This window comes from Sminthopsis crassicaudata, chromosome 4 (genome assembly GCF_048593235.1).
Source record: "Sminthopsis crassicaudata isolate SCR6 chromosome 4, ASM4859323v1, whole genome shotgun sequence".
Lineage (NCBI taxonomy): Eukaryota > Metazoa > Chordata > Mammalia > Dasyuromorphia > Dasyuridae > Sminthopsis > Sminthopsis crassicaudata.
In genome coordinates this window covers 438342480-438486658 of record NC_133620.1, presented here as the reverse complement: position 1 = coordinate 438486658, position 144179 = coordinate 438342480, and the positions used below count along the sequence as shown (strand labels likewise).

The following is a 144179-nucleotide window of genomic DNA, read 5'->3' as shown; positions in this document are numbered from 1 at the left end:
TACCATCCAAAATACCCCTTAAACTTTGAAAAGATATTGAGAGCAACTATCCATCTGTTGAATAAATCAGAACAGGAGTGGAGACCCAGGGAAACTACCCAACATTGTTTGAATATGGAAAACAGCCAGGAAAACACTAGAGTTTCAAGAAAGCTGATCCTCTTGAGTACAGACATAAATAAAACATGTCAAGATCTGAAAGAAGAGAATGAGAATAAAGGGAATAACAGAGGTGTTTTCTGCTTATTATTAACCTCTTTGTAAAGAAATCTAGTGGAAGAGTTTGGGGCTGGAAGTTAAGAAAACTGTGTTTTGATCCAGGCTCTGCCTCCTAATTCTATGTGATCTTAGGAAAATCATTTAAATTCTCTGGGGGGCATAGTTTCTTCATCTGTAAAATGGGAATAATATCTGCCGTTATGAAATTCCAGACAAAGATGTAGCTGGGGTTCACTGACTAGGCACCAAACTCTAGAATTCTAATGACATTTGCATTCCTCCAGAAAAAGGCAACTGAATTTGGCACTAAGTTAGCATTAACAATTATTGAATAGTAGAAGCTACCTTTCCACTTCTCTTCTGAACTCCCATGAAGTTCTGCTCTCTTCCCTGGTGAGAGAATGTCCACATTAATAGCCTCATGTTATGCTTCCAAATGGGACAATGTCCCAAAGTCCCTCCTCACCAACAATGCCTTATGTCATGAGGTGTGAGATATCCCCTCTCCTTCCAACTGCCTGCCTCAAGCACATTTCATGGTATTTGTCCTGAGCCACTACAATTTTCATGGCTCAGACTAGTGTGTATGTATGTATATGCATGTGTGTCTGGTGTGGGGAGGAAGGCAGTATCTAGAGCTGGGATTTCATTGATGTGGGAGAATTTCCTTATGGAGAAACTACCCTTCCTGATAAAGGTCAATCAGTCAATCAATATATATTTATTAAGCACCTATTATATGTCAGGCACTGTAGTAAGCTCAGCCAATACAAAGATGAAATATGATCGGTAACTCATCTTCAGAGTGTTGCCCTAGGGGATGAAAGTTTACTCCTTGGGTTAAGAAGACCAAAAGGATCATGTATGTGCTTTGAAAGGGTAAGTGCCATACAGATGTGAGTGATTCTCCAAAAGGATGCTGAAATCACCACGTTAGGGAGAATGCTAGTACTAAGCTTTTGTAGCTCCTGGAGCATAGAAGAGCAACCCAATGGAAGTTCCAGTGAGCTTGGCTTTAGTTCCCATGAAAATTTAAGGAAGGATCACCAAAGACATAACTGATGATGCAGAAAAAGAAGATGGTGTTGTCCAGTCTGTCTGATTCTTCATATCCCTATTTGGAATTCTATTGATAAAAATATTAGAATAGTTTGCCATTTCTTTTCCAGCTCATTTTACAAATGAGGAAATTGGGGCAAACAGAGTAAATCAACTTGTCCAGGATCACACAGCTACTAAGGATCAAATCTGAGGTTAGATTTGAATTCAGGTCTCCCTGACTCCAGATCCAGAGCTCTCCTTGTATCACTGCAAAAAGTCAATAATGCCAGACTAACCTCCTGTCCTTATTTGATTTAATAATTACTAAACTTATAGATGAAAGGAGAATATAAAAATAGTACAGATACAGTTTATTTGATTTTACAAAGCTTTTGACTATTACTGTTTCTATGGAGAAAATGGAGAGATGGATTAGACAAGAATACAATTTAGATGGATTCAAAACTGTTTAGGTGGCTGGACTCATAATATTTCAATGTCAACATGGCAGAAGGTCTCTAGTAGAGTGCCTCAGGGATCTGTGCTTGCTTTGGGTCATTTAATATTTTCAACATTGACTTGGATAAGGGCATCAACAATTTTGCAAATGACCCAAATCTGGGAAAGACAACTTACAAATTGGGTTGCAAAGTTAGGATTGGAAAGGATCTTCCGAGAATGTGAAACTAAATCAAAGATGAAATTCTATAGGGATAAATATAAAGTCTTGTACTTAAAAACAAGAAAAAAGTAAATCTCACAAATAAAATATTAATGAGGTACTGATATACTTCAATCAATCAAGAATATTCATATTCTTTGAAAAGAAATCTGAGGGTTTTAGTGGATCTGAAGCACCATATGAGTCAGGAATATGTTGAAGAAGCCAAAACATGAGATATTGGGTTGTGCTTTTAAGAGTGAAGAATTAAGAGTTCTACTATAATCTACCATTAATCAGACCTCTTCTAACATGTTCAGTTCTGGACATCATTGTCTAAATAAGAGATTTATGAAGAACTGGAAAGTGTCCAAAGAAGGGCACTTAGAATGATGAAAGGTCTTGGGACCAAAACTCAAGAAATTGGTTCAAGCCATGCAGGTAGGTGGTTCAGTGCATGGAGTACTAGCCTTGAAATCAGGAGGACCTGAGTTTGAAAACAACTTTAGGTACTATAGCTGTGTGACCCTGAACAAGTCATTTAAACCTGATTGTCTGAAAAAAAATAGTTGAGGGAACTGAGCATGTTTTGCTTAGAGAAAAAAGAACTCAGGGGAGATATAATAGCTACATTTAAATATCTTAAGGTTTGCCATGTGGAGTAACTATTAAATTTGTTATATTTGGCCCCAGAAAGTAGAACAAGGATAAATACATGGAAGTCAATAAGCATTTATTAAATACCAACTATGACTCAGGTACTGTGCTACACCATGAATGGCATTGTTATTCATAATAGCAATGAAGATTGAACAATGAACAAAGAAATATAAAAGACTGCCCCTGCTCTAAAGGAGTTTCCAATCTAATAGGAGAAACAACATGAAAATAAAATAGATACAATCTAAAATGGAAAGAGGGAAGATACAAGGATTATGGGAAATCCAGAAAGGCATCTTAAAGAAGGTGACATTTTAGCTAGAAAGCTGTAAACAAGCAAATTTATGCCAGATGTCTGAAGATACTTCCTAAAAATTTGAAATGTCCCAAAATAGAATTGGCTTCTTGAAAAGTGATGGTATCTTTTCCTTGGAGATTTTCAACCAGATTTTTGGACTGTTACTTATTGGATATGTTTTAAAGGGAATTTCTTTTATGTATGGGCTGGACTCAATAGCCACAGATCCCTTTCAAATGTGAAATCCCATGACTCTATGATTCTGTGATTTGAGGACAAAGAAGAGTGGTGTGAGAAGTGAAAAAGGGAAGGTGGAAAAGAAAGATTTTATTATTAGAAATGAAAATTTCAAAATTTAACGAGCTTTGTTAAAATGTGGAAAACAGGAGATGTACTTCAGGATTCAAAAGCAGCAAATGTTACCCAGATTTAAAAAAAAAAAGAAACATTACTTTAATTCCTGGGGAAATTGTAGATTAATTATTAAAGGAATAGTTAATGAACATCCGGAGGAGAATGGAGGAATCACACACAAAGAACCTGCACAATTGTTTTTTTTTTTTCCAATCAAAAATAGGTCATATCAGAAAAACAGCATGTGCTTTTCTAATTAAGTTATTACAATAGTAGATTAGGAGAATTCTGTGAATCTAATTTACCTAGTCTTGCAATTTTGATTGATAATGTATCTTATATTTCTTTTTATGGAAAATGTGGAGAGATGTGGGCTGCTAAATAATAATACAATTAGGACTCAGAAATAGCCCTGTGGCTATATTTGATAATTAATCATTACTGTTTTAGAGTATATTTCAAAGGAGAACACGAGTGGGTTGGCAGAGGAATCTGTGTGTAGTTCTCTATTGCCTAAAATTGTGGTCAATGACTTTGATAAAGGAATTGATGCCATCAAATTTGTACATAATCTAAAACTGGGAGGGATGATAAACACACCAGATGATTCATAACTATCTTGGAAGATTTAACAATTACACTGAATCTAATAAGATGATATTTAATAATAATGAATGTAAAGTCTAAAGTGGGTTCAAAAAATCAATCACACATGTCCCAGATGGAGGAGACATCATGTAGGAGACTACCTCCATATCCAAGTAGCAATAGACAGCCTGAAGATTTGAAGACTGCAAACTCAATATGAATCTGAATTGTGAAATGGCTGCCAAAAATGCTGGGATAACGTTGGGCTGTTTTGAGAGAAATGGATTTTCTTGAAACTCTATCCACAACAGGCCACATCTATATAGTGTGTCCAGTTCCAGGTGCCATGGTTTAAAAAGATCATTGATAAGCTGAGGAGAATACAGAACTGGGCAATTTGTATAATGGAGAGCATTGCATTCATGACAAATAAACATTAGTTGAAGGATGTGGGCAAGTTTCATCTCTAGAGAATACGAGGGCAGGGGTTGGGAGTTGGGAAGTGTAGTAGTAGTTTTGAAGTATTTGTAGAGCTATCATGTGAAAGAGAAATCAGAATTTTTTATTTGGCCCCAAAGGAGAGAAATATGAATGATGGGCTAGAAGTGAAAAAGAGGCAATGTTTCATCTTCATTTAAAGGGAAAAGTCTCCTAATAATGTTTTTGTTTTTGTGTAAATGCAGATTGTAATTTAATTTATATAATGAGTTCCCTCAACCAATGAAATGGAGTTATTGACAGCTGAGTTTATTAAGTTGCCTGTGGCATTAAGAAGTGACCTGGTCAACCAGCTAGTTTGTGTCAGAGGCAGAACAAAAATTCCCAGGTCATCCTGTCTGCAATGCCAGAATTCTGTCTTTTATCTTGTATTGCCTCTTTACAGTCAGGGTCATCCAAAAGTAGAACCAGCTGCTTCCAAAGATGGTTAGCTGTCCTTCACAGGCTCAGATACCTTCCAGCTCTATAATGTCTGGGTTAAGAAGTTCTACCTGGTATAGGTTTGCTACCAGGAATGTTTGTGAAATGTCTATTTTGTCGACATATTCTACATCCCCATGGGTAGTTAAGTGGTGCAGTGGTAAGAGTTCTGGGTTTGGAGTCAGAAAGACTCTACTTCTTGAATTCAAATTTGGCCTCAGATTCTTACTAGCTGTGTGATTCTGGGCAACCCCTTAACCTTGTTTGTCCCAATTTCCTCATCTGTAAAATGGGCTGGAGAAGGAAATGAAAAAAAACATTCCAGTATTTGCCAAGAAAATCCTAAATGGGATAATAAAGAGTTGGACATAACTGAAAAGGAAATGGCAAACCAAGATTTTCATCAATAAACCCCAAATGAGGTCACAGAGTTGGACACAACTAACAACAACAGCAACCAGCAGCAGCAGCAACAACAATATTTTCACTTAATTGATTCAGAATTAAGAAAAGCTCAGCAAATAAACTAAGCTGTCAATTTCATTGGTTGAGGGAATTTGCTATACACATGAAATTACAATTTGCATCAAAAAAAATAAAAGCAAAAAAATTATTAGGAGACTTTTCCCTTTAAATAAAGACTAAACATTACCTATTTGCTGCTTCTATCCCATCATTCATATTTCTCTCCTCTGGGACCAAATAGAAAAGCTAAGTGGATTACCTTCCCCTGGTATTGTCAGCATGAATTCTGGAAGCCAGTTCTCTTTTTAAAAGTGCTTGTCCAGGAGGGGACAAATGAGGTGTTAGAAGCAAGGCAGATGGCAAAATGACAATGAATAGTTGGCTGGATAGAAAGATGACTTCAATTTGCATTTTAAACTATTATAATCCTCTCCTTTCATCTAGCTCCAGCTCAGGGACAACTTCCTAAATGAAGTCTTCCTTCACCTCAGTTGATCAGTAGAAATTATGAAAGAAAAAAAATTATTAAGCATTCACTGTACACCAGGCACTGATCTATGCAAACATTTTAAGAAGAGAAGAACCTTAACCATAGAAAACTTTCATTTTAACAGGGGAAGGCAACACTTAACAGGGGAGAAAGTTTTGTTGGAAGGGGTAGAGAAAACAAATGAGAAGATAGAAAGGCTAGGTCAGCAGCTGCAGAAGTTGGTTGGATGGTTTGAGTGGTTGCCTGGGGATTTCTCCCTTCTCAGATCTCTCGTACCATTGATACATACCTGTGGCTCACCATATTTTATTGTAGTTATCCACGAGCATGTCTTATCTCCCTACTATTGGAGCTTTCTCTCTGTGACTACCTCCCATTTCCATGAAATATATCTATTCACCCAGATTATCTTGTATACATAGTTGTGAGCTTCTTGATACTAGACACTCTGTACACCCAGCACACAGCATAACAGGTGGCATATATTATGTACTTTAATAAATGTTTGTCAAATGACTGACTGATTCGACTAGATAATAAGCTCTATGAGGACAGGAACTTTGTCTTGTTTCATTGGGGTACCCCTAACACTTATTAGAGTGTAGTGTACATAATAGATATAAAATAAAAGGTGGTTGAATGAAAGCTAAGGAGGAAAGAGGTGTAGGAAGATGAGTAAGATAGTAAATTAGAATCATTTTAGATCTTTATGGGACTTTCTAGGTTATCCACACTTTTTCTCTTATTTTACAGATTCACTGAATTGGTGAATTTAAATGCCATTTTCTAACTCTAATTCCAATCCCCTTTTCACTTTATCTTTGGTCTCTGAGATTCACTTAATTTTATTCCCTAGAAGAAAGCTGATTCAGTTAAAGGACCTGGCAGAATTCCCTAAAGTTGTTACAGCTCATATCTCATCTTTGTCTGTGCCCTGGGCAGCAGATCTGAACACAGAGCTTATGTTAACTTCAAAGGGAACTGGCAGGATGGAACTGTGCCCAGTTTCTTTAATCAAGATGGATTCAAAACCTTTTCTTATCAAGCGGGAAAACAAAGCCAGCAATGGAGAACTAATTGACACTGACGGAAATAGAGCTAACAATTGAAAAGGCTCCTAGTACCTAATAACATTATTTTATAAGGTGACACTAACATCTGGTCAAGAAAAATGCAAATGCCAGAATCTCAGAATGGGAAGAGATCTCAGAGCCCATCTAGTTCAACTCATGTTCAACTGAACAACAATTCCCTCTCCACCATCCTTGGCAAGCCTCTAGCTGAAAATTTATAGGGATGGAAAATTCACTACTCATCAAGGCAGTCCATTCTCCTTTGGGACAGCTCTCATTGTTAATAGTATTATTTTTTTATGTCCTTCTATTAGATGACTAAAAAAAAAAAGCTACTTTAAATTTATCCTACTTACTGTTCACATACTTTGCAAATATGAAAATGCTATTTGCATAATTATAATCATTGTTTTTCAGTGTTGGTCAGTAGGAAATTTCAAAAAGCCAAGTCACCTTATTAAAAAATCTCTTTTGTACTCAGGCAATACACCTTGCTTGAAATTTAGGCATTAAAAATCTATTTATTGAATTCAGATCTGGTCTCAGACGTTTAACACCTCCTAGCTGTGTGATCCTGGGCAAGTCACTTAATCCCAATTGTCTCAGAGAAAAAATATCTATTTGCCTAAGTAATGAAATACTTCAAAGATTTTGATGTTCATGGAATATAAAATTTAAATAGTTCTTAGAAATCATCTAATTCAAACTTTACTGCCATTTCCAATCAGGAGTGAGCAACTTTTCATGGCCAATGAGGTTTTTTTTAAAATAAGGATTGCCATATAGCAAAGGATTCTTAACCTTTTTTATAACATGATTCCCTTAAAATCTCAAAAGACCTATAAGCTCTTCTCAGAATGACTTTTTTTTAAATCCGTAATTGAGGGCAGTTAGGTGGTACAATGGAGTCTAGATCTGGTCTTTAATACATAGTAACTGTGTGAACCTGGGTAAGTGATGTAACCCTGAAAAGAGTCATCCATAATGAAAGCAAATACTAAATTTCAGTTACAATTTAGTGGACATAACAATGTAATTATTTTCTCACCCAAGTTCACTGACCCCTTCAGATCTATCCACAGACTTTTTGGAGGCTCAAGTATCTCCCAAGTTAGGAACTCTCACCCTAGAGTGATGATGGAAATTTAAACCTTAATTTGTGTGATTTTTGTTAGAACTCATATGATCAGCTGAATCACAGCTTTCTTTTGAGGAAAAAAATTAAATGCAAGACCAAAGATGAAGTGAAGTGATATTGTCACAGAGGCCTTATATTAAGTGTACCATTTCTTAGTCCATAGATCTCCATCATTTCCACAAGGACAATGTAAGAAATCTTGTAAAATGTTTTGCTAAAATGTAAATAAATTCTATCTATAGAATTCTTCTAATCTACTAGTTTAGTAACTTTTGCAGAGAGAGAGAGAGAGAGAGAGAGAGAGAGAGAGAGAGAGAGAGAGAGAGAGAGAGAGAGAGAGAGAGAAAGAATTAACTTGGCATAAGCTGTGCTTGATGAATCCTGGAAGAAGATGGCCAAGGGGCCATCCTCTGAGAATTTGTACTTCATTTTTAAATGAGTGGGGCTGCAGTATGGTCTATTGAAAAATATTACTTTAAATTGAAAAGGAAGAAGGAAAGAGAAAAAAGTTTGTGAATATCACCAAGCTAAATGATGAGATGGTGATGATAATAATGATGGCTCATATGGTTTGCAGAACATTTCAGATATATTATCCCATTAGCTACTAAAAATAGTGACTGTAATGTAGAAAGAAGACTAATAGTAGACACACTAGGAAATTCACAAAAGATAAAATCTGAAAAAGGAGCCAGTAATAAAACCTATGGAATCAAATGCTAACATGCAAATGCAAGTGCCTCAGACACTTGTTATCTGACCCCGGGCAAGTCCCTTAACCCTGTTTGCCTCAGTTTCCTCATCTGTAAAATGAACTCGAGAAGGAAATGCCAAGGCACTCCAATGTCTTTGCCAAGAAAACTCCAAATAGGGTCACAGAGAACTGACATGACTGAAGAACAACAATTGCTTATTCTGTTCCAGGCACTATGTTTGGTTTTTAAAATCTTGCTCTCCTGCCCTCCCTCTCTCTCTTTTTGCTGAGGCATTTGGGGTTAAGTGACTTGCCCAGGGTCCCACAGTTAGGAAGTGTCTGAGACGAGATTTGAACTCAGGTCCTCCTGACTTCAGGGCTGGTGTTCTATCTACTGCACCACCTAGCTGCCCCCCAAAATATTGTCTCTTTTGATTCTCACAACAACCATAGAGCTGTTGATAGATAAAAGAAAGGAAAGGCAGAAAGAAAAATTATAGCATCTCAAAGTTGGAAGATGTTTCAGGGGCCATCTAGTCAAATGTATACCTGAAAATATACCTAATACTAAGTCATCCAGTCTTTGCTTGACCCATTGACAAGGAACCCTCTACCTCTTGAGGTAGTCCATTCCATTTTGAGATAGCTTTGTAATTTGCTTTATTTTGTTTTTAACTCTGGCATTAAAGCTAAATTTGTGGCTTTGAACCTCACAGAATCAGAGTCACATTATTCCATAACTGGAAGGAAACCTAGGTCATTTAGCCGAATAAGCATCAGAACACACTTCAAATGTGATTACACACCTCGTGCATGATGATCTCCAGTAATGAGAAGCCTAAACTTCTTCAGGAATCTCATCCCACTTTTAGACAGCTCTAATAATAGAAAGTTTTTCCTTGTTTGATCCTGTGAGTTGTGCCTGACTCTTTATGACCCTATTTGGGGGATTCTTGGCAAAGATATTAGAGTTACACTATTTCCTTCTCTGGCTCATTTTACAACTGAGGAACTAAAACAAAGAAGGTCCAAGGTCATATAACTAGTAAGTGTCTTAGGCTAGACTTGAACTCAGATAGTTAGGTCTTTCTAATTCCAAGCTCAGTGATCTGTCCACTGCACCAACCAGTTGCCTACTGCCTACTATTCTATTCTATAGGACCAAGTGAAAGAAATATAATCCTTCTTCCACATGCTGGCTAGAAGAGAATTCTAAGAAGGTACTCTTATGTGAAGAAATATAGAAAACAAAGAGGGCAAAGTATGGTGAGGAGCATTCAGATGAAATCATGGGTGATGAAAATAGAAGGGATATTGAAATCAGAGAGTATTTTACAGACTTCATGAATAGAAAATTGAAGTAGATCAAGAGTTTGGGAAATAGATCATAAACTGGGCATAGAAGTAGTGATGAGGGACTTCAATATTTGGACATCTGGGGAAATTCTGTTTTTGCCCAAAGCAGAGCAGCTAACAATTCCTTGACTTGTCTAAGAGATAATTTGATACCCTTCAAAAAGGAGAGGAGCCTCTAAGGGAAACTTTTTTGGCTATGATTCTTATTAGTAAGGAGGAATTGATTTCTAGGGTAAAAATTAGGGGAACTTGAAGGGTTGTATTCCACATGAGTACAAGCAGTGAGGGCTCCATCTTAGAATTTGTTATAGATGAATAGAAGAAAGCTTGAAATCATCTGGCATTCACTGCAGATTTTATGAGGGCACATGTCAAGGGAGTCAGAGAAAGAAGTATGATCCCATGGATTAAAGTTCTAAAGGACAAATTAGCTCAAAAGTGATGAAAGGATCTCAAAAATGAAATTTCTAAGATGCAAAGACAAATGTGGATACACAGGGAATACATCAACCAACTAAGATTTATTTTTTAAAAAGACAAAGAAAATTGGTACAAGGACAGGTAAGAGAAAATGAATACAAAAGTTTGGCATGGGCCTATAAGAATAGTGTCAAGAATGCTAAAGCTCAGATTTAAGTCAGTTTAATGAAGAAAGTTATGGAAAAAAAGGTGGCAGCAACTTGCATCGAAAAAAAAGAGGAGAATCCAAAAAAACTTCCAACAAAACCTGGTAGGGTTCAGGTTGAAAAGGATGGCAATAATTGACTACAGAAAAGAGAGCTGCTTATTTTACTGTTTTCTCTGCCAAAGAGAATTATTTTTGGACAAGAAAAGATAGAACAAAAATACTTAAAGGGAGTTGATATCCAAGATAAGCATGGAAATAGTAAGAGAGCCTGGCTGGCCTTGATGAATTCAAGTCATCAAGTCTATTTGAACTGTATTCTTAGGGTACTATAAGAACTGACAGGTGTAATTACAGAACCACTGCCAGTGATGCTTAAGGGGGAAGGAAAGAACATGGAAAATAAGATGAATGTGTAGTTCATAGGACACTGAGCCTGGAGTTAGGAAGACTCACCTTCCTGAGTTTAAAGCCAGTCTCAGACTTTCTAGCTGTGTGATCATGGGCAAGTCATTTAATCTTATTTGCCTCAGTTTACTCATCTGTAAAATGAGCTAGAGGATCATAAAGAGCCAGACATGACTGAAACAACTGAAGAACAACAACTGAAGGTTTTGAAAGAGTAAATATTTTCCTGACTTTAAAAAAAAGATAGCAATAATGAGTTTAGAAACTATAGGCCAGGGAACTTGATGTCAATTCCCAGATAAATTTAGAACATAGTATTTCTAAAAAAAATTAGTAAACATCTAGAAAAGGAAAGAGTGATTACAAAGAACATGCATGACTTCCACAAAAATAAATCATGCCATACTCATTCTTTTAAAAAGAAAATTATTAGAAGATGATATAGAGATAGTTTACCAAGTTCTGCAAAATATTTGACAAGGTTTCATAAGGACCAGAAAATTGTACCACTAGGTGGATTTAGATCAGATTCCAAAGGTAATTGTCAATAGTGCAATGTCAACTTAGAATGAAGTCTGTACTGAAATTCCAAGGGATTACTAATGCTTGATGCTAACATTTTTATCAGTGACTTGACAAAAGGCAGGGATACCACACATTAAATTTACAGATGGCACAAAGCTGGGATAGAGAGTTAGTTCTTTGTATAATATGTCCAGACTCCAGAAAAGATTTGGGGAAATTAAATTAAATTTGGGACAAATTTTGAAACTTAAAAGTATTAATTATGAAACTACTGGTCTTTAAGAAACTTTATAATCTAGTTTTAATTTATCTTTCCAGACTCCTCTTCAAATACACTACATTCTAGACAGTTTGGCCTATTTGCTGTCTCTTATACAAGGCACTTCATCTCTTCATTCCTCTAAAATGAAGCTGGCCCTTGACTATAGTTCTTTCACTGATCACCACCATCTCTTGGAACTCCAACTTCCTTTCAAACAAAGGTCAAGGGTATCTCCTTCATGAAGAATTTCCTATTTTTCCCAGCTGTTAGTATTTAACTAGAAAAAAAAATTTACATTGAGTATATCTATCTATATATGTGTGTATACATATATATTATTGTGTGTATATGTACACGTAGTATATATTATATATATACATATATATATACATATCATGCATTATATGAGTGTATGTGTGTATTTATGTATCCGGGAAAAGACTTCATGATACTTTTTTGACCATATTGTAGAGGGGATTCTTCTTCAGGAGTAGATTGAATTAGATTGCCTCTGAAATCTTCTCTAATTCAGAGATACTGATTTTGTTATGATATCATGGGATTTGGGTGTTAGACAAATTGGATTCAAATCCCAGCTCTGCTACTTCCTAACTTTGTAATCTTAGGGAAATTACTCCCCACTTCTAGTATTCAACACCATCACCTTTAAAGCAAAGGCATTGGGTTAGAGATTTCTAAGATCCTTTCTATTTCTAGATACTAGAGTTGAGTAGGTGATCTCTAACCTCCCATTTTAAAAGTCTGCTTTATCCTCTTAACCTTTCAGTGAGCTAAGGATTTATTTTCTCTCTCTGTCCCTGTCTCTCTGTCTCTCATTGTCTGTCTCTATCTCTTTCTTTTTTATTTATCTCTTTGTGTGGATTTGACTAGGATACTCTATCTTGCCCAGGTTGGAAGTGCAGCAGGAGTTGGATCCTATTCCAAAGCTGATGAAAGCAGTTCAGCCTTCCTTAAGCAGTCTGGTAGCTCTCTGCTCCAGGGCCTCACATACTGATACCCAACTTAGTTTGGATACCACAACTCAGAACTTCTAAACCCAGGTGATCTATCAACAGGGATTACACGTGTATTACCCACTTTGCCCCAGGAAGCTACCTCACATACTTTCAGTGGGCAATGAAGCTAGACAAGTGGCTAGAAGAAAAGTAAGCTAGAATGCATTTGGAAACTGCAGTATTTTCAGTGAACCCCATCTCCTGTCTGGAACAAAAACATCAGCATTCTTTTGTTATACTCTATGGCAGCAAATTCTAGAATGCATTTCTAAGGAGTCAAAGTTGTGGATGCTCCAAAGAACAACAGAAAGGTACACGGAGGGCTTGAAATTGGCAGTTACATATTGTCTGCAGTGATTTAAATGCAAGAAGAGTTGTCCCCAATTGCTCCAAATCCACCAATAATAATAGAAATGCAAATTTAGGCAACTCTTAATTCTCTACTTCACACAATAGCAAAGATGATTTTTTAAAGGCATTTTGAAAAGGGATATGGGAGGGATAAGCACCCAAATTTGCCATCGTTAGAGGTTTAAATTGGTCCAACCATGCTAGAAAATAATTTGGAGCCATCCTCCAACTAAATCACTAAATTGTGCATACCATCATTTCTGACCCAGAAATACTGCTAGTAATCATCAAAGAGGTGAAAGATAGAAGGAAAGAAGCCACATGTATATAAGTATTTGTATCATCACTCAAAGAAGTGAAAGACAGAAGGAAAGAAGCAACATGTGTATACGTATTTGTAGCAGAACACTTTGTTGTAGCAAAAAGAACTGGTAACAAAGTGGGTGCCCATCATTTGGGAAATGGTGGGACAATTCTGTGGTATATAAATATAATGCTATAAGAAATGACTGATACGAAGGAATTAGAGAAATTTGGGAAGCTCTAGATAAATTGATGCAGAATAAAATGGGGTAAATCAGGAGCACAATTAAATGATAACCATAATAAAGTAAAGGAAAATAATTTTAAAAGATTCTAACCAATATCAATTAGGAGTTCTTGGGATTCCTAGATTCTGAGTCTCTTCTAAACTTATAGTTGGAAATGCACAGAGCCTAGATAGTGGACCAAAAGTGCTCATTTATATATTTTATCATCCCATAGTATAGTTTTAATCTGGGAATCCTTGAACTCAAAATATGGATCCTTCACAAATGGTAGACCAGAAACTAGCAGGAAGGTTCCTTAAGCAAATATCAGAGAATTTCCTTTATGAAGGGTCACCCATATATACTATAATATAGTAAGAAAGTAATGGAGATGTATATGATTGATGTGAGCAGGCTATAAAATATGATAATAAGAAATTATGAAGAAGAATTGGGGTAAAGGAAATCACCAAAGTACTTCATTTGATTATTGTCTAGCTCCCCTATTATAACATAAGCTTCTTGAGGGAAAAGAGAGTTTGGTTTTTTTTAATCTCTATTTCCAGGGCCTATCAGGGTTATTTGGTTCTAGATCATGTTAATTGAATACATCCATTTGTCAACCTTGACTGTCCCAGACACTCATAGGTGTCTCTCTTTCCAAAGAATTAAAAAGGATCATTGGTGTTATCACTCACAAGACAATGGAGAGATATATCATAAGGGGGAATGGTCCCACAATGCTGAACAAATTAGGAATTGAAAAGAGGAACTGGAGTGAAGAACATCATAATGTCTCTCCTCAGAAAAGTAAGATGGGCTATGAGAGCAAGTGATGACTGATAGATAATCCACATGCTCAACTGCCTGCCTTGTGATGTGAGGGAAAAGTCAGGAAGGCTTCCAGCATGTTGGATGGGTTGAAGTGGAAGTGGAAGAGCATGAAGAAAAATAACAATGATAGGCAGGTATGGATGGGTTATAGTCTGCATCGTTGAAAGTAATATTTGCATCGATTATATATCAGAACCACTTAAATATGTGTGATATTAAAAAGTGTATTTCTTAGTGGACACATACACATGTTTCCTAGTGATCAAAGCTATCTTGTCTACTTGAGTTATTCCTATATGTCTACATATCCTTTCTATATTTCAACAAGTTATGTTTGAAGACATATCTTTTGGGACATTCTAAAATCTGAAATCCTTAATTATCAACCTCTACTTCCCTAAAGAACTTGGCAGGTATTATCTTGTATAGAGATCAGACAATCTTCCACTTTCAAGTAGACCAAGCATCGGATCTTTCTAACAATAAGAATCTGCCAAAAATGGACTGAACTTCTTTGTGTTATAGTATGTTCCTAGTTAATAGGGTATTTAATCAGAGGGGAGGCTTCAAAAAGTAGATGAGTATGTAAGGAAGTGGAAGCACCAAATCAAAGCTTCCTTTCTAAAAAGTTTGGCTTCTAACAGGGAATAAAAGATGAAATAGTAGTTGGAAGGGGCAAAGGGGGTAAAGGGATTTGTTTTAAAGGATAAGAGATTTTTTTAAACATACTTATAAGGAGAAAATTGAGAGTGGAGGGATCAGTCTTGACCTGGAAAGCCATCTCCTCCTCTGAGACAGAGAACTTTTACAATATGAGGGAGAGTAGTGCCAGATGGCCATCATCATCTTTGACAAGGAGGAAAAGTAAGAGAGGAAATATGTATATTGATGGTGGTGTTTTTAGAAGGGGAAATGAAACTAAGGAGAGAGAAGACTTGGAACACGTACCAAAACTAATTTGAGTAGAATGAAGTCAAAAAGAGTTGAGATGGAAGATTGCTGAGATGCATTAAGGATCCCATTAAAGATATACACCATAAAATTATATTCAGTACAGTTTTGTAACTTTCTCCAGCCATGTTTTCCAGCTAGGAAAAAAAGAAGAAAGGAAATGTCAGAGATCGTTACCATGAGTTGGTGAAAACTTGATTGACTGATACGGTACCAGCTTCTCTCTTCCCTTTTTCAGCCTTGTGCTAGTATGGTACCATTATGGTGAATTATCATATTTAACTGTTCCTGTTTCTCACTCTTTAACTTTAAAAAAATTCTACTTTTATGTCCTAGACACAAGAAGATAGTAGTCACTGACATTACATTGACTCTTGATCTCAGATTATTTAAGTTTGAGCCCTAAGGGATTTGGAGCCTTCAACTGGAAAGTAGACATGCCCCCCCCCCCCCCACCTCTGCCCATGTACTTTCCACTCTGTGCATGGAGGTCACACACTGAGACTACACCTGAGATCGCTGATCTCTTTCTCACCTTGTAAGTAGCATCAGCTTTTGTTAAAGTTATTTCTGTATGAATTGACATTTTTTCACTTAAACTCCCCTGTCCGATTAACAGTATAACTGTAAAACCAAAACAAAAATATTTGGAGATGCTCTTTAATATTCATAAGGCCAATTTTTAGGTTTCTTTGTTTTAAAAACAAACCCTTCTGGAAACCTGACTCCCTTACCCTTCCTGGAATCTGATATTCCTACAATCTTTCATGTACCATAATTGACAGAAGGGAGATATCTCCTAGTCACTCCCCAGTGACTTCTTTGCCATGACATAAAAGATGATAAATGGAATACCCAAGCAAGATTCCCTCTATAACCACAATCAATCCTCTCTTTAATGTCATCAGAGGAAAATCAGATCTTCATTCATTGAAGAATGTGGGAAGGACATTTAGGAATAGTTCAATGATATAGTGGAATCTCTTAAAATTAACTCATAATGAAATACCAGGATTTGGACAAAGAAAGACCCAGTAGAAAGGATAGAGTGTCCCACTAAAGGTGAGAGTTGAATTACAAAACAATCTAAGTATAAGGAGAAAGAAATTGGGGAGAAAGAGATAGATTTAGTTTGTATTTAGAACTGGAACACTGACAGATATAAATTAAGGTTAAAGGAACTGGGTATATTTAACTAGAGAAAAGAAGGCATAATGGAGAATATGATCACTATCTTCAAATATCTGGAAAAGAGTTAACCCTAGACTGGGTAGTCTCAGATCAGAGAACTCATACTTGTAGGTAAAATAGGTTATTGGGAAGATTTTGGTTTAATGTAAGGGAGAATTTCTTAATTAGATCTGCTTCAAATGGGAAGAAATATCTCAAGACATCATGAATCCCTTATCACAGGCAGCATTGAAGTAGGAGGTGAACAAGGACTTTCTAGCGATATTAAAAGGCATCATATTTTAATGGAAGCAATGTTTGAATCGGAGTCAGAAAACCAGCTCTGAAACTTATTAGCTGTGTGATCTCAGTCAGAGGATGGTAATTTATGGTCAGCTATCCTTTCCCACACTTCTCAAACCACAAAATAAATGCAAAGTATTTTAGGAAGGACACTAAAAACTGGAAGGATCAGGAAAGGCCTCTTGAAGGAGAGGTATTTGAATTGATCCTTGACAGGGTATGAGGTTCCAAGAGGTAGAAATGAGGAGGAGAAGCATTCAAGGTATGGGGGACAGATGTGCATGGATACAGAGACAAAATATACTGTCATTGACAGAACCACAAAGTAGGTCAGTTTGGCTGGAATGTGGAGCATATGTTGGGGAGGAATTTGTAATAAGCCTGGAAATATAAGCCAGGGGCCAGATTGTGAAGGGTTTTAAGGTGTTTAACATTTGCTTCAATGGCTTGCATTAAGGCATAAATGACAAGATTATCAAATTTGTGAATGATGCAGAGAAGCTAATGTACTGAATCATAGAGTTAGGATCCAAAAAAGATCTTGACAACCTAGAAAATGTCTGTTTTTTTTTAATTTAATGAGACTAAATTAAATAGTGATAAATGTAAAGTGTTATATTGGGGTCAAAAAATCAATGTTACAAGAACAAGATGAAGAGGTGTAGTTAGAAGATGGTTTGGATTGCATTATGAAGTGGTAGGAAAAAAAACGAACAAAGAAAATGGCTGATTTAATCCAGGGTTGCACTAAAATAGGCATACTTTTTAGGAAGAAGTCCTGCCATGCTCTGCTCTGGTTAGATCATAATTGTCATACTTCGTTCTAGGTAGCTAGGTGGTGTGCAGAGAACACTGAGGCTGGAGTAAGGAAGACTCATCTGGAATTCAAATCGGACTGCAAACACTTACTAGCTATGTGATCCTGGGCAATTCATTTAAGTTTTCCTCAGTTTCCTCATCTGTAAAAATGGGTTGTAGAAGAAAAGGCAAACCATTCCAGTATCTTTGCCAAGAAAACCTAGATGGGGTCACTAAGAGTGATAACTGAATGAAAATGACTGAACAACAACAATAATTTGACAGACTGCCCATATGAAAGAGGGATTAGACTTGTTATGTTTCATGATAGAAAGCAGAACCAGGATCCACACAGGATTATGAAGCAAACAAATTCAGACTTGATGTCAGGGGAAATCTTCCTAATAATTATAACTGTCCCAAAATAGAATGGGCTGTCTCACCAAGAAATGGCTTTCCCCTCATTGGATGTCTCAGGCAAAAAGTAGATAGATGATCCCTTGCCATATATGTTAAGGTTGGAGTCCTTTCCAATTATTGATGAAATTCCCTCTTTCCCCACAAACCAAAATTTGTGGTTCTGGAAAAAGCCAGAAGAGTTTCTATTATCTTACAGGCAATTAGGAACTTTGGAAAGTTCTTGAGCAGAATACAAATACTACAATACTTGGTGACACTAGGTAACAAGCTGGATTATGGATGAGGATACTGAAAAATGTGTTCGAGAATAGATATCATGAATAAGGGATAAAAGAGACCAAAGATGTAGCCTACACAGAAATCTCATGCCTATTCATTATGAATAGTTTCTTCAAGAAAAGAAATAGATGGTGCCTGAGGTGATGAGTACAAAATAACATCACCAAAAAAAGGTAAGTGATTATGTTTTAATAGACAGAAATCATGTTATTGATATGAAAATCATTTCTGAATTAGTTCTTTGTGTATAGTTGGAGCACTGTCTTAGAACAAAGATCAAAATTAAAATAAAGCTAGAACAAGAGGAGAAAAAGATATAGTATACATTTAATCAAATTATTCACAATGAGAATCATATAACTATACAAAATCATACAATTCTGATTAAACTAATTTCTTACAGAAAATCATCAATGTCAGTTAATTGCCACAATGAGGAGACTTAAAATTCCCCAACAAAATGCTTTAGAAGATGTTTGACTTGCCAAGTGCTGAAATTTGACAGACAAGGTAATTTTAGTTTATAATAAAACTGTTTTTGTAAAGTCACAAAGGAGGAAGACTATATGAGTTTCACATCTTAAAACAGAAGCAGTGAAGAGTAAAAGCTAGTTTAACAATTTAGTGACAAAAATTATTTTGCAAAGTAATCTTAAGGGCCTCGAAGAAAAAAGTTAAAAAGGAACTAAAATATGGAAAAATATGAAACTCTCTTAAAAACAAACTCTTCCCCTCATCAAGGAAAATGAAGTTATCATACTGGATACTAGTAGGTCAGATTTTAGAAGCCTACAATAGAGAAGGGATAGAAATCTCAGTAACACAAAGACAGAAAAAGCAACCAGATTTGACCAAATAAATAGATAGTTGGATAATTGATAAAAATGATTAAATAAATGAATTAATGAATAAATAAACAAACAAATGAATGAATGTACTGGAAGGAACACAATAGTAAAGTAATTGATGGATCAATGCACAAGTTATTTGAAGAAGGAAAAGATACCAAAGGTGTTTCTTTTTTAATCCTGAAAAAATCTAGAGAGTATTAATGACTATGGGTATATTAAAAGACTCCTAATTGATCTCCCTGCCTGGTTTCTTGTCATTTGAGTCTAAACAATTTCCAACTAGATTTTAATCTGGTTCAGACTCATTTAAGAGCATTGCCGTAGACCACAAGGTAAGTTTGATGCTTCTACTATATATTATTTCCAAATAGTTTTCTTTAACCAAGTGAGTACCATAATCAGCCAACTTCAGGGGCTTCCTTTGCCTCTAGGATAAAATGGAATTTTCTCTGTCTAGCTTGCAAAATGCTGGAGCCACAAATAGAAGAAGAGAGTCCTTGTTTTCAAGAAATTTACCTTCTAATGGGGGAAAACAAACAAAAGGAAACTGAAAGAGGTAGGGTAGGTGTTTAATAAATACTCCCACACCACTCAGCATCTGCTGTCCTGCTAGATTTCAACTCTAAGAAAAAGATGTCTTCCCTATCCCCTGGTTAAGTCTAAGCTCATCACCATGCTGCTAACTCAGCCTCCTCTCCCTCTCTGATTGGAGGGCTAGAGGATGAAGTATTTAACTTTCCAACGGGATGCCCCCAACTCTAGGCTTTCTCCTTTTTCTCCTTTTGTTGTTCATTTCTTCCAATAGATTTTAAGTTCCTTGAGAACAGGAACTATTTCTTTTTATTTATTTATTAAGTTATCGCCAATGCTTTTCCTGTTGTTCAGTCTTTCGGTTAAGTCCTACTCTATGTGATCCCATGCACTTGGTTTTCTTGCAAAGATGCTATCATGATTTGCCATTTTCTTCTCCAATGTGTCCCCATTTTACAGATGAGAAATTGAGGCAAATAGGTGTTAAATGACTCACCTGGGGTCACATAGTAAGTATCTGAGATTTGATCTGAACTCCAATCTCCCTTACTCCAGGCTAACGTCATTTCAGACTCTGTCCATTGAATCACCTAGCTGCTCTATCCTGGCATATAGTAGGAGCTTAGTAATTGTCTTTTGGATTGGATTGCTTGTTGATTGATACTCAAAATGGAAAATGCATACATATTATTGGCATTCCCTATTTTATTAGCTCTTTCTTCTTCATCTTGACTTTGCAAACATTTGTTTCTTTTCTGTTTAAACTAGCTACATGGATCACTATAATTATGTAAGTTTTTCAAAGACAAGCACTTCCTGGGAAAGTGTTCTCTGTAGGAACACTTTGAGGTCTGTGTACTGCCAGATTCTTATCTAGCAATCCTTTTACTGACCTTGCACAGCTTTGTTGAGCCTGGCTTCTTTGAATCCTTTTTGGAGTAATGGATACATAGTGTGCAGAATAAGAGAGATGACATTCTTATGTACCCTGGCTAGTCAGACCACAATTGGAATATTATGTTCTGGACAAGTTTTTAGGAAGGACATTGAAAAACTGTAGCATGTTCAGAGGGAGGGTGATAGAAGACAGTGAGAAGATTGGAAAGTGTCATACAAAGATGGGGTGAGGGAATTGTTTAGAGAAAAGATAACTAGAGCGGAGGAGAGAACCATATTTATTTTCCAAAATATTGAAGGCTTGTCATGTACATAAAGGAGTAGTGTCTACTTGTTTGGCTCCAAAAACAGAAATGATATTTGAATAGAACTTTCAAAGAGGTAGATTTTGGCTCAATAGAAGGAGAGACAATAAGAGTTGTCCAAAAGTAGAATAGGTGGTTGCCAGAACACCAGAGAAACTACCACAATACAATCCTCCAAATTACCATTAACATATAGCAAAAACTCTGTGACTACTTCCCTGTCCAGCTGTCCATTAAGGTCATGGAAATCAAATGGCTATGTGTTCATTTCAAAATTCCAGCTGTCCTTGCTCCCAGTTTCTCTGTTTTGGAGAGAGAACAAACCACAGATGCTGACATTTCTCCTTTTCTCCCTTCACCTTCCTTCATTACAAGATGCAGAAAGGTAAGAACCACTGGTCTGCTGGAGCTAGCCCATACCAACTGGGAGAGCCAATCGCTACATTGTCACTATGAACACATACATTTCAGAAATCAGCAAATAGTACAAATCATGGTTTAACTTATTATTTTGATTTCTAAATTTAAGAAACTAATGAAGAAAAATGTTGATAATATAGACTTAAATTAAAAGTGTGTTGGGTGTCCTTTTTTTAGTCAAGTGTTAAATATTTAGTAGCACACTCTTGCTGGGACTCCTGAAGAATCTATACTTGTCCTGTCCTATGACCAGCAATAATAAAATACTATTTACTGTTGAAATCTTTTTTTCATACTTTTAACATGCTAACCCTTTTCCTGATCCCACTCCCCAAACTTACAATTATCCAGCTTGGGCCTAATTACTTATTCCCTAACCTCCTTTTTCTTTTTTTGTCCCTGGAATAACTCCTTAAATATTACTATGTTCTAGAATTCTTCACACCTTCTTAATTTTCTGGCCTTTATGGAAACCTAAAATCTCTTAGGGAAACTTTCAAATTTTCTTTCTCCACTGTTTATCGACATTTCCAATTTAATCCAACCAACAAGCATTTATTCTCAGCCTCCAAAGAACTTGCATTCAGCTGGGAGGATGCAAAATGCATACAGACCATAGAAAAATAATCCATCAATCAATGATAATTTATTTACTGCCTACTATGTGCTATACATGTGCCAAGTACTAGAGACACAGAGGCAGAAAGGAAAGTCTCTGCCCCCAATAAGATCCTAATCTTTTGGGATAAGCAATAGATACAGATATAAATATATATAAAACATAGCTTAGTACAATGTGTAGCACATAGTAGGCACTTAATACATAATGATTGAAAATAAAAACAAGCTGATTTTTGGGTATAGTCACTAGGGATTTGCGGGGAATCAGAAAAGGTTACAATATAGAAAGCCCAAATGAACTTTGGGAAAAAAAATCAAGAGATTCCATGATTCCCAGTGAGGAGAGGTTGTGTCCAGAAATTGGAAGAGTTTGTACAAAAGTCCCAAAATGGGAGATGGCATCTCTAAAGGGCAGCAAGAAGGCCAAAATGGCTTCCCCATCACTGAATGTATGAAAGGGACTAAGAAATGGAAAGATTGGAAAGGTACTTGAAGCCAGGTTGTGAAGGGATTTAAATGATAGACACATTTATGTTTGTCCCTGAAAACAATAGGGAGTTATAGAAATTTACCGGTGGAAGTGCATGGTCTGGCTATGTTTTAGAAATGTCATATTAGTAGATAGATGGATGACAGATTAGAGGGACTTCCCCTAAGTCAAGGAGACCAATCATGAGGCTATTGCAATAGTACAGGTAAGAGGGACTGAGTGCCTGAAATAGGATGGAGAATCCCAGAGAATTTTACCTCTTCAAAACAGGAGAAATCAAAAAAAGGACCCAAATAGGAGGTGTCCTTTGAGTGAAATCTTGAAGTAGGTATTCAAAAAGGAAATAAGAAAAGAACATTTAAGGCATAGGGACAATCTGTTCAAAGAAGAGGGGAAAGGGAGCAAGCATTTATTAAATATCTACTATGTTCCAAACACTGGACTAGATGCTTTATATTATTTCTTTTGTTCCTTATGACCATTATGCAAAATAAATATTAATATTATTTTCATTTTACAGATGAAGAAATTGATTTGCACCAAGATCATACAGCTATTAAATGTCCCGAGACTGGTTTTGAATTTAGGCCTTCCTGATTCCAAGTTCTGTGCTCCATCCACTGCTACCTAACTGCAAGGGAATTTTGTGGAGGCTCTCAGTGTGTTTATCATCATTGAAATCTATCATCGTAGACAGGATGACCACTTGTCAGAGACAGAGTTGTTATAAAAAAAATTTACACTTGGAAGAGATAACTTCTATATTCAGATTTTAGGACATTATGCTTAAATGTCTCCTGTTTCAACACATCTTTCCCTGTTTTGGGTTGACTGTTCTGTTCAAGTAGTTATCTGGGAGTCACATTGCTACATGGGCTTGTTTTGACTTGATGAGCAGCACTGGAAAAGGTTCATAGATAACTCAATGTGCATCCCTCCCATGAAAACCAGAGGTATCCTGTAGATAGGTACCTATTCTGGCCCTGATGGGAAGGGGGATATAAGAAACAAAAGATGGAAAAGGGAAAGAAAAAAATGCAAAAGATATTAAGATGGGTAACATTTCTGCACTCTATGTATAGCAAACACTGGGTATTGCAGTAAACCAGTGTATCTCTTCTCAGTTCAAAGCCTCAGTTTCTCCCTATGTAAATTGTAGCTATGGATATTGCCAACTTTATTTCTTTAAAAATTGCGAAAGTAGAGTTGTTGGGAAATGGGGGGGTGCATTTAAATAATAGTTTTTGAGTATGAGTCTCTGTGTGTGTATATGTGTACATGTGTGTGTGTTGAAAGGGATAGGAAAAGAAGAGCAAATGAACACCAGAAGAATAGGGAATAATTCAGAGCTATAAACAAGCTACATTTCCCTCTGTGGACCATGTGGTTCCAGGTCTTCTGGTAGCAGGCAGCTCTCTCTGCAGCAGTGAGAGAAAAAACAGCTTCTCTCAAGAGCAGCTGAGACATCAATGTTGTGTAGAAAGGGTGTCAGGGATGTCAGAACCTTGGGGGCTCTCTGCTGAGTCACTGTAACAGGAATCTTTGTCTGACTGTCCATCTGTCTGTCAGCATGATATTTTGATTCAATAAATACCCATCAAGATGCACCATGTGGGCTGACCTATTCTTCCCCCCTCTCTCTGAGGAGAAAATAAACAGAATTTGGGGTATGGAGCAGCTCTATATCCTCTCTGGAGCTCCTGGTGGGTTGTGTGTTTGAGGCAAGAGCACGGGGGAATGCCTGGTGGGCCTCCTCAAAGCCAAGGAGACTTATAGCCTTCATAATGGTTCATTCACTCTCTTTTCTGGTGAACTAAACACTCTCACAGAGAATGCTTTCTCAGCCTGGCTGAAGAGAACTATTGGTCTCCTGATATCAGCTTTGAATGCTAGGAGAACATAAAGTCTGAAAACTGGTTAGCAAATAATCTGATTGTGTAGATATGTCAGGAGACAACCTAATCTTCAGAAGACCTTCCCTTTTCCTTCCCTTTCTCAGTGATTCTAGAATTATAAATAAAATTTCCTTAAACCTGGGGAATTATATAATGTAAGATATTATTAGGACCCTATAAGAGAACAGATTTCAGTTCCTTCTAAGGAAGATCTTGTAAATAACTAGGGCTCTCAAAAAATGGAATGCAATGTGTCGAGAAGTAGTGCATTCCCTGTCACACGAGATTCTGAAGAAGACCAGGCTTTGGAAATATTACAGAGAAGGGCTATGCTTCAGGTTAGGGACTGGACTTGATGACTTGTCATTTAATGCCTCCATCTCCCCAACTGTAAATTCATGTATTCAGATTGTCAAGTGACTTTTAAGGTCCTTTCTAGTTCCAAACTTTATATAGTGAAAGTTTAATACATGCTTTATTTATTATTGAAGTCTGTGATTCTGTGATAGATCTCTTCTCAATACCAAGATTCTATGATTCATTATCATATCTGGAAGGGACTTTAGGAATCATAGGTTCATAGATTTAGAGGTAGAAGGAAAATCAACAATCATAAAGTCAAACCATCTTATTTTTAATGAGCAAGAATTTGGGAACCTTGATCCTTCTGGGAAGGAAAGAAAAGGATCTTAGTACTTAAGTGAATGAGTTCCTGGGAAATTCTTTGCTGTCCTGGAAGACATTGAGAAACTCTTGTGAGAGATTGTATGAGCATAGATACAGCTGCTTGGGAGGAGAGAGATTTGGTGAGTGAGTTTGAACTAAATTTTATTTTCAGTTTTGCTTGCTGTTGAAAGAAAAGCATTTATTAAGCATCTACTATATTCTGGACACAGTGCTATCCACTTTACAAATTCTATTTCATCTAATTCTCACAGCAACTTTTTGAAGTATTTGCTATTAGAATCCTCATTTTACAATTAGGGAAACTGAGTCAAACAGGTTAAATGGACTTGCCCAGGATCACAGAGCTAAAAATTATCTGAAAACAACTTCAAAGTCAGATCTTCCTGATTCCAGACTTGGAAAAAATGAAGAGAAGAACATGGTCCTGTTCCTGAAAGAGGCAAAATTATTGAAAAATCTCTTCAAGTTTGGTTGCTGAGTAAATGATGCAAGAGAACTGAGTTTCACTTCTGGGGTTAGTGAAGAATTCTACAACAACCTAGTCATGTATCCTTGATTGGCGAGCCTTGTCAGTTAACCAGGAGCCAGTTGAGGCCATTGCTAAGGCTTTGTCTTCACTGAGACCTAAAGTCTGAAAATTGGTTCCATCAGTGATCACTAAACTCTGTATCATTTGGTTTGATGCTCCTGCCGACATCAATATACCCTTTAGCACTTTATCAGGGATTTTACATAGAAAGCCAATTTCCTTCCTCCTCAGAGAACCACAGGCCACGGTACCATCATAGTCAGGATTGTTCTGGTTTAAGCCCTATCTCCCATCCCCAGAAAATGTGGCTATTGACCCAAGGGATGTGGATCCTGCTGAGCATTTTATTTTTAAAAACTATGACAATTTACACTTTTCTATAAGGAATATTGACTTCCTTGGAATTGGAATCAGAAGGCCTTGGAATCCAGAAGAACAGGGAGGGACATTTGATCAATTGATGAACATAAAACAAAGACTAATTCATCGGGCTTTTGATCCCTCATTGGCTCCAACAACAGGGACTTTTGTTGTGCGTGGGCTGATTTATCAGAAGGCATGCACATTACAGAAAAGATTATATAATAATATATAATAATAAATAATAAGTTTGCATTCAGCCCTGGTTCTATACAAAGTCAATCCTCTTGTGGAACAGGAAGTGAAGGCTGCAGCTGGATTAGCTGTGGCTGTGATCATTTCAGGCTTCGACCTGAAGAGGGAAGGAGAGCACAGTGGCAATGACCAGCTTTTCCCAGATCATTGGATGAATCAGATAGGGAAGAATGTGTTTGAATTTAAGATGCCAGTATTTTTTCCACAAGACTTTTCCACAATGAGCATTCCAGAATTCCATAGAGGATTTTAAAGGAGTATTACAATTGGCGATGTCAATATTGTCTTGATGGGAGCATTGTTCTCATAATTTTTTTTAAAAAACCCTCCTCATTTTTGGTGACAAATGTTACTGTATTCTGTAATTTTTATTAAGCTCATAGTGAATTAATATATTAAAATGTCTTAAAGTACTAAGAAATGCAGCATTTATTGTAACGTGCTCTCTTGGCAGTTACTATTACTAGTCTGTCCTAGACCCACTAGAGTACCTTTGACCACTGTCCTTTGCAGTGTGAGCTCTACCCGGCTCGCCTCCTCTGAGGCCTTCTAAGGTCTCTGGCCACAATCTCTTGAATCTATAGCTTAATAACCAGTAGCGCACTCAAGAACAGCCACGTGTAATCTTAAAAGCCTTTATTATACCTACTCACATAATGCCTGACTGATGCCCTGACTTGTTGGTTCCCCGAGTGAACACCTGGTCAGAAGACTCAAGTGTTCACTACCAAAATCCTTACCTCTTTTGGCTATCCATCTTGGCTAGGCCACCCAGGCTAGGAAGCCAGGGTGAAGAACGCCAGATTAAAGAGAGCGCCTGCTGTCTGCAGTGGGCTTACATAGGGCCTGTGAGTTCACACACACAGCCAATCAGGGAGAGAGTCACCCATTACGAAGCTATCTCAATATGGCCAGGATCCCACCCAAGGGCAGTCCTAATATCCACAGAAATTACTTCCGGGCCACTCAATCTCCCGATTTGCTGTGGCACCCATTTAAAGGCCCCTTACAATTTATTACCTTGGCATAGTATTATAATAATTTTTAAAAATTACTTTGCTTATCTATAATTCAATTGAGAGAGAGGAGATGGAAGAAAGGCTGGATCAGAGACAGTGGATTGTTGAGACTGATTGCTGGATATTGAGCTTCCTGTGCTAACGCTTCTGATTGTCAAGGTCTTGAGGGGATGGATTTTGGCCACAGAGTAGCTTTGGATAATGTTGAGTATGATTAAACTATGGCTAGTGGAGTGACAGAGGCCAGAGTGTGTATAGATCACCTGACAAAGAATTCTTGCAGATAGTGAAGTGTTCTTTTGTCCTTCCTCTCTCCCTTTCAATTTTAGGGGACTGATGTCTCACCTAGAAGTTTTTTAAAGCTATTTACTTGCTTTTTAAATTAGTATCAAAGTTTGCAACATAAAGTAGCAATCCTAAACTATTCCAGGTTATGTGCTTCATTATTCATGAATGGAGACAGTAAATAATCAGTGTTACAAAGTGATAAAGGGAAAGAGGTTCAGTCCCTCTAAGTCATCAGAATTCTATCCAGGCTGAGGGATTGATCCAAATGAGATAAAATTTATTGATATTTATGATTGTTATTTTAATAACCTTTCCAGTGGGGTAATTCAGACCACTCAGCCTATTCAGTGCTTTAGCTGGGAGTAAGCAGATTTAAGTGGTAGAAGGAGACTGGATAAGTAAAGAACTGAAGATATTTTCCTCTGAGGCAGGTACCTCAGACTAGTTTACTTCTAATTATTCATTCTCTCAGTGTTTTCATTCTCAGTGTTGAGGGTCGATTCAGAGTAAAGACCTCTAAGTAGAGAAAGTTCTGCCCCTGGGGCTAGTTGTCAGCAAAAAGTGGGAAAGAGTGGCTCTGTCCACCCTGAGGGGAGGGATCAGCCAAAGTAGAAAAGCAAATTTTCTGCTAATCTAAATACCTTTGCAATATATTGTTAAAATAATTAGCTAGTTTAAATCTAGGAATTAGGTGAAGATTCCTAAAGTCCACTTGGTTTACTTCTGTTTAGCTCTAAAGAGTTTTAGTTGAAGAGTTCTAATTTCTGTCACTATCACTTTGAGACATCAGGAAAAAATCCTAATACTAAAGAAAAGATATGATTCTTTTTTAAACTTTATATTTATTTTTATCTCCAGTTAATTTCTGGTCTTTTTGTGGCTGAGGCAAAGTTCAGTTTACTAGAATCATTTGAGTAAAGAAAGTGCAAAAAATATAGAGAGATATAGCTACAGATGTGTGTATGTGTGGTACCCACACATATTTCAATGGATAACATATAGTGTCTTTGAAATATGTAACATAAACATATGTTTATACATGGGTAAAATACACACATGTACATGCATCTATGTATATATATATGTAGGTATATACATACACACATATTCATACACACACATATAGTCTGTGGAAAAATAGACATTAAAAGGGGAATTAAATAAAGGGTTGAACTTGTTTCAGGACTCCCCTTAGTCTGCATTCTCCTCTCCACAATACTCATTGAGCCAAGGATTCTACTCAGTATTTCCCTTCTCTACCACAGCTCATTCCTTTCTTTCCTCCAACATCCAGATACTTAGAAATTCTCCTCCTCCTCCTCCTCTTCCTTCTTCTTCCAGTTTTATCCTTTTGTACAAAGTATTTAGGGTCTGATACATTCTCTCACACAGTAGTTTTGGGTGATTCAAAAAGGTATATAGACCCTAATCAGATTCAATTATGATCTTTTTAAATGGGAAAAAAAGATGTTTGTATCTGCTCAGGGAACTAGAGTTAAATGCAGTGGTTTCATCCCCACGTTTATATCTTCCAACTTCATATCTGATCACATAATCTGATCATGGATTAGCAAACTAAAATTCACCATAAGTAAAATTCACCCATTCTAAGGGCAGAATTGAGACCTGCATCTCCCCGACTCTAAGTATAATACTTTTATTCAGATCAGATTGTATTATTTAATCCAGCCCTCAGATTTTACCCATAAGTGACTTTCTCATGGGCACACAGCTACTGTAGTTGCTATTATCATTGGCTTTGAAACTTCATCTTCTCAATTTGGAACTATGCTCAAAAAGTTATCAAACTGTGATACCCTTTGATCCAGCAGTGTTTATACTGGGCTTATATCCCCAAAAGATCTTAAAGGAGGGAAAGGGATCCACATGTGCAAAAATGTTTGTGGCAGCCCTCTTTGTGGTGGCAAGAGACTGGAAGCTGAATGGATGCCTATCAGTTATAGAATGGCTGAATAAGTTGTGATATATGAATGTTATGGAGTATTAGTATTCTGTAAGAAACAATTAGCAGGATGATTTCAGAGAGACCTAGGAGAGACTTACATGAATTGATGATGCTAAATGAAAAGAGCAGAACCAGGAGATCATCGTACATGGCAACAGCAAGATTATACGAAGATCACTTCTGATGAATGTGACTCTTTACAACAATGAGATGATTCAAACTAGTTCTAATTGTTCAATGATGGAGAGAGCCATCTACACTTAGAGAGAGAACAGTGGGAACTGAATATGGATCACAACATAGCATTCTCACTCTTTTTGTTATTTGCTTGCATTTTATTTTGCCTCATTTTTTATTGGTTTGATTTGATTTTTCTTGTGCAGCATGATAATTGTATAAATATGTATGGATATATTGGACTTATTGTATATTTCTACTATGTTTAATATATATTGACTACTTTCCATGTAGGGGAGGTTGTAGGAGAAAGGAGGGAAAATTGGAACACAAGGTTTTGCAGTGGCTAATGTTGAAGAATTGTCCACGCATATGTTTTGAAAAATAAAAAGCTTTAATAATAAAAAAAGAAACTTCATCTTCTTAGTCATCATCTACTTCTATTTTCTTCCGGACATCACCCACAGTTGTTATTCAGTTTTCTGACTCTTAGAGACCCCATATGGGATTTTCTTGGCCAAGATAGTGGAGTAGTTTGTCACTTCTTTCTCCAATTCATTTTACAGATGAGGAAACTAAGGCCCAAAGACAGCAGCAAAATAACTTGTACAGGTTATATCATTAATAAAAAGGGTTGGAATTCAAAACCAAGCCTCTGATCCTAAACCCATCATGGTTGGGGATGGGAAACAATCAAAATCCTGTCCAAAAATTGTATATATAGAGGTCTTTCCAAAGCAGAATACATCATAAATACCCGAGTTGGGATTTGGATGAGTGCCCATGCTTAAGATGGATATCCTTGAGGATAATGCCAAAGATTCCTCCGTGATAACTCTCAGATTTATCCTAAAACCATTTTTGGAAACTTACCCAAAGGAATTCAATCACCTTGTTCTACCCCCAGCTTCATGATCCACATAAAGCGTTGGGGGTTTTATGTGGAGACTTTCAGAGTTTTTATTCCATTTGAGTGCTGACCCAGTTTGACCCTGATTAACTTGGAAAACACCATCAGCTCATGGCCAAAAGTATAACTGCATAAATAGGGAAGGAGAGAACATCCTTGGCAACTCTCTTCAGCCCACTCCCATACACATTTCTTATTTCAAGAATACGCAAGTTTATACTTGTGGGTATCCCCTGCAATGTAGAATACAGCTTCTTGCACACTTTAGTAAATGGTCTTCATGAATTACTGTGAACTTTGCCTCCCTCCCCCACTCAAAATAAAAAGATCACTTGGTGGCCAAACTTCTAAGGGTAGATCTCTCTGAACTTAGCTAAGCTGGTCCTAAGATAATACATGCAGAGTCTTTCTCTTAGACTGTACTGGAAATCTTGTTGATTGGAGATGGTCTGCTGGAACTTGTGCTCTCTGGGAATATTTTCAAGAACCACATCCTCCTCTATAACTACAAACAGTAAAGTGGAATTTTAGTAGAGGATACAAATGTCTTAAAGGATTCTGGAAAAACATGGAATAAGATTTGTTCTCTTCGATGAGTCCAAATTATAGAGTAAAGAAACATTATATTTATTGGTTTTCTTGGTAGTTTTTATTTGCAAGTGTTAACTAATGTACATGTTTTAAAATAGTAAAATGAATTTTTAGTAAGGGATGCAACTGTGTTAAACTGGGGAAAATGAAGAAAGAGAGAGAGAGAGAGAGAGAGAGAGAGAGAGAGAGAGAGAGAGAGAGAGAGAGAGAGAGAAAGAGAGAGAGAGACACACACACAGAGACACACAAAGAGAGACAGACACACACACACAGATAGAGACAGAAGAGAGACAGAGACAGACAGACAGAGACAGAGACAAAGACAGAAAGACAGAAATTCAGAGAAAGAGGAGAGGAGGGGGAGAGACAAGAGACAGAGAGAAACAGAGAGACAGAGACAGACAGAGACAGCAGCAGAGAAACAGAGAGACAGAGACAGACAGACTGGTAAAAACTACTTCAGCAGACAGGCTAAACCAGGTTGAGTGGAACCAACAGGTCTCAAACCCGTCAGTGAGTTAAGGGGATGTCTATTTCCCCCAGAAGAATGGGCAGATGAGAACAATTTGTTCCAACAAACATGGCTGAAGCAGGCACTGAAGAGCACTTTGTCAGACATGGTAGACACCAAGGTTCATCCAGTGCATTTTGGACCATTGCTGGTCATCTTGACTTTTGTCTTGCCACTGAACTTTGCTGACTCTGGAAGAGAGAATGAGATTGATGACTTTATGTAACTTTGTCTCACTCAAATCCAATTCCCATGCAAATTTAATACATTCCTCTGGTCCTCTTTGAAAATGAAGAACAAACAATATTGTTTTCTCCAACAGAATGAAATGTCCTTGGAGGTAGGAACTGTTCATTGTAGCCTTTACATTTCTTACTAATAATTATAGACTTTAATTCAGATGGGTCCTGTCTCATATTTTATCTATTTCTAACTTTTCTTCAGAGCATAGCACAATGCCTGAAACATAACTAGTATTTAATATTGATTTAATTTAATAATGATTTATAGTGTGGAGAAGAGGTGATGATATATTGAAGTAAATAGAAACTGTGTGCTTGAAAAGCAAGTGAATACATGAGAGCGTATGTTGAGGTAGAATTAACAATGTTTGATGACTGTCAAAAAGTGAGATTGAAGAATGAAGAATGCCAGAGTTTGTGACCACAGAGATAGTGCTGACATCAACAGAAATAGAGAAATAGAGAATCTATCATTCTTACAACACCTGTCAGCAGCCTAATGGTTTTACAAATGCAATTATCATTTAATTCAGGGATTAGTAATGTTTTTAATGTCCTGTACCCCTTTGTCAGTCTGGTGGAGCCTATACACCCCTTTTCAGAATAATGCTATTTAAAGTTATGAAAAAAATATAAGATTACAAAGGAAACCAATTATATAGAAATACAGTTGTTAAAATATTGTTTGAAAGTTCACCCAGTGTGGGGATAAGAAGCCCAGATTTAGATGCCTTCAAGAGTTAAGATGTGAACCACTCAAGTGAAACCTAAAGTGACTTAATTGGCATAAAAGTTAATTATGAAGAAAGAGCCAAGGACTTAAGTAAAGAATATTACTACTTCTTAATTGAGGGCTGGAGTGAGAGCAGCAGTTAATTTAACCACAATTGGCTATAGAGATCCTTCCTGAAATATCTCATTAAACTGTGCTCTCTGCTGTCTAATGACAATATTGTGATTCCAGAATGCAATTGTCTTTGGAATTATGGATGCATCCTTGATTCTAGATGGAACTTCTGCAAACTTTGAAGATTCAGCATAAAATCCTGTTCCATGCACCCAACTCCTTACCACCAACTATTTAGAGTGTCAAAATATTTTGGAGATACCTTGTTTTCCAGAACTAAGGCCTAGTAAACAAGCTGTTTCCTAAGCTTGGCATAATGATTTTTTTATTGTTTGTCCCTTTTTCTTTTTTAAAAAAATAATTAATTAATTAATTTAATTAATTTTTACAAAAAATTTATGCATAGGTAATTTTCCAGTATTGACAATTGCAAAACCTTTTGTTTCAACTTTTCCCCTCCTTCCCCTCACCCCTTCCCCCAGATGGCAGGTTGAGTAATACATGTTAAATGTGTTAAAGTATAAGTTAAAAATAATATATGTATACATGTCCAAACAGTTATTTTGCTGTACAAAAAGAATAGGACTTTGAAAAAGTATACAATTAGCATGTGAAGGAAATAAAAAATGCAGGCAGACAAAAAGATAGGGATTGGGAATTCTATGTAGTGGTTCATAGTCAACTCCCAGAGTTCTTTCTCTGGGTGTAGCTGGTTCAGTTTATTACTGCTCTATTGGAACTGATTTGGTTCATCTCATTGTTGGAGAGGGCCACGCCCATCAGAATTGATCATCATATAGTTGTTGATGTATATAATGATCTCCTGGTCCTGCTCATTTCACTCAGCATCAGTTCATATAAGTCTCTCCAGGCCTTTCTGAAATCATCCTGTTGGTCATTTCTTACAGAACAATAATATTCCATAATATTCATATACTACAATTTATTTAGCCATTCTCCAATTGATGGGCATTCACGTAGTTTCCAGTTTCTGGCCACTAAAAAGAGGGCTGACACAAACATTCTTGCACATACAGGCCCCTTTCCCTTCTTTAAAATCTCTTTTGGATATAAGCCCAGTAGTAGCACTGCTGGATCAAAGGGTATGCACAGTTTGATAAGTCTTTGAGCATAGTTCCAAATTGCTCTCCAGAATGGCTGGATGTATTCACAATTCCACCAACAATGTATCAGTGTCCCAATTTTCCCACATCTTCTCCAACGTTCTGTATTATCTTTCCCTGTCATTCTAGCCAATCGGACAGGTGTGTAGTGGTATCTCAGAGTTGTCTTAATTTGCATTTCTCTGATTAATAATGACTTGGAGCATCTTTTCATATGGCTATAAATAATTTTAATTTCTTCATCTGAGAATTTTCTGTTCATATCCTTTGACCATTTATCAATTGGAAAATGGCTTGATTTCTTATAAATTAGAGTCAATTCTCTATATATTTTGGAAATGAGGTCTGTTTTCCCAGTTTATTACTTCCCTTCTAATCTTGTCTGCATTAGTTTTGTTTGTACAAAACCTTTTTAATTTGATATAATCAAATTTTTCTATTTTGTGATCAGTAATGACCTCTAGTTCTTCTTGATCATAAATTCCTTCCTTTTCCACAGGTCTGACATGTAAACTATCCTATTCTCTTCTAATTTATTTATAATCCCATTCTTTATGCCCAGATCATGAACCCATTTTGACCTGATCTTGGTGTATGGTGTTAAGTGTAAGATATAAATTCCTTAGAGGAAGGGACTGTTCTGGTTTTTGATGGTGGTGGTGGTTGATTTTTTGTCTTTTGCATTCCTTAATACCTGGCATAGTTTAAGTTAAAATATCATTAGTGGTTATTGAATTGAAGTAAGAGGTAATGTTTAATCTTAACCATTTTCTGCTTGATTATATTATTTATTTTCTTGTTTTCCAAAGGTCATTTGGAAACTTTTTTATAAAGAGGAAAAGAAACAAATTTAAGTACATGATGAACTACCCGATTTAAATTTTTACCAACAAATTTCATAGAAGCCCTGGATTATAAACTCTATCATCACCACATTAGGGTTGGTAATGAAGTATTAAAAATAGCTTTTACAAGAAACTCAGTACAAATGGCAGACTCACGGGAGCTGAGATCATATTTCCATTTGGCCTTGAAGTAGAGAACAGCATACATTGAGATTTTAGGTGAGAAATAATCTCTTCTGAAAAACTATGAGAAGATGATTGTTACTTATTAATTCATTGTTAAATCTTTAGTTGATGGTCTAAATATGTTTTTAAAATCAACATGTTTCATGAGGGACTTATTAATGTCTCCAAATGCTTTTCAAATATTTTGGACTCAATAAAATACAAAATGTGTTTTACCCTTAGGATTTTTTCCATTTATATTTTTTTTCAAAAATATGTGTCATGTAAGGAAAACTGACTCCATAAATTTCTGATTCATTTCCCCTTAAGTCATCCAAATATTGCTTTTTATGAGCTATGTAATATCCAAACAGTCTCTGGAGATATGGTAATATTTTTCAAAGAGTATTTTCAAGCTTCATTTCCTCTTAAAGAAACAAAACAAAACATGATATGACTGTTTAGGCTCATAATGAATCAAATTGTTTTGCAAAAATTCAGTGGCAAAGCAGAAAGAACATTGACCTGAGAGTTGAGACACCTGTATTCAAGTCCTAGCTCTGTCATTAATTAGCTTTATAATTTTATGCAGATCATATAACCTCACTGGACTTTAGTTTCATCATATGTAAAAATTAGACTTTAGACTAAAGGCCTCTAAGTGCCCTTTCAGTTCTATGACTCTTAAGCTTACAAAATCAGAAGTACAAGTAGGCTCTAAATTCTACTATACTTGTTTAAAAATTTACCTGATAATGAAAGTTATCTTGAACAGTTCAATCTACCCCCTCAGTTAATCATAGTGAAAGAATAACATTCCATGTATGGGACAAAAAACCCCATTACTTTTGGACACTTATTGGAAATAACTTTGACATGCTATGGTATTAAAGATGAAAAAGATATCCAACAAGAAGGGGATGTAGGGAAAATTGAGACATTAATACATTATTCATAGAGTTGTGAACTGAGCCAACCATTCTTCAGAGCAATTTGGAACTATGTCCAAAGGTCTATCAAACTGCATACTTTTTGATCCAGCAGTATCTCTACTGGGCCTGTATCCCAAAGAGATCATAAAAGAGGGAAAAGAACCCACATGTGCAAAAATGCTTGTAATAACCCTTTTTGAAGTGGCAAGGAACTAGAAACTGAGTGGATGACCATCAGTTGGAGAATAGCTGAATAAGTTATTTATCCATATAAATATTATGGAATATTATTGTTCCATAAGAAACAATCAGCAGATTGATTTCAGAAAGGCCTAAAGAGAGTTACATGAACTGATGCTAAATGAAGTGAGTAGAATCAGGAGAACACTGTACACAGAAACAAGGTTACAATCAACTTTGATGGACTGGGTTCTATTCAATAATGATGTGATTCAGGCAGTTCCATAGACTTGTGATGGAGAGAGCCATCTGTACCCAGAGAGAGGACTGTGGGGACTAAATTTTGAATCGCTACAGTAGTTTCACCTTTGTTGTTATCGTTGTTTGCTTGTTTTTTTTTTCTTATTTTACTTGATCTGATTTTTCTTGTGCAGCATGATGTGTGGAAATATTTATAGAAGAATTGCGCATATTTAATATATATTGGATTAGTTGCTATCTAGGGGAGGGTCTGGGAGGGAAAGGAGGAGAAAACTTTGGAACACAAGGTTTTGCAAGAGTGAATGTTGCATATATTTTGAAAATAAAAAGCTATTATTAAAAAAAGTTATCCAACTTGTAGTAAGTACCTACTATGTACCAAGTATTTTGCTAGGTTCTAGAGACACAAAGGCAAAATACAGATACATTTTGTCCTCAAGGAGCTTATATTCTCTTGGGGGATACATATTCACAAGTGAAGATGATAAATCAACCCTAAACCATCTGATGATCCTTATTTATTTAAGTACATATATCCTCTCAGTAAAAGGTAAAACCTTTGAAGACAAGAATTCCTGTAATCCTCAGTGCCTTCCAGTGCTTGGAACATAGTAGGTATTTAATAAATGTTAAATTATATCTCAGTAACAGAGGGGCTAGTGAACAAGCACAATGGATTCAGTAGATGCAATTACCATGTGGAAGAAGTTTCCAAAAAAGCATGATGATGTAATGAAAGAGCCTTGCTCCCCAATTTGGAGCATATTCTGATATTCTATAACTGGTTCTGCTTTGTTAACTAAAAAGATAAAGAAATTTTTTGATTTACTGTTGAGCCAGAACCAGGGTGCATTTAAAAATAACTAAACAACCAAGGTCAGTCTCTCATTCTGATTTTCCTCTATGGCAGTTTTTGATCAAAGAGGTGCACTAGAAGCCACAGGCCCTACCTATATTTTGGTCCATGGCCAAATATCTATCTTTGCCTTTTCTTGGTTGTCTATAAAGATGTGTTAGGAAGGGAATAACCATTTTTATCATGCCTACTATGTACCTTGCACTATGCCAAGTGTTTTTTACAAATATTATCTCATTTGATCCTCACAAAATAAATGGTATAATGATTCTTTTTTTTTCATCACTTAGGAAACTAAAGCAAACAGAAGTGGTAACTTGCTAAGGGTCACATAGCTAGGAAGAGTTGGAGGCCAGATTTGAACTCACATCTTCCTAATTCTAGATCCCAAATTCTATTCATTGCTCTCAAGGTTCCTGCCTTTTACCTTTAGAAAGATCAAGGTGTGAACTGAGATAAATGCTTTCAGAAACAGTCACTGTTTCAATTATTTTTTCCTAACTATATTTTGGCCCATGGCCATAGAAATCTGTCTTTGCCTTTTCTTGGTTGTATATAAAGAGGTGATGGGAAGGGAATAACCATTTTTATCATGCTTGCTATGTACCAGGCACTATATCAAGTGTTTACCAAGATGGCACTATCAGGAAGGTAAGGAAATAGTAGAATTTAAGTTTTACATTCTTTTTATTTTTAATTCATTTTTACATCATTCTGATTTCATATTTCCTTCAGCCAGAGAGCCATTCCTTATAACAAAGATTTTAAAAGAAAAAGGCAAAAAGGTAGGTCATCAAAATTAAGTGCATTTATAGTCTCCAACCCTGAAAGAAGGTAAAGTTGGGAAGAGCTTGGTCAGTAATATTTTAGAACATTCAATTTAGAATATTTATTATTACTAATTTTTTTTCATTTTCACTGTTCATTGTCTATATATTTTTCTGGCTCTGTTTACTTCTCATTGCTTTACTTCATACAAGTCTTCTCTTGTTTATATGTATTCATTATATTCATTGTTTCCTACAGTGCAGTGATATTCTGTTATACTCGTGTTACAACTTGTTTAGCTATTCCCCTTTCAACATCAATTTTCTAGGTTCACTATAAAACCTCTGATCTGCTTTGATTTCCATTTCCCTTATTATTGCTGATTTGAAGCAATCCTTCATATGGTTTTTAATAGTCAGAATTTTTATTCATATCCTTTAACCACTTAGCTATGGCTTTTAGACATAAGCTAAATCTAAATGACAGGAAGCTACTAGTTATATATGTGGTAGTCATTTTAGAATCAACTGTTTGCAGTCAAATCATTAGCTGGTTAGAGGGAAAGGTCAATGTAAATAGTAGTATTGCATTACAAAACAGCAAAAAGCATTTGAAGAGAACATGAGCCTGCAGAAACTTTGGCATAAATTTCAACTGCAATGAATAAATAACCTTAGAATCATATGTGGATCTGGCAGGAAACAATAAAATAGGGATATAGATATCTGTAGATATAAAATATAGTATCAATAAATAGATATATAGAGAGCAATATATGGAAATATAGATCAATCAATAGATATGAAATAGAAAAAATCTGCCAACATTTCTATAAGAATCTAATTTAAGCAACAATGATGATAAAAATCATGTGTGTACATATGTAATTTAACATTGGACCTTCTGGTGGTGGCAATCATTCAGTTATACACTACCCACAAAATCATTCTATTCTTGTTCTACTCATACAAGCTTTGTCTACCCCTCTTTCTTCTAAGACTAATTTAAGAGCAAGAATTAAGAGCAATGGGGCTTACTTCACAGGATGATATCTTTCCTTCCTGCAAAACAGAGTTCTCCATGGGTTGTCAAGAGCCTACTCTGGGCCTTTGAGAGTGGAGACTTGTGTTCATTATCAAATTGGGTGGAATTCCAAATAAAACTGCCAAAATGATTAAATAGACTGAAGAAATTGATTTATGTGGATAGGTGAAAAGTGTTCAACATGTGTAATTTGGCTAAATGACAGGCAAGCAAGACTGTGATTATTATGAGCAAGTATTTAAAAGGTTCGGACACCAGACATAGAGAGAAACTGTTGAGATAATTAGGAGGAAATAGAATAGAAAAACAAAATGAAGGGCACCCAAAGAAGCCTGTATATCTATCTATCAAACAGACTCTGGAGAAACATGGAGAGCTTTGTTCTTCAGATAAAACCATAGAAAATCCTAATTGAAAAATTAAATCATGAAGCTCCCAACCTAGAGAAGTCAAATATATTCCTTGAAGGTTTTTTTTCTCTTTCTGCTTTCTTTAGAATTGACAGTTTATTTCCTATATCACTTACAATTACCACAGATTCAGAGGTAGAAGAAATCCTAGAATTCATCTAGTTCAATCCTTCTCATTTTATAGATGTGTAAGACAAAGCCAGGAGAAGGATCAGACAGAAAATAAAGGGCAGAATCAGAATATGATCATAGGTCCTCTAGATGCCAAATATAGTGTTCTTTCCACTCCATTCAAGTGTGTGTTATATATACATGATGCCTTTCTCATATTGTCTCCCTTGGCCTGATCTGCAAATTAGAGCAATGACTACGCAAAGAATGAGACTCTGTTATTATGATTTCCAAGCCCCACTTTCAACATTCTATTTGCTATGACTTGCTGAAGAGAGATAAGGGGAAGAATGGCAAGAGAGACAAAGAAACAAAGACAGAGGGAGGAAAAACATGTCACTTTTTCAGTTCCATTAATGGTGCAACCTGTGGTTCCTTCTATCTCCTACGTTCTCTCCCTCATCCAATTACCTAGACTTTGTCACCCTACTATCTCATAAATCTATCCATTCATCTATCTTTTGTCAAATAACTACCAAATTATTTGTGCATTCATTTCCACTTGTCTATCATGGTGAAATGATCCTGTCTGATTACTGATTACCTGGAGTTTGATTACTTAGAGCATGAGGAAATATTGATAATGTGGTTACAATTCTTTGAGCTTCAGAGTCCTCATTTGCACAATGGTGGTAACACCTGTGTATTTCCTTTCTCACAAGATTGTTGGGGGCTCATGTGAAACAACAAATGGAAAGTACTTTGCAAAATTTAAAGATTTTATACACACATATAGCAGCTATTATTAGTATTAAAATTAAAATTGCAATTTTTGGGATTGTAATTATAGTAACAATATTTAGATATAAAGATCTATCTCTAGAGGTCCAGTGTATGGCTCTGAGCTAAGGAACTGATTAGCGATCCAGAGGCTGAGGACAAGAATAAAAGAGTTAATCAGTTTTTGTCCTTTGGAGAAATTTTCAGCAGGGCTCAGTACAATGGTGAAGTTATGTATTGGCCGTTATAGGAATATAAATTCAGAAACTGAAAGCAAGTTACAAATGAACAGTCCTGAAGTAAGGTTGTAGATGAACAGGTCCAAAGCATGATATCTAAAGCATACAAGTTTTGTACTTGGGGTTATACTGACTCAAATATCTTGCTTCTAGAATCAGGCACTAAGTCAGAACAGAAATGGATTGACGTGAAAACTTCTTTGTTTCTGTTTAAGGCACCATCATGTTCAATATGTGAAATCATTATTGATGCTACTTTCTTTCTTACCTCCTATAATGAATCAATTGCTATATCTTGTCAATTCAACCTCCACAGCATCTCTCCTATCTATTTCCTTCTCTCTATTCATAGTATGTTTCCTTGTTCAAGCCCTTATTACCTCTTCTCTAGATTCCTGTAATACTTATCTAACTATTCTCCCTGCTACTAGTCTTCCTCCTCTCCAACTCATCTTCTACATAGCTACTAACATTTTCTCACAGATACAGCTTTAATCATGTCATCCCATCCCCACTTACTGGACTCAAAATTCTTCAAAGGACAAAAATACTAATTACTTAGCCTAACATTTAAGTTCCTTCTTTATCTGAGTTCCACTTATCTTTTCAGCCTTATTTCAGATTACTGCCAAATGAGACTACTGGGTATTTCTTGAATTCAATAGTCCATCTTCTAATTCCAAATACTAGCATAAGCTAAACCCATGCCAAAAATATACTGTCTCCCCATCTTACCTTTTAGAATTTTTTTTCCTTTCAATATTTATTTAATATCTCATTATCTCTTGGAAGCTTTCTCTATCCTTCTGTCTTTCCTTCTCAAATTATTTTTATCTACTTATCTGCAGTTATATCTGCAATATATACCCCTCCTTCATGTCCTCTCCTTCCTCCTCCATGTAAAGTCCTTGAGGCCAGAAACTTTTGCTTATGTCTTTTTCTTTTTATAATTGAACTTACCATAGTGCATGTCACATAAGACGTGTTTAACAATATTTAATGAGAGTGAAGGAGAGAATAGGAAGGAGTCATTTTCTTTTGAGAGAAAAATAGATTTGTCTAGAACCCAGCTTCTTATGCTGTGGCTCACAACCTTATACGGAGTCTTGTAACTGAATATGGGGGTCATGAAATTATGATTATCAGTAAATGTTTGATTTTCGCACCTATTTTATAAATCTGTATATCCGAAATCATGTAAAAATTTCTTGGCCAAAAAGGAGTGGTGAGTGGAATAAGTTTTAAAAGCCCTCATCTAGACCATGGTCAATAGAATGAGAGTAATTTATCATAGGATGACCAAACTTGAAATTATAATAGAAAGCAAGTACTTGTTTAGATCTGAGAGATAAAACAGACTATGGAAAGCTGAAAATGACAGTCCTAGGACAAAGTAATTTCAAGTCTCAAACAAAAGAGAAAAATTAGACAAGAGAGAGCTAAGCAAAATAGGCTTATCTACACCCAGAGAAAGGACTATAGGAACTAAATGTGAATCACAACATAACATTCTCACTCTTTTTGTTGTTGTTCACTTGCATTTTGTTTTCTAATTCATTTACTTTCTTTTTTTGATTTGATTTCTCTTGTGCAGCAAGAGAATTGTACAAATATAATCATACATATTGGATTTAAATATATTTTAACATTTAACATATATATTGAATTGCTTGCCATTTAGGGGAGGGGGTGGAGAGAAAGAGGAGAAAATCTGAAAAAAGCTATGCAAGGGTCAATGTTGTCAAATTTTTCGTGCATATGCTTTGAAAATAAAAAGTTTTATTTTAAAAAATTAGGCTGTCTGAGTTGTAGTATATATTGAATATTTGTTATTATTCTACAAGAGCTTTTGTATAATATAAATTGTTACATGCTACTGTGTATTTCCCTTTGTCTTTAAATGTTCCTTCCCCTGTAGTACTGTGATTTTATATCCTTTTAAATAACCCAAGTAGCTGGTATGTTGTTATCCAGGAGCATGGGAGAAGGTAACCCTTGGTGACTTCTTTTCGATTGGGGTCTGGATTTAGGGAATACAAAGAGAACTTGATGATCATTAAAGTTTTAGAAACCTAAAGACAACTCCAGTGAGTTGAGACCAGGGCTTGCTAATGAGAAAACATTAGTTGGGCATAGTGTACTAGGAAGAGGTTGTATTCTTTTGAGTTTGTGGTTTTCTTTGTCAAGATATCTGCAAATGACTGTGAATGTGTGTATCTTTATATATTTGTATCAGCATATAGGTGTCTGTGTGCATATATTATATCTGTGCATAAATGTGCTTATCAGCATATTGATATTGATATCAGCATATTGTTTTATAATAGATAAGGAAGTAGTTTAGAGAAAGTACACAAAAGGAAGGTATATTAAAGAGGCATTTGTTTATATTATGAGTTCTTAAGTTGGGGTCCTTGGATCATCCCCCAGCAATTTTAATAGATTTCAAGGAATATATCAGCTTGTATGGAGAAAATATGACAACTTTATTTTTATAAAACTTTGGTTTCCTTTGTAATTTTATGTGGTCATCATAGGCTTTGAGTTCTCCAGGTGCCACTGATGAAAATTATCTTAGAAAACAACATAGGAGTTTGAGACTAGCTGCTATTGTTGTTTGTCCTTCATTCTTTTATTTATACATATGTATATTAGTATTTTGTTTTTTTCAATTACATGTAAAAATAGTTTTAACAGTCACTTTTGTAAGATTTTGGGTTTCAAATGTCCCCCCTCCCTCTTTTATCTCCCTTCTTCCCAGGACAATAAACAATCAAATATAGGTTTTATAGGTTATACATGTATAATCATTTTGAATATATTTCCATATTAGTCATATTGTAAAAGAAAAATCAAAACAAAAGGGAAAAAACACGAGAATGAAAAGAAAACAAAAAAAAATTAAAATAGTATACTTGATTTGAATTCACTCAGTTTCCATATTTCTTCCTCTGAATGTGGATGACATTTTCCCTCCTAAGTCTATTGGTATTGTCTTGAATGACCACATTGCTGAAATGAGCTAAGTCTATCATGGCATATCATCACATAATCTTGTTACTGTGTACAATGCTGTCTTTTTTTAATTAAATTTATAATTATAACATTTTTGACAGTACATATGCACAGGTAATTTTTTACAACATTATCCCTTGTATTCCTTTCTGATCTGAATTTTCCCCTCCTTCCCTCCACCCCCCCTAGATGGCAGGCATTCCCATACATATTAAATATGTTATAGTATATCCTAGGTGCAATATATATGTGTAGAACCGAATTTTGTTGTTGTTGTTGCAAAGGAAGAATTGGATTCAGAAGGTAAAAATAATCTGGGGGGAAAAACAAAAAATGCTAACAATTTACACTCATTTCCCAGTGTTCCTTTTCTGGGTATAGCTGATTCTGTCCATCATTGATCAATTGGAATTGGATTAGCTCTTCTCTATGTTGAAGATATCCACTTCCATCAGAATACATCCTCATACAGTATCATTGTTGAAGTGTATAATGATCTCCTGGTTCTGCTCATTTCACTCAGCATCAGTTGATGTCTCTCCAAGTCTCTCTGTATTTCTCCTGTTGGTCATTTCTTACAGAACAATAATATTCCATAACATTCGTATACCATAATTTACCCAACCATTCTCCAATTGATGGACATCCATTCATTTTCCAGTTTCTAGCCACTACAAAAAGGACTGCCACAAACATTTTGGCACATACAGGTCCCTTTCCCTTTTTTAGTATTTCCTTGGGATATAAGCCCAGGAGTAGCACTGCTGGGTCAAAGGGTATGCACATTTTGATAACTTTTTGGGCATAGTTCCAGATTGCTCTCCAGAAGGGTTGGATTCTTTCACAACTCCACCATCAATGCATCAGTGTCTCAGTTTTTCCACATCCCATCCAACATTCATCATTATTTGTTCCTGTCATCTTAGCTACAATGCTGTCTTGGTTCTTTATGCTCACTTTATTCAGCATCAGTTCATATAAGTCTTTTCAGGCTTTTCTGAAATTAGCCTGCTCATCATTTCTTATATGATGATAATATTACATTATATTCATTTATTATAACTTATTCAGCCATTTCTCAATTGATGGGCACCAAGACAAACCCAGGAACTATATGAACACATTTACAACACTTCTCACACAAATGAAGCCTGTTCTAAATGACTGGAAAAAATATCAGTTGTTCATGGGTAGTTTAAGCTAATATAATAAAAAGTGACAATTCTATCTAAATTGGTCTACTTGTTCAGTGCCATACCAATCAAACTACCATAGAGCTAGAAAAAATAATAATAAAATTCATTTGGAAGAACAAAAAGTAAAGAATATCAAGGGAATTAATGAAAAAAAAAACTACAAAGGATGATGGCCTAGTAGTACTAGATCTAAAACTGTATTATAAAGCATTAGTTATCAAAACCATTTGGTACTGATTAAGAAATAGAGTTATAGATCAGTGGAATAGGTTAGATACACATGACACAATAATCAATGACTAGGGTAATCTAGTATTTGGTAAATCTTCAAGCTCCAGTTTCTGGGATAATAATGAGTTTTTATAAAAAAAAATTGCTAGGAAAATTGGAAAATAATATGTCAGAAATTCAGCATAGACCTACATCTCACACTCCATACCAAAATAAGGTCAAAATGGGTATCTGATTTTGCCACAAAGGATGATACCTTAAGCAAATTAGGAGAGCAAGAGATAGATTATTTATCAGATCTTTGGATAAGGGAGGAATTTATGACTAAAGAAGAATTAAAGAACATTATGAAATGCAAAATGCACAATTTTGATTACATTGATTTAATATTTCTACACAGACAAAACCAACACAAACAAAATTAAAAGGGAAGTACAAAGCTGTGAAAAAAAATTATTGCCAGTTTTTCTGATAAAGACCTCACTTCTAAAATATATAAAGAACTGTCAAATTTATAATACAAGTCATTTCCCAATTGATAAATGGTCAAAGGATATGAACAAACAATTTTCAGATGATTCAGATGAATTAAAGACATCTATAGTCATATGAAAAAATGCTCTAACTCACTATTGATTATAGAAATGCAAATTAAAACAATTCTGATGTACCAGGGCACACCTCTTAGAATAGCTAAGATGATAGGGAAAGATAATGCTAAATGTTGAAGGGGATGTAGGAAAACTGGGACACTAATGCATTGATGGTGGAGTTGTGAAATGAACCAGCCATTCTGAAGAGCAATTTGGAACCATGCCCAAAGGGATATACTATAGAACTGTGCATAGCCTTTGATCTAGCAGTACTATTACAGGGTCTGTATCCCAAGGAATCATAAAGGAGGGAAAGGACCCACATGAGCAAAAATGTATGTAGCAAAATAAATAAATAAATAAATTAGTTAATTAAAATTTAAAAAAATAAAATAAAAATATATTTTAAAATGTATGTAACAGCTCTTTTTGTGCTGGCAAAGAATTGGAAAGTGAGTAGATGCCCATCAATTGGATTTTGGCTGAACAAGCTGTGATATATGAAGGTAATGGAACATTATTGTTCATAAAAAATGATGAACAAGCTGATTTTAGAAAGGCTGGAAAGATTTACATGAATTGATGCTGAGAGAAACAAGTAGAACCAGAAATACAGTAATAGCAAGATTATGTGATGATCAACTATGAAAGGCCTAGTTCTCTGCAATTTAGTTATCCAATAAATCCCAATAAACTGTGGATACAAAATACTTTCTGCAACCAGAGAGAGAACTATAGAGAATGTATGTAAATCAACACATGCTATGTTCCCCTTCCTCCCCTTCTTTCTTCTTCTTTTTTTTTTTGCAGTTCTCCCCTTTTGTTTGGGTTTTTCTCTCCTAATATTATTCATAAAAAATTAATATGTTATTATATTATTAATTGATTGATCATTTAATTAATTTAATAACTTGTTATATTAACATATTAGTAAATAAAAATTAATACATATGTATAACCAGAAAATATAAAGTACAATAAAAAAGAAGTCACACACACAAATTGATGGACATTCACTAATTTCCAATTTCTTGCCACCACAAAAAGAGCTGCTACAAATGTGGATCCTTTCTACTCTTTTATGATTTCTTTGGGATACAGACCCTATAGTGACACTGCTGGATCAAATTTTATGCAGTTTGATAGCCTTTTGGGTATAGTTCCAAATTGCTCTCTAGAAGGGTTGGATCAGTTCACAATTCCACCAACAATGCATTAATGTCCCAGTTTTCCCATATCAATATCTTTTTGCCAATCTGATATGTATGAGGTAGTGCCTCAGAAGTATTTCAATGTGCATTTCTCTAATGAATAGTGAATAAGAACATTTTCTTCATATCACGATAGATAGCTTTAATTTTTCATGTGAAAACTACCTATTCCATATCCTTTGAACATTTATCAATTGAGGAATGATTTGTATTCTTATAAATTTGGCTAATATCCCTATATAGTTTAAACATGAGGCCTTTATCAGAAATACTGATTGTAAAAATTGTTTCTCAGTTTTCTGCTTCTAATCTTGGTTGCATTGGTTTTGTTTGGTCAAATCTTTTCAATTTAATGTAATCAAAATTATCCATTTTGCATTTCATAATATTCTCTAGTTCTTCTTTGGTCATAAATTCCTCCCTTCTCCACAGATCTGGTTTCTCTTTCATTCTTGGAAAGAATCATGACATCAGGAAGGTGATGCTGTGACTTGCAAGTGAATTGAATTTAAGTAAGAGAGGACTGTGCAAAGTCACCAATCTCACACTGTGTTCCAGAGACATTTGTTTCCAGTGAGAAGAAAGAGATCAGCATTACTGGAGAGGACCCTGAATTCATTTGGAGACCTTAGCATTTTTAAGTATTGGTTTTTCCCACGCCTCAATTTAACTGAAGCAATGCCTAATCAGTGATTAAAGATAGATAAGAAATGAGGCAAAAAATGGCCTCTTTTACCCAGTTTAAAAAAAATCAGTCAGGGCGGGGAAGACCCTCAGAGTAGCAAGATATAGATCAGGATGGCTGATGATGGCCCCTGATGCAGACATAGCCCCAAAGAGAGCATCTTTAGAATGTTGGAATGGAGTTTTTTGTTTTATTTATATTCTTTAAAATAGTTTTCCTATACTATCACAGAAAAAAATGTTACAATTGCATTAAAATTAAGTTTAAAAATACCCCTTGGCATGAGTAAATGTTCAAAAAATAATTCTTGGATACTTTAATGAATCCATTGTCTCATCAACATGGTATTTCATTCAACAATGTAAAGAACAAGTCACTTCTGTTTATCCATCCTTTGCAACTCTATCCATCCCCTTCCATAAATATGCGATAAGAGGTTGTCCCAACATGATGTAAGCTATCATCAAGAACTCTTGCTATTACATGATTACCAATAGAACAAAGGGGTAGTCCACTGGTTAGTCTTCAGTCTCTATATATAACCTATTTATCTTTTTTCTTCAGTTTCATATGTATCTATTGATATCCTTTTACACAATCACTGCCCAATTTGTAGTGGAAATGTCTTGCAACTTCTCATACCTATTACATTCTTTTCCCATTGCCCTTGGTGTAGCCCTCAATTATAATTCTTTAGAGAACATCTCAAAATACATGGATCTGTGATCTTATGGCTTTGGCCATTTCCTGCAATTATGGGAGTATAACACATCTGTACTTATCCATACTATGTAATTCTTTTCCAAGTCTTGGGAGAAAAAAAAGGCAGTTGAAAAAATGTCTTTCCCTTGACATGGCACTTCCTTCATAGACACAGATCAGGAAATCTCTATTCATCCCTTACAAGTCAATACTTTGCTAATGCTAAATTAACATTAATTTATGCTGAATGCTAAAAAAAATCAATATGTAATAATCACAAGAGGATTTTGTATTGTCTACATGTTTCAGCTAACCACTGTTTTATTTTAGAAAATCACAAGTAATAAATAGCCCTCTCATGTTTTCATCAATGACACCTGTGCATGAGGTCTCTCCCATAAGTCATAGTCTCTTTAGGGTCTGCTCTCATAACTTTCTCTAATCTACCTAATCATGTTAGTAGTTCCTTACCGAATTGTTTATTTTAGTCCCAAATCTGATCAATTTAATAACAATTGTCTACTCCTGTTGCTCCAAATCAGACTGCTAAAAAAAAAAAAAAAAAAAAAAAAAAAAAAGATTCACTTTGTTTCTTTTGATAGATGGCCAGTCCTGCTGAAGAACCTTAGAGGGTGGGCTACCATCAAACTGGAGTAGTGTCAAGTATAGCTTCAGTTACAGGCTGTGTATGCTGTACCTAAATGGTGGTAGTCTTTTAAATTTAGAGATTTTCAATCTGGCAAAATGAAAAAGGGGAAAGATAAAGCCAATATTGGTATATTCAGGGAGGATATAAACAGGGTGAACATGTTTACCAGATTATAGAGAAGTAAAGGATATTCTCTGAATCTTGAAAAAAGACAGGCAAAAAGTAAATAAAAGGAAGAAAAGTAAAATAAAAGGAAGTGCAACCCTATGCTGTGGGTAATGATAACAACTAGGGTGTTTATATAGTGCTTTACAATTTCTAAATGCTTTAAATGAATTGCCTCATTTGGTCTTCACAGCATCCAGTGAGGCAAATAGTATTTATTTCAATTTTAAAGGCAGAAAGAAGAGGCTGGGTTACTTGCCCGACATCACTCAACAAACAAGTGTTAGAGCCAGGATCCAAATTGTCTTCTGGCTCTAGTTACAATGGTTTTTTCAATATGCCACAAGGTTGCATTTTCACTTAAGATGGTATAGTCATTAAATATGAACAGTTCAAGAAGTTTTAAAATTAAGGAATGTATGATAGCTACAAAATAAATTTCCTCAGAATCATAACACTTTTTGAGGGGGGAAAGGTACACCTAACATTTTAAGGTTGACATCATGAAAGAAAATTATGATGTTTATTTTTTAATTATTATTTCAGTTATCAAGTATTTGCCTTTTCATGCTCTTCCACCCTTCCCCTAAAAAAAGAAAACTACAACAAAAATTCATAGTAAATAAAAATAAATTCCAATATTAGCTTTGCCCAAACATGTGTCCCATTCTACATATTTAGTTTGTCACTTCTCTATCAAGAGGTAAATTAAAATTTTCATCATGGGTTCTCTGGAATTATGTTAGGTCATTGTGTTGATCAGAATTCTTAAATATTTCAAAATTATTCATTTTGCTGTTAGTTGTTCTTACCACTACCTTTCTATATTCCTTCTCCCGGTTCCATTATCAGAAACAGAAAAATGGGCTAGATGGACTATGGCCTGATACAAGATGTTACGGACTCCAAGTCACATATAAAAACATATTGTACTGTGACTCCAAGAAATCATTATGGACAAATCAAAAATGTAAATATCTATGAATGGCTCCTAATTAGACTTTCCAAGTGGTATAATGCCCACCAATACCCTGATGCAATTGCAGTTTTTCAAGGAAACTTAGAGCAGCTAAGTGACCCAGTTGATAGAGCCCTGGACCTGGAGTCAGGAAGACCTGAGTTCAAATATCAGATACTTACTAGCTGTGTGAGCTTGGGAAGGTCACTTAACCCTGCTTGCCACAGTTTTCTACTCTGTTATATGAGAAAGAAAATAATAAATAGAAAAAGAAATGGCAAAATGGTAAATGGAGAAGGAAATAATAAAAATGGTAAGTAGAGAAAATGGTAAATAAAGAAATGACAAATCACTCTAGTATCTTTGCCATAAAAATTCTATATGGGGTCATGTAGAATCAGACATGATTAAAATGACTAAACAACAAATAATAAGGAAGCCACACCTATATTTTTATGATAATGTTCAAGTACATGTGGTCATGAACTATTAAAGATAGAGCCAGCACCATAAAAATGGATGTAATTTACTTATGATGAAATGAAGGGAAGAAGTACCATGATATATTAAAAAGAATTCCAATCATGAAATGAGAAATTTGGGGGTTCAGGTTCAAGTTCTAGTCCTATTAATCATGTAATCCTAGGCAAATCTCTTTTCCCTTCTGAACCTCAATTTCATCATGTGCAAAATGGGGATATTTATATTATCTGTTCACAGTTTGAAGGAAGAACTATGTAAACTTTAAAGAATTTTATATATATGAGTTATTTAGTGTATTTTATATCAACTGCAATGGATCCCAAACTAAAGTTATTTGCAAATTTCCCACAATACCATAACATATGGTGTCTTTACAAGTATTGAAGCATATAATCACTGGATTAGAAACTGTGTATGAACTCAGAAAATCATCTTGTGCAATGGCGATGTCAAACTCAAATAGAAAATCATACATAAAGATCCATGCCTGGAGCATATTTGCCAGAAAACCACATATTATTAACATTATCTATGTTTTATTGTATTTTTATTTCTGTCACTATTTCCCAATTCATCATGGCTGCATATTTGACATGTCCAGTCCATCTTTTTCAGTCATATAAGCATTTAATTAGATGAAAATAACTTTTTTTCAATTAAGACTTCCAAGGAATTAGTCTTTTTCCTTGGCTACTTTCTCCAATGTTCAACAACCTTCCCTATCAGAAATTCTTGCTTTTGTGATTACCAGATCAAATTAACAACATTTAATGAGCACCTATTATATGCAAGGAAAAATGTCTTTATAGTCTGTTACAGTGTAGAGGTGGTGAAGGGAGTGTGTGTGTGTGGGGGGGAGTTGTGGTGAGGAAGACAGAAAACAAATAATTCTAATACAAGGTAAATTGAAGAAGGTTTGTACAAGGGCCTTAGAATCTTAGAGGAAGTTGAGATCATTTTACAGTTGAGGAAATTAGAGAAGTCTTTATGAAGATATTTGACTATTAAGTATAAACATAATCATTCTAGTTTATTCTTTTTGGCCTCTAGGAAGACAGAATAGGAAAATCAAGTAAGAGATTAAAAGAGAGATCATATGATTTGGCTCCTCCTTTTGCCACCTAAAGCCAAGTAGAGCAAACACAATTCTTCTATGACTCACCTTCAGATATTTGAAGGTAGTTATTATGTTTTTCCTAAGGAACTCTTCTCCAAGGTAGCCATTGTCAGTCCTAATACCTGATCTTTATGTGATATGGTGCCTAGGATCCTCCCCATTGCCATCCTCTTCCTCTGGCTGCTCTCCAGGGTCCTTCCCATTCTGGCCATCCTGATCTTCTTTTGGCTACTTTCTAGCTTGCCAGTGTCTTTAATAAAATGTAGTGCCCCTGACTGTCACGTGTGTCATCCTAGTTTGCACATTGGCAGTACTTCCTTCAGGATACCCAAAGAACATTGGCAAACAGAATGGAGTACAAGGAACTCCATTGCTTGGGCGTTGCTGTTTTGGAAATAACTTTAATTTCAAGGCCTAAATCACTAAATAACTATTTGGATTTGCTGATAAAAAACTGGGTTGTTTTTTTTTGTTGTTGTTGTTGTTCAGTAATTTTTCAGTTGTGGCTAAGGCTGGATTTGAACTCATGAAGATGAATCTTCCTATTTCTAAGCTCAGTGCTCTATTCACTGTGCTACCTAACTGCCCATAAAATATTTTCTAAAATTCAAAATATCTTTTTGGGTATCATTTCCATAGTGATCATAAGCTCTTCGTTCTTTCCTTAATAGGCAATAATTCCATGAGTTTCTGGGACCAAAAAATATCATTTGTGCCATAGGCTGGTCTGATATTTTGGGTGTGGATTGGAACCAAATGAGACTCTTATAGACCATCTAACAGTTAACAAAAAAAGTACATTTATTTAGGCTTACAGGAGAATATGCAGCATGAATACAATATTAAGTTTATTTCAACTATATTGCCTCTATATGGGCCATGCTGGTCCAGAAGGGACCCACCTCCTCAAGGGCTGGCTTTGACTTAAAGCTACAAGGAAGTTATAGCAATGGCCAAAGCATTACTCTACTGAGCCAATTAAGTCTCAAGGATGGTTTCCATACATTTTAAGACTATATGGCAGATAATGATTTTACCACAACTTGTGACCTAATTTCTTACAATGAGGCTTTCAGCATTTATCTAGACTAGTACTGATGACAGCTGCAGAGGCTTGCCAGTCCATCTTCATGGTCTTCCAAATTTGTTACGACTTTCCAAAGAACCTATTTCTCTAGTGAAGGGCCTTAAACTAAAGGAATAGAAAAGAGGAAATTCCACTATCTCTTAAAAATAATGTTAAAGAGAAGCTTTGCTTTGGGGCTGGGATGAAGGATAAGGGGTGAGCAGAGGGTCTCAATCTCACCTAGGTAATGATTATAGGAGCCCCATAAGGAGATGGTTAAATCAAGCACTAAAAAGATTGCTCTTAAGAGGGGGAAAATATGTCAATCACACTTTGCCTTTGACACAAGGAAATTCCTTGAAACTGAGAATGGAGAGGGAAAGGGAGGGAGAATGTCTCGTCATGTGGGTGGCCAGGAAACTGGAGGCCAGAGAAGCATAAGAGGAGCGAGAGAGAAAGAGACAGAGGGGGGAAAAAAAACACAAGATTGAATTCTAATCAAAATGCTGTGAGGCGTTCACACCAGGCCTTGAGAGAATATTAACAAGGTTACCAGGGGGGGGCCTTTAGCCCCAGGAATTATTAGTGAATATGGAATTATATTTGCACAAACACAACCAGATGCAAGCGGCTAAATGTCCTGCAGATGTGGAAGGAGACAGAGTGTGTTCCAAATGGGCAGCAGCTTTATTTGTTTTACCCTTTCTCCCCTTGTGCCTGGCTGCACATTTCCAGTGGGTTACATTGTAGAAATGGCTCTGATGCACCAGGCCCCCTTAATTTCCCAGGGGCAAATTTTGCTGGCCTGGGAAGGTGTCCCTTCTCAGTGCCTTGCGGGGTGATTCTCTCAGCTAGTTTTCCCATGCAGGCCAATTTTCCAGTATGGTTTAAATCTCATAGAGAGGGAACATTGGTGTTCCAAGAAGAGAATCTTTAAAATGTGAGTCAAACTCTGATCTTCTAACTAAAATATAAACAAAAAATTATTGCTAGAGAAAGGCAATTAATTACAAAAGAAAAAAAAAGATTGCTTTATCTATCTTTTATACTCTAAGCTTTATCTTTCCTTTGAGACAATTCGATTCAACAAATATATATATATATACATATATATATATATCAACAAATATTATCTTATGCTTTCAAGGTGCTGCTCTAGGAACTATGAAGAAGACAAATAGCTATCTATCTATCTGTATGTACATATGTATACATTTATATATACACATATAAACACACATAAATGCAAACACAAGACTGCTTTTCTCTTTAAGAAACTTACTTTGTACATCACAGAAGCCTTCTGCCTTTTTAATTTTTTCAGATAGAAATTGCCAACCACTTCTGGATTGTTATTACATTATTGGAATGGACTTGTGATTTCATTAGTACTGGAAATTCCCCTGTGAGGAAAATTCATTCTATCATTGTAAATCAGGAGCTATACTGAATCTTCACAAGTTTTCTGGTGCACTGGTTAAGTGACTGGCTCAGCATCTCATGGTCAGTTTGCATCAGAAAGAAAGTGATTCCAGCTCCTGTTGACTCAAAGATAAATCTCTACTGTTGAACCGAGATCAGAAAGGAGATAAAACATACCAAGTGCAACTGGTCTGTTCTTTCCTAGGGATGTCCTTCAGGCTGATTCTCAATACTACATTGATCTTGGCTTAGTCCAGTTATAAATAATTTCCACTGTCAAACCCTCCTGCTACAGGCATAGTTTCATAGATCTCACTAACTATCTTTCTTTCTCATTGCTCCTAAATGGTCATTCTTGGTGTCCTTGAGCAGTTCTTAGATCAAAGATTGATGGTGAAAAGGGACTTTAGATCCCATGTATTCCTAGAATTAATCACATAACCATGGATTTAGAGCTGAAAGTCATCTCAGAAGCAATTTGGATCAACCCATAAACAAAAGGAATAGCCACCATTACATACCAGCCAAGTGGTCATCCAGCATCTGTGTAAAGACCCCAAAGAGAGGGATCCCATCAATATCAAGGAAGCCCAATCAACTCCTGCACATTCTAGTTGTAAAAAGTTTTTCTTTACATCAAACCTAAATTGGCCTCTTTGAAACTTCTATTTCTTCCTCCTGGTTTTGCCCTCTGGGGCCAAATAAGTTTTAACCTGAGTGGTCAGGGTAACCTTCAAAAATTGTAGTTACAAACAAATTTGCAATCTGTAGTGGGGGGGGAGTTCCCATATCAGGAAAATACCCACACTGAAAAAACCAAGTATCTGCCCTTCTACCCCATTCCTCATACACAAGCCCTAAACCCTGAAACCCCACAAACCAAATTTTTAAAAAACCAAGCAAAAACCCCAATCCAAAGCAACAAGTGAGGGGTATTATATTGCCAACATAGGATTTCCCACTCAGTGCATAACACAATTCCTTCTGACTTGTGGGAAACTTGAATATTTTAGAGTGATTAAATAGTGGAGACCTTGTGTTCTTGCATTCACCACTGTATCCCTACTGCTGTTTTTAGAAATAAGGATGAATTAGACTATCTGGTATAAATGCAAAAAAACCTACATCAAGCATGTCTCAGCTTGGTTTTTCCACAAGATATTAATCCAATGTCCTGCTCCGTCAGGGAGGTTGCAAGGGAAAGAAAAATCCCTCCATTAATAAAATAAAGTTAATGTTATTTCTCGCCCACTTACTTCACAGAGACCTCGCGAGAGAGAATAGATTAAAGTGATTAATAACCAAAATTCTTAGAAAAACAAAAATTATTTAATAAAAATAAGCAACTTTGTCTACTGACATCAGTCATAAGTACTTTTTTCAGCTCCCAAAATGTGCATTACATTGTGCCAAGTTTTAGGGGTAAATAGTAAAAATTGTGAAAAGTGTTTCATCTCCAGTAGCCTAACAAGGAAGATGAGAAAACCAAATACAATTGATATAGTGGTTAAACATAAACAAATCAATGCTGATACTTTTTAAGGATCAAAAAAATGGGGCAATTGAAAAGGACATGACAAAATGAAAGCACAGCTTTGGAGTATAAGTATACTAATTAGAACAACATTCTCCTACAACTTTAAAATGTGGTTGCCATGTTGTTTGTTATTAAAGTTTGAACTGAAATTATATTTAGAGATAGGGACAAATTGGTGCTATGAGACTTGAAGGGTCGTGGGAATCTTAAGGTGAGGGGTGAAATAGAAGCTCTAGTGATATACATAGTGAGTTAAAAATCCCTCTGTTGACTCTAACTGGCTGTGTGAACATAGACAAAGTTCTTGTGAAGCTCAAATGAGTTAATCTCTGTAAAGCATTCTTCAATGTCAAGTAAAAATTAAATTTTAATATAATAAACAAATATTATGACAGGTAAATAATATAAATATCAATTCAATAATTTCTATTAAATTTGTTATTATAGCATTCATAACGGAAAATATTGGCCCTCAGATTACCTGCTCTAGAGATAAGGTTCTCCAAGAGGAAGTCCTGAAATTTACTGCAATTAACCTCTTTATGATATATCAATAGTAAAAATATGTTTACAAACAGGGAAAATTGCAAAAAATTACTTATTTCAATAATTTTAACTGCTAGCATTTATAAAGAACTCTAATGTTTACAAAATACTTTGCATACATTATATCATTTGATCTTGACATGTTTAGATCTCATTGTAGATCATCATATGAATGTGTTAGATTCCTAAACTCTCTGGAGTTGGGACATGTCATATTTTTGATTTCACAGTGAGTATTCCCTGCTTCTAAAAGTACAACATGGCATATTGTTTTTAGAGAGAGAATATTAATTCATTTTTAAACTATTTTGCAATACCCCTGGAGATGAGTAAAATCTCCCTGGAATGTTAGGAATCACTACTAAAAATACCAACTAATGACAAATGTTGAATGCTAAATGTTGAGAACAGAACAAGATGGTACCAAGGTGAATTGTTCTCACATTGTGCACGCTTCAAGATTTCAAATGATCTATCATTTCACTGGTGTCGGCACTCTCTCCATTAATATAGATTGCATCCTCTTTATTTTTCAAGAGATCTGTGAACAGAAAAGTGAATTAATTATCTTTTGATCAAACTTCTGGTGATGAACTTCTCCATAGGTAGCTAGGCTGGTCTTCAGAAGAAAAACACAAAAATTCATCTCTGAGTCTCTAATAATACTCATAGTCATAATTAACATTTATATAAAATCTTTTTTACAAGGGTCATGTCAAACTCAAAATAGAAACGGTGGACATAAAATCATACATAAGAATCCCTGTGGGCACATAGAAAACCATATATTATGTTTTATTTCGTTTTTATTTCTTAAATATTTCCCAATTATATTTTAATCTTATCTAATCCCTACTCAGGATATATAAACCGATGAGTTTGACATTTCTGCTTTATATGATCCTAACAACTACCCATCAAGGCAGATCTGGAAACTGAGGCAGAAAGAAATTAAATGTTTTCCTAGGTCACAAAACCAATTAAGTGTCTGGATTTGAGGCAGATTCTCTAAGAGGCAGGATTTGAATTCAAGTCTCCCTGATTTAAAGTTAAGTGTCATCTATCTACTATGTCAATCAAATTGTTCAACCTAGTTTGGGTCTTCTAACGCTTGTGGCCCACAGGCATACCCTTCAGCTGAGGACTCCTCAATCACTCACTGGAAGATAAATAAACTCATAGAATTTAGCAATGGAAGAAATTTTAGAAGTTGTCTAGTATAATTCCTTCATTTTATAGACCAGGAGAACAAGGACCATGGAGGCAAAATGACATATCCAGTATCACCTTGTGGAGCAGGATTTCAAATTCAAGTTCTCTCATTCTAGATTGTGTGCTTTCCACAATTCTGCCAATTATTTGCTGCCTATGGGAGGGGGTGGGAAGAAGGAAGGGAGAAAAATTTGAAACGTAAGGTTTTGCAGGGGTGAATGTTGAAAACTATCTTTGTATATATTTGGAAAATTATAAAAAACTATTAAAAAACTATTGTCAGGATAAAAAAACAAGCCCATCCTATCTCATATGCATAGATATATTAGTGTGACCATCATTCCACAACCTTTCCAACCATTTTTTTCATTTTTACCTATTTGCAGAATAAAGAAAAGTCTTGGGATTATTTTGGTGGGCATTTCTCTTAATTTTAGTGATTTAAAATATTTTTTTCATGTGATTGTGAATACTTTGCAATTCTTTTAGAACTGTTTACCATATCCTTTATTTATTTATTGGAGAATGTTTTAGTCGCATATGTTTGTACAAACACATATCTGTATATGTGAATGTATTTATATATGTATGCACATACATATATAGATATATACGTATGCATATATAGTACTGTTTGTATATCTTGAATTCTAAATGCTTCCCAAAGAAATATTATACAAAGTTTTTTTTAACAATGTTTTTCCATTTAACCATTTTCCTTTCAACTTATGTGCCCTAACTATTTCTGTGAAGAAGCTTCTGAGTTTTAAGTAATCAAAAGTTATCTTGATCTTTTGTAATTGCCACTGCTTTTGTTTGGTCAAGAAAACATTTTAATAAGACAATCTCAGAGGTTGGAGATAGGATGGATTATAAAGCCTGGTGAGCTCCAGCTTCACAACATTCTATGCAAATGAGACAGGATGGACTTGGTTTCTTTATCCTTATAATGGGGACCAAATGAATTCAAATGGCGACCAAAATGAATTTTTTTAAATAGTATTTTTTATTTTCAAAATATATGCAAAAAGAAACTGGAAACTGATTGGATGCTCATCAGTTGGAGAATGGCTGAATAAGTTATGATATGTGAATGTTATGGAAAATTATTGTTTTATAAGAAATGATCATGAGGATGATTTTAGAGAGGCCTGGAGAGACTGATGCTAGATGAAATGAGCAGAACCAGATCATTGTACATGGCAACAGCAAGGTTATACAATGATGAATTTTGTTGGACATGACTCTCTTCAACAGTGAGATGATCAGACCAGTTCCAATGACCTTGTGATGAAGAGAGCCATCTGCACCCAGAGAGAGGACTGTGGGAACTGAGTGTGGATCACAACATAATATTCTCGCTCTTTTTGTTGTTCACTTGCATTTTGTTTTCTTACTCATTTACTTTCTCTTTTTGATCTGATTTTTCTTGTGCAGCAAGGGAATTGTATAAAGATGTTTATACATATTGGACTTAACGTATATTTTAATATGTTTAACATACATTGGATTGCTTGCCATCTCAGAGAGGGAGTGGGGGGGAAGGAGGAGAAAATATGAAACACAAGGCTATGCAAGGATCAATGTTGTCAAATTATCTGTGCACATGTTTTGAAAATAGAAAACTTTAAAAATAAAATTTAAAACAAAAGCAAAATATATGCAAGATAGTTTTCAACATTCATCTTTGCAAAACTCTGTGTTTCAAATGTTTCTTCCTCCCTTCTCTCCACCCCTACATACACAGCACGTAATCCAGTATATGTTAAAATATGTGCAATTCTACTATACATAGCAAATAAACTCGGTTTAAGGGCACATTATAAATACTAAAAAGTATTGCTATCTCTGTCTTTATCTCTCTCAATGCTTTTCTCCAAAGATTTCTTTTTCCCTGATTTATTTGTGCTCTTCTCCCCAAATCATTTCCTCTTTCATCTGGATTTATACTATATTTACTTCTCTTGAATGTTTCATATTCCCCCTAGCAGAATGTGAACATTTTGTAGGCAAGATCTGTCATACTTCCATATTTGTATTGTCAGCACCAAGCATAGTTTTTAGTAATGCATACTGATTTTTGAAGGAAAAAAAATACATCTCCTAACCATACCTGTGAGAAATATATTATCTGTTACTCTTCAAATTTTTAAAAAGGATAATGTTTAATATTAAAGTTATACATCTACTTAGAAGTATTGGTCAAAGCCTAATTTCTTCCAAGATCCAATCTGGATCTGCTATCCGGATTTATAATTATAATTTATAGTTATATTTATATTCCTTTCCTAAGTATTTTTCAATTTATTAAACATTACTAAAGTCTATTGTTTCTAATTCTCCCTTTATGTGTATACTTTTAAAAAACCATTATTAGATAGTTTTGATGACTGCTGCTTTACAATATAGTTTGAGGTCTAAAAGTGCTATTCCCCCTTTATCACTACTTCTTTTCATTAATTCCCTTGATATTTTAGATCTTTTTCTAAATAAATTCTCTTATTATTTTATCAAGTTTAGTAAGCTCTTCCCTTGGCAATTTGATTGGAATATTAAAAGTAAAAATTAATTTTGATAGTATTGTAATTTTATTGTATTGGCACAGCTTAGCTTTAAGTGCTGAATATTCCTCTAGATATTTATTTTTTATTGTTGTACAGTTATTGTGTTGTATCCAACTCTTCATGACCTCATGGACCATATCATGCCAGACTTTTATTCTCCACTATTTCTTGTTCTAGTTCATGTTCATTGTTTCCATGACACCATCTATCCATCTTACCCTCTGTCATCCCCTTCTCCTTTTGCCTTCAATCTTCCCAACATTAGAGTTTTCCAATAAGTTTTATCTTCTTATCATGTAGCCAAATAGTTTAAACTTTATCTTCAGGATTTGATCTTCCAGTGAATAGTCTGAGTTAATTTCTTTAAGTAATGATTGATTTGATTTCCTTGTTGTCCAAGGGAATTTCAAAAGTCTTCTCACTTACTGAGAAGACAATTTGACAGCGTTGATACTGCAGCACTCAGTATTTTTTATAGTCCAACTTTCACAGCCATATATTGCTACTAAAAAAGCAGAGCGTTGACAATGTGGACCTTCATTGGCAAGATGGAATCTCTGCTTCTCAGTATACTGCCCACATTTGCCATAACTCTCCCTTCAAGGAGAAACTGCCTTTTAATTTCATGGCTTCAGTTGCCATCTGCAGTGATCTTTGAGCCCCAAAATATAATACTTGACACTGCTACAATTTCTTCTTTTTATGTTTGCCAGGAAGTAATAGGACCAATTGCCACAAGTTTAGGGTTTTGGGGTTTGTTTTTAATAGAAAGCTTCAAGCCAGTTTTCACATTGTCCTCTTTTAACATTTATCAAAAGACTTCTTGATTCTTCATTTTTTTTGCCACCAAAAATGGTAATATCTGTGTTATCTGAGATTGTTGATATTTCTCTTGGCAGCCTTAATTTTGGCTTTTGATTCAGCCAGCCTGGAATTTTGCATGATGTACTTTGCATATAAGTTAAATAAATAAGGTGATAATATGCAGCCTTGTTGTATTTCTTTTCCACTATTAAACTAATCAGTTGTCCATTTTCAGTTCTATTGCTTCTTTTTTATTATAGCTTTTTATTTACAAGATACATGCATGGATAATTTTTCAGCATTGACAGTTGTAAAAACCTTTTGTTCCAGCTTTTTCCCTCCTTCCCCCCATGCCCTCCCCCAGATGGCAGGTTGACCAATACTTGTTAAATATCTAACTATTGCTTCTTAATCCACACACATGTTCCTCAGGAGACAGGAAAAATGATTTGGGGATTTGCCATATTTTGTTGTGATCCACCCAGTCAAAGGCTTTTGTGTAATCAATGAAATAGAAGTATATGTTTTTCTACAGCTCCCTTGCTGTCTCCATGATCTAGCAAATATTGGCAATTTGATCTCTAATTTTCAAAAACCAGCTTGCTCTTCTGGTAATTTTTGGTTTACTTGCAGAAGTCTGGCTTATATAATTTTAAGCATAACCTTACTGGCATGTGAAATGAGGGCAACTGGATGGCAATTTAAACATTCTTGGCGTTTTCCTTTAGAATTGGAAAAAAAAAATTGATGTTTTCCAATTTAGTGATCACTGTTGTTTTCCAAATTTATTGGCATGCTGAGTAAAACACTGTAACAGCATCAACTTTTAGGCTAATTTTAAATAGCTCAGCTGGAATTCTGTCACCTCCACTAACCTTTTTGTTAGCAATACTTCCTAGTTGTTCCTTAAGGAACAACTTGTCACTGAATCTCTTGTGTAGTTTTGTGGGTCGATCCCCAGATATTCAATGTATTTTGTAGTTATTTGGAATGATATCTTCCTTTCTATTATTGCTTTTTGTGTTTTGTTATTATTATATAGAACTGCTTTTGGTTTTTGAAGATTTATTTTGTAGCCTACAACTTTGCTGAAGCTATTGTCTCAATTAGTCTCTGTGGATTTCTGAGGATTTTCTAAGTAAAACCATCATATCACCAACAGATAGGGATAATTTTATCTTTTCAACATCTATCTTTATGTATATAGTTTCTTTCTCTTGTCATCTTGCTGTTGCTAAGAATTCCAGAACTTTATAAAATAATAATAAATAATAATAATGAGAGTGGGCATTCTTGCCTCAATCCTGTATTTATTAGAAAAGATTCTCATGTGTTTCCACTGAGGATGATGCTTGCTTTTGCTTCCACGCATATTTTTATGATTTTTAAATGACCCTTTCATCCTTGTACTTTGTAGGATTTTTCAAAGTATGATAGTTGTGTTTTGTCAAAGGATTTTTATGCATCTATTGAGATGATCATATAATTCGAGATGTTTTGTTTTTTAATATGATTATGCTGATTTTCTCTCTTGCTTTTATCTACTTTTTTTTTCCTCAGTCAAGTACATTCCCACCTTCTCTCCTTCAATTAGCCCTTCATTAAGTTATTTTTATTTCTTACTCTTCATTATTGATCCTTTCTGTCTACTATAAAGTTTTATTTTCTGATTCATGATCCCTATAATTAACTGTTTTCTTTTTTTCCTCACACAATCAGTTTTCCAAGATACATATTCTGGATTTTACCCTCAAGGTGGTTTCTATACTGTCTTATAGAAGCATGTCCAATGGATTCCCCTTTTCCATTGTGCCTCACTCCCAGAACAATGCCAATTATTTCAGGGAACAGAAGACACTGCCTAATGGTAAAGGCCCTCCTCTACCACATCCCTGTATATGCAAACTACTACTAATATAAACCTTTCTCTAGAGGCACACTTTCCCCCATCTCCATTTTGCCTCAAAATCTTATTTTCTATTTTCAGAAATTCTAGGCTCAGATTCTCCTTAGTAATTTTATTTAGCAAAACAAAGGTTATTCACAATGATCAATTCTTTCATTTTTAAATATCCACAAAACTATCCATGTACATATTTGGTAATTTTGCCAGAGATTGTTATAGACCTTACTGGCCTGCAGTTTGAAATATATACTTTTTCCTTTTGAAAATAAAGATAATGGTTACTCTGCAAATGCTGTAACCCTTCTTTTATTGTCCAAAACTTTTAAAAGTTCAGCAATCACATCTAAAAGTTCTTTGGGATCCATGTTGATCCATCCTTAATGTCTTGGAAACAATCCATAGAATTTTTCTACTTCTTCAGCTTCTATAACAGATGGCAATGCTTAAGTTGTAGTCATTTTCATGGTCATCTTTTTGCAAATATTTGTCATGAGTATTACAATATGAGATGATCAAATGTCCCATGAAATTACACTTTTTTATTGTCCTTGGATTCACAATAAAACCAGCTCTTCTAACTCTTTCATTTGGGTGTTCAAAAACAAGAGAAACTGAGGAGTAACTAAAATAGCATGTTTGCATTGTAATTCCTATAGAAATCATTTTACCCACCACAGGAATGCTGCTGGTTCCCAAAAGGATTTGACATAAACAAAGTTAGGGGAGAAGGATGGTAATAATATTTTGGATTTGCATACACATTAGTCAAACACAAATTACAAGAATTTTCAATTAATCAGATATTTTTAAAACACACTGACTTTTAGAAGAAAGAAATAGACTACAAGATAAAGTTAGGATTAGGATTTCACAGACACACATCAATAAAATCAATATTTTATGAAGTGGTGATTATATATGACATTGGCCACTGGGAAAGATAAAAAGAAACAGATTTAAAGATGAACTGAATTCAAATCTCAGCTCTACCATTTCCTGTGTGTCTACATAACCTGGGCATATGATTTAGCCTTTCTAGACCTGAGTTTATTCAGATATAAAATCAGGGAGTTATACTAGATAACCTCTAAGATGTCTTCCAGATCTAAATCTATTATCCTATAAGAATATATTTAAGTAACTGCTTCTATTCTCCTTGATCTTACAGTCTGAAATAAAAAGAACTTCCAAGGATTTGTTGCTGAATGAGGACATATTTAATATTCTCTTTTATACTTTTTCTTCATCTTTGAGCTTTTATTTGCCATCTTATTCTTCCCTTATTTTGATTCCCTTATTTTCAGATCTTCATTTGATCCTGTTTATTTCTCATGTCCATTTTCAGGCATAATTCCATCACTCCATTTGACTCTCAAAATTTTCCCTCGAATAGATTATCCCAAATCCTTCTACTTCCTGTCCACTCCTTCCCTACCACTGACATCCCATAGAATTAAAGATTTGGAAGAGACCTAGAGGCTCATATATTCTCAGACCAGAAGCAAGAATCTCATCTAGTTTCTGCATGAAAATCTCTACCAGTAGGAAACTCATTGCCACTTTGCCTCCCAAAAGACTAATTCCATTTCTGAGAACTAGGCATTACTTTAAGCTAAGTCCAAATCTGCTTTCCTATACTTTTCACCTACTGCTCCCAAGTGTGTTACAGTAGATAAGAGTACTGAATTCGTGGTCTAAGTTCAAATCTTTCTTCAGACACCAGCTGTGGGTACCTGTGTAATTCCCTTAAACATTCTGCTTCTCACTTTATCTGAATAACTGAGGGTAGGTAGAAGGAGGGTGTTCATTTGATGGCTTCTAAAAACCATTCTAACTTTAAACTTGATTGTATAATCTTCTACATGACCATTTTTCAAATATTTAAAAACAGTTATCCCAATTTCCTCTAAAGCTCCTTCTCTGCATGATGAAATTTCCTAGTTTCCTTTTACAGACTGTCATATTAGCATGGTTTTAAGTTCCCTTCCCAACCTTGTTGTCATCCTCTGGCATACTCCACTTTATCAAAGTCCTATGGGGCTCCCATACTACACCCTAGATGTAATCTGGCAAATAGAGGACTATCAGCTCTCTTGTTCTGAACATTGTTCAGTCATTTCAGTCATGTCCGACTCTTTGTGACCCTTTGAGATTTTCTTGGCAAAGATACTGAAATGGTTAACCATTTCCTTCTCCAGCTCATTTCACAAATGAGGAACTGAAGGAAAAGGGTTAAATGACTTGCCTAGGATCACACAGCTAATAAGCATCTGAGGCTAGATTTGAACTCAAAATAATGAGTCTTTCTGACTTCAAACTCAGTACTCTAAACACTGTACAATCCAGTTGTCCTCAGAAACATTATATTACTATTGTTAGATTAGCTTTATTAGATAGTACACAATACTACTAAAACCCTAAGTTCTTTATATATTACTTCCTAGCTATATACTCCACCTTCTTGTGCTAGTAAAGTTTTTTATCTCCAAATTCAGAACTTTATTTCTATTAAACACAAAGTTATTAGCTCTTTTTAGCTTCATCCACAGTTCTAGCCAATTTGATCTTTTTTTTTTTTTTTTTTTTTTTGATCTTGACTCTCTTTCATTCAACACTTATCCTTCCCAGCTTGTCATCATTTATAAAGTTGATGAGCATGCTTGTCTTGGACTTCATCCAAATCACTGATAGAAATGTTAAACAGAACGTATCACTACAGACTTCCATTCTAGTTGAAATAAATTAATCAACACTTTTTTGATCTAATAGTCAAGAACTTTGAAACCCATATCATAGTATGTATCATACAGGCTACATCTTTCTATCTTTTCTACAAGGATATCATGACATACTTTGCCAATTCCTTCCTGAAAATCCAGAATATTATATATAATGCATTTCTTTGATCTAATAAACCTGTCAAAAAAGAAATTAATCTAATCAGGTTAAAATTTGTACTTAACGAACTGATTCACAAGTATTGATTCTTACATTTTTAAATGTTCTTAAATAATCCTTTATCAGTTATAAGTTTTACCAGGAATTGACATGAACTTAATTGGGCTTTAATGAGCCAATAGTTCAAACTTCATTAAGCACTTACTAACTGCCAGTAATTATGGTAAGCACTAAGGATATAAAGAATAGCAAAAATAGTCCCTGTTCTCAAGGAGTTCACTTTAAAAAAATGATACTTATACATATATATTTTTCATTTTAAACATATTTCTATATTAGTCATGTTTTGAAATAAGAATCAGAATTAAAGGGGAAAACCACAAAAAAGAGAAAGCCAACAACAACAAGAAAGATGAAAATACTATACCTTTATCCACATTCAGTTTCCATGGTTCTCTTTCTGGATGTAGATGACATTTTCTATCCCAAGTCTATTGGAATTGTCTTGGATCACACTATATAGCTGAGAAGAGCCAAGTTCATCACAGTTGATCATCACATAATCTTGTTATTGTGTACTCTCTTGGTTTTGCTCACTTCACTCAGCGTCAGTTCATGTCTTTCCAAGCTTCTCTGAAATCAGCCTGCTCATTATTTATTATAGAACAATACTATTCCATAACATTCATATAGTGTAGCTTATTCAGCCTTTCCTCAATTGATGGGTGTCCACTCAATTTCCAATTCCTTGCCACCACAAAAAACTGCTACAAACATTTTTTGCACATGTGGGTCTTTTTTTCATCTTTTATGATCTCTTTAGGATGCAGACCCAACAGTGACACTGCTGGATCAAAGAATATGGAGTTTTATAGCCTTTTAGGCATAGTTCACATTCTAAGAGATGGGATGGGGAACAAGTTAAAATAAATCAGTGCACACAAGAAGCATACAGAATAGATAGAAGGTAATATCAAGCACCACTAGTTAAAAGAACAGGAAAAGAGCTCTTGCAGAAGGTGAGATTTGAGCTAAGGAAGTAGGTCAAAATGGCTAGAATAGGATTCCTGGAGAGTTGCAATGTATAAGAAGATAGAAGGAAGCTAGATTGTGAAAAGCTTTAAATATCAAATGGAGGGCTTCATTTTGGTCCTAGAAATAACAAGAAATCATCAGAATTTTTTGAGTAGGGGTTACCATGGTCAGACCTACACTTTGCTACTGTTCTAACTGCAGAAGCTTTTAAAGTTTTTTTTTTTTTTAAGTTACAAATGATGTTAGCTCTTGGTTTTAGATAAACATTGTTTTCATCTTAAGAAAAAAGTAATTTTATTCCTATTTATGATTTTAAAAGTGAATGTTCTTTTTTTATCTGATAATGAAAGATATTCTTATTATCATTCAAAGTTCTCATTGTTAGTCATTTCTTAGTCTTCATGACCCTATTGAGAGTTTTCTTAGCAAATATACAGAGTGGTTTGCCATTTACTTCTCCAGGTCATTTTAGAGATGAGGAAACTGAGGTAAATAGGGTTAAAGGACTTGCCTAGGGTCATACAGTTAATAAATGCCTAAGGTCAAATTTTGGATTACAGGGCTATCAATCTATCCATTGCACCACCTAGCTGGCCCCTACTTAACACACCAATCTTAAATTCTTGATAGAATTCCAAATTGATCATATTGAATAAGTTTTTTATTGCTAGTATTTTAAACACTATTTTGTAGCAATTTCAATTAATTACAATAGTCTATAGTTCTTTCTCTGATGTATTTTTTCTTTGGTATGGGAATCAGGACCATGTTCATCTCATAAAAAAAGATGTGGCAGAATACCTTCTTCATGTTTGAAAGCATAGAATGAAAATTTTTCTTTAAGAATCCCATTCTAAAGTTATCTAGAGAGTGTTGTTTTAAATTTTTCCCATGTGAATTCATTAATGGCTTGTACAATTTCTCATTTTGACATAGTTATTTCAGATCTTTTTCTTGTTTTGTTAGTTTTGGTTCTATTATATTTTTGTAAGCATTCATTCATTTAGATGTTCAGTTTTTATAACCATATAATTCAATATAGCAGTTTCTGATTATTTTCTTTACTTCCTCTCCATTTATCATAACCTCTTTCAGAATTTTTATTTTTGTTAATTCTATTTTGTTTTTAAAAATCAAATTAGCTTCATTGTCTACACATAATATCGAATGCTATATGCTTGTCCTGTAGCCATTTATTTTTTAAAAACTTATTTAACTTATGTGATATATCCTGTCTCTTCTCATAGGTTGTAAACTCCTTGAAGGTTTTCCCTGTTTCCCTGTTTATTTTCTTTTTATCAGGACTTGTGATTTCATCATTGCATATGTAAGGGAGTAATGAAATGATTTTTCACCGGTTGATATAATATAGTGATATAGGATCTATAGCTAGTATACAATAAAGTGAGTGAGCAAGATGAATCTATATCCTATTATCCCTTTTGGGGTTTCAAACCTCTTTCCATCATGAAGAGAACATAATGATTAGTTAATTAAACAAGCTATTTATTCCTCTGGGGGTTTTAAAAAACTGGATGAATTTCAGGAGTTCCAATTCCAGAGTTAAAACATCTATAGCTCCAGGAAAGGATCAGACTAGAGAATGTGCTACAAGGTGAGGAAGGAGTAGTAACTGTGGCATTTCATTGCAGCTGCTGAACCAGAAAGAGCCAATTAATCTAGTTTAGAGCAAAGACGGATATAAAAGTAGTCACCAGAAAGAGAAAGCAGATTCAAGGAGTATAAAGTGCCTCAGCAGAGAATAGCCCCAGGTAAGGATCAGACACAAGGATCCCAATTGAGTAGTTTGACCAACAAGCACCACTATTTCTAAGGAAAACTTTGTGAAAGGGTTTCATGCTGTGTATTAACAGGAACTTTGAAGTACCCCTATATGCATATATCTTACATATCTGTCAATAGCATTTTAGTCTATGTTAAGCCCACTCTTTCTATGGACATTATATTTGTGAGAATGCCTCCCAGGGTTTTGTGGGGAATGTTTTGCACCAATTATTTTTACTATACCATATTAGTAAAAGCTTTTCCCCAAAAGCTAATAGTTTACTGGCCAATTCTTAATGAGAAGCACATTGATGGAAGCTAATGAACTACAATAATAAAAATAGTTATTAGAACTTAAGGTAGCAAGTCACCTTCTGGGTTATTTCCCCACTTTGTATTTCCATGAGGGTTGGATTCCTTGAAAATAATCCCAAATTTCTTTCTGTGAGGTCTTCATAAAGCTCAGTTTTGGTGTAGTGTCTCAGGTAGAAGGCTCACTTGGACTTCCAGGGTCTGCTCCTTTCCCGAGGCACAGTTAAGATTCTTCCTTGTTATTTGTTTGTCCTCCATCTGCTGAGTATTCTATATCTACGTCTAGCTTCAGGTATGTGTTTGTGCATCAAGGTGGATGCACTGTTTCTTACCAGTTCAGTAGCTCTGATGACATAATTTGGCTAGAGAGAAAGCTCCTTTAATTCCCCATATCCTTGCCCTTCAGGGTATCCCTAACAAAACATGGATTTCTCAATTCTAGAACTGGAATGCTGAAATTTAAAGCCTCAGAAGCATGTAAAATTTGTTTGCTTGCTATACAAACAGACTCACTTTATAAAGAGATCACAAGGCTTGAGACATCTCGGTTACACAATAAAACCTCAAGAGATGATCAAAAACAATGGGAATACTTAATGTTGAAGGCTTTGTGGGAAGAGAAGCAGAACTAATCTATTTTGGAAAGTCATTTGGAACTTTGCACATAAAATACCCAGAGATCCCACTATTAGGTTTATATGTCAAGGAGGTTATTAATAAAAAGTCTTTACATACAACAAAATACTTATATACTTTTAACAGTAATAAATAATTGGAAATAAAATATCCACTGATTGGGGAATGAGCAAACAATTTATGGTAACGCAAATATAATGGAATATTATTGTATTATAAGACACAACAAACATGAGGAATATAGAAGAGCACTGAAAGATTTACATAAAATGATACAGAATGAAGCAAAGAAAAATGAAATGTATTTGGAAAGAACAATTATGAAATAATAATAAATATTGCAAAATAACAGAGAATAAGCATTGTCTAAAGAAATGATATAAGAAATTTCATGCTATTCTTTAGAGACATAGGTATGGTTCATTGTATATATTGTCCTATTTTTTTTCTTTCTATATGGTGCTTGACTTTGTTAATTTCCCCCTCCTTTTTTGCTTTTAAAAATATTTTAATGGGATGACTCTAGAAAAAGGAGAGGGGAAGAAGGGACACTGGAAATTATGGTGCTATAAAAAACAAAAGATATCAATAAAATTGATTTCAAAATTAGGAAAAATAGTTAAGGGTCTTAAAACTAAAAATCAAAACAAAATACCTCATCATGTATGACTACATTTACTGACTTTAAAGAGTGGGGAGGAAATCACATTTCTCCTTCCCTACACTGGCTATTTCCAGCATGAATGGTGGAAGATGCCAATGTAATTCAGCAAATGATCTCATTAACTGCTAATCTTAGTGAATTATCTAGGGCCACTGCAGAGGTGATTGGCCTGTGGCCCAGATTTCAGCCCAAATTTTTTACTAACTGCAAGGCTGAATCTCAAACCATTAGCACATGCTGGCTCTTATTCAGTCTTAAATGCCTGCAAATTATCTACCACAGTGACTTACACAAAGTAGACTCAATAAAATATTTATTGATTTTCAGAGTATGGCCTAATCATAACTTAAGACTTGAAATTTTTTCATTAAAAAGCATAGAAAAAAACTTTGGTTAACAATGCACAAAGCATTAACAATAAAATTCTATGCACAAAATTTATCTCCATGCTGTTAATTTTTTTTTTTTTTTTGGTTATACTGAGTGCAGCCTTGAACCATACCAAGTCAGAGAAAGGGCAGAATTCTTCGGATTGGATTGAGAAAATTTCTCATGGAAAGCTAGCATTCTAGAGGCATGATCACCAGCTCCAATCCTTTTCCCCCCATAAATTTCAGAAAAAAAATACACTGTAATATGGCAGGATTATAGACATAATTAATCTGCTTCTTAGAATATGAAAACAGATAAGAATAGCCATTCAGGTCTGGGATTCTGTCCTTCACGGCCTCCTGAGCTTCCTTCAAATCTAAAATCCATCTTCTGCAGGAATTTTTCCTGGTCTCCCTTAATGGTCATACCTTTACCCTGTGATTATCTCTTCTTTACACTATCTCTTTTTCCATAGGTGGTTGTTGGCATGTAGTCTCCCCCAGTAATGTGAGCTCCTTGACAGAAGGGGTCATTTTTGCCTTTCTGCTGAATATACAATAGGTACTTAATAAAAGCTTGTTGACTTCACATGTACCTACCTTCTTATTCAATGGGGAATGAAAGTTGATTATCCTGTTGAGAATTGCTCCACTCGAAGGGACAGAAATTTAGTATTTTCTCTTTCAAACATATGTGGGGTTTTCTCCTACTTCATACAATCCAAAATTGGGACTATCAGGCTAGAGGGTCAAGTCAGAGAAAATTTAATTACTTCTAGCCATCTACTCAAGCAGATGATATTATTCTCACTTTACAGATAATATTTTACAAAAGAGTTTAATGCTTTATTGAGTATCACACATTCCCTGCCATTTGATAAAAATACAAGTGATTGCATTTGCTAATATATTTTAGGCAAGTTAATGAAATTTGATTATCTGAAACAGAATTTGACTCAGATACTGAATTAAATTCATACCAGAAGTTTATTTAGGAATGGGTGAAGGTTCCTACTATACAATACCTACCTAAGCCTCTTTACCTTCCCCTCCCAGTGCCAAGGATCAAAACTGAATCACACAGTTTAAAAGGCGACTAAATGACCCTGATAGGTGTTCATTATGACTTGGAATTTTCTGAGTTCACTCAGCAAAAGGTGACAATGGCCAAGAAATTCCTAGTGAGAGGATGAATGTCTGTTCTTCTCATGACGTCTCCAATTCCATGTCTGAGATGAATATACAACAATAGATGAAAGGTCAGAGTTCAATGGTTTATGCTTGAAGTCAGTTTTGAACACAGATGCCATCCACTCCTTTTGAGACTAAAAATTTCTTCTAAGTGGATAAATGTGTATGGAAACTCTCTCCATTACCTTGATCAGCATCTGAATGCCAACCTGACACTTTGAATTGAATTAGAGAAACAAAACTGGATACCTTGAGACGTGAGGGCTGTACAGAGTACCAGAGCTAAGAGTGGATTTAAACTCTTTCCTTATCCCCATTTAAATCTAAGTCAGTATAAACTCTCCATTACTGAGGAATAGAGGTGTGTCTGCAGAGGTGCAAGTTCCCCTTGATGTTCTCAGGCAAAGAAACCCAATCCTTTCTTCTGACACACATGGTTGCAATAGAAACCTTTCCCCCTCTGCCAGTCTGGTTTTAATCTGCTTGTTCAAGGAAACTGGGATTTACAGTGAATGTTAAGAGAGAAAAACTACTATAACTTACAATAAAATAAAATGGTATTGATTAAAAACCCACATTACATATACACGTATTATATTTTCATGCACATAGATACATAGCATATTCTATGGCCCTATTTTCTTGCATTTTTATATCAGCATATTGACATATGCCTATATAGCATTTTTTTCTTTTAAAATTTTTTGGGTAGTCGTGCATCATCCAATTTTTTTGTTGTGCTTTCTTATTGACATTTTTGAGAAATAAAATGTTACATAATAAGCTAATGACCCAAATATTTCAATCATACCATTTTGAACACCAGATTTTTTAAAAATTTGTGATAGATAATTTTATAAAAACTGTTAGGTTCTGCTTTTTACCCAGAACAGGATGAATATAATTTATCCTTAAAAAAAATTAATTCAGAAACTTTTCCTCTTATCTATTGTCTATTTGCTCTTATATTAAGTGAGCTTAAGTGCTATGCTGAAAAACTAGTCTAATCTGCTTTTTAAATAAACCTTTTGACTCTGTACAATCAAATGTTATTTCTAATTGCTTATTGTGATTTATTGATAGAATCTATTTAAAAAGTAAAATACTTATTCAAATTATACTTACAGCTTATGGGAATATAAAACTTGGCCTCTGAATTCAAACTTTAAATTATGTCACCAATTCACTATTTTCATTTTAAAGATGAAGAAAATGAGGCCTTCAAGTCAGACACATGGACTTTATCTGTCACTGTAAAGACTTTAGTTTGAGTTGCAGATGCCAGTAGTATAACTTCAGGATCACAGAATATAAATGATCATCTAATTTATCTCATTTGGTAAGACAGAAAGCTCAAAATTCTGAGGTCCAGAAAAGTTAAATAACATATAGAATTTGAATTTAGATTTTCTGATTGCAATTTGCAGTCCCCAAAAAGGTTGTCAAAAGTTATTTGTTGAAGAATTGGAGATGAATGAAAAACTGAGAGAGTTCCTGGATAATTAATAAACACTTTAATTAATTAATTAACACTTGTTTATTAATTAAACAAGTAATAAAAATTTTAGCCACCAAAACAAAACCATGGATATCAAATTATGCTTAAATAATTTTGGAAAAGGTCCCCCGATAGATGAAAATCAACCCCTGATTGGTTAACAATTAAAAAGGTGATGGGCATATTGAGATGGGCTAAAAATCCTCAGCTCCTCTTGCTAAGATCAAGTCAGGATCATGAGATTCAAGCCATTCTCTATATTATTTCTTACAGAACCTTAATCTTTTTAATTTAATTTAATTTTTATTTTGAACTTAAAGACCAAAAAAAAGTTATAATTAGCTTTCCCATAAACACATTAAATACACACACACACACACACACACACACACACACACACACACACACACATTGTGCAAGAAATTATGAGCCTACATTACATACACTTAAAAGCATACATAAATTTTGCATTACTTTCAAAACTGGCCTCCTCAACTATGTTTCCTTTTGTGTCCTCATATATTTTCAAAAAATGTTTCAGTGAGCATCTTTGTTGATTATTGTTCCTTTTCCTCTATCTCGACTTCCCAATCAGCACTTTATTGCTATGTACTTTACAAATATCTCATCTGATCCTCAAAATGATCCTGAGAGGTAGTTGTTATTATGATCCCTATTTTATGGAAGCAGCAACTGAAGCAGAAAGAAAATAAGTGATTTTCCCAGGGTCACACAAGCAACTGAAGTTGCATTTGAACACAGGTCTTCCTGACTCCAGATCAATACTAAATAGCACCACCTAGCTGCTTTAAAAAAAATCTTATAACAGGCAGTCAAGCAAAATAAATTTCTTTATATATCTATATTTATATATTTTCTACAACCCAAGTGAACATCATCTTTCTAAAGGGAGGATGCTGTGATTCCTCAGAGGTTCAGTGGAGATATCATTTTTAGGTCTTTCCAAATCATACTTCATTGCAATGTTATTGTTATATGTTTCATATATAAATAGATATTATATATTAACAAAACACACTGTTTTGCTTGATTCACTATGCGTTGGCTCCTACTTCTCTAAAACTCATTTCTTGGAGCACACTCACATTCTATTGCATTCCTATTTGTTTAGACATTTTCCAAACTGATGAACATGCCCTTAGGTTTCAATTCTTTTCTTCTCCCCTTCAGAGTCCAGAAGTTTGTTTTGCTGGTGGCTATACCTGCCACAGTTATTATCTACTCCCCCACAATCCTTATTTCTTTGTTGTTTATTTCTATACAAAATCAGGAGCTTAACTCTTTTTTTGTATGATTCTCTTAAGTTTCACCTGATGTTTTCCTTTCCATTCCATGTTTGAAAACATTTGTCTTCTCATCCATCCTGAGTTCTACTCCCTTTTTCATCCATTCTACAGAAATATATTATACTTTTCATTCTCCTTTATTATTTTTCTCTTAAAACAATTAACACAAAACTAATCCAACCTCATTCCTCTGTTTTTCTTACTCAATTCCTTCAAGCTCTTTGAAGACATTACAATTCTAAAGGGGGACTTATAGTCCTCCATTATATTAGTATTATTAAATTCCCACTAAATGCAGAGGTTTAATCATTGATTGAGTCAATCAATTTGAATCCTGCTAAAGATCTTGCTTTAAAAAGGCCACAATCTCCATTGCAGCCAGGCATCCAATCACCTGATCTATATCTGGCCACTGGATTCAGATGGCTCTGGAGGGGAAAGCGAGGCCAGTATCTTACACACAATCCCTCACTTCACTTCCATGCCAATGTGGTATCCCCTCCCTGATGCATGGTCCTCTTTGATAACAAAGGTAAAATGGCAGCAGCTTCCTCTGGCAATTGGGACAAAGGAATCCATCTTTTTTCCAGATCACTCTAGCTGGTTTTCTCCTGGGTTACTTAACCTCCAGTGGGGAGGCTGACCATAGACTTTCTAAGTTGGTGGGGCCCAGCCAAGATCACAGGGAATGGACCCAGAAGATCTGGGGCAATCTCATCTATTAGCAATACCCTTCAGTGCCTGACTGAACGATTTGTAAGTGCTGGTCTCTGAATGAACAAGTATGAAACGAAAAATCTCAATCCTAATTTAATAATTAGACATCAATCCAATAGAATAATTTCTTTCCAATATATGCTTGACTTTTATTCCTGGAAAAACTCTAAAGGGGCGAGTTATGAGACCCTAGAAAGGGAAGCCATGATGACTAACGATCAGCATGGCTTCCCAAAAAAGAAGTGATGGCACAATGATCTCATTTCCTTTTTGAGGGAACACTTAAGGTGAGTCAGTGCCTCAGCCTCATTTTTCTAAGGATGGAAGCTGAGCTGTACTTTTTGTTCCAGTTCCACATGTTGCACGAGGGAACCCAGGCTCAAAGAGATAATGAAATAAATCAGTTGAGATCCTAATTAGAAGGTGAAACAGTCAAGATAAAGACTCAGGTGCTCTGTCCATCCAGTCTCATTTTCTCCATACTAGAATGTCTCAAAAGAATGTGTGTGGACCAAGAATTATCTCTGGTTTGCCTGCCTACAAGATAGCCATGCTTCTCACCTTATTTTCAATGTGGCTAAGTTAGCAGATATAAAGCTGGCAGGGAAGTGAAAATGTTGGACAAAGGAGTCATATGTAAAATAATTTACAGGGGCTAGGATGAGCCAAATTTAGGAGGATAGAAAAGAACAATTATATAGTTCTACTCTTAAGTTTAAAAAAAATCAATTTTATGCCTTCCAAGGGGGGGAAATGATGGTAGTCTTCCAACATTGGGTGTACTATCACATAAAAGATTTGTTTTGAGTCTGTGTATCTAAGAGTTTTATGGATGTATCTGTAACACTTGACAGCTAATTGAATATGCCTTGATTAGAATGGAAAAAAGATTAAAATAATAATAATAATAGTGGCTAAAATTTATAGTATCTTCCATTTGCCAAGTACTTTACTAAGCACTTTACAAGTATCTAATTTGATCTTCATATACCCCCATTATTATCCCCACTCTACTGATGCAGAAATTAAAGCAAACAGAGATTAAGTAGCATGCCCAGGATCACACAATAAATAAAGGTCAGATTTGAATTCAACTCAGTTCTTTTTGATCCTGAGCTCAATGTGCCATCCACTGTACAACCCAGCTGCCTATGGACATGAGGCTAAGGGCGCCAGATCCTCTCAAACTGCAGTGCATCCGAAATGAAATCCATAGCCACTCAAAATTTCTTTGGGCTAACTCTTACCCTTTCAGGAAATACCAAGTGAGAGAGAATGTCTGTGGTCTAAACCATGATAGGCAGTTATATAGCTATTGGGCTGTCTCCTTCATAGTACCTGAAAACAGACAATAACTTGAATTGAAAATTGAATAAGAGAACACTAGATCACACTGCATTTGGGAGTTGTTCAATGCTTTTAATGATTCTAAAATTATTCCTGAAATAAAGGCTCATCCCTTCAAAGACTCTTTCAGAGAAACTATATGGCTACAAATTAAGGAACAGTACATTTTCCATTAGTCATAAATAATAAATGTTGGAGATTGGAAAGAGAAGCATGGGGATGGATTGTTGGTAGAGCTGTGAATTGCTGCAACCATTTTGGAAAGCAATTTGAAATTATGCAAAGACAGTGACTGAAATGTTCATTTTTTAATTTTTTGGTCCTACAAAATTCTATAATTAGATGAATATATGCCCCCAAGAAGGTTAGTCACAAAGTCTCCATATTATCTAAAATACCAATAGCAGCACTTTTTGACCCGACAAAGAATTGTAAACCAAGTAGATAGATGACTAATGGCCAGAGAACAGCTGAATGAGTTTGTGGTACATGAATGTAACAGAATGTTACGTTGTAAGAAATTAGAAACATGAGGAATATAGAGACACATGCAATGCCTTACATAATGTGATACAAAGTAAGCAGAACCAGAAAAACAACATACACAAAAACTGTACACAATACAGTGAATGGAAATTACAATAAAACATTTAATTTTGTGTAATTATAACTAAGCTGGGCTCCCTGGGAAGACACTTGCTTCTGCTCTTTTTAAAAAGCAGGGAATCATAGATGACTATAAAATATCAGACTTACTTAGCATGTTGTTTAGAGTTGCAGATTTTCCTTCCTTTTCTTATTCTTTATTATAGGAGTTGGCTTTTTTGGGGAAAAAATATGGTAGGAAACCTGGGTATAATATATAATAGTATATAATATATAATAGTAATAAAAAATTAAGAAAAGTCTAGAAGACCCCCAGCAGGTTGAGCGGGGCCCAGTGAAAGATTTAAGTATGGATAAGGTTGCATAGAATAAGGTATAGTATACAACTAGTATACAACAATACAATAGAGTATTGACATCAAAGGGATGATGACTATGTAGAATTCAGATACATAAAGGTATTATACTCTTTTTATATATGAAGATGCTCCCTGAGAATAAGGATTTTTGTTTTGTTTTTTTCTTTGCATTTCCAGCACTTAGAACAGTGCTGGTTCACAGGAGAGAAGCTGGGGTTAAAAATAGTTTTAAGAGTCATTTAGAGATATTGGCTGAATCTGATGAAATAGAAATTATTGGTTCTATAAAAAAAGAGATAAAGGGCTGCAAGAAAAGAAGCTTCAAATATCACTTTTAATTGCCTTTTTGTATCTTTGCACTTTTAAATATATGCATAGGATATTTTCCAAAATAAGACTGCAAACCCCATGAAGGCAGTGTCTTTCTATTTCTATATTCTAGAATTTTAAGACACTGCTTTACAAATTAAAAATGTGAAACATTGAATTCATTTAGAAAGCATCATGCTCAACAAGGATCTGAGATTTTGTTAGAGGATGATTTTCCTTAATGGGTACAAAGAAATGAAGGAAAAAATATGTGCTTGTCTTCAAAATAACTAGAATATTATGAAGCAAAGAATTGGATACTGAGAAAGTCTGTTGTATTTGGCAATTAGATCATTTAGTATCCTTGGTTACTTTGGTGACAAAAAAAAAAAAAAAAATTAGAAAGGGGGTTGTGTGTGTATAAGTGGAACCATCCCTAGCCAAGTGAAAGAGTTAAGATGGCCATTAGAAGTCAGTAAGGAGGCAGTTGAAGATGCAAGAAAGAAGTGTCACAAGAGGTTGAAGGGGACAGGAATCAAGGTTCGGATGGAAGAGCTAGCTTTGGCCGGGAGAAGACAAATATGGAGAGTTGTGGAGGTGAATTAGATAGGACTCGGGATAGAAACTGGCATGGTTCTCTCATGTCACTGGGATATGGAATTCCTGTATGAAATAACTACCTTTACTAACTCAAGGTGATCCCTTCTCTGAAATCTAGGTCTCAGCAGTTGCTAAGAACACAGGGAAGCAACTTGTGGATCACAGTCCTTGGGTCAGAGGTGAGACTTATAGTCGCATCTTCCTGGTTCCAAGGCCAGTTCTTTTTACTTGGACCGCACTCTAAATCTCATGGACTGGTCTTCTCGATACTACTGTCAGCCAGATCAAGAATAATCATTGAAATTTTCCCTCTTTCTCCAGGAAAACTTGGTAGAATGAGAACTACAAGAAAGTAGGCATAATGGTAATTTATCCAGGGTTGGGGACAACAGTGTAGTGTAACAAAAGTCAAGCGTGGTTTGATATTCTAGAACAGTGCCAAGGTTGACCATAGCTGAAGTTCTGGAAGGATAGGGAAGAAAATAAAGACAAATCAGGTGTGTAATTTGACAATACAAATATTTTGTTAATATTTAACATACACATCTAATTTTTTTTATTAATTATAGCTTTTTATTCACAAGATATATGCATGTGTAATTTTACAGCATTGACAATTGCCAAGCCTTTTGTTCCAATTTTTCCCCTCCTTCCCTCCCCCCCCCCCAGATGGCAGGTTGACCAATACATGTTAAATATGTGAAAGTATAAATACAATGTATGTATACATGTCCAAACAGTTATTTTACTGTACAAAAGCAATCGGACTTTGAATTAGTGTACAATTAGCCTGTGAAGGAAATCCAAAATGCAGGCGGACAAATCTATGTAGTGGTTCAGTCATCTCCCAGAGTTCTTTTGCTGGGTGTAGCTGGTTTAGTTCATTACTGCTCTGTTGAAACTGATTTGGTTCGTCTCATTGTTTGATTGGTTCATCTCATCACATCCATCAGAAATGATCACCACATAGTATTGTTGAACTAATTTATTTTTAATAAATTCCAAAATGCTGTATACAACAAATCACTCTAAATGCAAAGTACTTTCTTATTACCTCTTCTGGGCTTTGTATGTTATATCTATTATAATTTTTATCTGATAATCTGCTAACGATTAGTCTTAACCTAAGTAGCAAATGTTCATGTTGAATGAATTACAGTAAAAAAAAAAAAATCCCGTTAGCTAGGATAATATGAATTGGTTATTATTTGCATCCTTACTGTCAGTATAATTCATATTTGGCCCTCCCCCCCCCAAAAAAAAAAGAAAAAATGCCTTTGCAAGAAGGGAGATATTACTATTCTGTCAGCTGCTTTAGGCTTTCCACATCAGGAAAGCAAACAGAAGACAACTTCATAATTCCAGGCCTCAGACTGCAGTCCATCTCCGTCCCCAGCCACCTCGGTATGAAGGACAGTAAGGAGGGTCATTCTAATATATCCAGAAACAGTTCTTTTCTTTCCTGCAACTCCCCCCCCCCCCCCCACCTCTTATTTCCCGGTCCGACCTCTCCTCCCCTCTTCGCCTCTCCAGACTTCTCCCTCTCCCCTTTCGACCTATGGCTTTTTTTTTTTCCTTCAGTAAAAAGGCAAGGTCCAAGAAGGTCAGGCCTAGAGGATGACAGCGGAGCGCTAACTCTGAAAACCCATAGTAGCCCTCAAACTTTTAAATAAGGGTCCAGCTCACTGGCCCTCAGACTGTGGGAAGCCGGACTAGAGTAAAAACAAAAGCTCACACTCTGTCTCCGCCCCTCAGCCCGTTTGCCATAACCCGGCGGGCCGCATAAAGGTCCTTAGCGGGCCCATCAGTCCCGCAGACGGTAGTTAGAGAACCCCAGCGCCATAAGATTGGAGGGACACGATAACAGAAATTCAGCCGCCCAGGTAAAGGGAGGGGTGTCTAAGCTTAACTTCCGGCGCCCTCCCGATGACGTCCTTACGACCCGTCCCACTCAAGATGGCGCTGCACTTGGTGCGGAAGGCGCGTGCATGCCGCAGCTTCATTCGAGCATTTCATGGCGGAACCGTAGCGGATCCCGTTCCCCAGGTAACCGAAAGAAGCCCCTCCTCCACCAGTCGCCGCTGCCACGCGGTCCTTCTCATCCCTCGAAGGCTCTTCTCAGTTCTTGTTTTGCTTTTTCTTTGGGAAAGAGCAAGAGCGATGACAACCGGCTCTCCCCTGGTGCTGTAACTTTCATTTTGGAAGAGTTGCCTTTGACCTTGTGCGTGGTGGCGTTAAGTGACGTAGGGACGTTTAGACCGCGCCTGCTTGAGACTACTCCACTGACGTTATTCACGTGATCATAACTTTCGCCTCCTCACTACCCCTGCCCTGAGTAATAGTAGAGAACTGTGAGCTCCCCGCGCCGAAACCCCTTCCCTTCCTTCCGGCGCTTCCGGGCGCGGTTGCCTTGGTGATTAGAACCGGGAACAGGCGCTGGATGGGACCTTAGAGGCCACCTATCCAGCAGTGTTGGCTCGTGAGGACACTGAGATTTTCCCAGGATCACCCAGCTCGCTGCAATCCGGTTATTCGTTGTACTTTACCCACTCTGAGCACTTTATCTCCTATCTCATCTAACGGCCACGTGTAATTTTAGACCCTTAAATCCATTTTAAAAATGAAGGCAAGTCTTGGTTGAATCGAAAGGAAAGAATTTATGAGAGATGTTGGTAAAATACAGTCCGACTGGTATGAGAAATTTTACTGATAATAAATACTAAAGAAGGGACTCCTCATTCTTTCCTGTGGCCGCTGATACATTCCTGATGAAACAGAAGAACTGCTCAGGTTTAATGTCAGCTTTGCTCCAAGGCTTGATGCACTTACATAGAATTTTCTTTTTTTCTTTCTTTCTTTCTTTCTTTCTTTCTTTCTCTCTTTCTCTCTTTCTCTCTTTCTCTCTTTCTCTCTTTCTCTCTTTCTCTCTTTCTCTCTTTCTCTCTTTCTCCCTTTCTCCCTTTCTCCCTTTCTCCCTTTCTCCCTTTCTTTCTTTCTTTCTTTCTTTCTTTCTTTCTTTCTTTCTTTCTTTCTTTCTTTCTTTCTTTCTTTCTTTCTTTCTTTCTTTCTTTCTTTCTTTCTTTCTTTCTTTCTTTTCTTTCTTTCTTTCTTTCTTTCTTTCTTTCTTTCTTTCTTTCTTTCTTTCTTTCTTTCTTTCTTTCTTTCTTTCTTTCTTTCTTCTTTCTTTCTTTTCTGTCTGTCTTTCTTTCTTTTTTAGTATATATTTTTAAAAAATAATTTTTTAAAATTAATTTTATAGGGGCAGCTAGGTGGCGCAGTGGATAGAACACCAGCCTTGAATTCAGGAGGACCTGAATTCAAATCCAGCCTCAGACACTTAACACTTCCTAGCTAGTTGACCCTGGGCAAGTCACTTAACCCCAGCCTCAGGGGAAAAAAAAAATAATTTTATAATTTTTTTTTTGACAGTACACATGCATGGGTAATTTTTTACATTATCCCTTGCACTCCCTTCTGTTCCGAATTTTCCCCTCCTTCCCTCCACCCCCTCCCCTAGATGGCAGGCAGTCCCATACAACTTACATAGAATTTACCTTTTTTTTTTTTTTAACTTTAAAAAAAAAATTAAATTAATTTTATTTTTTTATGTTTTTTTCACTTTTTAAAATTTTTAAAAAATTTTTTCACTTTTTTAATTTTTTAAATTAATTATATAATTATAATTTTTTTTTTTGACAGTACATATGTATGGGTAATTTTTTACAACATTATCCCTTGCACTCCCTTCTGTTCCGAATTTTCCCCTCCTTCCCTCCACCCCCTCCCCTAGATGGCAGGCAGTCCCATACACTTACATAGAATTTTCCTTTTTTTTTTTTTTTTCACTTTAAAAATTTTTTTTTAGATTAATTTTATTTTTTTATGTTTTTTTCCACTTTTTAAAATTTTTTTAAATTTTTTTCACTTTTAAAATTTTTAAAATTAATTATATAATTATAATTTTTTTTTTGGCAGTACATATGTATGGGTAATTTTTTACAACATTATCCCTTTCACTCCCTTCTATTCTGAATTTTCCCCTCCTTCCCTCCACCCCCTCCTCTAGATGGCAGACAGTCCCATACAACTTACATAGAATTTTCCTTTTTTTTTGTTTTTTTTCACTTAGTATATACTTTTTTTAATTTTAAAAATTAATTTTATAATTATAATTTTTTGACTACATATGCATGAGTAATTTTTTTACATTATCCCTTGCATTCCCTTCTGTTCTGAATTTTCCCCTCCTTCCCTCCACCCCCTCCCCTAGATGGCAGGCAGTCCCATACTACTTACATAGAACTTTCACAATCCACATCAAAATTGATTAAAGTTGTGCTGAATTATTTTTTAATTTTTCAAGAATAAAACTAAATCCAGACTTTTAATTTATATCTGAGTTGTAAAAAGCAAATGAGGTGATGTCTATGACAGTTCTTTTAAAAGTATGAATTGTCCCATAAATGTTTGGCAGTGTTCTCTTTGGAATCTTTTTAGATATCTGAGAGAGATGTTTGTCAAATGGTGTTATTGCGAAATTGGTCTTTAAAAAGTCCCAGTAAAAATTTATGATCACTTTTCCTGTGTGTGTCTTCCCCTCCTTTTGAGAAGTTTCCTTTGAAGAGTTCCATGAACAGATGCGGAGATTTGTGAAGGGAAAATTGGGTCCTTAAAATAGATGCATTAGACATTTATTATATCTCATAACATGTATAGTAAGTGAAAAATATTTTGTTCGAGCTGAGAACAAAGGAATTTTGGGGTTAGCAGTTTTAGAAAAGTATAGAGTTGAGTTTATCATGAAATTATGAGCAAACAGTCCTTCCCATAAATAAGGAAGGTTCTTCTTACTGGCAGACAAAAATAAAGAAATCATAGCATTATTTATGCTTGTAAATATACATATTAAAACATGATTTTTTAAGAATGGTTTACAAGTTTTTTTTTACTTTACTAATTTACTAATTTTAGTAATTTTTACTAATTTACTAATTTTTTAGTAAATTTTTACTAAATTTACTAATGGGAGGTCATATAAAGTAATTAGATATACACTGGCAAAAAAATTTGTTATTGAATTTGTATTGTTGAAGCTCAATATTCTAATATTTTAAGGCTACATGTGGAGTTGCATTGTGCAATTTTTGATAAAAAATATATATGTTTAGGAATGAATAAGAATGCACATTATATAGAATTATCAAGTTATGGGATATATTTTAGCTAGAACAAAATGGGTTTTATTTTCCTAGGTGTCACCAACAAAAATTGGTTGGGGAGAGTAGTTATAAAACAGGAGAGTGACTATGCTTCTTGGGAATGGGAATAGGGATTGTTTCTCTTTTCACTGGTTCTAAAGATCCCTGTACTTAGGTAAGAAACTCCACCAATGAAGTTTGACACCCTTGCTACAACTTCCCAGTGGTCCTCAAACTTTTTAAACAGGGGGCCAGTTCACTGTCCCTCAGACTGTGGGAGGGCCCGACTGTAATAACAACAAAAGCTTACACTCTGTCTCCGCCTCTCAGCCATTTTGCCATAACCTGGCGTCAGTATAAGAAGTTGCTGAGATCACTGAGAATTTAACTGGCTTTAGGATCACTGGGACTTGAATAAAATCTTCAAGCCCATCTCCCAGCCTCCTTAGCCTTGTTGCCTCTTAGACTTTAAAAATATATCTAATTAGTGGCCTACAAAGCTAAGTACAGAGCATTTATAAGCAGTAGTTTGATCACCAGATGATAAATTATTTGGATATTATGCCCTGTGACATAAAATGCCTCAGGCCTTGTTGGTTTTAGAATACAGTGGTCTAAAAGGAAACCAAGGGTCATTAATAAAGTTAAAATTTGTTGACATCTTGATTTAGTAACTGTAAATTAATATGCTATTGAAGGAAGTGAATCACATGGATATTGACATTCTATAAATGATATCAGAAAACAAAACTGTTTGGAAGGCTGGATAATAAGTAAACTTCAAAGAGGTAAATAAAGAAGTTGGGGGAGAGTTTCACAATCCTTATGGACTGGATGGAAATTGTAATGATAAGAAATTTGGTGGAGTCTATAAATTGGTTGAACTCTAGATTGAGAATGGTGTCTCATTGTTGGATATCAGATTGTAGACATATGTTTAGTAGAGTGCCTTGGGATATTTTCTGGATTATGTTTTGTTTTTGTTTTTCTACTGTGACCATTTTCCACTTACTGAGGCTGCCTCTGGGCCTCTGGGGACCATGCCCTGGAGAAAAATTTGGAACTCCAGCCTTGGCTGGGCAGTCCTGTTTGGTGAAATTTCTCATTATATCCAGCCAGCCTGAGACCTGATCATGTTCTTTTTCCAACCTACCCAGCTACCAACATTCGAGCCCTTATTCTTCCCTCCAAACCGTGTCAAATCAACACTTCTGTGTTTCTCAAAAGTGTCAGTTGACTGTCCTATTCTTCAATTCTCTATGTCTTTTCTTCACTTCCACTTAATATATGTTTTCTCTTCATAGTAAGTAAATTTTTGAGGATTAGGACTGGCTTTCCTGTTTTGTATTTGTATTCTCAGTGGTAAGCATCATGCTTTTTTTTTCATTTCAGAGTTGGACTTGATCTCAAAGACCATGTAATTCAAGCTCTACCTATCTAATACTCATGATAAGCATAGTTAATCTGTTGTTATTCAGTCATGTCTGACTCTTCCCAATCCCATGTGGGGATTTCTTGGCCATTTGCCATGTCCTTCTTCAGCTCTTTTCAAACATGAAGAACTGAGGCAGACAGGTCACAGGTTAGTGACTTGCCTAGGGTCACACAGCTAGTGAGTATCTGAAGCTGGATTTGAACTCTTGAACATCTGACTCCCGGCCTTGCTAGTACCTTTGACATGAATAAGAGAAGTTAGGAAGAAGGGAGAGTTTTGAAGAAAAATTATGAATTTCATTTTGCACATGTTGAGTTTAAGATGTCTATGAGGTATTAGTTAAGAGAACTTTGCTTAGCTACAAAATTGAAAATTATTCTTTGCTGGGATGGTATGTCGCAGATTTAATAAGTTGGTGCTAGTTTATTTGCAGCTCAAACTGGCATAGCTGCAGCAACTGCCTGAGACATTGATTTCTGTAGGATTACCTGTGTCTTTTCTGTAATCTCTTTAATTGTTTGTTGAGACTTTGCAGGCCTGGTCATCTGCATTCATAACTTCTTTGAGAACAAGGTTAGTGTACTTGCTACAGATAGCTTTGTCCTTTGTCTTTGACTTTTTTCCCTTTTGAGCAATTACATCATTAAATTTTTCTCTTCTGTATCCATCTGAATGGTCAGTGCATTAGATATTTTCTTTTCTCTTTCAATATCCATGATTAGTGGACATGATCTAGGTAAATACTTTTGCTGAGAAGAAGCTGTCTGGTAATAGTAGTAGAAGTAGGAATAATGTCATAAAATTATAGAAAAGAGAGTATTGAGGATAAGGGGATGATTGAGGGGCTTAAATACTGCTCAAGTCAAGAAGAATGAAAATGGAGAAAAGACCTTAGTTTTAACAAGAGATCCTTAGTGACTTTGGAGAAAGAAAATTCAATTAAAGTTGGAAGCCAGACTATGCCTAGAGTTAAGAAGAGAATAAGGGGAAATGAAGGATTATTGATAGCCTTGTCAAGGAATTTAAGCCAAGATAGGGAGAAGAGTTATAGGATGATAACTAGCAGAGGGGGATGATCAAATGAGGGTTTTTTGATTGGTGGATCTACGAACATGGTTGTAGACAAACAGGGAAGCAACCACACAGGGAGAGAGTCGAGATGAGAAGGGGCAGTCTGGTGAAAAAGAAGGGATGGGATGAAATCACTTGGGCAATTAAAAAGGGTTTGCCTTGGAGAAGAAAGGATCACATGTTCGTGTGATAATAATATACAGGAGATAATAGAAGGGAGCTGCATGTCGGGAAAAAGGGAAGAGGGAACTCAGTGAATGGGTTCATTTTTTTTAGGGCAGTAGGAGACAAGGTTCTCAGATGAGAGGATGGGGGTAGGGAGGGCTTTGGGAGATTTGAGAGGGGATGGAGAGTTAACTAGGGAGGTGTAAAAGGATTCCTTTGCTATGAGGGTCCAAGTGAGGTCATGTAACTTAAGTTTCTAGGGGACACAGTCAGCACAATTTTTCCAGTTTTATTTAAGACTAATACCTCAGGGCTAGGATTTGGCAGGACATATGGGGAAAAATTACAAAATAATTATCAGGGAGCTAAGTATAATTACATTGTATCATTTTTCAAATTAATCAATAGGTTTGAATTGAATAAACTTAAAGATCAATTTCACATAGGCCATTTGAATTTCTTGTTATGGTGGCAGAGCACAGTGAAAATTATAGCTCTCTTTCTGTCTTTCTTTTTATACCGTTGTTTGGGCTAGATGAATTATGAGAAAAGAGCAAAACCTTCTTGTAAGTTTATCTCCATGTCTCTATTTGGCTGTTGCTGCCTGACTTGCTTTGTGTAAAATGGAGTCTTTTAACACATGAGTCCCTAGATGCTTGTAGGAAGTTCTGTTTACGCACAGCTCACAGCTAAGAGGTCAGCTTGAGCACAGCCCCAAGGACAGAAAAAAGGTGGTAAGAGCTGATACTGACTGACTGACTAGAGAGACATACATCTAAATCCTAGTTAGGATTTATAGCTGGAATCCTTTTTTTAGACAGAGATGAGATGTGCGAAGAGAACAGAGGTGAAAGTCCCTATTTAGGTCACTTCCTCCTAGGAGAAAATGGAAAAAAAAAATCAGAAAAGCTCTCTTTCTAGGTAATTTTTACTGAAATAAATGATAAAGTAGTTATGTGGTATGAAAATGCATTACTCACTGCAGTGATAAATACATATACATATATATATATATATATACATATATATATATATATATATGTTTGATTCTTTCAATTGCTAGCTTTGACAGCTTATGATTCTAAGAGCATATATTTCAGTCTCTTGCCTTTCCAATCCATTCTTCACATGTTGCCAGAATAACTTTCCTATAGTGTGGTCTAGGTCTAATCATGTTACTACTCTTCTCAGAATTCAGTGCTTCCCTAATGTCTTTAAAATAACAATCAGCAATCCTTTATTAAGTGTCTACTCTTTGCCAGTCACTAGGACTCAGACAAAAATGAAATAGATCTTGTCATTAAGGTGCAATCTTAAGAAAACAATCTATCCATTCACAGCTGTCCACAGAATGAGTATAAGATCACTTTAGTGGGAAGACACTAGCAACAGTGGGGATCAGGAATGACATGTCATAGGTGATGAACTGAGCCAGGAAACTGGAGATTTCAGGGAGCAGAGGTGAAGAAGGAGAACATTCAAGGGCTGGGAGGGGGGGCAATCAATGCAGGGGGGATAGTCAGAATTTGAAGCGTTTGAAGAATAGAATGAACAGACTCCTCAGCCATCCTTTAAAGCCTTTCAGATTGTCATAAGCTTCCCTCCCCAGTGTATTGCTCATTTCTGGCCTTTAAACACTGTTCTGTCACAGCCAAACTGAACTGATTGCTCCATGCTTTCTCTTAGGCTTTCCACCTCACCTTTGTCTCTTCACCTCCTTCAAAGCTCAATTCATGTACATCTCCTAGAAGTCTTTCCCAATCTTCCCAGTTGTTTTGTTTTCCATCTCTTCAAATTATCTTGTATCTACTTATCTGTTTACACGGAAGAATAGAAAATCATAGAGATGCTCCAATCCAGTCTCTTTTTACAGATAAAAAACCTGAGACCCAGAGAGGTTAGTGACTTGCCCAAGATCATTCATATAGTAAAAACCAGAGCCAGGTTTTAAACTCAGGTCTTCTAAGTCTGAATTCTGCCTATTCCTCCTGCCCTGATGTATCTCCTAGTATAAGATACCCCCGGGAGGGACTATTTGGCATTTTAGTGTCTAGTACAATAAATGCCTCACACGTTTGTTGAATTGGATTGGATTAGGATCTTGGTCAGCAGGATCAAAAGTTGCAGAAAGGTCAAGGTCAAGGAAAATTAAACAAAAATCAAATGTTAGATTTAGCGTCATTGGTAACTTTTGTGAGAAAAGTTTCAGTGGATTGTTGAGTTCTGAAGCCAGATGTTCCAAGGTACAAATGGAAGTATGAACTATTATTTCTAGTCGTTTAATAGTGGAGGAGAGAGAGAGATGACTTTAGCTTTAGGTCATGTAGTATTAAAGCAAAGATTCTGTTTTATTTTTAAGGAGACCTGAGAATATTTGTAGGCATTGGGTAAGTTGCCTGTAATTCTATTGAGTACGTGGGTAGGAAGAGATGGAAGATGAAACAGAAAGAAGGAAAATTGAATAGGGTAACTTCCCAAAAGGAGGTGGATAGGATGGAAACGATATCAAGAGCATATGTAGAAGAGAAGAACCATTTCATCCTCTGCAATTGAAGCAAAAGATGGAAGGATGGGTGAAAATGTATATTGCTTTTAGTTGTGGAGTAAATGACATGAGGGAGTTTATAACAGATGGCCTCAGCAAAATAGATGAGTTGTAATTGGAGAGGCTGTGGTGATGCACACTAATCCCAGTTACGATGAGGCTGAGGCAGGCCAAGCTATTATGCCAAAGTAAGATCAGTCTGAATGTCCAGGCTATGGGAGGTAGGGGAGAAAGACAGAAACAGAGAAAAAATGAAAAGGGGAGGGAGGTAGGGAAGGAGAAAGAGAGATGCAGGAAAGGGAAAGAAAGGAAAGGAAGGAGGGAGGGATAGAGACAGAGAAAAAAGAAAAGATTAGAAAGGGAGAGAAGGAAAAAGAGAGGTGCAGGAAAGACAAAGAGAGAGAAAGAAAGGGAGGGAAAGAAAGAGAAACAAAGAAAAAGGGAAGGAGAAAGATGCAGAAAGAGAGGGAAAGAAAGAAAAAAGGGAGGGAGGGAAGAGGGAGAAAGAAAAAAAGGAGGGAGGAAAGGAGAAAGAGACACAGGAAAGAGAAAGGAAGGGGAAAAAGAGAGAAAGAAAGAGGGAGGGAGAGAAAGAGACAAACAGAACAAAGAAAAAGGAAGGGAGATAGGGAAGGAGAAAGATGCAGGAAAGAGAAAGGGAGGGAAGAATAGAGAAAGAAAGTAAGGGAAGGAAAGGGAGCTAGGAACAGAAAAAAAAAAAAAAAAGGAAAAAGAGGTGCAGGAAAGAGAAAGGGAGGGAGGAAGAGAAACAGAAACAGAGAGATTGAGATTAATGACTATGATGCCTGTTTCTATTTTCTAACTCCTGGACATGTCTTTTTCTCCCCCTATATCAGTGCATGTTTATCTGCTCTTTCCCTTTATGGGGATCGGTTACAATATTCTGGACCATGTTCCAATTTTCTCTGGAATTATTGTGTCATATCCCTTCTGCTAGATTGTAAGCTTTTTTAAGGATGAGGCCTCTGTACCATTCCTTATTTTTCTTTTGATCTTTCCTATATTGCACAATGTTTATTTATAATAGCCACTTAATAAATGATAATTTAAGAATTGAATAAACACATGGAGCCTCTGTCTAGTGCAGTATCACTAGAGTTTACCACACTGATAGCTCTAGGTCTCCAAATTTGGGAAGTGCTAGGATATAGGGAAGAAAACTCCCTTTAATTCCTATCTACCATCTTTTTCTAACCTATTCTCTTTCCTTTCCCCACTAAAATAATCCTCCCACAAAAAAAAAAAAGAATGCAAATATATTTTTGTCCAGATAGTAAATTCCTATTTATTTGATTATTGTATTCTTAGTTTACACCATTTTAACTCTCCTCCCCATACACGTATGTGTATATACAGAGCGTCTCAAAAAAATACATTTCAATGTTTTGTAATATTTTTTCCTGTTTCCTCCTCTGAAGTTAAATGTGGTTTTTTAAAAAAAAAAAATCTTTTTATCTTTCTTACATAAAGAAATTATAGGAAGTACAAAGGCATTCATGTTTATGGAACCCACCCTTTAAATGTCTATCTAAGATCTGTGCTGCAAAGATTGCCTTATAAGTGAAACTTATGCTTTATGATAAAGTGCTTTTATTAATCCTGTTTTTGGATGAGGTCCAAGACAGCCCCTTCTTATGCCAGATTCCTCTCGATACAATGTTACTGTGAAGTTCTAGCACACAGTTTTATAACTCATGTCACCTATTGCATTTTAGTCGCTATCTTTGGGAGATCCTATGGTACGATAGATCTATCCAGCTATTTAAGTAAGCCAAAAAGTGTACTCTATCCAGTGAAAGCTGTAGAGGAAATAAAGGAAGAGTGAAAATAATTGCCTGAGAAGAAAATTGCCCAGGATATCAAGAGTAACACCCATCTAAGTCTTACAAAAAGTGTCATGAGAGTTTTTAATGATCAGAAGTGATCAGATATTTGGCTGTCCTTTTCAACCAGAAGATGGATTTGAACCAGATTACCACATTTAGTGTTTCGTTTTGAAGGGAGAAAAAAAGCCAATTATTTGTCTCTTTGTTCAAAGGCTTTTTGTGTTGCAGACCCCTGAAAAGCTGGTAGAGGAGCCAGCCTTTCACATCCATTAAGGTTAGCTCAGAAACTGTTGAATTTGATCTCTTCCATTTGCCATCTGGATACAGTAGAGAAAAATATATTCTGCATTGGGTTACTGGATACCATCCAGAAAATAATATGTCAGGGGCATCAAAGGATTGAAGCACTTGGTCCAGTCTGTCTAATGATCACAAGCAGTGTCTGCTCTCCAGTTTTGTAGTATGTTTTATTTTTTCAGTGACAATATATATCCCAGCATAATAGATCACAAAGATTGCTGCCAGCTTGTCAAATATAGAATTCCTCCATCATACACTTCAAAAAATGCACATGTTTTATTTGGGGAAAACCTTGCTCTTATAAAACTGAAGCAACATTGCTTTCCCCACTTTTTTTTTTTTTTTTTTTTTTTCCTGAAAGAGATAGTTTACTGCATGAAGAGGTCTCATTCATAGGGAAAGTTTCTCATTTCTCACTTTACCTTTCCCCTAGATCACCCCATTTTAGAGTTCCTTCCTTAAAGTTTGACTTTATTCAAAACTGCATTCATTGCCCCTTGTATGGAGAAGACATGATATCTGGCCAGCTAGTGACCACACTGGCAACTCTCCAGGAATCTGACAACTACATCTCATTATTCACACCAACTGGAGCCAATTGTAGCTGCCCCTGTAGTTTTCTTATTTTTTATTTTAAAATATGAATAGGAAGCAACAGCATGCCATTTGGTTTCTGCTTAAATCAAGAAAGAACTTTGCATAATGGAACCTATATTCTCAATAGACCATATGCCTACATTTTAAAGTAACTGGAGGCCATCTTATATATGGACTCCAGGGTAGGGTGCTCTGGTTTGGGGGCCTATAGAAGCATATTATGGTTGAATTTATGCTTTCTGCAGCAGAAACATTGGCAGGTCAGTTGTCTCACAGTGTGACCATCACTCACTTAGGAGGGTTGGTGCTAAACTTTGTACTTCAGGGATTTTGTGATTCTCCCCACTCCACATCCTACATTCTAGGCCAATTCCAGAATCTTTTAACACAGACTCGAAGAACCCTGAGAGAATCTTCTCTAGGTGCCGGACTAGTTTAATTAAGAGAAGCAATGTATAGAGCAGAGGATTCTCTCCTTTCACAGATTTCCAAACTCCTCGGCCTTCTTTTCCCAAAGTTTTGGGATAAACTCTAGACTAGGAAAACCTGGATATATGGCCTTTGTCCTCATGGTCAGCGGAGGCCAAGCTCCACATGTTCATGCACTGGCGTGTTTGTGGCACTCCAAGTGATTCTGCTGCTTCTGGCAGGGGGACAGGAAGCCTTCATGTACCAGAATGACCCAGTGGCCTTTCCTGGGCAGTTCCAGTCTCCAGTTGGAGTCTCAGTTCTGTGAACCCATGCAGGGGAAGCACCTCTTCCAAGTTAGAGTGCAAGGTATGGGATCCTGATCATTGAGCATCTTGAGAGTTTGTCCTCAATTTAGAACTGACATTCTGTGCAGGAAGGTCCCTACTAGGACCTGTAGGTAAATTGGGAACATTCTTCTAAGAGAAGAATATCTGTTATGAATCGTACTGGTATGTGCTTGACAAGAAAAGCAACTAGACCGCTTAGAATTTCATCATTGCCAAGGTCACACCAGAGCTGCATGACTCTGTGGACCTGATTTGTTCTGTTAGAGAATGGGAACTCTCAGTGCAGACTCTGGTTTTGGGCCCTACTCCCCTCTCCTTTGGACTATTACGGTAATTTGTAAAAGGTCTCCCAGATTCCAGTCTCCCAAATTCATCCTCCACATTCCTCCCCCCTCCCCCAGTTATTCTTTGTATAATGCAGTTCTGATCAAGTAACTGTTCTTCTGAGATACCTTTAGTAGCTCATCCTTGCCCACTATGTAAAGACAACATACTTAATCTTGACTTTTGGTGTCCTCCACTACTTCATTATATAAGTCAACAAATATTTTGTTAGCCATTTATTGTAGGCAGAACACAGTGCGAGGCAGTAAAGAACATGCAAAATGTAGGTGAAATATGGTTTTGCCCTTTTGGAACCTGTTTTGTTGTTTAGTCTGACTATGACCCCTTTTGGGGATTTTCTTGGCAGAGATACTGGAGTGGTTTGCCATTTTCTTTTCCAGCTCATTTTACAGATGAGGAAACTTGGGCGAACAGGATTAAGTGATTTGTCCAGGATCATAAAGCTAGTAAGTAGCTGAGGCTGAACTTCAGGCTGGACACTATAACCACTGTACTACCTACCTGCCCTCTGGAGCCTATGGTCATTTAATAAGTATGATTGAACACTTAATAAAAAAAAATCAATACAGAGCTATATTAATAAAATATAATTAATCCACTCAGTGATTTTGTCTCTGCTTAATTTTTTTTCTCCTAAATCAGTGAACTAAACTTTTCAAGCTTACAAATCAGAATCTCAGCATAAAGTTAGACATTATTTTCTTATGTTAAAAACATGCATTCCTCCTTTACTAACAAATTAATATCAGGATTTTGGTTTTTCTTCTCAAATGACCACTGGCATTGCAAGCACCAAATCACATTTTTCTTTACCTCTTTGAGATGTCACGAACTGTCACAGTGGAAACTCTGACCTCTTGAACCCAAGCATCAGCAGGTGAGGGAAGGAGGAACTGATTTTAAAAATATTTTGCTTTAAAATACTATTTGCTGTGTCAAAGCCTGCAAATACCATCTGTTATTGATTGCCAGATTCTTAAACCTTTTTTCTTTTCAAAAACTTCTGTCCTAAAAAAACACTTTCCATCTCCATTTTCCAAAAAAGCTATCCCTTAATTCCATCAAGCACATCCTGCTCCTGCTGTGCTTACCGTTATGTTTGTCCTCTCTTGTTTATGAACTCTATTTTATTCATAATGTAGTATAGAAACACACAGCATTTGTTTGCAAGGAATGGGTGAAATGAAGCAGGGATGTGTATTGTTGTAGGTACATATGATGTCTCAGGGAACTGGACTCTTTCAAACTGAATCTCGGTATACTAAAGTAGCACATCATTATAACATTATAACATGATCTATCAGTGTATTTACTTATTAATGCTATATTTATGTCACAGTGTTTCATTAAAATAATAATAAGTTGCCAAAAGGGAAAAGTGACTTTAAACTATAAGGCAAAGTTGCTGCTTTTTCTTACTGAGTAAAATGGCAAATTTGTCAAGGTAATATAAAAATTATTTAAAATCATCTGATAACTTAATTTTGAGAATCTTCTTTCAGTGTCTAAATCTGTAGCTTTTTAATCTGGGTCTGTGAACTTGTTTTTAAAAAATATTTAGAGAATCATATTTCAGTGTCACTAATTTCCTTTGTAGTTCTAACTCTTAGATTTTATGCCTTTAAAAACATTATTCCAAGAAGGGGGCCAAAACTTTTAACTGAAAAAAAAGATTAAGAATCTCTGGTCCAGATTAAATTGTAATTTAAACTTAAATTAGAGTTTCTTAACAACACATTTCACAAATGAGAGGTACAGCCTATGTGCCAAGGCATTATCAATTGGAAGATTTATATTATGTTAGAAGTGGAGTTCAGATTTTTACCTTTTTGAGGACAGGCTCTGCATCTATTAAAAATGATTAATAGGTCCCAGTATGCCACTGTCTAAAAGCTTGAATTTAAAAGTGTTTTGGAGTAATGACAATGAATAGTATTACTTTGATTTAACTAATCCTTTGGGAACAAAGCTTCTTTTAGTAAAATTGATCTTTAAAATGGATCTTGGAAGGTTCTGTTCTCTTTAGAGAGGCAAAAGTTTCATGATCTGAGGAGGAAGGGACAGTGACCCAGTCTGAGTAACAAACTGTGGGCCTGACCGTGTAGAGTGTGACTTTCTAAAGGCTAGTTCACAGTCACTTATGCTTGTATAACTGTCACAGTAAGTGAGAGGCCATCCAGAGAGAGTCAAGAGCCTCTCCCCAGGAGGAAAGATTCCACTTAAGGGATGGCTGAGAGAGAATCCACTCCCTGGTAAGCATACTCATACTTCCTAAATTATTTTTACTTCTAGTAGTACTTTATTTAAGGATGAATACAACTCATCTATTCATGAATGAACGAATATATTATATATATATATATGTTATACATAATGTATATGCTATATAAATGATACTGTAAGGATAAATAAAATTTCATTACTTCAGGATAAAACCTTGTTAATAAAAAATGAACACTATTACCTCCACATTATGTTGGAAATTTATACTCAGATGAATACTCATTAATGTGCCTGTCCTTCCCAGCAAAGCAGATCACAAACCAGACCCACCTGTCTGTATCACATATCCCTTATCAGTGTTTTCCCATTAGTTCCCCCCAGAGGGTTCACCCACCATGCTGGGAACCTTTCTCCTGACATCAGAAGGAGTGAGGGCAGCACATATTCTGTCCATTCCCTTACTCTTGAAATCTGATCCACCCATCACATATTTCTCTGATATCCCTTCTTTACACAGTTTATTCATTGTGTATTGCATATATTTCTTCATTGTTCTATACTCATTTTTAATTCTTTTAGTTGATACTACATAACTTATAGAGAGAAGACAATGCACATATTAGAAAAATGGGTCATTTTTTTCTGGGAAAAAGTTGAAGGTCATTAGAGGATTTTTAAAATTTCCCCAAAGGAGTATAGGGTGATCTCTTCTTGTTTAATTTTGGACCTAATTTGTGGTGTCTATCCAAGTATAAAAGTTGTCCATCTAACTGTACGTCACATTCTACATGGCAGGTATTCTTTATCCACTTGATTTTTTTTCCTGTATGTTTGAATTTTGTTAAAAATTTTTTGAGTGGTGACAGATCTCATGTAGTGAGAAACTGCAGTATTCCAAGGTTTGACACGAGCAACAGGAAGTCATCTGAAAACAGTCGCATCTGTAGGATCTTAGCATCTGTAGGGACTTCACATTGGAATCTGTGCTGAATCTGCCTCATGATAGTTGTGAAGATCTTTAGTGTACATCTGTCTTCCTATTTACACCTCAATTTATAGTGATGATAAAAGGAGCATTAAGCACTGTTACCTTTGTTGTTATATTTTTTAAGGAATCTTGACACAGTTTGATGTATATTTGGGAGATCTTTGCTTTTATTTGCATATGACATTCCATCTCTCACTCCACACGTCTTCACTGTTTGTCCCCCATTCTGAAATTCTCTCTTTTCTTGCCTATGCATCCTAACTTTCTTGACTTCCTTCAAGGTATAGTTCAAATGCTAGTTTCTTCTCCAAGAGGTCTTTCCCAGTTTTCCCCTCCCCACAATTCCACCCTTAGTCTGCTTATGCTTTCCTTCTGAAATCATCCCAGATGCAATCCCATGTGCACAGCTGTTTGAATGTTCACTTTCCCCTTTAGAATATGTGTTCCTTACGGACATGGACTCTTTTTACTTTTTGTTTTATATACCTTATCTTTTTTCATTTTTATTTATTTTTCTAGTTTTATATTGTGACCTTTGATATAAGTTAGTGGTTTTATGATATACAGAGAGCTGGTTTCACTATTCACTTTCTTGTCAGTACTAAGATATTTCCTTTCTGTTAAAATTATCAATTAAATGTTTTCCAATGTTATTCAGTGATCATGTCAATACTACTGATTAAACTTTTCTCAAATGAAGTATTCATATTATATAGGCATAAAATTCCCATGTAGTTTACATGTCTTTCACATCATTCCTTATGCTTGATCCCCATTTTCTAACATTTCTTTCTATATTCATCTACTCCTATATATTTCCATTGAAGTCAATGAGTATCAAAGTATATGTTAATTCCCAATATATCACTGATCAAAGAATATGAATAAATAATACACAAAAAAATTGCAAATATTAGCAACCATATGAAAGAATGCTCTAAATCACTAGTAATACCCAAAATGCACATTTATCTCACAATCAGCAAACTGACAAACATGACAAAAGATGGTATTAATCAATGGTAGAGAGGTTGTGAAAGCACAAGTACATTAAATATATATTTGCTAGATCTAGAAATGAGTATAGCCATTATAGAAAGCAACTTGGAATTATACAAATAAAGTGGTGAAAATGTCCATACTTTTTAACGCAAAGATTCCATTTTCAAATGTATATTTCAAGGTGATTATTAACAGAAAGAAAAGTCCCATCTATGTACTTAGTGGAAGCCTTCCCTATGGGGAAGGAAGGAAAAAGAGAGAAAATTAGGCATTTATTAAGCACCTCCTATATACCAGGCACTGTGCTGAGTACTTTTCTTAATACTTTCTCATTGGATCCTCAGAGCAATCCTCAGAGGTGGGTGCTGCCCATTTTACCATTGAGGAAACTGTTACAGAAAGGAGTTAAGTAACCTGCACAGGATCACACAGGTAGTAAATATCTGAGGCTGGACCCACTAGATACCTCAGTGAGGTGATTAAATAAGTTGGATACCGGAAAGGCCCAAATTCTAATCCAGCCTCAGACATTTACCCGCGGTGGGATCCTGAGCAAGTCACTTAATTGCATCAGCCCCAGCTCCCTCATCTGTAAAACAAATAGTGTCAGCCTCATAGCATCATATGTTTAGGTGGTAACAGCTTCAACTAGAAAATTGTGTAATTTTTTTAGGTAGATAAAGTGGGGAATAAGGAACCCGTAAGCCAGACACCTGATTCCATGCATTTCCTTTCTTCGTGCCATTATAGTACTTTTCCATTTCAACTGTTTGCTGCATTTTCCCCCCCTACCCTTCTCCAGCCATGGGTTAGTTTAATTCAAACCCTTCATTTTTATGGGAACTGCTTTTGTTCAAAATATTAAAGAAAGAAATGTCTGTGCAATTTTTCTGAAGCAGCAACTGTTTTCTGTGTCATTTCAGTCTCATTAATCAGTGTTTGAGGGCGGTGGGGGCTGTACTGTCCCTAGCACAGCGGCACCTCCATCCCTACCCCAAGGCTGACGCAGTGGGGAAAAAGAGAGAGGGAAACCATCAATCTTCCCTGTCGCCCGTGTCAGCGGAGATTCCTTCCCCCTTCCTGTTCTCTCTGGCTCACTCACCACCTGTGTTTAGAATTAGCACCGAAGCTGCTGCCCAGATGAATAAGTTCCACTGTCCCTGTCACCTGCCCTGCTCTGAGCCACCGTGACAAACTTAAAACAAATATAAAGGAGGGTTCACACCCCTTTTCCTTCTTCCCCCTTTACTTTTAGCCCAAGAGAGGGCTTCAGACACCTGGTTAGAATTCTGTGGTATTAATGTCAATGTAAATATGCAGACATTAGGAGGCAGGATGATTTAGTGCAATGGGACCAAGAAACCCTCAGTTTTAATTCTATTTTACCAGCGACGTCAGAGGCAACTTTAACACACAATCTCAGATTTTATCTGTAAGATGAGATGATTACATTAGGTCCATATTCACAGGATGAGGGTACTAATTTTTAAGAATTAATTGATTTTGGAAGTTAATAATAAATTATTAATTAAATTAATGCTTCCCTTGATATTTCAAGATCACCTAGGTGTATATTCCTTTTAAAGACACAGCTCACAGCTCTTCCATGTCTTAGTAAAACAATTCTGCCAGTTGCTGACACCAAAAAGAACCATCTCCTGACAGCCAAGTTTTTGGCTAGAGACCTTCCAGAGTTTAGCTAGATTGGTCCCCAGACAACAGATGCACAGCCCATTGGCAGATGTGTTCTCGAAGGCTTTCTAGCTCAGGAACACCTGCCTGAGCTTGTGCTGTGTAGGACATGAAGTCACCTCTGTTCTGTGAGAAAAGGTCTCAGAGTGGTCATCAGCAAGTTTCTGCTAAATGCCCACTGTGCCAGGCACTGCATCGAGCAAAGAAACAAAGAAAAACAAAAGCAATCCTAACCATGTGGGGGGAGAGCTCGCCTTCCAGTAGGGACTGTTTAAAAATCTGCAATAACTCCCATTAGGATAAAATACAAAACCTTCAGCTTGGCCTTTAAAGCTCTCCTCCTATCTGTGCATTCTCTTTTCACATTACTCCTCTCCCCATAACTCTCCATTCCAGTGTTCCATCTTCTCCCTCTGAACAAGCATTTCTCCATGCTTCTCACCTCTACTCATAGAATCCCCAGAATCAGAGCACCATTTAGGTACCATGTGATCCTCAAGACCTTCCTTAATCTCTCTTGCTGTCAGTGTATTCTCCTTACAATGAATGGCTTGGTACTACTTGGTACATACTTATATACATGCTTCACGCAGAGAAGAATGTGAGAATATAAACATAGTAGTTATTCAATTTTTAAAAATTCAATTAATATTAAATTACCTTTTTTGAAACATAGTACCAAACTGTTTGAGAGCAGGAAATTGTTATTGTGCTTGGTACATAGTAGGTGCTTACTAATTATTGACTATTGGATTTTTCTCATTTTAAAAAAAATTCCCAGCACCTGTGAATAGTGCCTTACACAAAAACTGAATTAAACGCTCTCTGTAATGACTCAGCTATGCTTCTGCAGATTGGGATTATCAGAGACAGAAATGTTGGTGGCTCCTGTTCACAGTAATACTCAACACCCCAATAGATGTCATCTATATGAATGGCTTGTTCTAATTTGTAGAGCTTAGAAGTTATTCCTTCTAAAATAAATTCCTTTTCTTTTTTGCTGAGGCACTTGGGGTTAGTGACTTGCCCAGAGTCCCACAGTTAGGAAGTGTTAAGTATCTGAGGCCCAGATTTGAACTCAGGACTTCCTGACTTCAGGGCTGGTGTTCCACTGCACCCCCTCGCTGCCCCTATAAATTTCATGGGAACATAAGGAAAGTTATAATAATGAATTGGTTCCAATAAGAAAGGGGGAGCTAGTGAATTTAAAGGACAATGACAGTGATAGAGAGCTGTGTAATTGAGTTTTTAGAGGCTTTGCATTTGTGTGAAGGTAGTATCTGAGGACAGTGTTATGTGAATTTAGGTTTTGGTTCTCCTGACATCTCCCTTTGAAATGTTTTAAAAAAGATAAACCTTAGTAACTCAAACTTAATCAGAGAACATCAAAATCAAAACTATGAAAGCACTAAAAAGAGAAAAATCCCTCAAAGTTTCAAGTTATAACCATCAGAACAATATTACTTCTTGTCACTCTCCTTGACAGGTTTTCTCCTTTTTCTTTTCACTCTGGTGATGCCAGGGTCTCTCTAGAATTACTTTGCTGTCAGTCATCAAATCAGTGTTTTCCTGCTACATGTTCCTTGGGGAGTAGTAGTTACTGCTTGCTGATCAGTGTCCAGGACTACCGATGCTGGCACACCAGAGTGAGAAGGGTCAGGGCTAGGAGGTCGCCTCCATTAAAATAGCGAAAGGCTTTTTGGAGGAGGTGGTATTTGATTTTAAATAAGAATTTAGTAGTTAGAAAAAGGGAGAATATTCCAGGCATAGCAAACAGCATGAACAAAGACAGACACAGTTGCAGGCAGTCATATGTGTTCATAGGGGATGATGATTTTTTTTCTGGATCACTTGCTCAACATGTATAGCAATATTATCAGAAAAGTCGTAAAAAGTAAGAAAATGCTAGATTGCGGATGGCTTTGAATATCAGAATAAATAGTTTGAATTTTATTTGGTAAATAAAATTTTTACTTGAGAAGCTCTTAAAGACTTTTGAACAGAAGGGTGAAATGACCATTCCCATTAGCAACATGAAGAATGGTTTAGTTGAAATATTAAATACCAAAGAAAAAAGAAAGATAGAAGAGGACAAATATAAGCAGAACAATCTTGGTACTTGTGTGAAATTTTTAAATGTAGAAAATTGAAATTTATGTTTCTATATGTTCAAAGTATATATTTTTGGTAAACATTTAACTGGATGAAAGAAATCCCTCAAGCCAATTCCCTGATAAAAGCTTGACAACCATTGTATAAGAAGAATTGATGCAAATGTGGAAGAACAAGTCATTTCCCAAAAGACAAATAGGTCAAAGCATAAAAACAGGCAGTTCTCAAAAGAACTGTTAAATTCATAATCACATGAAACAGTGCTCCAAATCATTTAATAAGAGAAATAGAGATTAAAATAACTCTAAGTTCTATTGTAGTACAGATTGGAAAAGACAATCAAAAAAGGGGGAAATTATAATTATTTTTATTATTATTACAGCTTTTTATTGACAAAACATATGCATAGGTAATTTCTCAACATTGACCCTTGCAAATGCTTCTGATCCAACTTTTCCCCTCCTTCCCTCCATCTCCTCCCCTAGATGGCAGGCAGTCCCATACATGTTAAACATGTTAAAGTATATGTTAAATACAATATATGTACACATTATATAGTTCTCTTGTTGCACAAGAAAAATCGGATTTGGAAAGGTTATTTTTACCTGGGAAGAAAAACAAAAAATGCAAGCAAACAACAACAAATGCTATGTTGTTGCCCACACTCATTTCCCAGTATTCATTTGTGTAGCTGATTCTGTTCATCACTGAACAATTGGAACTGATTTGGTTCATTTCATTGTTGAAGAGATCCACATTCATCAGAATTGATCATCATACAGTCTTGCCATGTACAATGATCCCCTGGTTCTGCTCATTTCCCTTAACATCAGTTCATATAAGTCTCTCCAGCCTCTCTGAAATCATCCTGCTGATCATTTCTTAGAGAACAATAATATTCCATGACATTCATATACCATAACTTATTCAATCATTCTCCAACTGATGGGCATCCACTCAGTTTCCAGTTTCTTGCCACTACAAAAAAAAGACTGCCACAAACATTTTTGCACATGTGCGTCCGTTTCCCTTCTTTAATATCTCTTTGGGATATAAGCCCAGTAGTAACACTGCTGGATCAAAGGGTATCACAGTTTGATAACTTTTGGTTGGATTCTTTCACAACTCCACCAACATGCATCAGTGTCCCAGTTTTCCCATGTCCCCTCCAACATTTGTCATTATCTTTTCCTATCATCTTAGCCAATCTGACAGGTGTGTAGTGATATCTCAGAGTTGTCTTAATTTGCATTTCTCTGATCAATAGTGACTTGGAACACTTTCATATGAGTGGAAATAGTTTCAATTTCATCATCTGAAAATTGTCTGTTCATATTCTTTGACCATTTATCAATTGGAGAATGGCTCAATTTCTTATAAAGTCAGTTCTCTGTATATTTTGGAAATGAGGCCTTTATCAGAATCGGAAAATTATAATTATTAAAAGGATAGGCATTCAATGGTATGAAATCTACTGATAGTTGTGAATTGATAGGGCAACTTGGGTCTGAAACCAGGCCAGGCTGTCAACAAGCTAAATAGAAAATATGATGGAAGTCTTGTGTGACTCCAATACCTAGAAGGCAGGAGAGTTGGGTGAGAGAGAAACCTAGCAAGAGGATAGACACCAAGAGTAGAACAAGAAGTGTTTCTATCAGCAGCTCACAAGTTGCACCCCATTAGCTGGTGGCGACCTTTTGGAGACTGTCTCATCTCGGAGATGGGGGAGAGAAACGTGATAATGGTCTCCAACTCGGGACCCTTTTCTGTGTGAAAAGAAGAGAAAGAGAGGTGACAATGCTGATTTTAAACAGAAGGGGCGTCTGTTTTAGGGATGTGAAACTGACATTGCTGTTTTTGTTTTTATAGTAGTAAAAATTCCATTTACCCAAAAGAAAAAATGTTGTGGGTGGTAGTGTTAGTATAGTAAATTACTGCTACTCTTTCAGGCATATTGTGTGTTAAATAAGGTTTAGTGAGCTTCTCAAGGAACCTGACTCCTCCATCAGTAAATAAAAATTTAAGTGCTTACTGTATCCTGGGCACCATGCTAAGCTCTCAAGGAGTGGACATCCTATAAATGGGAGGGCAGGAAAGGTCTTTGCTTTGAACTTGGTCTTAAAGAAAGCCAGGCAACCCAGTAGGCAAAAAGGGCTTGGTGGACAGACAGCCTTTGCAAAGGCATGGAATGCTGTGTGGAGGGAATAGCTGGTGTGGGAGGAGGGGCTCTAGGTACGAAGAGCTTTCAATGTCAGGCTGAGAATTGGATATTTGTGGAAGAAATTGGAAGCTACTGGGCAGGAGCATGTTTGGAGCATGTTTTAGAAGAGTCCACATGTTTTCTTATTCCACATAACCAAGTTGTAGAAGATAATAATAACTGGTATTTATATAACAGTTTAAGTTTTGCAAAATACTCTACATGCTAATGCTTTTGATCCTCACAACAACTCTGTGAGATGGATGCTATTATTGTCTCTGTGTTACAGACAGGAAACAGAAGCCAAGAGATTAAGTAACTTGTCACCATTGAGATGGGATTTGAACTTGGATTTTCCTGACTCAAGTCCAGTGCAGGTCACTGTACCACCTAACTAACCTGTTTCTTAAGTGTAGGTTAAATTAAGATTTGATTCGTTCCATTTCCAGTTGATTTGTTCTTTGGGCTTACATCTGAGGTGGACAAGAAACAGATGGTATTAGGGACAAAGTGAAAAAGCTATGCCATTTTAATAGTATATATGTGAAATGAACATACATTGCATGCTAAAATTCCTTCTCTACTAACTTCCCTACTATCTTTAGGAAGGAGATGGTCATTTATTTATTTATTTTTTCTTTAGCCTTTCTTTCTTTCTTTCTTTCTTTAGTCTTTCTTTCTTTCTTTCTTTCTTTCTTTCTTTCTTTTTTTCTTTCTTTCTTTCTTTCTTTCTTTCTTTCTTTCTTTCTTTCTTTCTTTCTTTCTTTCTTTCTTTCTTTCTTTCTTTCTTTCTTTCTTTCTTCTTTCTTTCTTTCTTTCTTTCATTTTTCCAGATTATCCCCTCCCTCCCTCCACTCCCTCCCCCTGATGACAGGTAATCCCATACATTTTACATGTGTTACAATATAGCCTAGATATAATATATGTGTATAAATACCATTTTCTTGTTGCACATTAAGTATTAGCTTCCGAAGGTAAGTAACCTGGGTAGATAGACAGGAGTGCTAACAATTTACATTCACTTCCCAGTGTTCCTTCTCTGGGTGTAGTTATTTCTGTCCATCATTGATCAACTGGAAGTGAGTTGGATCTTCTTTATGTTGAAGATATCCACTTCGAGATGGTTATTTTTAATGAAAATATTAAGTGTCTAATATAAACTTCTAATCTGTATTTTCCACTAATTTAATAAGAATTTTGTCTGTAATGGCTCATATTCTCCATAGATTTCCTGAAAGTAAGTGTTCTTGGAATCAGTGTCTTTTAGTGACTTAGGCTATTGAAAGTTAAAAGTAGTTAGTAATTATTACTTAGAAAAGGTTGAGTGGAATTTTACTATCCCTATTATATTAAGACTATTATTAGATTTTCTTGTTGTTCTGAGAAAAGATAGTCTTCTGAACAATTCAAGTCAGCAAATAGTTATCAAGTTCTTACTGTGTATAAGGCTTTGTGTTATGTAATCGCTTTCTTAAACATTTCTGTTCATTTCTGATATTTTAACATTTTCACATTTATTTGGTATCTTTCCTGTATGTAAATATTCCTCTCCCTGTAAAAATAAACTATGGAATGGTGGCTACATAAGATTTTTGTGGATATAAAACGTTCCTTACTAATTTAGTTCAGCTGGCAGTTTTAGTTTAAGAACTTTTAAAATCCTCTATATCATATATTTATGTTATTTTAGATATTATGTGAAATTTATTTTTAATTCCATTTCCAATAAAATCTGAGAAACTAATAACAAGGAACAAAATAGGTCTATAAAAACATTCCACTATATAATGAAAAGGCACCATTGTAGGTGAAGGAAGCTTCCCAGTACTAGAAATTTGGTAGCAATATAAGTCTAAAGTAAATTCTTTTTAAAAATAAAACTTTATGATTCAGTTCACTTTAACAGCTTAACCTAACAAATATTTATTAAGCCTACTATGTTTAACATAAGGGCAGTTAGGTGATTCAGTGGATAGAGTGCCAGGCCTGAAGTCAGGATTACTCTTCCCAAGTTCAGATCCAGCCTCAGACATTTAGCTGTGGGACCCTAGGCAAGTCACTTAATCCTATCTGCCTCAGTTTCTTCATCTGTAAAATAAGATGGAGAAAAAAAGCTGGCCTGGCAAACCACTCCATTGGTTCTGCTGAGAAAACTTCACATGGAATCACAGCTGAAAAATGACTGCTATTTTCCTCACATTTTCCCACTTGTGTACAGAAGTGGGAGTGTTTATCTGTTGGGATGTATGTTCTTTCTTTTTCTTCAGATATACAAAGTGTGCCTTATTCCTCCTAAGTTCATGTTTCTTCCTACTTTCAAACCCAGGTCAGAACATCTGGGTTAGCAGATAAGCAGAAACAATCTTTATATTCTTGGAATTAACTACGTCTTCTTTTTCCCAGGTCGAAAGCTTTGGAGAATTTTCTGGAAATAGGAGCTGGAAGTTGAGCCTGGTTAGAAAGGGCTATGTCAAGGTCAAAGCCATTGGAACTCAGAAATGTATTTGACTTTCCTCAACTAAGGTTAAAGGTTGTTGTTGCCCTAGTAGAAATCCTCGTGTGTGACTTCATAGACAGAGTACCCTGTGGCTGCCTTTAGTTTCCAATGAATGGTGTCAGATAGGCTGCTGTATGAACTTTAGCCTGGAATATTTGGGCCCTCTTGTCCCTAGTGGATTTGGGTCATTAACCACAGGTCCTGACTATCAGCTGTTTAAAAATTCTTGGCCCATCTGTGCCAGCAACTGCTGGACTATTCAGCAGATTATCCTAAACAGGTGTCTAAAACTCAGTTGTAAGCAAAATAGAAATATGAGGGAGTTTAGAGTCAAAATCAGAAGTATAGATTCAGAAGATACATTCTATCCACTTTATTTTACAGATAAGGAGCTTACATTCAGAGTGGTCAATTGACATAGCCAGGGTTTATCTTGGGTTTTATGAACCGTATAAGTGTGTTGTAGTAGAAGAACCATGACATCCCAAATCATAGGTACTGGGATTATTAGAAAATTACTCTCAAAACCATTCAAGGAGATGAGATGATAGAGCAGCACAAAAAACTTAAATCTTGATGAAAATATCTTACATGTAACATGAGATCAGCATTGCTTCCAGTACAGAGCAGAAGATAGGTGCCTATGATACCCTTCTACATACATTTTTTTTTTACCTCAAATGTGATTATGAGGTTATATGCAGAAGCTGTGATACCAACTAGCTTCTCAGAAAGAGAACATTAAAAGGGCTCTCTTAGCCTCATCTAATATTTTAATCAGCATTATTGCAGTAAACTTAATTGCCTTAGGATTTCTATCAAAGATTAATAGGAGAGGTTTGAAAATAGGTATAACAGGTGGCCACATTCGATAATTTATTTATTGGGGGCTCTAGAGTTGAAATTTATTTTCCTGTTCCATCTTTATGGCCATATACTGACTTAAGAAAGAATCAAAGCTATGACTGAATGTCCCACAGGATAAACTTGTGAACAATAACCATTTATCCCCATAGGCTACCTCCCATATTTTCTCCCTAATGGAAGTAGGATTCAGCCAAATTTTCTTTAATCTTCAAAGTTTCACTTACCTCTGTGACCACAGCAACAGGAGAGACAAAAATGGCTCAGCCGCCTTTTTCCAGGGTTTCTCTTTGATCCCTCCATGTCATTGGACACCTTGGCCATCCACTTTTCCTGATGACTTTTCCTCTTTCCCCTGTGTTACTGTGACAGTCTTCTCCTTTGGGCCTTTTTCTTTGTCTTTGACAATTCTTCGAGAGACTTTGATAGATTGTCATCTGTATCCTGTGCCTTAATTATGGGTGTTTCTGTGCTGGGTGCTCTTCCCTTCTCTCTAGACCCTCGAGTCCTCCTCTGCCCTCATGGGTTTAATTATCTCTTATACAAACAACTAACATTTCTAGCAAGCTAGTCTCTTTTCTGAGGTGCAGGCCTGCATCATCAACTGCAATTAGGCATTTTGGACATAAGGACCCCAAAGCATCTCAAATGCAATATGTCCAAAATTGAACTCATTACCTTTCCTTCAGAACTCCCATATCTGTCAGTCATCCTTCCAGTATTCCAGATTGTTAACCTCAATGCTATTCTTAATTCCTCACTCTTTCACCCCACACATCCAGCTAATCATCAAAACTTGAGATTTCTGCCTCTGTAACATTTCTTTCGGCTTCCCGTTCCCTCCACTCACATGTCCTTTTCCTACTTCAGGCCCTCCTCTCGGCTTGCCTAGATTACCACTGTAATGTTGTATTAGTATCCTTTTCTCCTCCAATCCATCTTCCACAAACATGCCAAAATGTTTTTCCCAAAGTATAGTCTGATCATGTCACGCTCCATAAATTATACTCTGATAACTCTAGTAGGCTTTTTAAGGGTACAGACTGATTGATTTCTTTTATTGTATTGTTCTTGTTTTTATTTTAAATCCCTAGAGCAGCCATTTAATAATTTGAGCACTGGATTTAAAATCAGGAGATCTGACTTCCTACCTTAGACACTTAGTATTATAACCATGGATAAATCATATATAACCTCTCAGAGTCTGTTTCCTCATCTGTAAAACAGAGATGTGTGGATTAGAATCAGATAATATTTGTAGAGCACATGGCAAATCTTAGAAAACATAACAGTCAGTTTAAAAAGATTTTGAAGAAAATTATTTCTGTGATATTTTTTGAGTTGATTAGCTTTAATTAGAGCTACATATTTCTTTAACTAAATATGGATTATAAAAAGTACTATTTTTATTTTTTAGGCATTTCACTAAAGTAGAGCTCCAACCAAACTCATGTGCTCTGTGCTCTTATCAAATTAGATTGCTCCATGCCCCCCCTAATATATCTATTTCTTCAAATTAAAGAAATAGAAATATTTGTTAAAGGCATCTTGCATACAAGAATACAACAGAGTACAAAATAGCCCCTGATTTCAAAGAGCTAACTGTTTTCCATGGCTGAATCTGATCTTACTCTTCTTTTTCTTCTTATAGGATATTACATTTCTCTTATGCATTTCCATTTTGATTTGTATTCAATTAACTCGTGCAGGAAATGTTTATTAAAATCTTATTACCTGCAGTGCATTGTTCTAGGTCTAGAGGATATATTGTAATGATTCACTCATACCTCCAAGCTACTTAAAATTTAGTAGACATGAGTAAACTATGATTTAATAGAATGATTAATGCCAACTACAACCACAGTGGTAGAAAAAGCATATAATATGGAATCAGTAGAGCTGTATTTGAGTCCCAATTCAGACACCAGGAAAATCACAAAACCTCCCTGAGCCTCGCTGTCTTTTTTCTGTAAAACTGTGTTAAAAAACCAACAATAACTCTTTACCTGTTTCTCATGGTTGTGAAGAAAGTACTTTATAAATCTTAAAACCCTGTAAATGTGAACTGTAAATATCATTATCTGGATCCTTGTAAATGTTTTTGTGTTGTACAGAATTCACCCAGAGTAATTGAAGCATTAAATAAGTAGAAGTCAATTTATCTCCATCAGGTTTGAGATAAAATGAATAAGGGCCCATTAGAGAATCCCAGGGCTAGCATCTTAAAATACGATGAAAAGAGGATTGAAAAATATTACAGACGTTTGGAAGAACTGTGTGCTTTTTGCTTAGTTGATAGCTGGGCAAATAGATGTATAGCCCAAGTATTTCTAAGTTAATTAGTTTGTAGGAATAGTTGCAGAATTATAATAGTATCAGTTTACATTTTTAGAGTGTTTCCTGGTTTGCAAGGCCTTTTGATAGATTTTGTCATTTGTCATTTGTTCCTCTCAACCCTGTGATGTAGATGCTAGTATTTTCCCTATTTTATGGATGAAGAAACAGAATTTGGAAAAATGAAGTACCTTGCTCATACAGATAGTGTCTGAGTTGAGATTCTAGTACTTGATAAACTTCTGGCTTTCATACCATACCAGTGATACATGGATACATCAAAATTCCTTGATTTTTCCTTTATTTTCTTTATTTATAGGCTTACTGTTTATACAGTTATACTATATGTGAACAGACAACGGCTGTCAATCTTGATCTAAGTATCACTGGAACTCTTGTTAAAAGATGTCTTTAAATGTATTTTGTTCATCTTAGATAAAGGACAGAAACTTGCTTAGACATTCCAGAAAATTATATTGGGCTATTTTTAACAACTTTGAATTTTCCATTATGCTATCATTTGATGTCAAAATTATGTTGACAAGTCTGTACCTCAGAGCAGAAATAGCAATAACTATCTTCATCACATGGTTGAGTACATCAACTTCGCTTTTGATTTAGACCATTTCATTTGTTCTTCTGGAATAAATCAAATTCCAATGCTGAGACAATCTTAGATCTGTTGCAAAAATAGCACCCACAACAAGATTAGCTTATTGGGAATTGAGTTGTTCAGCAAATGCACACCTGACATCAAATTAAGAACAGTTTTCTGAAAGACTCCATCTTTAGTGCTCTCTGGACCAGCCTTGTGGACCAATGTCTGCTGATACTCCAAACATCAGAGTGAATGAATGAATGCTTGTGGGCTGGGCCCAAGCCTGTTTGCCTTGTGGTTTGCCTCCCAGTCCACTGGGAAGCTCATGCTCCTTTCATTTTCATTCTTTTCCATCTCTAGTGCTTTTGAACAGAGAACCCCCATCCTCCCGACCCCCAAACTCCACATTCCAACTCCATGATCTCATGGTACCAAGCATATCTCCCCTGCCAAGCAGCCAGGCTGCCTGCTGACTCTCACAGAGGGAACAGACGGGAACATAAACTTGCTGCAGAGGAGCAAGACAATTTCTGTATATTTTTAAGACCAAGAATCCAGTATTCATTTAGAGGTTTTATTTTTTTAATAGCTCCTTGAAAATTCAGCAAAATAATTCATGCTGCCCTTATTTTTTGATAACATCATTCCCTTTGCACTGATGTGTAGAATCTCAGAAACCAGAAAATGGAAAAGATATATTAGATCATGTCTAGTCCATTCCCAATGGCCAGAATTCTTTCCCACAGTCTCCTCCACTACTTTTCCTATTCCAGTTTTCTCAAGAATTGGAATTTCCACCTTTTCTCCAGGGAGATGATTCCTTAAGATTTCTGGGTTATCATAGGGAATTTCCCTGTCATTGTGTGGATATATTCCCATTCTTATTTGCAGTTTGGTACTCCTTATTTTCACAACCCTTAACAGTGCCTCTCCTTCCTTGGTCAAGAATTTCTGGATGGTATATTCTCCCACACCATGATATCTAGTCTTGATCAAAGTTTAGGGTTTTTATGTTTTGTTTTGTGTTTTTTTTTTCAAATTTATGCATGCATATTATATAAATACATACAGAAATGTACATACCTATCTAAATGCTCAGAATCATAGCTTTTGACAATTGGATAGTTTTCATAGACTATCCACTCAAAACCCATACATGAAAGGAATTCCTCTACACCATATATACTTAGCATCAGTTGGAACATATCTTTCCCCATAAATCAACCCTCTTATCCCTTTCTTCCTAAATTGGATTCTTTTTTTTTTAAGCATCATCTCCAGCCCTGAAGCATGAAAACTTAATCTTTTCCATCCTATAAATTCATTTTCTGTATCAGTCTGAATCAGAAATTATTAAGAGAAAAGTGATTTAGTATCTGAATGATAGATTATAGCATTCCTAACTTGGAAGACTATTTTTTCATTCATTATTTGCAAAATGGGAAAGATTGTGTATGTTATTCAACATTTTAAAACATTTATTTATGCTTTTCCAACACACAACTGCTAGCCTCTACTCCTCTCTTCCTAACTACAGATACCTGGTTAGAGAGGGAGGACTAGAGAGCAAGGAGGCTCCAAAGACCTGAGGTTGGAACTAAGGGAGCTCTTTTTTTGTGATGACAAATATTTGGAAATTGAGGGAATTCCCATCAGTTGGCTACTGTCAAATAGTTCAGCATCAGAAATGTACGTTTCTATTTTTAATTACCATCTGTTTTGCCTATTCCCTAACGATCGTAGGACTTTTCTATCTGACTTGTAGCTAAAACTTTCTATATGTATTATCCCTTCTATTACATTGTGAACTCTCTAAGAGCGATCAGTCAGAACAATGCATTTATGTGCAACAAGTGTGATACACACACACACACATACATACACACTCTGTTCTAAATGGTGACAATGCAAAGAAAGACCAAAAAGTCCCTGCCCCTAAAGAACTCACATTGTAATGGGAAAGACTAAGGTGATAGCTCTCTAAGTGGAGAGGTGATATAACATAGAGACGTTATGAAGGTAGAAGGGACAGTATTTGGTGAAAGATTGGACATATAAAGTGAGTGAGAATGAGGAATTAAGAATGATATCCAGTTGCAAGCCTTGGTGACTGGGAGAATGGTGATTCTTTTCACTGTAATAAAGAATTTGGATAGTAAGTTCTCTTTCTAACATGTAAAGTTTGAGATGTTAGAGAAGACAAAGATTATCAATTCACCAGATAAAACAAGGGAGGAAAGGTTAAGGATATTCTGGTGATTGTGGATATCCAGCTATTGAGTTCTAGGCTCCTCCTTGCTACTCAGATAAGTAAAGTTCCCAAAGCAAGGCTAAACCTTCCCCTCAGTCTTTTAGGGGTATTCTGAAGGAAATAAAGTGTATCTTTTCTGTTGTGCTATTAGTTTGAGTTCCCATTCTTGTCTGTTGTTTCCACCAGTTCCCCAGCAAGCCCATTGTCACTTAAACCAATTGACATGAATTAGCTCTCACAAAGGGATATTTACTGTGAAGGTACAGCAAGAACATTAAAAAAAAAACATTTCTACCCAATACACCAATGTACTTCTTAAAAACTTAAAGAAATTCAAATTCACTTCTGAATTCAGCTTTGACAAGAGATTTATCACTAAAGCTTCTTCTAGTCTGCCAGGAAGTTGCTCAGGACTTTGTTCCTCACTGTATTAGTTCTAACAAATCTTGACATGGATTATTCCAGTTGCTAGACTTCTGGTCCTCATGCTTCAGGCCTTTTGAAGTTCACAAAGTTATATCCATCTTTAAAACATGTTAATGTCAAATACAGATTAATTTGTTTTCTGTTCATATCCCAAGCATTTAGGACAGTGCTGTGTTCTTAATTGTTTTAGTTATTTGTCCTTCATTCTTGAAGAGTACCAATGACTTCACTCAGATATTGTCTTGACTTTTGAGTGAATTTGATTTAAGTGAATCAGAGGCTGTAAAATTATCACCTCACTCTCTCCTCTAGAGCCATCAAAGTCCAGTAATGTCTTAGAATGAGTGTAAATAGCAATAGTTTTCTGTTCTGGCCAAAAACTCTGAAGATTTTACCTTTCCAGATTGATATCTTAATGAATATTTAATAAAAGATTTTTTAATAAAGATTTTTTTTCTTTCATTCATGATGATCTCAGCAAATCCGCAATCTTTAATCCCTTGCAATCTTTTCTCCACCTCTACTTATACTACATTGTCCTGTTTTCTTTCTACTTCTCTAACTGCCTTTTTTTTTTTTTTACTTATTCCTACTAAACTTGCCCAAAAACATACCTCAAAAGTCCAGTTCTTGGTCTCCTGTTCTCCTTTTACATTCTCTTGAATAAACTCTTTGATCTCCATGATTTCATCAAAATGCATATGATTCCTAAATCTATTTTTTCAACTTTGATTTCTCCCCTAAATTTCATTCCTTCATTCCAACTTTGAAGGGGGAGGGGGAATAGGGAGTGTCGAGTTAAGTGACTTATTCAGGGTCACACAGCTAGTAAGGGTTTAAGGTCGGATTTGAAGTTCGTCTCTTTTGACTCTAGGGCTAGTACTTTACTGTACTACCTAGCTTCCCCCCTCATCTGCAACTTTCTGCTAAATCTGAATGTCTTAGATAACCCACTCTTACATGAAAGAGAGATTGGAGGAAATGTGGCAATGGAAAGAATTTTGAATTTTTCATTTAATATCTGTGTGGTTTAGACAAATCATTCTATTTCCTAAAGTTTTAGTTTTCTCCTTATCTATGAAACTAAGGGGTTAAAATGAATAATCTTTAAGAGCCTATCTGGCTATAAATACTTATTCTATTTTTGTGCCTTAGTTCATGCCATTTTTTTTCTACCTAGAATACCCCTCTTACTTAAGTCCAGTTTTTTCAGTTACCAGTTGTACTCCATCTTCCCTCACAAGATTTTCTTTGATCATCCTTGGTGATCACTTTTCCCTTCCACACTCCTTTGTTGACTATTAATCTATGCAATTTATTTGATCCAGCATTGGCTACCATAAAGGGTTATTTAACCTTTTATGTGTCTGTCCTGAATTCCCAGCTAGATTAGAAAGCCTTTGAAGAAAGAAGTTGTCCTTTATAAGTCTGTAGTGCTTAGTATAATGCCAAGCACATAGAAGGTGCTCTGTTTATTTTATTTTATTTTTTTTTATGGATAATGGACAATACCAATATTGCACTCATATCCAAAGAATGATACAAGATTTTGGAGAAAGTCTATGGGCCTTACATAGATTCTTTTTGGAAGATTTATGGGGGAATATGGACTAAAATTAAAGTTATGAAACTGCATTGCTTAAAGGGTATACTTTCATTGATGAAATCAGATTTAGTAAAGTATAAATATGACGAAGGTACAGCAATACAATTAAATCTATTGCTATTATAATATTCATTACTGTACTTGGTAGTATAATTTATCAGAAGTGCCTTGGAAATTTAAGATTATTGACTCTCAAACAGTTATGATATGTTGTGTTATTTCTTGACATTTCAAACAAATGAATGAAGCCAGCTTTCAAGAGATGACTAAAGAATACACTGACTTAAAATATTTGAAAGATTGACATGTAGAAAAAAGATGGTAATTCTTCTATTTGGCTCTAGAGGATAGAACCTAGCAGCAACAGGTGATAGTTAAATAGAAGAAAATTTAGATTGATGTCGGGGAAAACTTCCTTACAATTAGAAGTATATAAAAGTGGAATGACTTACGGTGAGAAGTAGTGAGTTCTCCCTACCCAACCCCATCTCCTTGAAGGTCTTCAGAAGTTGCATGACCACTGATTAGGTTCTTTTGCTAATGTCCCTTCCAACTCTCAAATTCTAACATTCTTTGAGCTGGAAATCTACCAACTCACTTCTCTACACCACCCTACTCTGGGATTGGATTTATAGTCTGTCTGACTAATACATATGTGTCACCTGGCACAAGACTATAGTTACCATATCTTTTGTGTTTGCAGTCTTTATAGCCTGTATCATTCTGGAGTATGGAAATTAAGTAAATACTTAAAACATAAGTAGTTTGGGAGACCTTTCTTTCTGAGTAGTCTGGTAGTATGCACTGGGTCCATCAGTAAACTGAACAGATGATTATGTAAAAAATAGTTGAGTGCCTATATAACCTTTTAGCAGACAACTAAGAAATGACATTTCTCTGAGCCATGGTTTTCTTCTGTATAAAATGAAGTTTTGGCCAAGGTAAACCCGTAAGTCCCTTCAACTCTGTCTTATAATGACATTTATATTTTAAAAATCTTTCATTTATCAAATATTTGTGTTGACTATCTGTAATAGGTAATATGATAGAATGATATATAATTTATAAGAAATGCATAAAATTATACCTTCCCTCCAATTGCTAATAGGGAAAATAAGAAATGTTCATAAGGAACCATAATACAAGGCAAGATGAAATAAGTTCCACACAAGAAGGATGACCACAGTGGTCCAGATCTCTGTCCTGCACATTTGTTATAAATAGCAGTAACAATACATTTTATTTTTGTAGCACCTTTCTTTCAGGAATGCACATTTTCTGATAAATGTTCTTTTTTATTGCATTATGAAATGCAGAATTATTCAGACAAATCAAAACCAACTGCTTTTTTATTGCCCATTGTTCTTTCATGTTACCATCCTGGGTTTCAACCACTAGGAGGTACAAACCAACAAAGAAACAACCATGACCAAACATTATAAACTGTAAATGTACTTCAGAACTCAAATCCTTTGGAGCATATAAAATACAAATATTATCTTTATTAAAAATTAAAAGGAAACTGAAATATAGGAAAATTAAATAACTTGTCAAAGTGATGTCAAAAATAAAACTCAAATTTCCTAACCTTAACTCTGGTATTCTGTCTGAGTCACAAGATCACTTAAATAGCCTCACACACATAGATAGTAATAGCCTCTAGTCTTGATGACTTGATGGAAGCTTTTTTCAGCTGCCTTAGCCCAGAGTGATTTCTCCCTTCCCTCTAAATTCTTACAGCACTTATCTATTTTATTCATTTAGCATTTAGTATATGCTTCTTTTTTAAAAAATCTTTTATTTATATACACTATTTCCCAAATTAGATCATAAATTTTCTCAAGTGACTGCCGGTGGCAATACCTTTTCTGTTGGTTAATGATAAAGGATTTCTGGATTTGGCTTCAAAAGAAAGAAGTAATGTTTTCCTTTGTTCTAGAATAATGGCATACATCGGATATTCTCTGGCATCCAGCCTACGGGGATCCCTCATCTGGGGAATTACCTGGGAGCCATCGAGAGCTGGGTGAGTCTACAGGAAGAATGCAGCTCAATTTTATTTAGCATTGTGGACCTCCATTCCATCACTGTGCCCCAAGACCCAGCTGTTCTTCACCAGAGCATCTTGGACATGACTGCTGTCCTGCTTGCCTGTGGCATAAACCCAGAAAAAAGCATTCTTTTCCAACAGTCCCAGGTCAGTTATACTCATCAGAATTCTGTTTCCTTTCTTTTCCTTGTATGTGAGGAAAGATAAATGGTTCTTCTGCCTTCAGTTTGTCTTTCAGGTTTAAAAGTGATCCTGTCAGTTAAGGGTACAGCAGCCACATGTTGTTGTGATCCTTCCCTTCTATGTTTACCATCTGTCATTGTTGTTCAGTCATGTCTTACTCCTCAGGATCCCATTTAAGTTTTCTTGGAAAACCATTACTTGTTACTAACATAGAACAGCACCATTTGACAAATGGACCTTGTGATTCAATGTGTTGACAATGGAGTGAGATTTAGGGCCTACTGTTTTCCAATAATGTGGACATTTTTCCATTGGGTATCCCATTCATTGGATACTCCATTGTCTCTTCTCAGGAAACAGTGGTTCAGGAGATCTCTGAGAGACCAGCTAGGAACTTGAGGTAGTCCAGAGTTCCCATATCCAAGCTATAGTATTCTTAAGGGCAAAGCCACTCAAAGAAACTTCTACAATATTCTTTTGAATTTATCTTTGACCATCAGATTAGCCAAGAAGCACAAAGATATACATCTTTGGAGGTTTCTAATTTTAAAAATTACTCTAGTTTTTTAAGATAAATCTTTATTGAAATCTTTTGTTTTTAATGTTACCTGGATGGCAAGTATATAGCCCAGTGCATAGAGTGCTGGACCTGGCACCTAAAAAATTCATTTTCCCTAGTTCAAATCTGGCCTTAGACACTTGCTGCATGACTTTGAGCAAGTCACTTAATCCTGTTTGCCTCAGTTCCTCATCTGTAAAATGGACTGGAGAAGGAAATGGTAACTCACTCTAGTATCTCTACCAAGAAAACTCAAATAGGGTTACAGAGAGTCTAACATGACTGAAAAACAACTTAACAAAATCCACAAGGTTTCCTACTATATCCTCCTACCTTCCTCCTTTCAGAAAGTCATCCATTCATTCCCTATAACAAAGTATTATTTTTTAAAAGAAAAAGAGAAAGAAGAGAAAAAATATAAGCAAAATTAATCCACATATCTAAGAAACATTTGAAAATAGGCACTCACCATGCCTGTAGACCTCCCACCTCTGTAAAGGAATGGCCAGGGCTGGGTGGTCAAAGATGATGTTCCTTGGCCAAATCTGTATCACATAGTTCATTGCAATGTTATCACTTCATACTATAAATAAATGTGCTAGAGAGAGCTAGATGCTCTGCTAGACTGGAAACTTCTGCAGAGACTATGACTTGTACATCTTTGTATCCCTCTTAATTCCTGACACAGTAGCTAATATGTAATACAGATGCTTGATAAATATTTATTAAATGAATTTGAAGAGAAAAATGTATTTATTACCTTAATGCTGTTTCCAGCTTGAAGGAGAATTTTGCTTTTTAATATACTCATAAAATCCTAGAGCCAGAGGTTATCCAATACAACCGCCTTCCCAGTTAGGGAATCCCCTCGACATCTCTGGCTGAGAGTTGTTCACTTGTCCTCTTCCTGAATACTTCAGGGTGGGTCTTCACTACTTGGTGAAGCAATTCATTCTATTTTTTGGGTAACTCCAGTTTTGAGAAAATGTTCCTATATGGTGAGCCATATTCTGCCTCTCTGTAACATCTGTCTTGATCTGACTTATGCTCCATGCAGTCACCCAGAATGAGCCAAATTTCTCTTTCAAATCTTCAAATACTTAATGAGTTGTCATGAACTACTTAAGTCATCACTTCTCCAGGTTAAATACAAGCAGTTCCCTAAATTTTTTTTCACATGGTATGAATTATATATTCTTTATCATATTGATAATAATACTCATCCATCGAATTTCCCTCTTAAAATGTTCCTAGAAATAAACACAATACTATTGGGTCTGTTTGGATCTATCCATTCATAATATAGTTGGGATTATTGCCTTCTTTTAACATATGCAGCTCAAAATATGATTAGCTTTTTTCTTGAGTTGCATTATCTATATTCTTGGTACTTAAATTCCAGCCAATGAAAACTTTTTCGTCTTTTTTTTTTTTTTTAACACAAATTTCTGTCAAGCCAGGTTGTCCCCCATCCATTATATGATTTATTTTAAAACCCAAATGCAAGAATCTACATTCAACTTTACTGCCTGTCCTTTTATTGTTTTAGGCATATCATTAAAAATTGATTTGTTATGTAATAAATTAGCTCTTTCTTCCAACTTCCAGTCTTATCATTCTAGCTTTAATTTAAACAGCTCTAGTGTAATCTAGGGATGGGAAGGTTTGGATATTTTCTGATTAAGTGCAATGTATTCTTTATAATATTCTTTTAGACTTATTAAGTGCTTATATAATTATAATAACTTTCACCCCCACAGAGCTCCAAAGTAAAACGTACATTATTTAATTATAATTATAAAATGTAAAATTTTATTCTGTATATAATTGTGAACAATTCAGCATGCATACTATTTATCTGCAAGACTTCAAGTTAAATTTCTTCATTTTACAAAGTTTTTGACATTTATAGTGAAATAAGATACAACTTGGAAGATGCTTGATATAACATAATCATATATACTCTATTTCAATATTGTGCTTTATTTGAACAAAGGTTTATAATATTGGGCATAACACTGGAGAGGCAGCATCTTAAATCTTGCTCTGCATTGACTTTATTTCTATATCTTGATTTAAAACAAGAATAAAGTAAGTATGATTGCTTGCACAGATATGTGTTGGAAAGTGATAGGGAAATTTTACAAACTTCCTTACTTGAGAATTGGAAACTCATTTGTTTAATTTTTAGTCACTTAATCAATCAATAAAATTGAACAATTAATCTCAATGTAATACATTTACTTTTCAATTGTGAATGACAAATGCTGGATTAGATGGTAAATTTATTAAAAGTTCATTTGCAAACATTGCTTCATTTTTAACAATGTTTACATATAAACTTGTCTAGGGGGAAAAAAGCCTCCAAATTTCACTTTTTTTTCTCCTGCCATTGGCATATTACCCACAATCTATTAAACAATTGGCGACCATAGTCAACCAGTTTATTTGAAAATCTATTAGATAAAAGACTAATAATGTAAGTTAAAATAAGTTTAAAGTCTAAAACAGCCTTATATTGTAAATGAGAGGTATTATGAAGTTTGTTTATGCTGAACGATTGTGATGATGTCAAGATTGTAATGTAATTCTGGCAATCATGGTCAAACATAGATCATTTCACATGGCCTGATATTTGTACTGCAAGAATGCAAACATTTGTCCCAACTCTCTCATGTGATTATACAGTTGATACTGTGTGATTACAAGATAACAGAGAAGAATGAGGTTGCTAGTCTGGTGCTGTATACAGAATGCAAATGAGGGGATGCACCTGTGTCTGACTGTCCATTAGGAATCAATTTGCACTTGAACGTCAAATCTTTATGGCAGTTTGGAAACAATTTGGTGACAAAATAAGAAACTGTCGGAAGTGGACAGAATTTGATATAATCAAGTGCTCAAATGCCAGAATCACTGTGTACATGACCATGATCATTTCAAATTCCTTCAGAGACAAAGCTCTTGTGCTTCAAACATGCATATGCTTGTTTTCACAGAGGAAAAAAAAGTATCTGTGATGTAATTGGGCAATTATTTACTGCTTAAGATACCATTAAAGAATTTTTAGCACGAATAATTTAGACTATCATTGTGAATTCCCAAGGGGTTCATGAAGCACTGATTTTGTCCAATTCTCATGTTTTATAAGTATTAAAATGGAATTAAATAGTAGAGGCAGGACTTGAACCCAGTTCTTTGAATTATAATATATTTTTATAATCAATATAGCTGACTGTAAGATAACATGATTATTTACCACAGTATCTCTAGTAGCCTTTTCTCTATAATTTTCAAACTAATTTCAATTAGTTTGCCCTTCTCTAGTCTTATTCTTCTTATTATGACAAGCAATATAGATGTGTGATTTTTATGAAATCTAATGGGGAAAATTCCAAACTTATCAAAAAGATAAATGAAACTTGACTAATCCTTCAAATATTGATTTCTCAACCTGCTCCTTAGTTCATTAATATTATAACTGTTTAAAAATGTATAGCCATTGTTAATTGATGATATTACAAACTAAAATAAAATATCTCTTAAGTTATGCAAATTAATGGAAAATATTATTCAATTTATATAAAATTTTTCCAGAACATAACTATCATGGAAAGTATGACACACCTGAAATGATATTTTGGAGAAATTTGATTTTTCCTTTAAAAATAAATTTATTCCTGTATGTTATTAATTCTGCACATCTTAATTTATTTCTGGAGATAATTACATATGGAGAAAATGATTTTCTAACTATAATACTGTTTTCGCCAATGGTTTGTCTCCATTTCTTTGCATTCTTTCTGAACTAACTGGAACAATTTAGGCTCATTGAAGATTTTTCTCATTATTTTCTTTTTCTCTCTCTGGCTGCTGGTCATGTTGCTTTCCCTAAAATATGTTTGCCATATGTGGAGAATTTTACTGACTACTTCTCTTCTGAAAGGGGTGTGTGTGTGTGTGTGTGTGTGTACACACACGTTTGGTAGGTGTTTCCTTCCCGTTGCTGGAGTCAATGGTCTTTTATTTCTAGCAGGCCTGTATACAGATCCAATCTCTGATTCCCACAGCTGTCTCTGAATTGTGGATCTCCACATTTCCAACTGCTGCCTTCTCCACATTGTAATCACTGCAGATGGAAGATAAAAGGTGAAGGACATATTTTGAGACACTAACTCACCATGAGAGCCAAGAGAGATGCCCTGATATGTCAGGCGTCTCATTTCAGTGAGTCTAAAATCAGTTTAGGCAGATAGATATGCAAGAGAGAAGGAGAAAAAGGAGAATGGAATCTGGGACTGTGGATTCCTTTTGAATTCTCTAATTAGAGTTCTGTGTTATTACCCCAGAAACCAAAATTGGGAAGGAAAGTAAGGGAGAGGGCAAAACAGAACCAGCCTGCCATTCTGAATCATCCTCATTTGACGGGCTAATGAAACTAAATGTGTGAGTCTTGTTGCTCCTGATGAGTTAATGAGAATTAGATGGTCATCCTGACATCTCTCATGCTGGAGTCTACGAGGGATCCTGGGTATGGAGCCCATAGACCCCTTAGGGGCCATCCAGTCAAACCCCTTCTTTTACAGATGAATAAACTGAAAAGATGAAGGGATTTGCTGAAAATGCTGGATGCCTCACAGGTAGTAAATGACAAAGTTAGGTTTGAATCTAGGCTTTTCAGTTCAAAATCCAATGTTCTTTAACATAGCACCATGCTGCAAACCATATTAAAGAATAAAACCTACTAAGTGCTAAGTACTGGAAAAACAATGATAAAAGTTTAAGCTAAAACTCAAAGAAAGCTAGGGATTTTAAAAGGTTGTGTTAAGAAGGGAGTGCATTTCAAGAGTGGGGAATAGCCTTGGCAAAGGCATGGAAAAGGGATTGTCATGGGTATGTCATGAGAGGAATAGCAAGAAAATCAGTTTGACTGGACTACAGAGCATGGAAAGGGGGAAAAATATGGAATAACCATGTAAAGATAGGTCTCTGACGTTTATTGAACAGGGGAGGAACATGGTCAGACCTCTGCTTTAGAATATATCCTTGGCAGCTGTGTGAAAGACGTGTCATTGGAACTGTGTCTCCAGCCTTTTTAATTAGGGCATCATGTTTATATGTGAAAAGGGGCACTGAACTTGGAGTTTGGGGATGTGGATCTGACTTGTGGCTATGGAAAAATCACTTATTCTCCCTTTGCCTCTTCTGTGAAATGGAAATAACATTTTTAAAAATCATATTATCCTATCAATGTCATTTCCCCAATCAGGATTCACTTATAACAAAGAATAAAAAGAGATCTGGGAACTAGGGTGGGAGTGGGGAAAAGCAGCTGTTCAGCAAAACTAATTTAACTACCACATCACCTCAATCTTATAGGATAGACAGTGCCACTCAGTAGTGCCACCTCTACAAAGAAGGCAGGAGGAAGGCAGGACCAAGCCTGATTATTACACAGTCATCCTCTTACAGAGCTTTCAATCTCTCTGTTTTTATTTTGTTTTGTATTGTTTCTGGTGTCCTTTTCATTTTATATTGTTGCAGACATAGCCATTCTTTTTATGACTGCTTACTTGGCAACACTTTCCATGCTTCTCTGGATAATGCATATTCTTCATTTCTTACTGTGGGATAATATTCCACTGCATTTATGTACCACAATTTGGTAGGCAGGAAATGGTAATATTTTCATTATCCATTTCACAGGAATTTAAAAGAAAAGAGCATGGAGTACCAATGGAAATATGTCATTCAACCAAACTCTTAAAATACAGACTACTTGGAAATATTATGGAACTGGGCTTTTGATAAATGTTTTGATCTTGCTAGTGAAACATCCATGTATGTCCAAAGAGCAATAACCTTATCTGAAAGATTGTCAGTAATCCAGCAATATTTTTTTTTTTGACAGCACCGGAAGTAGAAGGTTTAATTATTGGCTCTGTTGATTTCTAAGGTTGAATTGCCCATATAGTATATTGTACAGAACGGAAATCCTTTTAAATCAAACTATTTAACTACTGTTATTCTAGGTGTAGGGCAAGAATAGTCTGATTAATCCGGTTCTTTGAATCAGCTTAGAGGACATTTTACTTTTTTTCATGTGTAGTAGAAATGTACAACCTCTCATCACCTTTTAACTTGAGCCTGGTGCTGTAGTTGGAACACTGGGCCTGGAGACAGAAAGGCCATCCTTCAAATCCGGCCTCTTATACTTAACTAGCTGTGGGATATAGGACAAATAAATTAACTTTCTATTTGCCTCAGTTTCCTCATCAATAAAATAAGAATAAGAATCACACTCACACCCAGAGTTGTTGGAATGATCAAATGAAATTATAGTTGTCAAGCATTTACCACAGTTGCCTGGCACTTATAAATGTTGGATATTATTATTTTTATCCTATACAAATGTAAGTGTGGAAAATAGATTCCAAAGTCAAATTAAATGATGAAAATATCACTTCATTCTTTATCAGATTCAGTCTGCCATTTTTAATTATCCATCACTAAGTTTTGTTATGTTAATGTAGGTAACTGAAATAACTAAACTGGATTTTTTATATCCATAGAAGAAAAACAGACAAGAGAAAAGACAAATTTTAACTCAGAGAAGGTGATCTTTGGTTAAAAATAAAGCAGATAAAGATTGTTGACTGTACAAGAACTTTGGAAGTGTTTGACTTGGAGAAAAATATGAGAAAATCCAAGTGTGCCCAAAAAGTGATAGATGGATATTGGCAAAACCAAGCAGAAGTGGGTCAATTAGAGAGTTTATATATTCGGTGTGTGGGTTTATCAGTTGATACAAGAGCCTTTTAATTAAAATCAGATCCCAGAACAAGGTTCCTGCTAAGGAGATTTGTCATGGGGATGATGAGTCTAGTGAAAATAACTCAGCATGAAATTGCTCATTTTTGAGAGGAAGTGATAAATGGGAATTTGTGAGTCTGAATAGTTTTCCAACTTAACCAAGCTGCAGGAAATACTTCCTGGGAAGATAATATTTACATAGGAAATAGACAAGTCCTGGGAGACAAGAAAATATCTCAGGGCTCCCATCCAGGTTTTAATGCCCTGGGTGATTGCTTGAATGGGTCTGATTGATCCTCGGCAGCTGTCTCTTTTAGCATCATCTGATACAGCATTGAAGGTGCAATGTTGGGTTTCTTTTGCTCTTTCCAGGTGTTTGGGGAAGGATCTTTTTCCTTCTTCAGCCCAATTGCCTCTTTTCAGCATCTTCTCACATTCTAAATTTTCTTAATTCTTGTTCACAAAACTGCCCTTGGAACTAGAAGACCTGCAATAATTGAACTCTGGGAAACCTTTGGCTCCTCATCAGAGCTAGTGATTGTGTTGGATATGCTTCTTAGTTCTCCATATTTTCCCAACCATCTCCTGTTTTCACCTAGAGATCAGCCTGTTTGTGATTATGAGCCATTGGCATTGGCAGAGACTATGTGTAGTGTAAAAATTGTCCACAAGCTATAGTCATAATTGATTTCAAAGACTACAAAGCAGACAGTTATTATGTGCATATTTTATGTCATGACATATATAAGGCACTGATATGGCAGACACTACTCAAATATTATTACTTTTCCTTTTGTCCCCAATTCAAACTAACACTTCACCTTGGTACTTGAATGGATCATAGTTCTCATCAGTGTGAGTTCTCCCTCCAGGAATCCATACTGTAAACTTTCCACAATTGCCTCTGCTTTACAGATCTGGTCTTTATCTTCCCCTATATCTACCTCAAGGGAACCATTGGTACATTGGAGGCTTTCCACTAAATATATTAATTTACATGGATACCAATGGAACTTGTGGGTCATCTAGTGATTATTTCTTTTTTCTCAACTGGGTGAAGAGTCCATTTTTTTTTTTTCTGGTTGTACAATTCTTGATAGCATCTTTTGTGCTGTGTTACTTAATTCCTTATATCTAATGTGCTGCAACTATTTTATGTTCACTTTAGTTTGTCATGCTTAATCTGCTAAATTAAATATTTATAGTGTATTAAAAAAAATTTGTTTTGAAGGATACTCCTCCCCAAATAATATCCCATCATTTGGTCAAAATGCATATTTTTAAATGAATATTTTCTAAACAATACCTGAAGATTCTAAGATTCTGTGATTTTTAGGGTGATCGGATATGAAATTTTCAGTTATAATCCAATCACTACATTTAATTTGCTATGTGGATGTCCAGCAAGTCACTTTATCAACTCCATGCCTTGATTTTCCCATCTAAAACAATTTGGGTAGTTTTTAAAACATTTGGATTGTTTGTGTGTATTAAGTTCTGCTGTTATTTTCCTTTTGTTTTTACAGTGGATTTCAGCAAATATTTATAGTTTTGTATCAAAAGAACCAAACCTTGTAATATGTTATTATTCTAATACAGTTATGAAAAATAAGATGAGAAATAAGTTGTCTTTGACCTTTTGCCTGTTTTTCTTTATGATTTTTACTTGAATTAAGTTAATTTCTCCTGTTTTGGCAACAGCAAGAGAATATCCCCAAAATATTTTTTAAAAGTTTCATTCCATATGTCCAAATAATATTTCTCCAAGGAAAATACTTGACTTCCTTGAGACACGGTGATAGTTTTTTGCAATCCATCAACAAAGCATCCTATTTAGTCAGGAAAGCAGAAAATTTTCTTTTTTCCCACTCTTGTTTATCTATATTTTCATTCCTCCATCCTACTTCATTAAAGAAAAAGCAATTCTTTCTTCACCAAAGCTTTCCCCTCCCCATGCCAAGTAGCACCTTAATTGTATTAATTTCTAGTGGGAGTGAATTTTGCTGTAGCCAAGGCTACAGTTTTTGTCTGACAGATGTTTGTTTACAGCAGCAGTTAGCAATTTGCAGACATTGTTGTCAAAGCCACTGCCTTCAATGAAACCCAAATGCTGCTTTGGAAGGAAGATGGTGGAGGCAGCAGCTCAGTGACTAGCATAGCTTTATGAGGGAGTCCTTGTCAAACAAGTGAAAAACAACCTTCTTTCTCTGTAGCTAATAGGAGAAAAAAAAAGAGAGAGAGAGAGAAAGAAACCCTCCTCTTCCAGATGGTGAATCCTCCTTAGTGAAATAAGCCTGAGTTGAAACAATGTCATTTCTTTCTGTTCACTTCACAGAACCCACAAAGAACACATTTGGTGTCACTTTTCAGATTTGGAAGCAATCTCTGCTTTTTAAGGCAATCACATGGAGAAGAAGCTGTAATTAATGAAGGACTGGGAATCCCAAGGGCTGGGGATGGGATGCCCTGCCCTAAATAAAACTCTAGATCATCAGAAGGAATTTGTCCTGGACCCAAGAGTCACCCCCAACTTTGTTTCCAGCTTTTAACAAAATCATTTGACAAGAACCCCCTCATAAGTTCAGTGAGCTTGGAGAAATAATTTGGAGGAGCTCCCAAGCCATTCCCTGATTGACTGGGGCCCATCTAACAAGGCTGAGACACTTTACAGGATAAGTTGGCCTTCAGACTAGTTTGGAGGAATGGGGGAGGCCATAGTAAAAAGAGGGGGGGGGAAACTATGGAAAAGAAATATTCCTTTAAGGGTGGGAATACTATCTCTGCACCTTTGCTACTTTTCAGACTTATGATTTCTAGACTGAATGGCTCAAGTTTCTGTAGTTTTTATTCCAGCACCTTTCTTTAGAATTTAGATGCAATAATTAAAAATAAGCTCTTTTTTCTTCTATATACTGTCAAAATTCTCAAATATTTTGCAGGTTTGGAGATAATACTTGATTTTACCCTTATCCTGTTTTTTTATAAATGTTAAAATGTATATTAAAATATTAAAATAATATGTTAATAATGTAATTTCTCATTTCTTTAGGTTCCAGAGCACTCAGAATTAAGTTGGATCCTTGGATGTCAGGTCAGAATGCCATGGTTACAAAACTTACCACAGTGGAAGGTAAATATTTTCAAATCAGGAAACACAAAGTGAACCTAAGTGCCATCATTATGGAAGTTTCTCTTTTCTATATTCTTCTGTTTTGTGGCTTGTCTTACCATATCACAAGAGTCTTAGCTTTTAGCTCATCTAATTAGCTGTGCTAACTTTGGCAAATTAGTAAGTGGCATGTGAACTAATGTCTTTAGACCACAGTTTAAATAACGTGGTTAGAATCTCAAGGTCCTTTAAGCTTCAAAATTCTGTGAATCTATGGTTTTTCTTCCTCTATATCTCAGAATGGATGACCTAGAATCTGCTTTTTGTTTAAGTTGCTAATGACCTTGAACCTTCCCTATTATGATTAACAGTCTGGATCCATTGCCCTTGGAATCTGTGTTCCATCCCCACCAGAACTAATTGATGGTTAGGCAAGAATGTGTTCATTGTGGGGAGAAGGGAAATAACATTTTTGTGTAACATTTAAACAACATGAGTCCAGGCAATAGTTCAAATCCACAGTAAAATAAAGGCTCAAGGAAGCTCAACTAAATAAGTTAAGTTGGGATAATTCACAGCACTTTTCTTCCATTTATTTTTGCAATATGATAGCCTAAAATTAGTCTACAACTATGTCAACACAGATCCCATTTGAGGCATCTTTCCACCTTGCAAGCTTCCAGAACTGCCATGCTTTCCTCTGAAATCAATGCCTCCAAGTAGGATCCACATAGAGAAAAACAATAATATGTTGAAGTTCTAGTGCTTAATTAAGAGGCAATGTTACCAATTCTTTCCATCTTCTTGGGTAGAAACAAAATGGTGGCTTTCTGAAGCCCTGAAGTTCAACATGGTTCTCATCATCTCAAAGCAGAGCACTTTCTTCCTCTATAATTCTGGGATAGCATTCACTTCTTCACTCTTCAGTATGAAGAGAAAGTATTCTTCATCAGCCCTTACCATCACTCAGTGCATTATCCCATAAGCCATTTCTCCTTCAATATATATTAGTGTGTCCAACATAGTATTTTCACTCTTTTTGTTTTTGTTGGCTTACTTTTTTTTTTCCTTTTCATATGATTTTTCTTGCACAGCATGATATTTGTGGAAATATGTATAGAGGAATTGCACATGTTTAACATATATTGGTTCACTTGCCTATGGGGTGAGGGAGTAGGGGGAAAGGAAGGGGAAAATTAGAATACAGGGTTTTGTAGGGGTGAATGTCAAAAATTGTGTGTGTGTGTATTTTTTTTCCCTGAGGCAATTGGGGTTAAGTGACTTGCCCAGGGTCACAGAGCTAGAAAGTGTGAAGTGTCTGAGGTCAGATTTGAACTCAGGTCCTCCTGACTTCAGGGCTGGTGCTTTATCCACTGCGCTACCTAGCTGCCCCATACATGTATATATTTTGAAAATAAAAAGCTACAATTTAAAAAAAAAAAAGTAAAATTGAGATAATAATGTATAATTCAGAGATTTAAAATTTCCTTTAGTTGAAAATATTTAGCTGTCTTGAACTTGTTTATTGATTTCTATTATATGATTTGATATGACAGTCTTAATAAAAAATAATTTTGTCTTAAAAATACACACACACACACATATTAGTATGTTTGGGATCCTGTCAACATGGCAGCTTTCTTTGATGGGAGAGATGGTACATCTTCTGTAGGTCTTATCTATGTCCTCCCCTACATCCTTTATAAAAGGCTCTATATGTTTGTTTATACAATTGTGTGTCACATGGAAAATGCATGACAGAGTTGGGGGATAGAACCCAAGTCTCTTTAATCTTATCCTCTTTCCTCTTTTCTGTGCTGTTTTCCTGGGCTTGGAAATGTCAATGGTTAATATATTTGAATTTTTTTCCCCTTTTGTGCCTGCTCAGACTAAGAATGCTAACCTGAAACAAGAGGGGACAGTGGGTCTCTTCACATACCCAGTACTTCAAGCTGCGGACATTCTGCTATACAAGTAAGGGTTGAAAAATTGGATCATATAATCTTGTCTATTCTTTCAGCAACTTATAAGAAGTAAAAGGGTTTGATGGATTTTTTCCTAATAAATGAGAATGGACCTGCACTTTAATGGGACAAAATGCTAAAAGGGATTAGAAACTTGAATAATTTTTCATTTAAGCATTAGTTTGTATTCATTTTGAATTAGTGGAAATTAAATTAGAGAATAATCAATCCTGGACATGAAATAAATTGAGCTGTCTTAGTCTAATTTCCATGCATTAGTAATATTAAGTAGATCATATTTATGTAATGTTTTAAAGGTTGTAAAGCCCTTTACAAATAGTATCTTATTTGATCCTCAATTTTGAAAGATGGTAACACTATGGTAAACCAAGATAGTGATTAGATAACTTTCCTGGAATCACATAACTAATAAGTGTCTAGATTGAGATTTGAACTTAGATTTTCCTAATACCACATCTGGTGCTTTATCCTTTATGCACCTGACTGCCTCACTAATTGTTCAGTCACCACTATTAATAAAAATTTATTGACATAGGTTCTCTATATGGCCTTGAATAAATGATTATATTTTTTGTGCCTCAGTTTCCTCAACTAAAAATCTTCCCACATTGCTTGATACTCTCTTCACATGGTTGGGGTTCCAAAAAATAAATTAATGCTTATTTAAAAAGCTCTGAGTCAACATTAATATAGAAATAAAAAGCAATACTGTTCATAATTTTTAATCTTGAGTCCATTGTTGTCTTAGCCATGTAGAATGAAATCTTAACCATTTTCCAAGTAGGAATACTAAAGTAAATAATACTTTATATTTCATGTCTTTTGGAGTGGCCATTAGAAACAACAGGGGACAGTTTTAGTTCTTAGAATATGGAAGTACAATAGCTTTGATGGCTATCATTATCAACTAGAATGACCATACTGGTTCATACTGGTTATCAAATATCTGTTATGTTCCTGATGTTATGTCAAGTCCTGTTGATGTACCAAAAGCTGCACACACAGAATTTAAAAGCCAGAAAGAATCCTCTTTAGAGGTCAGATTTATTCTGCTTCTCCTCCTTCCTCTGTCCTTTACCTAACTAGGGGTAGAATCTGGATTTCTACTCTTTCATTCTGGGGCACTGTCCATAAAGAATTTAGTTGGGCATATGTGAAACAAGTAGGAACCATCCAGGCAATTTATGTTAAGCATTCAATAAAATATAATCAAGCACCAAACTGTACAGAATAATCTACCCACAGGTATTTCTTCAGTGCCCATGTGCCAAGTGCTTCAAGGCCCTTTTCATCCTGGGGATACAAAGATGAGAATGAATATGTGGTTTACTATTGGCTTAAAATCATTCAGATAAGTAAATACAAGCTATATATGCAAAACAAATATGTAGTGAGGGGAGTCAGGAAGAACACTAATAACTCAGGAAGTCGGGAAATCCCACTTGGAAGAGATGGAGGCTGGGCTGAGCCTTGAAGGGAGCGAGAAGAAGAGCTTAGGAAAGAGCCTGCACACATGCACAGACACCATGGGTAATTAATTAATTAACAGTAAGGAAGGAGGAAGGATCTCAGCAAGACTGATGAGAATCAGCTACCTGGAATTTCATAGTCTGGCCAGTCTTTCTCCATGGAGTGAATATGCCCCTCCCCTTTCTTAAAAAAAATTGTAACAGATGTTGCCACATCTGGTTATGATTTACTATAGACATGGTTGGGTAAGCTCATACTGTCTTATTATGCAGATATCCATCCTTGCCAGGCCCTAAAGTTACACTTCTGTCCCCCAGGTATTAATGTCACTTGCCAATAACGATTCCATCTTTCAGCCTCCAAAGACAAGCAGAATTCTCACAGGAGGGATTTTGTCATGAGAAACATGTGGTATTTCTTCGTAATCCCTTGTTATCAACAAGCCCTCATTATGTGTCAGGCACTGTGCTAAGCCCTGGGAATAAAAAGAAAGGCAAAAATCAAATAGCTGCCCTCAAGGAGCTCACGTTCTTGGGAACATTGAAAAAACAACTTGCGTACAAGATAAAATGTTATCCCTGTTCTTTACCCGGTAGCAGGATTTCCCAAGTGTTTCTTATCTGTTGTGAGTTGTCCTTTCTTTTCAGTAATCTGACCAGTTATTTGAGTATTAGATAAGTCAGTAAGATTTCTTTTCTGTCCTATAATTTCCCTCTTTGTAAAAGGAGAGAGAAAGTTAAGTCCCTTAGCTACCTCAACCGTGAAGCTGAAAATATTTTATATGATGCGTACTAAAACATCATCCTTGGGGATAGACCTGGCCTGCATAGGAGACCATCTCCTTCCCATTAGAAAATTGTTCTGTATTTCCTGTCTCATGGTGAACACCATGAATCAGCCTATTCCTTCAGTAGATCCTTTGACCTAGTGAAGTTAGTTGTAGAAAAATGAAATTTTGGAAGAAGATCTTGGCTTAAATCTATAGCTTACTCTCTGAGAGGCCTTGGACAAAAAGCTTAATCTTTGTGGGCATTCACTTCCTCATCTACAAAATGAGAAGGCTGGCCTAAGTAGCTGGCTATATATGGCCCTTCCAAGCTCCCTAATCTATGCAGTCTGTCCAGAACACAGAAATGACTCAGGATTACTTGAAGGCCAGGTCAGGACTATTGCAGTTCTGGCCTGACACCTGGGCTTGATTTAGGCAGGTGACAGAGCCCATGGAGTTAGCCCGGGACTGAACGCTAAGGCTGACACCAGTCCAGTAAGTATTCTGCCATTCCTACCTTTCTTTTCTCTGTTCCCTGCCCCCCCCTCCCCCACAAACCATCTCATAAGTGGATGAACAGTGGTACATTTATTGACATTGATGAACAAGAAAGAGAGTGTGGAGGGGAAAGATTGAGATCTATAAGGATCCAACCAATCCAACCTCTTAGTTTGTAGAAAAAAAATAAGTTTCAGAGGGCATAAGCGACTTGCCATTTAAGTAAGTACCTGGTTTTAAAGACAGAATAAACTACTCTCTTTTCCCCTACTCAAATTTAAGCTTCTTTCAATCTTTTTTTTTTTTTTTTCCCTGAGTCAATTGGGGTTAAGTGACTTGCCCAAGATCACACAACCAAGAAGTGTGTGAGGTCAGATTTGAACGCAAATCCTGATTCCAAAGCTAGTGCTCTATCCACTATGCCATCTAGGTGCCCCAAACTTAATTTTTTCCTTTTAATCTCCTGATCCTGGACACACTTTGTTATTTAAACCTTTTCCTTTTCAAAATAAAATAAAAAATGCCTTCCACCCCCTCTAAAAAGGCATGCATGAGGAAATTATTATGACTAGGGAAGGCATTTGTACTGGCTTTCATTGGCCTGATTCATGTTTGAAGAACTAAAAACACTTGATTCTTATATATGTAATTTTCAGATACAAAGGCATAAAAAGTAATTGTCAATATATAAATGTAAATGTATTTCATTTCCCCAGAGAAGTTGTCTCATCCTCCTAATTACCTAGTCTTCCCATTGCTACCTGACCTCATAATTGAGAAATTCTTGTTAGAACTGGAAGAAGCCAACCCATTTCTTATACCAAAACATGATTAGTGAAGGCCAAAATGGCTTCAAGTCTCATTCAAGTCACTTTTAATTTGGATGGCATTGTTTTGGTATTTACCATGTTCACCATCTTTTGACATCCTTCTTAAAGTATTCATCATTTGCAAGTCTGATGTTTGTAAGTAATCTGTAAGCCTTTGCACTCCTTCATTTCTTAATCCTTCTTTTTTTCCTCCCAAGGTAGATCTCTGTCTTCTCTGCTTGTCTTCACACTGAAATGAGGTTAATGAATATTATCAAGGCATTTATTGAGATTTTATAGCAGGGATTAGCAAACCATGATCTTTAGGGCCAAAGCTGGCCTATTACCTATTTGTTTTTACATTTTAAAATAATGTTTTGTTGTGTATCAAAATGCAGAAGTTATTCTTAGCTCAAGTCATACTAATTGACAGGGTCATGGGTACAGAATTGTTCAGAGATCAATCTAGTGTACTCACTACATTCCACAAATTAGGGGATGCCAGTGAGAGAAAATCATTTTCCCAATGCCATTCAGTAGTAGGCAATGATTGTGGAATTTGAACCCAGGTCTTCTGATTTAAGAACCATCACTGTTTGTCAGTTAATCAACATGCTCAGGCATTGTGCTCAAAACTAAGGATACAAACACACACACAAAAAAAAAATCATCTTGATTCTCAAACTTATGTTCTATAGGAGAAGACAACAGGTTCTGTAGAAGTATACGTAGAATAAATATGTACAGAATAAATAAATAAAAGATGATTAGGAGGGAAATCAATAGCTATTGAAAAGTTCGGGAAAAACTTCAGATAGAAAGTGGAATTTGAGCTGTATCTTGGGGAAAAGATTGGTTTAATCATCTACATACTAGGAAACAAAATGAATGAAAAATGCTTTTTGCTCAGCTTGTTGCAGGTATATGGGTAGACCATTGATTTATCTTATCTTTATAAGAGTAGAGCTATATTTAGAAAGCAAGATGATATAAAAACAAACTATCAAGAAAATAAGATTATAAAACAGAAAATTCTATCTGCTTTTTTGATACTACAAGAATTTAGGGAAAAGAAAAGTCAGTGGACTGGAGTAGTTCTGGATGAATTTATGAAGAAGAAAAGACTCATTCATGGTGTTGAAAAATGGGTGATATTGGCTAACTGGAGAAGGAGGAATATAGTATGTAGGGAAACTAGAAAAGAGGAAACATTATCAGCTAAAGTCAAAGACAGTAAAGAAACAGATTTTAACAAGCTTTGGAGCTATGATTGAGTAGCTTAAATGACACCAAATTAGAAGGGCCTTGATTAGCTTCATCAGATCATGCTCTTCTAATAAATATTATTGCTCTTAGAAGAAGTTTTCATTTGAGAAAAGTACCAACTTTTTTGTGAGAAAATGTTTTTATAGCCAAAGAAGAGTAGGACAAAGTTTGAAAAAGTAATTGAAGAATTGGAAAGAGCAAAGGCTCATAAGCAGTCTGGGTGATGGATGAGAAGGCTTTTTCCCCTTATTCATCTTCTATTGGCTCTGATGTGCAAGGCTATAGAATCCAAAGTGAGCTTAAAAATAATTTAAAGTCATTAAGTTACAAAAGCTAGAGATCAAAGAGAAACTAGAATAGTCAGTGAATATTTATTAAGTGCCTGCTACATGTACTGTCCTAAGAATGTGTTGTTATTGTTGTTGAGTTGTGTCCAATGCTCTGTGACCCCATTTGGGGTTTTCAGTACTGAAGTGGTTTGCTATTTCCTTCTCCAACTCATTTTACAGATGAGGAAACTGGGGCAAACAGGGTGAAGTGACTTGCCCAGAGTCACACAGCAAGTGACTAAGGCTGGATTTGAACTCAGGAAAAGGAGTCTTTCTGGCTTCAGACCTAGCACTCTATTCATTGCACCACCAAGTAGCCTAAGTGTTAGATATAGAAACAGACATAGACATAGACCCTGCTTCCAATCTGTTGAGGAAAAACAGCACACAAAAAGGAAGGTGGAGGGAACATGTCAGAGAAGACCCATAGAAGGGTGGGGACCGAGGTAATTGTGAATCCCCTCTTTTGGTGGACTTTTGGAGCTCATGGTCCAGGCTACAGTCAGAGGCTTGGAGGAAAGTGATGAGCTGTGACTACCAGGACTGATGGCCTCTTGCAGAACAAAAAGAGGTTTTCTCAGTGATGAGCTTTCTGGGTCGAAGTAGTACAGTGAATGTGAAATGAGTTAAAAGAGGAATAAAAACCGAAGTGATGATTTCATTGACATAGGGAACTCCCAGGGAAGGAAACTTCCTTGACTAGCACAGGGCAGTACCTTTTCTGAAATTTAAAGCCCCAGAGCACTGTGACTTGCCTACAGTCACACAGCCCAATAAGGAAATGTTTATTTTATGGTACATTTTTAAAAACCTAATTAGGATGAGTGAAAGAAATAGAGGAGGAAAAAATAAAAGGACAGATGTCATTACACCCTAAGGTGTAATAATACACATGAATAATGAATAAAGCCAAAACATGTGAGGTGAAAGGAAGAGCTGGAGGAGAAAGCTTGAAAATGTAAACGGTGAGCTGCACAACTGTGAAATTAAACACAGACTGAAATAACGTTAAAGTGTAAAAGCAGTGGGCAAGAAGTGAGGGCCAACATCCATTGTAGGAGGTAAAAAGAATACCAGAAGCAGGGGAGAAAAGGTCAGAGAGGGAAAAAAAAGACTAACACAGGATGAAATGGCCATGATGTGTAACAGGACCGGGTGAAAAAGATTACTTGTTATTTTTTTTCCTTTAAAAAACAAAAGCCAAAAAAAAAAAAAAATAGTGAGAAAAGAGGCAAGAAACAGATACCAAGCAAAGATACCCAGAGAGTTATTATAAAAGTTAAATGTGTTTTCTGTTTAGTTGGTTGCTTTGTGAATCTGGAACCATTTTGACATGTGGAAATATTCATTGTGATGTGTTTAAAGTGCATTGATTATGGTCATTGTTTCTTCTGTGTTAGTTGCAGGCCATTGTGATTTCCTATGAGCTACTGCAATTGCTTTTTAACCTGCCCTGCAGACTAATTTGGAATTGGGGGAGTTCATGCTGACCTCTGAATGTCAATTTTACTGTAATTACCGAGAGGAGTAGTCAAGTCTGGTCAAAAACTAGAAATGATTGCAAAATGGGGAGTGCCAGAAGAGCACTTGGGATCATAAACAGGGGACTAGACATGAGAAAATAAAATAATAAGGAATATTTTTAGTACTTAACACTTATTGTGCAACATCCCTAGTTCAACTCAGAACTGTCCAGGACACAACAATAAACATGGCTCTGATAATTATATCTCTTATGCTTTGTGTATGTATTTTTAAAAGGAAAAACAAGTCACAGATATTCCTTGGGGGACTTAAAAAAAAAAAAAAAAAAAAAAAAAAAAGGAAGAAAGAAAAAGTAACTTCCAGAGTTAGTTTTCTCTTGTATCCAAAGGCAACAGGAAACATTGTTTTATGGGATGTCATATTATAGTACTCATGATAAATATTTGCAGAAAGACCAACATGTAAATAATTGCACTATACCAACATTGATTGCAGGGGAGGAAATAGAGAAGTTTTCTGAAACTTTTAACTTTAGCCCCTCAAATTAAATCAGTATAAAATTTAATATTCATAACTTCAAAGCAAAGGTTAGAATAAGTAAGGATGATAAGATATATATAAGAAGCCAAATACTTATAAGCTACCCAAAATGCTGATGGCCGCATCATAAACATTTTCTTCAAGAAAAGAACTGGTAGATGATAGACATGGAAAGCAACAAATAGCATCACCAAAAAAAAAAAAAAATACATTTGATCATATTTTTTCAGACAGGAAAGATTATTGATATGAAAAACATCCTGGAATTAGCAGCCTGTGTATTGTCAGACTACCAGATGTCATAACAAAGATGAGAATGAGCAAGAAGAAAGAAGAGAAGAAAAAGGAAGAAGAGAGAACAGAGATGAAACAGTTGCTATGGAATACAGTTACAATAGCTCAATCCTGAATTATTTAAACCAGCAATCATTAGTGAAAAACAGGCAGTAGACAACAGAAATGACAGTATTGCAAAGTATAACATTGTACAGAAGATTAACAAACAAAATATATAAAATTATTAAACAAAGGCAGCACTAATCAGAGTATAACCTCATTTGTAAGATATTATAAAAAAGGATAATAAATAATATAATTGGCATTATCTTGTTAATCGGAGATAAACAGGAGAGAGTAAAACCAATGTAAAAAAAGTTTCAAAGGATCAATCCCTTAATCAAGTATTTTCTAAGCAACTGAGAAAATCCTCCAGGACCTGTATTGTCAGGGATACAAGCATAGTGAACGAAACAATTACTACTTACAAGTTTACATTCTAACAGTGAAGGCAACAAAGATATATCTTATTATGTATACAAAAAGTATGAAGAGAATAAATATAAAGTAGTTAAATACAAGGTGTTTTGAAAGGGAAGATACTAACAGTTGGGAATGCATTGTGAAAGAAGAGACTGATTTCTATGAGGAAGGGAAGAGGGAGAGCATTCCACGCATAGGGACATCCAGTATAAGAAACACTACAGATCAAACTTAGCGAATTCACCCTGCTGGTATTGAAGAATAAAAATGGAAGCACATCAAACAGAAGAAAATGGAAAATATCTGCAAAGATTTTAACATCCAACTATTTTTTTTTTCTTTTTTTGCCTTAGGATTAGTGGAAGCACTTCAATTCTAGTACAAACCCCAGATAGATTAATGTGACATAGAAATTATATTAAAAAGAACAAAGATGTGAAAAGCAGCATAGAGAAGATTTGTGTTGAAGTGACAATTATAAGAATATTGAGGAAATTTTTTGGGGGGAGATATCTATTATTTATTTATTTATTTTTAAAATTTTATAATTATAACTTTTTTTTGACAGTATATATGCATGGCTAATTTTTTTACAACATTGTCCCTTGCACTCACTTCTGTTCCGAATATTCCCCTCCTTCCTTCCATCCTCTCCCCTAGATGGCAGGCAGTCCCATACATGTTAAATATCTTATAGTATATCCTAGATACAATATATGTGTGCAGAACCGAATTTTTTTGTTGCACAGGAAGAATTGGATTCAGAAGGTAAAAATAACCTTGGAAGAAAAACAAAAATGCAAACAGTTTACACTCATTTCCCAATGTTCCTTCTTTGGGTGTAGCTGATTCTGTCCATCATTGATCAATTGGATCTGAGTTAGATCTTCTCTTTGTTAAAGATAACCACTGAGGAATTTTCTTAAAAGATATCTGAGAAGATACCAAAGGAATGGGGGGAAAAACTTAGACTATAAATATTGGAAAGGGACAACTGAGAAAACATAATTGCTACCAAACTGTAAGCTTACTTTTTAATCTATACAAATATTTATGAAACTCATTTACATATTAATCAATGGCATTCCTGGTGGCGTTATTAGTTGGGAATACTTTCACAAACTCCATTCTCTTATGGAACTAATTTTTACCTTTTATAATTCACTGAAAGATGTAGATAATATAAGATCACATGGTACTTATTGTTTGTTAGTTATGAGAGGGTGGAAAATGATCCTTAAAGTTTCTCTTCTAAGGTATCTTTCATCTATACATCAAAATCATTCAAGGTTCCTTGAATAATACAACAGAGCTAACTTTCTTCAACTATCCTTGGCTGCTAAATATCAGGCAAGGCATAAAACAAGGAGACATGTTCACTAGAGGTGTTTGCCCCTGTCTGGATGAAATCCAGCACAGATTTTAAGTCAAAAAGGGAGCCCCCATCCAATCTTCCAGATGCTCTTGCTTGTGAATGACATTGTGACAGTTAAGTTTGCATTTAATCCAAGAATGTAACAAAGCTTCCTAGAATAGATACATAGCAATTCAAAGGAATTTAGAGTGACTTGGGCTCATAGGAAAGACCAAATGGATGAAGAAAGATTATTGTCCTACCTGTAAGATGCAATTGTAGGAGCAACTTAAAGAGCTTGCCTGTGTGTGTGTGTGTGTGTGTGTGTGTGTGTGTGTGTGTGTGTCTGTCTGTCTGTCTGTCTGTCTATCTTTGAAACAGAGTGTAAATGGCTAACTTTTTGGACCTAGAGTAAACAGAAAGCAGGGAATAGGTTTTATTGCCTTAGGAAATTGAAAGTCCCTTTTTAATGACTCCAGATACAAAGACCCAATTTGTGAATACCAACATTCTGCCAGTATTACTTGTGGCTGTGAGATATAGAATACATTTTCTGACTAAATGAAAATGTTTGTCTCACAGAGAATGATAGAGAAGTATGTGGTGGTTATAATAGGTTGCAATATAAAACTATTAAAGAATTTTGAAGATGTCACAAGGGAAATGTATGATAGGAAAAGAAAATAAGCTGGTCATATAAACAAGAATGAGGGATATCAAGAGGAAGTAAAGAAAGCCTCCACCACTTTGTGGAATGAGCAGTTAAGTATTTGTAATATTTAAGACCATAAGGTCTTACCTCTAAATGAACTGAAAGTAATATTGCAGGCTATCATTTTCTACATAAGGCCCGCAAAAGTTAGGTGACTTATCCACACAGTATCTGAAGAGAGACATAAATCTATCTTCCAGGACTACAAGTCCAGTGCTCTATTCACTAATCATACTGTACAACTGTGAGACAATGATGTGCTCTCCCCCTTTTAAATCAAACATTTAAAAATACATGCATTTAAAATGAGTTCTGTCTCTACCAAAGCAAATACCTTAGGAGACTAGAAATTCCTTCCAGGAATGTAGCATTTCTCACAATAGGTTTGTACCTACTCTTAAAAGGGGGCTTTAGAGACCCTTCCTTTAACATACATTGATAATTCTACCTGGTTTTTGACCCAAACGGGATTATCCAGCCTCATCATTTATCTTTTTGTTCAGGTTTAATTCTAAATGACTTTCAGTTTTACAAAAATTAAATCCGTTCTCAAGAGATAAAAATTTGCCACTATTTAGAAATTTAGTTTTTAAAAATGTACCTTGGGCCCATATAAGACCAGAGTAACTTTTTAAAAATTAAGTTATACAAAGAATAAATACAAAACATAGTATAAGCAAGAAAACAAGTAGAAAACTACATGTGACTATAAAACATAATAGTTTAAAAAAAGTAAGCTTTTAAAAAGCAATGTTTTGAAATATATATATATATATATATATATGTGTGTGTGTGTGTGTGTATATATACATATATATGTATATATGTATATATACATATATATTATAGTTTCTATATAATCATAGTGTCTGCATTTCTCTGAGCCTTTCAAGATTGTGTGAAAATTTAGAGACAAAAATGAATACAGGGGCTCAGACATTCAGAGTAGGGGTGATAAAGATATATGGAAGGCAAAAAGTTATCAAACTGTGCATACCTTTTGATCCAGCAATGCTACTATTGGGCTTATATCCCAAGGAAATACTAAAGAAAGGAAAGGGACCTGTATGTGCCAAAATGTTTGTGGCAGCCCTTTTTGTAGTGGCTAGAACCTGGAAAATGAATGGATGCCCATCCATTGGAGAATGGTTGGGTAAATTATGGTATATGAATGTTATGGAATATTATTGCTCTGTAAGAAATGACCAGCAGGATGAATACAGAGAGGTTTGGAGAGACTTACATCAACTGATGCTGAGTGAAACGAGCAGAACTAGGGGATCATTATACACTTCAACAATGATACTGTATGAGGATGTATTCTGATGGAAGTGGATATCTTCAACATAGAGAAGAGCTAATCCAATTCCAATTGATCAATGATGGACAGAATCAGCTACACCCAGAGAAGGAACATTGGGAAATGAGTGTAAACTGTGAGCATTTTTTTTGTTTTTCTCCCCAGGTTATTTTTACCTTCCGAATCCAATTCTTCCTTTGCAACAACAACAACAAAATTCGGTTCTGCACATATATGTTGTACCCAGGATATACTATAAGATATTTAATATGTATGGGAATGCCTGCCATCTAGGGGAGGGGGTGGAGGGAAGGAGGGGAAAAATTTGGAATGGAAGGGAGTACAAGGGATAATGTTGTTAAAAAAAAAAAATTACCTATGCATATGTACTGTCAAAAAATGTTATAATTATAAAATTAATTTAAAAAAAAGATATATGGGAGGTATAGATTTAAATTATGACTCTGACACCTTAATATAGAGCATAGGCTACTTTAGGTACCTTTTATCTCCTTAGAAACAGGCAATTGCTTGGTATTCTGTACTTTATTGATCTAGGAAAAACAAACAAAAACCCACAAAATTTGATTGGGCAACAATCTCTTTGTCATCTGTAGCATGCAGAACTAGTTTGGGTTTCCACTCCTGCTCTGTTGTTGACAAACATTTGTGAGTACTAATAGTGAAATTAGCCACAGCAGTTATTTTAACGTGACCAAAAAGCTTCTCTGAGACTTTCTGTCTTTTATTAAAAGGTCCACACACGTCCCTGTTGGGGAAGATCAAATCAAACATATGGAACTGGTCCGAGATCTAGCACAACATTTTAACAAGAAGTATGGGGAGTTCTTTCCGGTACCCAAATCCCTTTTAAGTAAGTAGTGGGTGTATGATTATTAGATTGTGGTTGATTTGAAGATGCCAATCTATACTTGAAGTCATGCTGATTAAATTTGGGAACTAAGAAGGTAAAAGTTTGGTGACAGTTTCAACTTAGAATATGCTTGAGTGAAATGGGGAGAAAGAGAGAGATATCTAGAAATATTTTCCCTCTTGGATCCAGCTGAACTTTCCCTTTAAGAAACAAAGGCAGTGACATAAAAAGCTTGATAACAGTGAAGGAGTCACTTCTGCCTTAGAAGTCTCCTCTTTTTCTCTGCCATTGCATTTGAGATTAAATTATCACTTCCCCAGATCATTATTGGTTTTTCAATTATTCAGGGTTTGGCTTCTTTTAGTGAATTTTTCATTAATGTTGTCATAAGCTTTATGTCTGTTTATTTTGGGGGGGAGGAATTCTCTTTATTTCACTGGATATCATTTGTGCAAATATCCTCATTTTTCAAAATTCTTTATATTTATCATTTCTCACTGTAAAATATTTCATTATATTCATATGCCACAGATTGGTAAGTCACTCTCTAATCTATGGCTATCCCTGTCTATTCCTTAAGCATCTGAGAGGTTTGGATTAATTTTTTTTGGTCTTTTTTTCTCCTTTGCTTAACACAATGTCAAGCATACATTAGGTATTTAGTAAATACTTGTTTTGAATGAATAGTCTTCCATGGGCAGTTAATGATTTGTGGGAAAATTGGTTTTCCTCTTCCTATTCTTCTCTGCCTCATTCTTTATTATAGGAATAGTACAACCTATTGTTGTACTATTGTACCATTGGAAAAAATAAATTATGAGAGTTTGAAATACCTACATAGATTTAAAATGTTGTCTGAATTTCATATAGTCATAAGAACCAAAAGAAGACTGGAAACCCAAAGAAGTAAATAAATTAAAAGAATATTTGTGAAGTTATAATACTGATGGTATAGTTGTCTCTGTTCATAAAAATATAATACCGATAGTTTAGCCAGCTCTTGATGATCCTCTCTCAAGGCAGCCCATGTAATTTTGAATAGTCCAAAGTAAATGGGATAGCAGAATACAGTAAAAAAAAAAAAAAAAAAAAAAAAAAAAAAAAAAAAGAAAAGAAAAGAAAAGAAAAGAAAAGAAAAAAATAACAAAAAGAAAAAAAAAAACCCTCCAGATTTAGAGTAAGATGTTGTTGTTTATATTATTAAGTTGTTTTTAGTTGTATCTAATTCTTTGTGACCCCATTTGGAATTTTCTTGGCAAAAATATTGGAGTAGTTTGCTTTTTTATTTTCCCAAGCTCATTTTGCAGATGAGGAAATTGAGATTAAGTGATTTGCATATGGTCACTCAGCTAGTAAGAGTTTGAGGCTAGATTTGAACTCAGGAAGATGAGACTTCCTGACGCCAGGCTGAGTATCAATTCATTGTGCCATCTAGCTGCTGGATTACTTACAGATCCCATTTTTGCTACTAATTAGCTATGTCAACTTGGACAAATAATTTAACTTCTCTTGGTCTTCTTCCCCATTAATAAAATGATAGAAGATTAGATATGTAAGAAGGAAAAACAAGTAAAAAATTCTTCCCATTCAAAAGTACTGTAATCCTATAATTGTTGGGAGATTTTCCTTATATTTGAGTCTTCTTCAAATAATTATGCATTTTTAAAAAAATTTTCTACTAGTTAATATTTGGGAATTATTACAGAATTGCTAGATATTATCCAGGCAATAATGAGCTCCTTTAGAGCATACTGTACAGGAAGCACTATTTTGTGAGATAAAGCCAAATATTATATTTCTGTTCAAAGAAAAAAGAAGTCATTTCTGAATTTTTTTTAAAAATTGCTTGAATATATACCATACATATTATCAATTAGTGGGGGAAGAATCCACTGAAACTAGAATAAAACCTATTTTTATTTTTAAGCTTCTCTGCTCATTAATCTACCAAAACAACAACCCAAATAGTTCAGTAGTTCCGTAGCATGTGAAATAAGGAAATTCATAAAGCATATGTTTTAAAAGATTCAAATAAGTTAAATTATGATCTATGAAATGCTTCACTTTTCACTGCTATGATCATCATTAATCTTTCAGAAATGTCATTAATAAGCACACAAGTTTCCATTCCGTCCAACAGACATTCATTAGGTACCTACACTGTGCTAAACATTGGGTTTTTCTCTCCATCTTCTATGTTGCATTCTTCCTGGAAGAGAACCACAGTAGCTAGGTCAATAACCATCCCTTATTTAAAAAGCTAATTAACAATTCTTGTTCTTGTTCTTAGCCTCTATGAAGAAAGTAAAATCACTCCGTGATCCTTCGGCCAAAATGTCAAAATCGGACCCTGACAAGCTAGCCACCATTAGGATAACAGACAGCCCAGAGGAGATTGTGATGAAGTTCCGTAAAGCTGTCACAGACTTTACTTCGGAGGTGACTTACGACCCATCTACTCGGTTGGGGGTCTCCAATATAGTGGACATTCACGCCGCAGTGACGGGCCTCACGGTAGAAGAAGTGATCCAACAGAGTGCCGGCCTTGATACTGCTCGCTACAAAAATGTGGTGGCAGATGCTGTTATTCAGAAATTTGCACCAATTAAGAGTGAGGTTGAGAGACTGAAGGTGGAGAAAGACCACTTGAAAAAGGTTTTACAGGTTGGGGCAGAAAAAGCCAGAGAACTAGCCAAACCAGTGTGCCAAGAAGTCAAGAAATTAGTAGGTTTTTTATAAGACTTTGATCAAATAATCATGAATATCCCTAATGGAGGGAGCTGACCTCAGGCATAGAAAACTGTATTGTTTATGACTTTTTTCTTGGGCCATCCCTACCTGCTGACTTCAGATGAGGAAGCAATGTTTTGTGACCTTAAATAAGTATCATTTTCCCAAATCCCATAAACAAAATTTTGCCATCAGAAAAAAAGGAAAAGGAAATTAAAGCAATAAGCATGGCTAAATATTCAAAAAGCTATGTTGCTGCTGCTATTTCCTTCTTCATTTTCCTTTCTTTTTCTCTTTTTTCTTCTTTTTGGGGTTAAGATTCAAATAATCCTGCAGGTTTGGGGTTTTCCCCCCACAAATCTCCATCTGTTTCATTTCACAAAAGTAATTTTGAATAATCAGGAACATATTCTTGTGCTGACCTCTTCCAGAGAAGAGTGGAAGCAGTGAGGAGATAAACATTTATGCAGCACCTATTATGTGCCATGCCACATATTCAGATTAAAAGCTCCTACTTTTTACAAGTTGTTTCCTTGATTATTTTTAGCACATAGCATTATTCTTTAAACATAGTAAGTGCTTAATAAATACATTGTTCATTCACTCAATCATTCAATTTATGTAATAGCTTTTCTCTGAAGGTTAAGCATTAAAGAAGACACTGGAGGGTCAACTTATATGTTCTTCAAGAATATTATAGCCACTTTATACTAATTTTTTTAAACCAAGAAGCTGAATCAAAAGAAAAAAAAAAAAGTCTGTATGATAGTTACTCCATAAAAGGAGAGTGTGTTGTTTTTATACTGCTGGCATATTTTATGGACCACTGGAACTGATGAACCCAGTCAGCCATCTGTGTAGTATCAGGCACACAGTTCAGATTTCTATGTGGTGTCACTTCGTGGCAAGTCTACCTCAGTCTCAATCCACAACACACATGTAGGCTCTCAATAAACATCTAATGAAAGATAAAAAATAGTCCAGAGATTTTTCACAAAGCAAAAAGTGACTTCACAGTTTCTACCAATGCATGTAATCCTAATTCACATCCATAAGAAAGAGAAGCAGAAGAAATAAACATTTCTTCCCTTCAGTTCTTAAGGCTTCTTCAAAGATGCTCAGAGGCACTGCAGTCTTTTGGAGTGGCTTTCTAAGAAAACTTCTCTCTCTCTCTCTCTCTCTCTCTCTCTCTCTCTCTCTCTCTCTCTCTCTCTCTCTCTCTTTCTCTCTCTCTTTCTCCAAATTCATTGTCAGTTTAAAGTTTTTGTCTCCTACATCTTTTATCTTACCTCATTAACAT

The 144179-nt window shown here is 35.6% G+C and overlaps 1 protein-coding gene across 2 annotated transcripts; it reads left to right on the top strand.

The window, feature by feature from the left end:
• Nucleotides 1-80181: 80181 nt before the first annotated feature.
• On the top strand, nt 80182-143855 carry WARS2 (tryptophanyl tRNA synthetase 2, mitochondrial). 2 transcript variants are annotated; one of them, XM_074263232.1, is made up of 6 exons: nt 80182-80277; nt 115225-115482; nt 125940-126020; nt 127888-127973; nt 140031-140149; nt 142440-143855. In XM_074263232.1, the coding sequence occupies exons 1-6, from the start codon at nt 80188-80190 to the stop codon at nt 142886-142888; spliced, it is 1083 nt and encodes a 360-aa protein (XP_074119333.1). In that variant the 5' UTR covers nt 80182-80187; the 3' UTR covers nt 142889-143855. The 2 variants fall into 2 exon arrangements, with proteins under 2 accessions (XP_074119333.1, XP_074119334.1); XM_074263233.1 differs by having other exon boundaries at nt 80187-80277; nt 115225-115311.
• The last annotated feature ends 324 nt before the right edge of the window (nt 143856-144179 follow it).

Coding starts and splice junctions, on each gene's coding strand:
- WARS2 (XM_074263232.1), top strand. CDS start 80,188: ATGGCGCTGCACTTGGTGCGGAAGGCGCGTGCATGCCGCAGCTTCATT. Junction 126,021..127,887: donor AAAACTTACCACAGTGGAAG/GTAAATATTTTC, acceptor GTGCCTGCTCAG/ACTAAGAATGCTAACCTGAA. Junction 127,974..140,030: donor GCGGACATTCTGCTATACAA/GTAAGGGTTGAA, acceptor TTTTATTAAAAG/GTCCACACACGTCCCTGTTG.